Consider the following 142109-nt stretch of genomic DNA (forward strand, 5'->3'; position numbering starts at 1 on the left):
TTTCATTACTAACATGTTCAAAAATAAAATTTCAATAAAACACACAACCTGAACATCACTAGTGACTTAGAATTATTTTCCAACTTGGTTGCAGATAATTGTATTCAATGATTTGGGAAACAGCCAAAATCAACCTGGACTATTTACAGAATGCTTTTTCATATCCAACCTATGGTATTATGCATTTTTCAACCTGAACAGACTAAATACTTAAATTTCCTACCTCAACTTTATAAATTTAGCCGATTTCAACATATCCGTAAACGGAGTTATTTGGCCATTTAACGGTGCTGAATTAGACGTCAACAAAACAACCATGTGGCTTCTGGACATATCAAAACTACATCGTTTTGATAGCTTAAAAAAAAATTAAAATGTTGCTTGTTAGTTTAAAAAAAAATACTTAAACCTGCGACCATCGACAAGTAATTCATGCTTTCAAGTTTCAAATCATCACATTATTCTTTGTTATTTTACTTCTAATTGTATTAAATTAATCTTGACTAAAATAGTTAAACCTTAAGAATTGAATACGTGAACAATAAAAACAAATACTTATTTTGAAAAATTCGTTTGATTCACGTCTATGTCTCTTTGAGGAGGTTAAATTCGTGTATACACCAAGAGGAGCGAATTGAGCGGCTGATAGGATTGCGCCGGAATCTCTTTCGTTTTGAATTATGACTCCAAGCTTTACTTTATTGAGCCCAACTGGCTGAAAGCTTTTGTTGATTCAAAACATGTGATGTAAAACATTGGACAATGAATAGTTGTTGTTGAGCCAAAGAAAAAAAAACAGAAGTGGACCTTGTAGCAACATCAGGCCCGACCCATAGTACGGCTTAGGGCCATGTTTTTTTTATGAGTATTTTTTTTTTAAATTACTAGGAGGTTCTGGGCCTAGACCCGTACATCCCCTCATATCAGAGACTAAAGCATTTTATAAGGTTCTCTCCCAAGCGCATTAAGGCAACCTCGGGGTTATATTTTTGGGCCTCTTAAAATTTTTAATTAATATATTATATATTTTTAGTAGAATAAGAACTTTGGGAATCTTAATTAAAATTTTCCCCTCCAATAGTGGATTTTAATTTTGAGTATCTTAATTTGAATTTTTTTTTTCGCTAGGAGGGCAATCAGAGACTTGATGGCTAAGGGAATCAGGATGGTCTCTGCTCACTCAAGCCAACAGATCTACACTAGGGCAACCCACGGCTAGCTTCTGAAGAATGTTTTTGTTGTTTTATTTATCTTTTTATTCAATGTCTCTGTAGACCATTATCTTTCTAGAATGCACCTTTACTTGCAGACATTGGAGTATACTAATTTAATCCTATGAGATTTTGGAAATAACAATATTGTTTTGAAACAAGGCTCTAGAAATTTACTTATATCTCACACGGTGAAAATGATTACACCAGTCAAGTATTGAGAGTACATATACATTTTGCTGACACAAATCCAAGTTTATTTGAAATAGGTAGATACTAATTTTGTATTGTGTCCTGACACCAGCAAGATTGGCGTTACAGAATTTGTTTCACCTTAAATCTTCAGCATTCCAGACAAAGAGGGAGTTGGTCTTTCTACAGCCGGTCGGGTTTAAACCGCTCAGAGCCTTCTTCATCATTGCCATTGCAGCAATACTTGGAAACTGCTTCTCTAGTGCAGTGCCCTGTGTTAACGTCTCTGAATCCATGGGTTAACGTCTTCTTCATCATTGCCATTGCATCAATACGTGGAAACTGTGGGTTGAGTTCTTGCCCTCTTCTTGGTACATGAGTGTCTCAAGCTTTTCTCTTACACCATCTCTGAATCCATGGATTAACGTCTTCTCCCATATTAAGATTCTTGATTTGTGATGGGGAGTGTGAGAACTGAGAATGAGCTTCTCCTTCCGAAGTGATTTAAATTGTGGAGGAGCTTATCGCCGTAAAACAGTTCTGAGCTGAATTGAGAGAATTTGAACTTGTATTGCTACTGCTGGAAAAAATATTCGATCCTTTACAACTGACACTCCCCTTACATATTTATACCGACCAATTTATTACTAAATTAATGCACCATTAATAGGACGCGATTTGCGCGGTCTAATTAATCCTCTTGAATGCGAGAATCTTTGACCGGGACCGAACTGCGAGCTGACCAGCACGAAGCATCTCCGCGCTCTCTCCCTTTCTCCGGGCCTGATGGGCCGATCACTAATTCGCTTTTGGCCCAGTAGACGAGCCCGGCCTAGGCCCTCCTGCCTATTGCCCGAGATGGCAGATCGTGGGTACAACAGTTTCCCCCCAAGTCTCCCGAGCTGAACAGTTCGGGGGACTTTTAACCTTCAAGCGATCAATTCCGAGAAACTGAATATTCCCCATATCTCCATGATTTGATCGTGGTAATGATGGGATTTGCCTTCCCGAATAAGACTCGGGGCCCACTAGGTGGCGTGTTAACTATAAGAGAGAGAAAAAAAGGTGCGAGACCTTTCACTTCCCCAGATAATCATTGCTCCCTGGTTCCGTGTATAAAGGTAAACTCAGCTTCTCTCTCTTTCACTCTTAATCCCCAATTGTGCTTGTATTTTCCGTTCTCCAATTTTCTTTCTTTTCCTCTGTAAACTTCTTTACTTTCGCCGGAAAACCCTTCACTCTTCCTGTATTTCCTTGCTACTTTTACCGGAAAAGCATGTCTCCGCCGAAATCCTCATCGGGGAAAACCGCAAAACCCTTGATTCCGGGCGTTTTCGGCCCCCACCAACCGTCGAATCTTTCTGCGGAGAACATAGCCGAGATTAGAGGATCCACCGGGATTCCGTCGGAGGTAGAAATCAAATTCCCGGAGGCGCATGAGTCTTCGGAGAATCCCCCTCCAGGGTACTGCTGCGCGTTCGAGATTTTCTTCTCTGCGTGCGGTCTGTCATTCCCCCTTCCCGAACTCATCGTGAAGATGATGTTCGAACTGGGCTTCGCTCTTCCTCAGATGTGCCCTAACTTTGTTCGGACTGTCTTGTGCCTTCAAACTCTGGGGGAGGAGTTCAATTACCAGCTGTCATTGGCTGACTTCCTCCAGGTATACACGGTGAAGACTGGTCGTACCAAGGGCACGCTTTACGTAAGCCCGCTTTCCGGGCTAAAGGTCTTTGACGACCTGCCCGAGAAGGATGAAAAGTGGCGGAAGTCCTACTTCTTCTTCCCGGTTAACGAGCTCACTTTCGGCCACCGCGTGAGTTCGCACGTATCGAAGTGGACTTCGAAAATCGGTAGAATGGAGTTCCTTGCTAGGTCCAGGTTAGGTGTTGCTTGACGTTCTGTCTCACCTTTTTGCTGTTTCTTTTTCAGATCACTTCGAGCGCGGATTGCTTTGCCCCACATTCGCAAAGTTCTTCTCGAGGTTCTGCAGCCAGGGACAGATTGCTTGGGACTCTTTTTCTTGCGAAAGAATCCGAGAGTCCACAGCGAGGCTCGGAAGGCGTTCTCTCGTCTGTTCCACCCCCTTAAGCGTTTCAGAGATGAATTACAGAGAAGAAAGGGCGTGGCGAGCTGCCGAAAAAGAGGCAAAGAAACAGATGGCGATGGCCCTCGCCGAAGGCAAAGCTCGCATTTCTAACAGGAATTCCTCCATTCCCGAGGTGAGTGGGACTTCCGTGCCTCCAACTGGCTCTCCCGAGCTTGGTACAGAATCAACCAGGGCTCCTGCTGGCCCGTCGATTCCTCCTGTGATTGTCATTGCTGATTCTAGTGATGAGCCACGGGAGATCGCTGCTTCCCCCCCAGCGCCGAAGAAAACCTCTGCTGAGGCCTCCTGTCAGCAAACTGATTCATCAAAGAAGAGGAAGGAGCCTGAAACCGCCTCCTCTTCTCGTGAAAAGGGGTGAGCCCGGACCGGCCCATCAGGGGATGAGCGAAGTAGATCTAGCTCGAAAGACAGGGGTCCCTCCTCGGAGAGGAGATCTAAGGAGGCCCCACCGCCAAAGGACCCCGGAGACTCTTCTGGAAGAAACCCTCTGAGGGAACAACGTCACTCCGCCCGAGGTAAAAATTTTTTTATTTTTTTTTTGTTCTTACTTTTATACCTGACTGAAACGACTTTGCTCGAAAATCTTTCAGTCCCCCCTGCATCCCCAGCCGATCTAATGAGGAGCTACATTCGACCCGGGGCTCGAATTCCGGCATTTGCTGACATGACCGAGGTCAACCGTGCGAATTTCTTTCGCTTCGCGGATAAAATCGGCGAGGTAAGTATTTTTTTTTTTTTTTTTTTTTTTTTTTTTTTTTTTTTTTGCCAAACAGTCGCTTACTAAGCTACCATTTTCAGCTGATAATCGAGTTTAACTCCTCGGTGGCTTCCTATGAGGAGCAACTGTTCGCTTCCCCGTCATCTTCCGAGGTACATCTTCTTCAAGAAAGGATTGCCGACCTAGAAGCTCAGGTAAAGGAATATGCCCGTCTGGAAGCTGAAAATGCTGACACCGTAGCGAAAGCCGAGCGGATCCGAGCTCGGATGAAGAAGGCTGAGGTAGAGGTGATCGACCTCGGGGTTGCTAATGAAGACCTCTGCGACAAGCTGAAGAAGGCGGGGGACCTTTACTTTGAGGCGGCGGAAGATGCCAAGGCAGCAAAAAACAGACTGCACGAGATCGAACTCTGCAATCAGTTACTCGAAGCTGGCAACAGCTGCAAGATTGAAAGGGTACGGAGGGAAGAAAGGCAGGCGATGAGGCGAACTCTCCGCCCCTTGGTTGAGGAGGTAAAGGTCACTTTCGAAAAGAGGGAGAAACTAGCCCCGCTCCAGATCCGAGCTGCCGAGATCAGGGCTAACCGAATGCTGGTCGAGGAGATCTCCAGGGGCGAGATCCAAGATATGGAGGCCGAGCTCGGGCTCCTGAAAACTGACGAGGAGGAAGCCGACGAAAAGGTTTCAAAGGTAAACCCCCGTGATTTCGACCTCGCTGCATTCTCAGACCTCTTGGCGGATACGCCCGATCTCTTGTGTAACGAGCATCCGCTTAGCGTCACGATCGATGAGTCTGGTACTAACCTCGGGCAAATCTCGAATCAGGGGGTGGACGACAATCTAGCGAACACCAGGTCGGAAGGGGAGCTCGCAGAAATGGGCCTGGCCTTATCCGAAGCGGCGTCAGATCCTGCTCTCCCTGATCCTTAGTTTTTACGTTGGGGTTGTTTTGGCACGAGTTGCCCCCCGTTTGTAATTTTTGTTTTCAGACTTCTCTGGAGTGTTTTGGTCGTGGTGACCACTCCATAAAATTTTTTTATTGTGCCATGCGAACTAAATTTCCACAATCTTTGGTTTTGAAAAGATGACGAGCAGAAATGAACTCGAAGTGAGTACTTCGGTTAAATAGTTCGAAAATGGCACCCCAACTCTAATAAGTAAAGCTGAGTACGAAGGGAATACTTCGGTTTAAAAAGAAATTTGCGAAACTAAGCTTTGATTTTAAAGCAGAATACGAAGTGAGAACTTCGGTTTAGAGTTTTCGCAACAATAAGCTTTTAAAGTAAAGCTGAGTACGAAGTGAGTACTTCGGTTTAGGTTTTGCGAGGTTAAACCTCGGCTTTGATGGATACGAAGTCAGACTTCGGTTTTTTTTTTTTTTTTTTTTTTTTTGCGTACCATTATTAACAAAAAAGTTTAAGAAAACTTTAAGTTTTATTAATATGGATAGCTGGACCCGAAGTGGGCTGCCTACGTACCCATATCGGGGTCAAGCTGAATCGTAGTTCGATACAAATAAATTAGCTGTAAAAAAGTTTAAGGTGTAGAGAATTCCAAGACCTCGGGACTGGTTTTCCCTCTGAATCCTCGAGCTGATAAACTCCATTTCGGACTTCGCGAGAAATTCTGTATGGTCCTTCCCAATTAATTCCTAGTTTTCCTGCATTGAGCTCCTCGGTATTTTCATAGACTTTCCGGAGGACGAGGTCGCCCACTGCCAAGGGTCTGCCTCGGACTTTGGAGTTATAGTATCGAGCTACCGCGTTCTGGTAATTCTGGATCCGAACTAATGCCTGGTCCCGACGCTCGTTGATTGTATCGAGAGTATCCTGTAGGAACTCCTCATTTTCCTCAGCTCGGAGCGGGTTCAGCGAGGCACGGACTCCAGGGACCTCTATGTCAGCTGGGACTACGGCATCGACTCCGTAGACCAGGGAGAAAGGTGTTTCACTAGTGGCCCGGCGAGGTGTTGTTCGGATTGCCCAAAGAACGCCCTGCAGCTCGTCTGGCCAGCGCCCTTTGCGAGAGTCGAGCCGTTTCTTCAAGTTAGCAAGGATAACCTTATTCATCGCCTCGGCCTGCCCATTACCTTGCGGGTAACGCGGAGTTGACTTATTGAGTCGAATCTTCCACTTCGCGCAGAACTCTTCGAACTTCGAGGAGATGAACTGCGGACCATTGTCCGTGACGATTTCGTGAGGGACCCCTTAGCGATAGATTATACTTTTTAGCACGAACTGTTCCACTTCGTCGCTTGTTACTTTCGCATAGGCTGCCGCTTCCACCCACTTGGAGAAATAGTCAGTAAGAGCGAGCATGTACTGAACTCCTCCTGGTCCCCGATGTAACGGACCGATGATATCCATCGACCACCTCATAAATGGGTAAGGTGCAGACACTGAAGACAGGAGCTCGGTAGGTTGATGAATTGACGGGGCATGCTTCTGACACTTCTCACAAGTCCGAGAATACTTTTCGCAGTCCGTGACCATGGTAGGCCAGAAGTAACCTTGCCGTTTGATTTTGAAAGCCAGAGTCCGCCCTCCGGAGTGATTTCCATTGGGACCATCGTGGACAGCTCGCATCAGCATGGTGGGTTCTCTACCAGCCACACAAGTTAAATAAGGACCAGCTACACTTCGGCGTAGAAGTATTCCGTTGTGAACGCAGTATCGCGCACTGACGACCTTGAGCTTCCTGGCTGCCCATTTGTCAGCTGGGAGTTCCCTTTTTTCCAGGTAAGCCCAGATCGGGCTCCGCCAGTCATCTGCCCCCCAGCTGTTAGAATTCGTGCCGCTCGGAGCAGCATGTGGGATAATAGCTCGATTGTCAACTGGTGAGCTCGATTGGTCCGGAGTTGAACTCGCGTCTAGCTCAGCTTGAGGTGGATGAACTTCCATCGGAGTGGGCATAACGGGAGTCGGATCTTACGAGGGTAAGGAGTCCACAGCCGCCTTACGAGCTGCTTCCTCAGCTGCCAACTGTTTTTTAATCGCCCGAGTGACGACGTTTGAACTCTCTAGACGGATACTTGGGAACTGGATGACTTCGACGGGGATAATATTTGTCATCGCGGGATCCGAGGTTGATGCCAGAGATGCTAAAGCGTCCGCAGCGGAGTTCTCACTTCGTGGGATCTTAGTGATTTCGAACTCCTCGAACTTAGTGACTAACCCCCGGGCTGCAGTCAAATAAGCTTCCATACGACCATCCTTTGTCTCGTACTCCCCCAAAAACTGGTTGGTGACCAGCTGCGAATCGCAAAAAGCTCGAAGTCTTCGGACACCAATCCCCACTGCGAGGCGTAAGCCAGCTAGGAAGGATTCGTATTCGGCTTCATTATTGGACGCGCTGAAAGCCAAGTGAAATGACTGCTCAATCACTTCGCCTGCAGGAGAAGTGAGGCGGACCCCAATTCCTGCTCCCATTTTGGAAGAAGCACCATCAACGTACAATGTCCACGGGGCTTCGACATCGCCGCTAACCGAAGAGGCTAGTGGGAGTTCGATCAAGAAATCAGCCAATACCTGTGCCTTAGCACAGGTTCGAGTCCGGAACTCGATGTCGTATTCACTCAACTCGACGGCTCATTTAGTTAACCGCCCAGATTGGCTCGGGCTATGTAACACCGTTCTAAGTGGCTGAGTCGTGAGGATTACGATTGTATGGGACTGGAAATAAGGCCGCAGCTTTCTTGCCGAAGTGACCACTGCTAAGGCCAATTTCTCCATCATAGGGTACCTGGACTCTGCCCTAGTGAAGGACTTGCTGATATAGAAAATTGGTCTCTGCTCCCCCCTTTCTTCACGAACCAAGACTCCGCTGACTGCACTGTCCAATACGGCTACGTAAAGAAAGAGCAGCTCACCGAACTCGGGCTTAGCCAAGACCGGCGGTTCAGATAGGTAGGCTTTGAGCTGAGCGAAGGCCTCCTCGCACTTTGCATCCCATAAGAAGTTTTTTCCCCCTTTCCGTAATAGCTGGTAGAAAGGGAGGCATTTGTCCGTAGATCGAGAAATGAAGCGGTTGAGAGCTGCGATCCGTCCGTTAAGGTGTTGCACTTCGCGCAAGGTTCTAGGAGAACTCATAGACAGGAAAGCATTAATCTGCCTCGGGTTCGCTTCAATTCCTCTTTCTGTGACGATGTACCCCAGAAATTCCCCTGAAGGGACTGCAAAGGTGCACTTTGTGGGGTTAAGCTTCATCCCGAACTGATCAAGGATGTCGAAGCAAACTTTCAGATCAGCAAGGTGCGAGCCAGCTTCCATTGATTTTACAAGCATGTCGTCGATGTAGACTTCCATGGTCTTCCCGAGCTGATGCTCGAACATTCTATTCACCAATCTCTGGTAAGTTGCTCCCGCATTCTTTAACCCAAAAGGCATCACTTTGTAGCAGAAAATCCCGCGGTCCGTAATGAATGCAGTCTTCTCCTGGTCATCCGGGTTTATTAGGATTTGGTTGTAGCCAGAGAAAGCATCCATAAAAGACATCAGCTCGTGACCCGAAGTGGACTCAACTAGGCGGTCAATATGCGGAAGTGGAAAGCTGTCTTTGGGGCATGCCTTATTCAGGTCGGTAAAATCGACGCAGACTCGTGACTTTCCATTCTTCTTTTTGACTACCACTGTGTTTGCGAGCCACTCAGGGTATTTTACTTCGCGTATCTGTCCCGCCTTCAGCAAACGTTCGACCTCTTTGTTAACGACTTCAGCTCGCTCAGGGCCCAACTTCCTTCGCTTCTGCTTCACAGGTCGGAACGTAGGGTCCGCATTCAGCTCGTGGGAGATAACTTCCGGACTGATGCCGGGCATCTCGTCTACGGACCACGCGAAGGTGGCCATTCTTTCTTTTAGGAAGGCTACCAGACTGGCGCGGAGCTCGCTATCCAATCCAACTCCGATCTTGATTTCCTGGTCCGGAAACTTATCATTGATGAAAATGGACTCAGTGAGGTCACCTTTTAGCTGCTTCCGAACTGGATTCTTGGAGACCTCGAGCTGTGGTTGCTATTGGATCAGGAGCTTGTGACTTGCGAGGTAACAGCTCCTTGACGTCCTTTGACTTCCTAGAACCTCCCGGACCCCTTGCGGGGTCGGAAATTTGACGCACTGATGGTAGGTCGAGGCCACTGCCTTCATCTGAGAGAGCCAGGGAGTTCCCAAAATAACATTATAGGTCGCAGGCCGGTCGAAAACCGTGAACTCCACCATTTTAACCACTCCTTGAGTGGACACCGGAAATGTGATTGTGCCCAAAGACATTGACGTTTCGCTAGTGAACGAGACCAAAGGTGAGGGCGGTCCGACGATGTGCTCTTTCCCGATACCCATTCTGGTGAGCGTCTCAAGGAATATCAAGTCTACCGAACTCCCAGTGTCAATTAGGATTCGGCAGACTTCGTGATTCGCCACGTCAAGCGAGATGACGAGCGCGTCATCGTGCGGAGTGTCCAACCTCTCAGTTTCCTTCTCGGAGAAAGAAATTTCAGGTAGATCACTTGCTATTACCTTAGCTCGCTTCGGCTGAGGACCAGTGAGCTTCCGCTGATGGTCTTTGATCGCAGTGATGGAGTTCCGAAATAGACGCGATCCTCCCATTATCACGTCGATCCTTTTCTTGGGAGCTTCATTTCCATCAGACTGCTTCGGTTTCTTTGAAGGTGGAGCATCCTCATCCACTTCGGGAATCGTTTTTTGCTCCAATTCCTCGATTGTGACGTTTGGCATTTCCCCCGCCACATATTTTTCTGCGAGGAGGTGCATCAGCTTCTTACAGTCACGAGTAGAATGACAGTTGGTTTTGTGGAGCTCGCAGTACGTGTCCTCATCCCGGACCCACTTGTTACTTGGGAGTACACCACTCTTGGAGTGCGGTGAGAATGGAGGTTTGGATGGTGAATTCTTTGGAGAATTATTTTTGGGAGATTGAGTGACTGTGAATGTGCTCGGCCCGGACTTCGGAGTCGTAGGCGGAGTCTTTTTGGCGGGCGCTTCGAACCGTGGTTTTCCTGTCGGTGGAGCGTTTTGTTTTTGTGCAGCGGCAATTTTGTCTTCCTCCGCGATAATCCAGTTCGATGCCCGGTGTAATGCGTCCTGAATGGTTGGGAACCGATTCACGGACAGCTCTTCGCGGAAGCGAGATTCGTGCCAGAGGCCGTTCTTAAGCGCGGCCAGGGCTGTGGAGTCCGAGAGTCTGGGAATCTTGACCTGGATCTCTTTGAACTTTGTTATGTAAGACCGAAGAGATTCTCCAGCCTTTTGGCTTAAGTTCCAAAGCTGAGCGTCCGTCACCGCAGTTTCGATTAGGCTATAATACTGCTTGACGAATGAGGTCGACAGCTCGGTAAAGTTTGTTATGGAACCAGCTGCTAAAAATGCGAACCAAAGCAGTACCGGTCCATTAAATGTTTCTGCGAACAGCTTGCAGTACCCAGCGTCTGCTTCGTGGGGCTCGAGGTCCACCCGACTAGCTGTCAGCAGGAAAGTCTTGAGATGATTGGTCGGATCTCCTTTTCCTTCGTAGCTCGAGAACTTAATTTTGCCGGTATCCTTGATGCGGACCCGGGCTATTTGATCGGAAAAAGGAGTTCGCCTCGACTCCTCGATCACTCAAAATATGTCTGGAGCAGAAGTGGTTGCACTGTGCATCACAGACCGCATATCCTGAATCTCGCTCTGCATGCGGAAGATCTCGGGATTGGTAGCATACCCCGAAGTCGAAATGTTTCCATCCACGGGGAGAGGAAGGCGGACTGGGACCTCGGAAGATCGGACGACGCCGGGCTGCAACGGAATGTGGCCACCACCAACCAGCGGCGGTGCTGCTTGCGTGTTGGTCTGAGGTGGGAACGAATCTCCCGGAGTGGCATCTGTTGCTGCCACTTGCGAGGTGGAAGGTGGAGTCACACCGGAGAAATCCAAAGCACGTCGACGTGGGTTTTGGTCAGTGGACAGGAGATCGACCCGAGCGGCGTACGCGCGGTGGGAGGCTGAGAGGTCTGCTACGGACGTCGTAACTTCCTCCAGACGAGTGGAGATCTGACCCTCCAAGTTGGCGAATCGTTCAGTGAGAGCGGCGGAGGCGGCTTGCTGACGGTCGGACTTTTCGGACAAGTCCTGCAGGAGCTTCTGGATCACCTCCAAGGATGCCTCATTGGGATAGCTGGTTGCCATAGCGGTGGTTGTGTGAAGCGTACTTGCGTATGAAGTCTGAACTAACGAGAGTCAGGCGATAACCCCCCCCCCCCCTTCTAGCGCCAAATGTGAGAACTGAGAATGAGCTTCTCCTTCCGAAGTGATTTAAATTGTGGAGGAGCTTATCGCCGTAAAACAGTTCCGAGCTGAATTGAGAGAATTTGAGAATTTGAACTTGTATTGCTACTGTTGGAAAAAATATTCGATCCTTTACAACTGACACCCCCCTTACATATTTATACCGACCAATTTATTACTAAATTAATGCACCATTAATAGGACGCGATTTGCACGGTCTAATTAATCCTCTTGAATGCGGGAATCTTTGACCGGGACCGAACTGCGAGCTGACCAGCACGAAGCATCTCCGCGCTCTCTCCCTTTCTCCGGGCCTGATGGGCCGATCACTAATTCGCTTTTGGCCCAGTAGACGAGCCCGGCCTAGGCCCTCCTGCCTATTGCCCGAGATGGCAGATCGTGGGTACAACAGGGAGGGTTTTTAATATCTTCTGGATCCGGTTTTGTTGATTCCGATTATTCTGTGGAAAAAATAGTTCACCTTCTTCCCTGATGGCCCCTCTTCGACAACCATCATGCAGGTTGACGACCATGAACACAAACACCGATAAAAACAGATTGAGAATCCTGCTAAGTTCAATCAAAATGCTTCTTAACTTCAAATGGAAACAGATTCAGAATCCTATCAACAAGCTTATCAAGGATTATAATGTTTTAGCCTATCTATTGTATCTCTGAAATTGAGATTTCTCAGTTTGGGATTTAGCCAATTGTGAAAAGAACAAACATGAAACACCTTCAAGCCACCATCACCAAACCCAATTCGAAAGTTGAAAACTTGATCACACAAACACCGATAAAAGCAGAGAATCATATGCACGACAATCCAATGTTTCAAAACAATTTACACCAAAAACAAAGAAAAGATTCGAATGAGGAGATTAGAAATCGAAAAACTCACCGGAATCAAAAAGCCGAGAAAGGCAATCTCCGAATTCAATTTCCTCCGAGTTCAATCTCGAGAGAGAGAGAGAGAGGGAGGGAGAGGAAGAGAAAGAAAAAAAATCAATCGACCATCAAATATATCCTCCGACCCCAACATCTTCGTGACTTCGATTGAGAGAGAGAGACAGAGACAGAGAGAGGGAGAGGAAGAAGAAAAAAAAATCGATCGAACATCAAAAAAGAAAAATTATTCTATTAATCTGTTTGGCCAACGAATAAGTGACACCTGTGATCTCTTATTAGTATACTAAATAAGAGGCTCTCTTATATTTTTTTGATTTCTCTGATTTATTTTTTTCTTTTTTTCAACTACAACCCCTCTTAAAACCCCCCATTAGAGAAGGACTAATGTAATAATGTAATGAGTTTTAAACATACTAGATGAATACCCGCACTACGTGCGGGTTTGTTTATATATATATATATATATATTTATTGCAATATCTTTTTTGCTTCTTATATTTTTCACATTTTATATATTACTAAATAAAACTAAGATTTTTTTTTTTTTAGGAGGCAAAGAATACTAAATTTTGTTTAAAGCTAAATCTTATTCTAAAGTAATTTTTGTAGATAAAAACTATTAGCATATTTTTTAGGAAGTAAAATAATCATACTATTTGCATATTTGATTGGTAGATTAAAACATTTAAACATCCTACAATTCTTGTCTAAAACTTAGGTATTTAGATATATCTGTATTGAAGCTTCTTAATTAAATACCATGAGACTCTCAAATTATTTTTATCAAAAAGATTTTTATGCAGCTTGGTTAACTCTTTAATGGTTATAATTAAGATAGACAACTTTTCTTCCTGCTAGCTATTTAATTTTTTGAATATAACTCTAGAATTTACTTTCCTTCTTCTTTTTTCTCTGTATTTTTCTCAACCAACATTATATCATTGATTTAACTATCTTTCATTCGATAGTACGGAGGGAAGAAAGGCAGGCGATGAGGCGAACTCTCCGCCCCTTGGTTGAGGAGGTAAAGGTCACTTTCGAAAAGAGGGAGAAACTAGCCCCGCTCCAGATCCGAGCTGCCGAGATCAGGGCTAACCGAATGCTGGTCGAGGAGATCTCCAGGGGCGAGATCCAAGATATGGAGGCCGAGCTCGGGCTCCTGAAAACTGACGAGGAGGAAGCCGACGAAAAGGTTTCAAAGGTAACCCCCCGTGATTTCGACCTCGCTGCATTCTCAGACCTCTTGGCGGATACGCCCGATCTCTTGTGTAACGAGCATCCGCTTAGCGTCACGATCGATGAGTCTGGTACTAACCTCGGGCAAATCTCGAATCAGGGGGTGGACGACAATCTAGCGAACACCAGGTCGGAAGGGGAGCTCGCAGAAATGGGCCTGGCCTTATCCGAAGCGGCGTCAGATCCTGCTCTCCCTGATCCTTAGTTTTTACGTTGGGGTTGTTTTGGCACGAGTTGCCCCCCGTTTGTAATTTTTGTTTTCAGACTTCTCTGGAGTGTTTTGGTCGTGGTGACCACTCCATAAAATTTTTTTATTGTGCCATGCGAACTAAATTTCCACAATCTTTGGTTTTGAAAAGATGACGAGCAGAAATGAACTCGAAGTGAGTACTTCGGTTAAATAGTTCGAAAATGCCACCCCAACTCTAATAAGTAAAGCTGAGTACGAAGTGAATACTTCGGTTTAAAAAGAAATTTGCGAAACTAAGCTTTGATTTTAAAGCAGAATACGAAGTGAGAACTTCGGTTTAGAGTTTTCGCAACAATAAGCTTTTAAAGTAAAGCTCAGTACGAAGTGAGTACTTCGGTTTAGGTTTTGCGAGGTTAAACCTCGGCTTTGATGGATACGAAGTCAGACTTCGGTTTTTTTTTTTTTTTTTTTTTTTTTGCGTACCATTATTAACAAAAAAGTTTAAGAAAACTTTAAGTTTTATTAATATGGATAGCTGGACCCGAAGTGGGCTGCCTACGTACCCATATCGGGATCAAGCTGAATCGTAGTTCGATACAAATAAATTAGCTGTAAAAAAGTTTAAGGTGTAGAGAATTCCAAGACCTCGGGACTGGTTTTCCCTCTGAATCCTCGAGCTGATAAACTCCATTTCGGACTTCGCGAGAAATTCTGTATGGTCCTTCCCAATTAATTCCTAGTTTTCCTGCATTGAGCTCCTCGGTATTTTCATAGACTTTCCGGAGGACGAGGTCGCCCACTGCCAAGGGTCTGCCTCGGACTTTGGAGTTATAGTATCGAGCTACCGCGTTCTGGTAATTCTGGATCCGAACTAATGCCTGGTCCCGACGCTCGTTGATTGTATCGAGAGTATCCTGTAGGAACTCCTCATTTTCCTCAGCTCGGAGCGGATTCAGCGAGGCACGGACTCCAGGGACCTCTATGTCAGCTGGGACTACGGCATCGACTCCGTAGACCAGGGAGAAAGGTGTTTCACTAGTGGCCCGGCGAGGTGTTGTTCGGATTGCCCAAAGAACGCCCTGCAGCTCGTCTGGCCAGCGCCCTTTGCGAGAGTCGAGCCGTTTCTTCAAGTTAGCAAGGATAACCTTATTCATCGCCTCGGCCTGCCCATTACCTTGCGGGTAACGCGGAGTTGACTTATTGAGTCAAATCTTCCACTTCGCGCAGAACTCTTCGAACTTCGAGGAGATGAACTGCGGACCATTGTCCGTGACGATTTCGTGAGGGACCCCTTAGCGATAGATTATACTTTTTAGCACGAACTGTTCCACTTCGTCGCTTGTTACTTTCGCATAGGCTGCCGCTTCCACCCACTTGGAGAAATAGTCAGTAAGAGCGAGCATGTACTGAACTCCTCCTGGTCCCCGATGTAACGGACCGATGATATCCATCGACCACCTCATAAATGGGTAAGGTGCAGACACTGAAGACAGGAGCTCGGTAGGTTGATGAATTGACGGGGCATGCTTCTGACACTTCTCACAAGTCCGAGAATACTTTTCGCAGTCCGTGACCATGGTAGGCCAGAAGTAACCTTGCCGTTTGATTTTGAAAGCCAGAGTCCGCCCTCCGGAGTGATTTCCATTGGGACCATCGTGGACAGCTCGCATCAGCATGGTGGGTTCTCTACCAGCCACACAAGTTAAATAAGGACCAGCTACACTTCGGCGTAGAAGTATTCCGTTGTGAACGCAGTATCGCGCACTGACGACCTTGAGCTTCATGGCTGCCCATTTGTCAGCTGGGAGTTCCCCTTTTTCCAGGTAAGCCCAGATCGGGCTCCGCCAGTCATCTGCCCCCCAGCTGTTAGAATTCGTGCCGCTCGGAGCAGCATGTGGGATAATAGCTCGATTGTCAACTGGTGAGCTCGATTGGTCCGGAGTTGAACTCGCGTCTAGCTCAGCTTGAGGTGGATGAACTTCCATCGGAGTGGGCATAACGGGAGTCGGATCTTACGAGGGTAAGGAGTCCACATCCGCCTTACGAGCTGCTTCCTCAGCTGCCAACTGTTTTTTAATCGCCCGAGTGACGACGTTTGAACTCTCTAGACGGATACTTGGGAACTGGATGACTTCGACGGGGATAATATTTGTCATCGCGGGATCCGAGGTTGATGCCAGAGATGCTAAAGCGTCCGCAGCGGAGTTCTCACTTCGTGGGATCTTAGTGATTTCGAACTCCTCGAACTTAGTGACTAACTCCCGGGCTGCAGTCAAATAAGCTTCCATACGACCATCCTTTGTCTCGTACTCCCCCAAAAACTGGTTGGTGACCAGCTGCGAATCGCAAAAAGCTCGAAGTCTTCGGACACCAATCCCCACTGCGAGGCGTAAGCCAGCTAGGAAGGATTCGTATTCGGCTTCATTATTGGACGCGCTGAAAGCCAAGCGAAATGACTGCTCAATCACTTCGCCTGCAGGAGAAGTGAGGCGGACCCCAATTCCTGCTCCCATTTTGGAAGAAGCACCATCAACGTACAATGTCCACGGGGCTTCGACATCGCCGCTAACCGAAGAGGCTAGTGGGAGTTCGATCAAGAAATCAGCCAATACCTGCGCCTTAGCACAGGTTCGAGTCCGGAACTCGATGTCGTATTCACTCAACTCGACGGCTCATTTAGTTAACCGCCCAGATTGGCTCGGGCTATGTAACACCGTTCTAAGTGGCTGAGTCGTGAGGATTATGATTGTATGGGACTGGAAATAAGGCCGCAGCTTTCTTGCCGAAGTGACCACTGCTAAGGCCAATTTCTCCATCATAGGGTACCTGGACTCTGCCCTAGTGAAGGACTTGCTGATATAGAAAATTGGTCTCTGCTCCCCCCTTTCTTCACGAACCAAGACTCCGCTGACTGCACTGTCCGATACGGCTACGTAAAGAAAGAGCAGCTCACCGAACTCGGGCTTAGCCAAGACCGGCGGTTCAGATAGGTAGGCTTTGAGCTGAGCGAAGGCCTCCTCGCACTTTGCATCCCATAAGAAGTTTTTTCCCCCTTTCCGTAATAGCTGGTAGAAAGGGAGGCATTTGTCCGTAGATCGAGAAATGAAGCGGTTGAGAGCTGCGATCCGTCCGTTAAGGTGTTGCACTTCGCGCAAGGTTCTAGGAGAACTCATAGACAGGAAAGCATTAATCTGCCTCGGGTTCGCTTCAATTCCTCTTTCTGTGACGATGTACCCCAGAAATTCCCCTGAAGGGACTGCAAAGGTGCACTTTGTGGGGTTAAGCTTCATCCCGAACTGATCAAGGATGTCGAAGCAAACTTTCAGATCAGCAAGGTGCGAGCCAGCTTCCATTGATTTTACAAGCATGTCGTCGATGTAGACTTCCATGGTCTTCCCGAGCTGATGCTCGAACATTCTATTCACCAATCTCTGGTAAGTTGCTCCCGCATTCTTTAACCCAAAAGGCATCACTTTGTAGCAGAAAATCCCGCGGTCCGTAATGAATGCAGTCTTCTCCTGGTCATCCGGGTTCATTAGGATTTGGTTGTAGCCAGAGAAAGCATCCATAAAAGACATCAGCTCGTGACCCGAAGTGGACTCAACTAGGCGGTCAATATGCGGAAGTGGAAAGCTGTCTTTGGGGCATGCCTTATTCAGGTCGGTAAAATCGACGCAGACTCGTGACTTTCCATTCTTCTTTTTGACTACCACTGTGTTTGCGAGCCACTCAGGGTATTTTACTTCGCGTATCTGTCCCGCCTTCAGCAAACGTTCGACCTCTTTGTTAACGACTTCAGCTCGCTCAGGGCCCAACTTCCTTCGCTTCTGCTTCACAGGTCGGAACGTAGGGTCCGCATTCAGCTCGTGGGAGATAACTTCCGGACTGATGCCGGGCATCTCGTCTACGGACCACGCGAAGGTGGCCATTCTTTCTTTTAGGAAGGCTACCAGACTGGCGCGGAGCTCGCTATCCAATCCAACTCCGATCTTGATTTCCTGGTCCGGAAACTTATCATTGATGAAAATGGACTCAGTGAGGTCACCTTTTAGCTGCTTCCGAACTGGATTCTTGGAGACCTCGAGCTGTGGTTGCTATTGGATCAGGAGCTTGTGACTTGCGAGGTAACAGCTCCTTGACGTCCTTTGACTTCCTAGAACCTCCCGGACCCCTTGCGGGGTCGGAAATTTGACGCACTGATGGTAGGTCGAGGCCACTGCCTTCATCTGAGAGAGCCAGGGAGTTCCCAAAATAACATTATAGGTCGCAGGCCGGTCGAAAACCGTGAACTCCACCATTTTAACCACTCCTTGAGTGGACACCGGAAATGTGATTGTGCCCAAAGACATTGACGTTTCGCTAGTGAACGAGACCAAAGGTGAGGGCGGTCCGACGATGTGCTCTTTCCCGATACCCATTCTGGTGAGCGTCTCAAGGAATATCAAGTCTACCGAACTCCCAGTGTCAATTAGGATTCGGCAGACTTCGTGATTCGCCACGTCAAGCGAGATGACGAGCGCGTCATCGTGCGGAGTGTCCAACCTCTCAGTTTCCTTCTCGGAGAAAGAAATTTCAGGTAGATCACTTGCTATTACCTTAGCTCGCTTCGGCTGAGGACCAGTGAGCTTCCGCTGATGGTCTTTGATCGCAGTGATGGAGTTCCAAAATAGACGCGATCCTCCCATTATCACGTCGATCCTTTTCTTGGGAGCTTCATTTCCATCAGACTGCTTCGGTTTCTTTGAAGGTGGAGCATCCTCATCCACTTCGGGAATCGTTTTTTGCTCCAATTCCTCGATTGTGACGTTTGGCATTTCCCCCGCCACATATTTTTCTGCGAGGAGGTGCATCAGCTTCTTACAGTCACGAGTAGAATGACAGTTGGTTTTGTGGAGCTCGCAGTACGTGTCCTCATCCCGGACCCACTTGTTACTTGGGAGTACACCACTCTTGGAGCGCGGTGAGAATGGAGGTTTGGATGGTGAATTCTATGGAGAATTCTTTTTGGGAGATTGAGTGACTGTGAATGTGCTCGGCCCGGACTTCGGAGTCGTAGGCGGAGTCTTTTTGGCGGGCGCTTTGAACCGTGGTTTTCCTGTCGGTGGAGCGTTTTGTTTTTGTGCAGCGGCAATTTTGTCTTCCTCCGCGATAATCCAGTTCGATGCCCGGTGTAATGCGTCCTGAATGGTTGGGAACCGATTCACGGACAGCTCTTCGCGGAAGCGAGATTCGTGCCAGAGGCCGTTCTTAAGCGCGGCCAGGGCTGTGGAGTCCGAGAGTCTGGGAATCTTGACCTGGATCTCTTTGAACTTTGTTATGTAAGACCGAAGAGATTCTCCAGCCTTTTGGCTTAAGTTCCAAAGCTGAGCGTCCGTCACCGCAGTTTCGATTAGGCTATAATACTGCTTGACGAATGAGGTCGACAGCTCGGTAAAGTTTGTTATGGAACCAGCTGCTAAAAATGCGAACCAAAGCAGTACCGGTCCATTAAATGTTTCTGCGAACAGCTTGCAGTACCCAGCGTCTGCTTCGTGGGGCTCGAGGTCCACCCGACTAGCTGTCAGCAGGAAAGTCTTGAGATGATTGGTCGGATCTCCTTTTCCTTCGTAGCTCGAGAACTTAATTTTGCCGGTATCCTTGATGCGGACCCGGGCTATTTGATCGGAAAAAGGAGTTCGCCTCGACTCCTCGATCACTCAAAATATGTCTGGAGCAGAAGTGGTTGCACTGTGCATCACAGACCGCATATCCTGAATCTCGCTCTGCATGCGGAAGATCTCGGGATTGGTAGCATACCCCGAAGTCGAAATGTTTCCATCCACGGGGAGAGGAAGGCGGACTGGGACCTCGGAAGATCGGACGATGCCGGGCTGCAACGGAATGTGGCCACCACCAACCAGCGGCGGTGCTGCTTGCGTGTTGGTCTGAGGTGGGAACGAATCTCCCGGAGTGGCATCTGTTGCTGCCACTTGCGAGGTGGAAGGTGGAGTCACACCGGAGAAATCCAAAGCACGTCGACGTGGGTTTTGGTCAGTGGACAGGAGATCGACCCGAGCGGCGTACGCGCGGTGGGAGGCTGAGAGGTCTGCTACGGACGTCGTAACTTCCTCCAGACGAGTGGAGATCTGACCCTCCAAGTTGTCGAATCGTTCAGTGAGAGCGGCGGAGGCGGCTTGCTGACGGTCGGACTTTTCGGACAAGTCCTGCAGGAGCTTCTGGATCACCTCCAAGGATGCCTCATTGGGATAGCTGGTTGCCATAGCGGTGGTTGTGTGAAGCGTACTTGCGTATGAAGTCTGAACTAACGAGAGTCAGGCGATAACCCCCCCCCCCTTCTAGCGCCAAATGTGAGAACTGAGAATGAGCTTCTCCTTCCGAAGTGATTTAAATTGTGGAGGAGCTTATCGCCGTAAAACAGTTCCGAGCTGAATTGAGAGAATTTGAGAATTTGAACTTGTATTGCTACTGTTGGAAAAAATATTCGATCCTTTACAACTGACACCCCCCTTACATATTTATACCGACCAATTTATTACTAAATTAATGCACCATTAATAGGACGCGATTTGCACGGTCTAATTAATCCTCTTGAATGCGGGAATCTTTGACCGGGATCGAACTGCGAGCTGACCAGCACGAAGCATCTCCGCGCTCTCTCCCTTTCTCCGGGCCTGATGGGCCGATCACTAATTCGCTTTTGGCCCAGTAGACGAGCCCGGCCTAGGCCCTCCTGCCTATTGCCCGAGATGGCAGATCGTGGGTACAACAGGGAGGGTTTTTAATATCTTCTGGATCCGGTTTTGTTGATTCCGATTATTCTGTGGAAAAAATAGTTCACCTTCTTCCCTGATGGCCCCTCTTCGACAACCATCATGCAGGTTGACGACCATGAACACAAACACCGATAAAAACAGATTGAGAATCCTGCTAAGTTCAATCAAAATGCTTCTTAACTTCAAATGGAAACAGATTCAGAATCCTATCAACAAGCTTATCAAGGATTATAATGTTTTAGCCTATCTATTGCATCTCTGAAATTGAGATTTCTCAGTTTGGGATTTAGCCAATTGTGAAAAGAACAAACATGAAACACCTTCAAGCCACCATCACCAAACCCAATTCGAAAGTTGAAAACTTGATCACACAAACACCGATAAAAGCAGAGAATCATATGCACGACAATCCAATGTTTCAAAACAATTTACACCAAAAACAAAGAAAAGATTCGAATGAGGAGATTAGAAATCGAAAAACTCACCGGAATCAAAAAGCCGAGAAAGGCAATCTCCGAATTCAATTTCCTCCGAGTTCAATCTCGAGAGAGAGAGAGAGAGGGAGGGAGAGGAAGAGAAAGAAAAAAAATCAATCGACCATCAAATATATCCTCCGACCCCAACATCTTCGTGACTTCGATTGAGAGAGAGAGACAGAGACAGAGAGAGGGAGAGGAAGAAGAAAAAAAAATCGATCGAACATCAAAAAAGAAAAATTATTCTATTAATCTGTTTGGCCAACGAATAAGTGACACCTGTGATCTCTTATTAGTATACTAAATAAGAGGCTCTCTTATATTTTTTTGATTTCTCTGATTTATTTTTTTCTTTTTTTCAACTACAACCCCTCTTAAAACCCCCCATTAGAGAAGGACTAATGTAATAATGTAATGAGTTTTAAACATACTAGATGAATACCCGCACTACGTGCGGGTTTGTTTATATATATATATATATTTATTGCAATATCTTTTTTGCTTCTTATATTTTTCACATTTTATATATTACTAAATAAAACTAAGATTTTTTTTTTTTAGGAGGCAAAGAATACTAAATTTTGTTTAAAGCTAAATCTTATTCTAAAGTAATTTTTGTAGATAAAAACTATTAGCATATTTTTTAGGAAGTAAAATAATCATACTATTTGCATATTTGATTGGTAGATTAAAACATTTAAACATCCTACAATTCTTGTCTAAAACTTAGGTATTTAGATATATCTGTATTGAAGCTTCTTAATTAAATACCATGAGACTCTCAAATTATTTTTATCAAAAAGATTTTTATGCAGCTTGGTTAACTCTTTAATGGTTATAATTAAGATAGACAACTTTTCTTCCTGCTAGCTATTTAATTTTTTGAATATAACTCTAGAATTTACTTTCCTTCTTCTTTTTTCTCTGTATTTTTCTCAACCAACATTATATCATTGATTTAACTATCTTTCATTCGATAGTACAAAACTCCGATCTTTTTCATATATAAAATTTATTTCTCTAAGGACAAACTTTCATGAATTTCTATACAATAGTAACCAAATTCCCAGTCACTGCTACAACCCTTCAAATTGTTGAGAAATTCTAGCGCCTAAACCATATGTTCATATCTTCATGGTTTACCCTAAGAGAACGAAGCAAATCTTTAGTTTTACTCTCGAGACATTTTTTTTATTTTGGTGATGCATCTACTTTCTTAAAGAATACATCAACATGTTCTAAGCCTCTCTAGATTTCTTATATAAATATTAAAATTGTTTTTGATATGAAAAAGAATAAAAGACCTGAAAAATTATTCAAATTCCTCTTTATTTTTAAATATGTTTGCTTTTAATTTGAATTGACAGATGTCATTCTCTTCACTGCTGACTTGTCACTCATATAGAGAGAGTTGAGCAACTTTCATAATATAGATTACTCTAAAAGTTCAAAAATCATTTTAACAATAGTATTATTTAACTAAATAAATGTTTTTAAGGCCACATATTTTAAAATTTTCTTTTGTTGTATACACCATATTCTTTTTTTCTTTTCTTTTCATTGCTTGTTTTCTAAGAAAATATATTTACATTATTACAACAAAATAAAAAAGGTCAATTAATTTTTTTTGGCTTCGGGCCATCGACATTAAATCTGATGGGGATTCTCTAGCTTGCCACAAAATGAAGAGATGAGATGAGGAGCAATTGCAGGGCTAATGAACTGCTCAGACCAAGCCTTAGTAATTAATGCCCATTCATGAATGTAGACTAAATATAGTAAGAAAGTATAGAAGAAAATAGTATATTTTCTCTATATCATTTGGAAAGGAGAAAGAGAAGTATCAAAAATTTATTAATGTGAACTCACTGAGACTCACATGAGAGTGATTGTTACAATCTATATTTGTCCTTACAGAGAAATATTCCTTGCAGAGGACGATCAGCAGATCTATGCCTATACTGATCTTGATTTTATTTACAAGAAAAAAATGAAAATCTAAATTTATTATAGCTAATGATTATAACATAAAGGTATATTTTTGGTGATTTGTTGAGAATGAATGTAGATACGCCTTTTGAGCTTAGTTTGCCACCATCTTGCCGGTGGAAGATGTTGAAGACGAGGACGTTGTCTCGCTCTGAGTTGCAGTCTCAACGAATTGGGTAGTGACTTGTTCCCACTTGGTGATTGTCTGCTTAATCTGCATTTGTTGTGCTGGTGTGCATGTCAAAGACCCTTCTTTCTTGCCTTTGTTCTGAGTCACAATTTGACTGTGTATGGTTTCTAACTCTTGGAGAGTCTTCATCACTTCTCCCTGGTAAGTTTCCATAGACTGTTTAACCTGTCAACATCATAGTACACGAGAAAGAAAAAATATTACGATCGAAAATGGACTTTGCAATTGTGAATCAGAAGATAAGGGCAATATGTCTTGTTCCCGCACCTCAGCTGATTTGCTTTCAACTCTTGACCGAATAAAGGCCATGGCACCAGACACTTTCCCAGCAGCAGATTTAATCCTAGTAAACAAATCTTTTCCTTCTTTGACAGGAGCAATCATTGTACCCTTGAGTTGCTCGAAGAAGGCTTTGTATTCTTCCTTCTGCGGGCACTTCTTTTCGAGGTTCATTATGAATGATGAGACTTGTTTGGAAGTCTCAGCCTCGACTTGTTCCACATTTACGGTGCTGCTCTGACTAGTTTCAGTAGTTTCACTAGCGGAGATTTCACCGGTAGCTTTAGCATCCTTAGTGGAAGTTTCTTTTCCACTTGCATCAGAAGAGATTTCTCCTTTAGTTTTAGTATCCTTAGTCGAAGTTTCTTTTCCACTTTTTGTAGCAGAAGATTTTTCATCGGTGTTTTTAGTATCCTTAGAGTTAGTTTCTTTTCCACTTGCATCAGAAGAGCTTTCTCCTTTAGTTTTAGTATCCTTAGAGTTAGTTTCTTTTCCACTTGAACCAGATGGGCTGCTGGATGGGCTTCCACTAGGACTGCCCGAGTTAGATTTTGAATCTTTAGTTTCTTCGGAAGAGCCTTTACCTTCAGAGCCAGAGCTTTCACTACCAGAGCTTTTGCTTTTGTTGCTTGAACCTCCTTTCTCAGTTGTTGAAGTTTCACTCGAAGAAGAATCTGTTGTGCTCGTTATCATTGTGTTTGTTATCCGAGCAATAATTGTTTCCCATCTTAAGATCCCTTCTTTGATTTCTTTTTGTTGTTCTGCTGATAGCTTCATTGATTCTTCGCTCTCTTCCTTTTTGCGGCTGCCCAAAATCTTAGTCGCAACAAATCTCATATACTTGAATGTATTAATGACTTCCATTTTCTCTTCTTGAATTTCCTCTTTTATCTGGTATATATTTGCATAATGAAGTAAAATTAGATGGTTCATTAGCCATAAATATAATCTTCACCTTGACGAAAAACTTACCTTTCCAATCGCAAAAGATGATATGGCCTGGACGAGGCCCCCGGCTTTGGCCTTCAAATCGCGGTCGTAATCTACTTGGTCTTTTCTTTTTATCGGGCAAACATACTTGGCGTATGCCCTAAGTTTCTCAAAGAAGACCTTAAATTTACTTGTCTTGGGACATTCCTTCTCTAAGTCTGATACGAAGACCATCACTACTTTAACGGTGTAAGGTTCCACATCCTTCAGCGTCTTCGGATCTTCAATCTGAGGCAAGCTTGGCTTAAGCTTCAGGTGTGCTGAAACGACGTCCAGAAGAGCCACCGATGCTAAAAGGATAGTGAAGCATAAAAATAGTTGAACTCTTGCCATTATTCTAAATCTTGTGATAAACAAAAGAAGGTTGTGTGAAAAATGAATGAATTGAAATGGAATTCTTTGTATGCTTTTATATTTATGTTTCTCGTTCTATGTTTAGAATCATTGATCCATTGACCATTGAAAAATTTGTGGATTAATTTTGCCAAAATAATAGAAAGAGTTTCATGTCCTTACGTTTCACAAAATCATTTTATGGTCATGTACTCTTTTAAGATCCTACGTCGTACATGCATTGGCTATTTTTAGGAAACTTAAAATGTTTTTTTTTTTTAATATTCACAACAATAACTCATAGCTATGTTAAAATATTATTGACATATCAAAAATTTAATAATATTCTTACTCATGTTCATCATATAATTGACTAAACTACTAGAGAGAGGCAATTTCAAATAAAATAATTAATTGCATGAATATTTATCAAATCCAACATTAAAAAAGAAAAAAATACCCCGTTAAGTAAAATTGAAGTAAATTCAAATTATCGTTTCAAGAAAAAGCAAATAATTAGATATTCTTTTTTTTTTGTCAACCAATGGGCCACAACTGGCCGGCCCATTAGCCAAATTCCTATATATTCGTAGGAGCCGGGACTCGATCTCGGGTCTGATGGTGCCTTCTACAAATGGACTTACCTCCTGCCACTGCACTAAGGTCACTTCACTAATTAGATATTCTTATATTACAATAATGCTTTGACAAAGCTGTTTTATGAATTAGTTACATATTTTAATAGTGTAAAAATTAAAAGTGAAAAAATAACTCAATTTTACTAACCAATTTATTATTTATATTAATATTAATATTAATTTTAGATAATTTAGTGTTTATTTGTTATTATAAAAGTTATCATTAGATTATTTTTATAGTTATTTTATTAATACTCATAACAATTTGAAGATAATTGAAGATAATTACAGTTAAAGTCTTAATTAATTTGTTAGATTCTGTAAAAAAAAAATAAAAAAAACTAGATTCCGCGGTTACCATTCATAAATGTAAAAATTCAGTCAAATTCAGCCAAACTCACTAAAAATTCAGTCAGATTCCACAAAAAATTCTTCGTTACCTTTTACATCCAAAATGAACCATGCAAAAAAATAAAAATGAAAATCAACTTAAAATAAAGCATAAGAGCATTCATATTATTTTCTTTGTTGCAGCATAACTACAAATGAAATTGATGCCAAAAAGATTTTGTTCAGATTTTGGTTGATCTATTTTCCATGACGAATTCAGAGATCGAATTTCTTAATTAATTTGAGATTTTAAAGATTTTAAGGGGATTTCAAAGTTCTTAAGTTAATTAGGTCGGGTTTTTTAATTTGGTTTGGTATTGAGTTTTTAGTTTGTAAACCGAGTAAACTGTAACATTTGTGAACCAGACTTTCCAGTTCGTGCATTCGATCGATGCAACTTTACGGTTTGTGCTCGGGTTAATTATAATATATCCAGTTAGATGCGAGTTCATGTGGAAACCCTAGGGCTTGTGTATAAAAGGGAAAACTCGACGCCCTAGAGTGAGTTTTAGCCTTTTGTCATTTCTGAAATGTGAGAAGAAGAGAACTCTCTCTGAAAAGTTTCTGTGAGCGTCACTACAAGAAAAACTGTCCAAAGCCACAGTTTAACTACAAAAAAATTATAACCATCATATGTTAGCCACAAATCAGACACAAAACATTATCGTGGCTAGTTTGTAGCTATATCGTAGCAAATTTGTGTCTATATAGCTACGAATCAAATTTATGGCTAATAGCTACAAAAAACCACAAAATTGTAGAGGCTATATAATTTGATTTATTTTAGTAAGATAGCCACAAAGTTTTCACATATATATACGGAACTTTAAACTACAAACACAAATCATAAAACCTTTAACTCTTTGACCAAAAAAAAAAAAAAAAAAAAACCTTTAACTCAAAGAAACATATATAATTATTATAATATATCCAGATCTATGATCTAACACTTATCAAAATTCTACATTTTTGAATCAAATACTTTTTAAACTTTGAATCATAACCCCACATTAATTTATATACTACCACAAATTTTAACACCCTGTTTAGCTTTAAAACTCTTAAAAGTAGAAATTAAATCATAAACTGTTAAACCAAAATATAAATCACTATATATACACAAAACCAATATTAAAGCAATTTACATATTTACTTTACATAAATCGATAAATCTTTTTTAAATACTATTTACTTATAAGTTTAAATCTGTAAACCAACAAATGAATTATAATATACATACATATATGTATATATTCAAAGCTAAAATCCCAAATTAATATCACTAAAACTTAATTTTTAAAAGTAAACAAAAAACTATAAAACCAATAAATAAATAAACAAAATAAACTAAAGCTTCTCATTGGCTAATACATAGAGATCTGGTGTCTTAGATCTGCTTTTGGCCGGATTATGGACTATCCCTGGTAGTTGGGTTAAATCCTTTGTGGCTGAGGTTGGAGGTATTTCGTGTTCGTCTTCTCTTTCCCGGAGTTCTAGTGGTAGCAGTTCATGTGATGGGTTTTGGTTCAGCGGCGGGTTGTTGGCGGTGGTCCTGCGGCGATGGTTTAGCGATGGATTTTGTTTTTGTATTTTATGTTTTAGTTTTTTTTAAACAAATTAATAAGATAGCCATGACTTTATTTGTGATTAATTTTATCCAAAATAACCAGAAAAAGAGATAAAATTTTAAATAGCTACAAAGCTATAGCTACGAAATTTTATGTTGCAATTTGTGGCTAATTGCCCCGAAAATATGTTGTGGCTAGTTCGTAGCAACGCTTCCGTGGATAAACACAATTACCAGATAGCTATGAGCTCAAAGAAATAAAAAATTTTTATGGCTTTTTGTGGATATTAGCATAATAGCCACAAAATTATGGGTATAGTTACAAAAAACTTTGTGTATATAAGCAATTTTTCTTGTAGTGCGTTCTTGAGGAGTTCTAAGCCTTTTCTTGAGAGATCTGTCTGTGGGAGTGGAGATCTGAGGCAAGGTTCATGGGAGGATCTTGTTGTGGTGTCTTTCTTGTCGTTTCAGAGTTAGATCCGCTTGTTTAAGAGGTGAGTGCGTGACTATGGTTGATCTACGTGATTAAATGTGTGTTTTGTGTGATTTTGGGTTTTGGTTGCTTGTTTGCTTGTTTGTGAGTGTTTGTCGTGGTGTTTGTGGTCGTTGGAGGGCGCTTTTGGCATCACGAAGCCAAGAGGAGTCGGAGGATATTGTTTTCGGCGATACTTCATGCGACTGCATCGGGTCGATGCAAGGAGTGCATCTGTCGCACAGCTAGGGATTTGATGGTTGTATCGGTCGATGCAAGGAGTGCATCGATCAACGCAAGGAGTGCATCGATCGACACAAGGGTTTTTTATCGGTCGATAAAAGGAGTGTTGTCGATGCAAGGGCATAGTGACGATTCATGTGTCTAGAATTTTCTGGTTTGCTTGCTTTTGTGTATTATTTGTGTTTGTCTTTTCGCTTGGGTGTAAAGCCCAGTAGGTGGGAGGATCACCTCACGGAGTATTTGTGATAATACTCACATCTCAATTGTTGTTTATGGTGCAGGTAAAAACAAAGTATGATCGTGGAATCAAGGCAATGAAGAGGAGTATGTTCTGGAGGCTCGTTGATGTGTTGTCTGGCTACTGTTAGGTTTCTAGAGTTGGGTCCTTAGAATGTTGCCTAGGATTTCTGGTTCCTTGGTTTATGTTATTCTTTTGGAATTTCTGGCTTTGTCTTGGAATATTGATATTGGTTATTTAAGTATTTGTTGGATAATTTTATGGTTTAATGTTGGTTATTTATGATGTTTGATCAGAATTTTGTTAGGTTTTCAGTGAGTATGGGATCACTAGAGATTTATTATATTAAGAAGAAAAAACGGGTCGGGTCGTTTTAATTTTGGTATTAGAGCCCTTACGGTTCTAGGTACGGGTTCACTGTGTTTTCCGTTGTTGATGTTTAAATTTGCATGCCTTTGATTGATTATGTGAGTTAGTCAATTGTGTGTGGCATGGGATCCTAGAACATCCTCTTCGAGTCATCGGTGTGATTCCAAGGTATGTGCTGGGAGGGACCAGAGGGGTTAGCTAGTGAGAGTGCTGGGAGTGCTGGGAATCCAGATGTGGGGTTGCAACAGGTGGAGCCCAGGGTCGAGATGATCGCTTGGCATATCTATTGGCGTTGATGATTAAGTAGGATACAAAGATCGATAGCAGTGCAGGCTCTAGTTATACCACCTATGGCGGGGGTGCAGCTGAGGGCTGCGGATGTTGAGGTGCTTCCATTCTATCTTTATAATATGGTGTTGTTGAAGTTTATCCGTACAAGATTCTTCATAGGAGGTATTGAGCATATAGAGGCGGATGGTTGGATGAATACAGTTGGAGTGGATTTCTTTGTTTGGTTCAATGCTCTAGTCGGATGCTAGATCTTCTTGCAATCCACTTTCTATAAGTTGATGCACATCTCTGGAGGAGGTATGTTGCAACTAATGGAGTTTAGGCAACATACGCCTGGGAGGGTTTTTGAGACAAAGTATATAGTTTATGTGTGTTTATGCGCTAAGTCGAGGAAGGAAAAGGTGCCTAGTGTAGAGGCTAATAAGAAGCCCTCGGGCATGTTGAATCGATGACGATTGTGCTTTGAGTTCATTGCAAATGAACCATGTTGTGTATGCACCTTATTGGTGGGCAGGTTTAAGTCCCATGTCATGTTTGATTCTAGAACAACTCATTGTTTCATTACCATGGAGTGCCCCAAGATCGCCAATATCAGAAGAGATCCCAGATATCGATCGAGTGTTGTTAGAGTCACGGAAGGCGAATTTTTGAGGGTCGTTGGACAAGCGAGGGGTGTTGATGTTCAGATTGTAGGGGAGTCAAAGACAGCGGATTTGATTATCAGTCACGTGGAGTTGTATGATGTTATCTAGGATATGGATTGGTTGCATCGTCACATGTGCATCTGGATTGTCATCAAGGTAGAGTTGTTTTTGAGTGTCTAGAAGGAAAGTTGGTATTTGAGGGAGTGCAGTCAACTTCGGGGAGTCTCGTGATCTCGGGCATGTAGGCAGGGAAGCTGAACGAGACAGGACGTGAGGCCTATCTGGTTACAATCTCGATGCTAGAGTCAATGGGGCAGTCTACGGTTGGTGGTATTTGGGGGGTTGAGCAGTTCGAGGATGTGTTTCAGTCGTTGCAGGGGTTACCACCATCTCGGTCTGATCCCTTTACGACTTAGGTGGAACTTGGGACAACACCGTTATCCAAGACGCCTTACAAGATGACTTTAGCAAAGATGGCAGAGCTGAAGAAGCAGCTGGAAGATCTGCTGAGCAAGGAATTAATTCGTCGTAGCGTTTCACCGTGCGGAACGCTGGTGTTATTCGTTAAGAAGAAGGACAAGAGTTTTCGCTTGTGCATTGACTATCAGGGTCACTGTGAAGAGCAAGTACTCTCTTCCCATGATCGATGAGTTGTTGGATCAGTTGAGAGGTGCTTCTTGGTTCTCAAAGATTGACTTGGCGTCGGGTTATTATCAGATTCCAATAGATAAGGCAGATGTGAGGAAGACGACCTTTAGGATGAGTTATGGGCATTATGAGTTCGTGGTGATGCTTTTTCGGGTTGACCAACGCACCAGCAGCGTTCATGAGGTTGATTAACAGTGTGTTCCAGGATTTTTTGGATGTGTTTGTCATCATCTTCATCGACGATATTCTGGTGTACTCTAAGAGTCCGTAGGAGCATGTGGTTCATTTGAGGGCAGTGTTTAGGAAGCGGGAGCAGAAACTGTATGCTAAATAAAGCAAGTGTAGTTTTTGGCAGAGGGAGATGAGATTTACGGGTCACATTATTTCTGCAGAGAGAGTTTATGTGGATCGAAAGAAGATTCAGGCCATCAGGGATTGGCCTAGGCCACAGAATGCCGTAGAAATCAGGAGTTTCCTTGGTTTTGTTGGTTATTAGAGGAAGTTTGTGAAGGGGTTTGCAAGTAAGGCACGCCCGATGACTAGGTTGACGGGTAAGGACGTTCCTTTTGTTTGGTCACAGGAGTGTAAAGAGGGATTAACAAGCCTGAAAGAGATGTTGACTACTACGCCAGTGTTGGTATTGCTAGAACAAAGTGAGCCATGGTCTATACAGATGCTTTTAAAGTTGGCTTAGGGTGTGTGTTGATGCAGCATGGGAAGGTTATTGCCTATGCTTCGCAGCAGTTGCGGAAGCATGAGGCTAACTATCCTACTCATGACCCTAACGACTTTGTCGCCTTCATCCTTGGGTAAGGATGAAGGCCATGTGAATGGTCTCCACTTGAACTTCTTTGGTCGGGTCGCCTCCTTGAACAAATGCTTGCACGAACCGGTTGATCTTCTGTCTTGTGGCCTTGGACGAGCTCTTGGATCGCGCCGTAGCTCCCGGAGTGATCTCTGGTGCATTGGCCGGCTGTTGTCCCACTAATGGTGCAAGTGTCTCGGTCACGTCTTGGGCGTCTTGGTCTTGTACGAGCGTTCCTTGCTGCGTGTCTGGTCCTGTGCTCACATCAGGTTGACTAAGTCGGCACATTTTCTAGCCATCAAGAAGACCGATGGGACAGCGGTTTTAGCTAAGAAATATGTGAAGGAGATAGTCAAGTTGCATGGTGTACCTGCGAGTATTGCGTCTGACAGGGATTCCAAGTTCACTTCTGTGTTTTGGAGGGCATTTTAGGCAGAGATGGGAACGAAGGTGCATATGAGTACAACCTATCATCCTCAGACAAATGGGCAGTCGGAGAGGATGATCCAAACTTTGGAGGATTTGTATACTGGATTGGGGTGGACACTGGGCGGATCACCTAAGCTTGGTGGAGTTTCCATACAATAATAGTTACCATGCGAGTATTGGGATGGACCCTTATGAGGGGTTGTAGGGGAGGCCATGTTGTATGTTATGTTGGACTCAGGTAGGAGAGAGGAGCATAAATAGTGCAGGCTTTTTTTAGGAGACCTCAGAGAAGATTTGGGTTCCGAGGCTGAACATGAAGGAAACTCAAGATCGACAGAGGAGTTATGCTGATAACAAGAGGAAGGAACTTGAGTTTCAGGTTGGTGATATAGTGTACCTCAAGATGGCCATGTTGTAGGGTCCGAACAGGTCATTGTCAGAGACTAAGCTGAGCCTGAGGTACTAGGTCCATCAGAGTGGTTGATAGGGTGGGACCGATTGCATATAGGTTGGAGTTGCATGAGTTTATGCGTTCATTCCACAAGGTCTTCCATGTGTTAATGATGCGGAATTGTTTTCATGAGGATGATCAGTTGTTGGCTAAGATTTATAAAGATCTTCAGCCCAACATGACTTTGGAGGCAATACCAGTGAGGGTGCTCGAGAAAAGAGTTAAGGAATTTCGGAGGAAGAAGGTTTCTTTGATGAGAGTCATGTGGGATTGTGACGATGTTGAGGAGAAGACTTAGGAGCCAGAGGCGAGGAAGAACGCAAGGGTCAAGAAGTTATTTGAGAAGCAGGTCGAGGCTTGAGCTTGTTTAACCTTGGTCCCAATTTTCGGGGGAAACTTTAGTTCTTTTAGTGCTGTCATATCTTGAGACTATGTGGCTTGAGAGTATGATTGGTATATCGACTTCGGATGATGATTCGGGGTTGCACTGCAGGATGGCAACCCGAGAGACGAATATTGGACTTTCCTTATATATATTTGTATGTGGGCTTAGGTCCGATGATGAGCCAAAATTATGGCATGCAAGCTAAGGCCTGATGAGGAGCTAATAAATCTCAAAGTTGCGACCTATTAGTTAGGAAAGTCCAAAAGTTGAGAGCAAATAGTGTCTGAAGCGTGAGTCTATCGCATGGAGGTGACCTTCATAGATCGGTCGAAGGAAGTGCGGGCTGTGGAGATGGTTGCACGGGAGTCCTTGGCTGATGGTTGTTCGAGATTCATGGACGAATCTATATTGGTGGGAGAGAATTGGACTTTTCGGTTCATGCATCGATCGACGCCAGGAAAGGGCATCGATCGATGCAACTTTACAGCTTGTGCTTGGGATAGTTCTAATTTCTCTAGTTTGATGCGGGATTATGTGAAAACCCTAGGGCTCGTGTATAAAAAGAAACTTGACGCCCTATAGTGAATTTTAGCCTTTTGTCGTTTCTGAAACTTAAGAAGAAGAGTTTTTCTCTGAAAAGTTTCTTTGAGTGTTTTTGAGGAGTTATAAGCTGTTTTTTGTGAGATATGTCTGTGGGAGTGGAGATCCGAGGCAACAGTTGTGGGAGGAGCTTTTTTTGGTGTGTTTTTTGTCGTTTCAGAGTTTGAGCTACTTTTTTAAGAGGTGAGTGAGTGACCATGACTGATCAAAGGGATTAGATGTGTGTTATTTATATTTTGGGTGTTCATTGCTTGTATGCTTGTTTGTGAGTGTTTGTTGTGGTGTTTGTGGTCGTTGGAGGGAGGTTTTGGCATCGCGGAGCCGAGAGTAGTCGGAGGAGATCATGTTTAGTGATGCTTCGTGCGATAGTATAGAGTGCATCGGTCGATGCAAGTAGGGATTTGATGGAGATGCGAGGTTGCATTGGTGGATGTAAGGAGTGCATGGGTCGACCCATCTAGGGATTTGATGGTTGCGTCGATCGATGCACTCCTTGCATAATGTTGGTTATTTCTGCTGTTTGATGTTTTAATGTTGGTTATTCTGCTGTTTGATTTGAATAATGTTAGGTTGTTAGTGAGGATGAGATCACTAGAGAATTATTATATTAAAAGAAAAAAAATGGGTCGGGTCGTTTCATAACCTAACGTCTACATAGAAAAGTATGTTTCACTTTGGATTCAGGAGGATATAGCATGAAAAGTATTTTTTTTTATCCGAAAATGAAATATCTACCACTAGGCCATTGCATAAGCTTTATATTTTCTTGGTAATTAGCGTGAGGTCTGTCTGATGCTTTGTGATAGTTTTGATAGGAAAATATATCGTTTATCAAAAAATAAATTAAAGTATAAAAATATGAATATGTTACAAGAAGGGATCTCTCAATCTCTAAAACATTAAAAGATAAATTCTTGTGTTTGGAATTCGTTTGTATCTTCCCCAGTGTGTTACTGGACCGCCACCTATCCTAATGAGGTCCAGGTCTTCTCTAGGTCTATGGGCTCACTCTTATCCGACGACCGATTTGCTACGTTCAGGAAGCTTTAAAAACTTGTTTACCGACCTTACAAATTACCATGTGATCTTTTCATGTGTTTTGTCTTTACTCGCATAGTTCCAACAATAACTTTCTGGAATGTCACATATCCTGAAATTACTCCAGTATAAGTACGCTTAACTGTCAAGTTCTCTCTTGATTGTTGACTGAAAAGATAAATGCATTTAATGACATAGGTGGTAAAATCAAATTTTTAAACATTTCCGCATGCACCACTATATATCATGAAATTGGGGTGTTACACTCTGTAATAAAGCTTCACTAGATTTTTTCTCTAAACTGTTATCTATACTATTAAAAGAGAAACACTTTTAATAAAAAACATAGGGTTAGAGATTATTACATGAAATGCCACTCAAATTGGAATAAGAATATGTATAATTCTTGAAGCCAAACAGATTGAAATTGAAAGTAATTGTAGTAGCCAAACAAATATTAAGTGATATTAACACATAAAAAATCGGAAGCAATTAATACCTACCATAAAATCTAATAAATCACTTCATAATTAACGTAGAATTTAAACAACCAATTAACTACTTAGCAACTTATAAGAGAAGTTCACATAATCTTAGCAACTTAACTATGAAAATCTCATAAATTAACATCAAAATATCGACCAATTAACATAATCTTAGAAATGTGATCTTATTTAATATAGCATAGTATGTGTCAGATTTCTAATTATGTATAAATGATTTCAAATTATTCTTTTTACTAAACTTTAGCAACTTACCAAATCTTCTATACTGATTTCAAGTTGATTAATAAGACATTAATTCTAAAATATATTTAAGTTACATGCAAAATAACTATATATATCCTTCAATTATTATTTTCCAAATTATAAAAATATTTTAATGTTTAGGTAAATAACGGATCTACAAAATCATATTTTTGTGTAAATTCTAATTTTAAAATAAATTATTATGTTTAATAAAAATAAATAACGATTAATAGTTGAAATTAAAATCTGTAATAAATTTTCATAGATTCTGGTTTGGAATTAATTGAAAATAATTTAGAGAATTAATAATTGATATTATATTGCCAATATTCTGAAAAATTTAATAAAATTTGTTCCTATGTACTTATAAATTAAAGATATTTATGATTGCTAAATTAGTGGAAACCATCAACCAACAATTAGGAAATTTATGCAAATTTTTTGGCAAAATATCTTAACAATAAATGAACATTTTCGAACAGATATTTAACTTTTTCATACCATTTTCCTATATATATATATATATATAACAAAGTATTTGTGTTTAAGCCTAGAATATCATTTTTTAGGTTTTCAATTTTGAGATTAGCACGTATTTATTTTTTGTTCTTTTTGCTAATTGAAGTAGAATCTAATTTGAGTTTTTATTCTTGATTTCAGTGTTCGAATGGAGCATGAGACGGTTGTTTCTCCACCTTCTGTGTCACTATCTCTTCAAACCAATGGTAATTTTGTATATTTCCTCTTTAAGTTTTCTTATTTTTTTGGTGAATTTTATATTATGTTGAATTTGATATATCTTTATTTTGCATGACACATCTTTTGATTGAAAAAGCTTAAAAATCGAGTTCTTATTAAAACATCAAAAATATTAATAAGGATATTGTAACATCCGTGAACCGGAATCCCGGTTTGTGAGTTGCATCGGTCGATGCAGATGGTGCGGGTCCGAATCTAGTAAACTTTATTATTGGACAAATTTTTTTTGACCCATATTAGGTAGTGTCTAAAACAACATATTATTTTCTTCATTTTTTTGACGTAGAATTCATTGCAAGAGTTAATTTAAAGCAAGTGTCAATTGTTATCATAGAGAGATGCTCAGTTAATTTTAAGCTTGTAATTTGAACCTTTTTTTTTTTTAAATCTCAAAAACACCATAGTTTATTAAACTACATCGAAAAGGTTGGTCTCATGAGCCAATCACTTTGGAATCTGGGAGATTACATGGAAAAGACTAAACCTCGTGTTCGAGCGCACTTCATGAGACGACCAGTCATTAGAAATGTTAGGGATGAAAATAAATCAAAAATGAAGAGAAATAAGCTCTTATCCTAATATTAGTAAAAGAAATCTCACTTCCTTTGGAAAAAAGAAATCTGGAACCTTAAGAGCTCACCAAAAACAAAACTACTACTCTGGAAAACCTCTCAAAATGATCTCCCAGTAGGCACTAATCTTCTAAGCAGACATATATATACAAACCCAGCTTGTCCACACTGTGGTAGACCAGAAACCGAGATTCATCTATTTTTTCGTTGCCCTTTTGCTGCAGCTGTTTGGAAGTCGGCACCATTTAAAGAAGGCTTCAACCCGGAAGAAGTGTTAATTACAAATCAGGCTTAACCAAAACCACAAAGCTCCTATGCCTCCCCTCCCCCCCACTGGAATCGCGATAGGTCCACTTGCACCATGGATTTTCTGGACACTTTGGACAGCCCGAAATCGCTTAATTTTCAACAAGACCCTACCAAACAAACATTGAAGAAACCTTATCTCTAGCTATATCCCGAGCCAAGTAATGGCAAGATGCCCAACAGACACAAGCCCAACAGACTCACAACCCGGTCAGATCTATGGTACCTGGAGCGCGATCAACTTTGCTCTCTCCAGACCAAATTACCTGCTCCACTGATGCAGCTTGGAGAGAAAACGGACACACGGGTTGTGGATGGATCTTCAAGACCAGTCCGAGGAAACCCTGATACAAGGAGCTTCAACTGCAAGACACATCTGATCCCTTTTGATGGCCGAATCACTAGCAACTCTTACAGCGATGGGAGTTGCTACTGAATCGGGTTTTAATCAAGTTAATTTCGCTTTAGACTCACAACAACTAGTCTAAGCTCTCAATCAGAAGACCTTCTCGAAGGAACTCCATGGGATTATATATGATACCCAATCTCTTCTATCTCAATTTGATCTTTGTAGTTTTTCTTACATCCCTCGAAACTGTAATCACCTGGTTGATGCTCTCGCAAAGAATGCCTTAGGGCTATTTGTATCGCAACCTGAATGAAGTTCTTGTTTGCCAAAAAAAAAAAAAAAATCCTAATATTAGTAATAGAGTCCAATTTTGTGGCTATCACATGCCAATCATATATCTTATTAGGAATGCTCAAGCAATCAGTTTCAAAATGGACCTCCTTGAATCCTTGAAGTAGCACTGTCTCCATTGCCAAGAGGATGCCTTCAGTCTCAGCGTGAGGGGAGAGGAGCTGAGGCGAGCTCCATAAGCCCATTAGCTTTTCCGGGTGGCCCTGCAAAAACAAAACCCAAAACAGATCCTCCATTCACCTTCGTCCCAGGATGCATCCACCTGACACGAAAATTGGGACCAAGGTTAAACAAGCTCAAGCCTCGACCTGCTTCTCAAACAACTTCTTGACCCTTGCGTTCTTCCTCGCCTCTGGCTCCTAAGTCTTCTCCTCAATATCGTCACAATCCCACATGACTCTCATCAAAGAAACCTTCTTCCTCCAAAATTCCTTAACTCTTTTCTCAAGCACCCTCACTGGTATCGCCTCCAAAGTCATGTTGGGCTGAAGATCTTTAGAAATCTTAGCCAACAACTGATCATCCTCGTGAAGACACTTCCGCATCATTAACACATGGAAGACCTTGTGGAACGAACGCATAAACTCATGCAACTCCAACCTATATGCAACCGGTCCCACCCTATCAACCACTCCGAATGGACCTAGTACCTCAGGCTCAGCTTAGTCTCTGACAATGACCTGTTCGGACCCTACAACATGGCCATCTTGAGGTACACTATATCACCAACCTGAAACTCAAGTTTCTTCCTCTTGTTATCAGCATAACTCCTCTGTCGATCTTGAGCTTCCTTCATGTTCAGCCTCGGAACCCAAATCTTCTCTGAGGTCTCCTAAAAAAAGCATGCACTATTTATGCTCCTCTCTCCTACATGAGTCCAACATAACATACAACATGGCCTCCCGTACAACCCCTCATAAGGGTCCATCCCAATACTCGCATGGTAACTATTATTGTATGGAAACTCCACCAAGCTTAGGTGATCCGCCTAGTGTCCACCCCAATCCAGTATACAAATCCTCCAAAGTTTGGATCATCCTCTCCGGCTGCCCATTTGTCTAAGGATGATAGGCTGTACTCATATGCACCTTCGTTCCCATCTCTGCCTGAAATGCCCTCCAAAACACAGAAGTGAACTTGGAATCCCTATCAGATGCATTACTCGCAGGTACACCATGCAACTTGACTATCTCCTTCACATATTTCTTAGCCAAAACCACTGTCCCATCGGTCTTCTTGATGGCTAGAAAATGTGCCGACTTAGTCAACCTGATGTGAGCACAGGACCAGACACGCAGCCAGGAACGCTCGTACAAGACCAAGATGCCCAAGACGTGACCGAGACACTTGCACCATTAGTGGGACAACAGCCGGTCAATGCACCAGAGATCACTCCGGGAGCTACGGCGCAATCCAAGAGCTCGTCCAAGGCCACAAGATAGAAGATCAACCGGTTCGTGCAAGCATTTGTTCAAGGAGGCGACCCGACCAAAGAAGTTCAAGTGGAGACTATTCGCACGGCCTTCATCCTTACTCAAGGATGAAAGCGACAAAGTCGTTAGGGTCATGAGTAGGATAGTTGGCCTCATGCTTCCGCAACTGCTGCGAAGCATAGGCAATAACCTTCCCATGCTGCATCAACACACACCCTAAGCCAACTTTAAAAGCATCTGTATAGACCATGGCTCACTCTGTTCTAGCAATACCAACACCGGCGTAGTAGTCAACATCTCCTTTAGGCTTGTTAATCCCTCTTTACACTCCCGTGACCAAACAAAAGGAAGGTCCTTACCCATCAACCTAGTCATCGGACGTGCCTTACTTGCAAACCCCTTCACAAACTTCCTCTAATAACCAGCAAAACCAAGGAAACTCCTGATTTCCACGACATTCTGTGGCATAGGCCAATCCCTGATGGCCTGAATCTTCTTTCGATCCACATAAACTCTCTCTGCAGAAATAATGTGACCCGTAAATCTCATCTCCCTCTGCCAAAAACTACACTTGCTTTATTTAGCATACAGTTTCTGCTCCTGCTTCCTAAACACTGCCCTCAAATGAACCACATGCTCCTAACGACTCTTAGAGTACACCAAAATATCGTTGATGAAGATGATGACAAACACATCCAAAAAATCCTGGAACACACTGTTAATCAACCTCATGAACGCTGCTGGTGCGTTGGTCAACCCGAAAAGGCATCACCACAAACTCATAATGCCCATAACTCATCTTGAAGGTCGTCTTCCTCACATCTGCCTCATCTATTGGAATCTGATAATAACCCGACGCCAAGTCAATCTTTGAGAACCAAGAAGCACCTCTCAACTGATCCAACAACTCATCGATCCTGGGAAGAGAGTACTTGCTCTTCACAGTGACCCTGATAATCAATGCACAAGCGAAAACTCTTGTCCTTCTTCTTAACGAATAACACCAGCGTTCCGCACGGTGAAACGCTACGACTAATGAATCCCTTGCTCAGCAGATATTCCAGCTGCTTCTTCAGCTCTGCCATCTTTGCTAAAGTCATCTTGTAAGGCGTCTTGGATAACGGTGTTGTCCCAAGTTCCACCTAAGTCGTAAAGGGATCAGACCGAGATGGTGGTAACCCCTGCAACGACTGAAACACATCCTCGAACTGCTCAACCCCCCAAATACCACCAACCGTAGACTGGCCCATTGACTCTAGCATCGAGATTGTAACCAGATAGGCCTCACGTCCTGTCTCGATCAGCTTCCCTGCCTACATGCCCGAGATCACGAGACTCCCCGAAGTTGACCGCACTCCCTCAAATACCAACTTCCCTTCTAGACACTCAAAAACAACTCTACCTTGATGACAATCCAGATGCACATGTCACGATGCAACCAATCCATATCATATATAACATCATACAACTCCACGTGACTGATAATCAAATCCGCTGTCTTTGACTCCCCTACAATCTGAACATCAACGCCCCTCGCTCATCCAACGACCCTCAAAAACTCGCCTTCCGTGACTCTAATAACACTCGATCGATATCTGGGATCTCTTCTGAAATTGGCGATCTTGGCGCACTCCATGGTAATGAAACAATGAGTTGTTCTAGAATCAAACATGTCATGGGACTTAAACCCGCCCACCAATAAGGTGCATACACAACATGGTTCATTTGCAATGAACTCAAAGCACAATCGTCATCGATTCAACACGCCCGAGGGCTTCTCATTAGCCTCTACACTAGGCACCTTTTCCTTCCTCGACTTAGCCCATAAACACACATAAACTATATACTTTGTCTCAAAAACCCTCCCAGGCGTATGCTGCCTAAACTCCATTAGTTGCAACATACCTCCTCCAGAGATGTGCATCAACTTATAGAAAGTGGATTGCAAGAAGGTCTAGCATCCGACTAGAGCACTGAACCAAACAAAGAAATCCACTCCAACTGTATTCATCCAACCATCCGCCTCTATATGCTCAATACCTCTTATGAAGAATCTTGTACGGATAAACTTCAACAACACCATATTTTAAAGATAGAATGGAAGCACCTCAACATCCGCAGCCCTCGGCTGCACCCCCGCCATAGGTGGTATAACTAGAGCCTGCACTGGTATCGATCTTTGTAACCTACTTAATCATCAACGCCAATAGATATCCCAAACGATCATCTCGACCCTGGGCTCCACCTGTTGCAACCCCACATCTGGATTCCTAGCACTCCCAACACTCTCACCAGCTAACCCCTCTGGTCCCTCCCAGCACATACCTTGGAATCACACTGATGGCTCGAAGAGGATGTTCTAGGATCCCATGCCACACATAATTGACTAACTCACATAATCAATCAAAGGCATGCAAATTTAAACATCAGCAACAGAAAACACAGTGAACCCGTACCTAGAACCGTAAGGGCTCTAATACCAAAACTAAAACGACCCGACCCGTTTTTTCTTCTTAATATAATAAATCTCTAGTGATCCCATACTCACTGACAACCTAACAAAATTCTGATCAAACATCATAAATAACCAACATTAAACCATAAAATTATCCAACAAATACTTAAATAACCAATATCAATATTCCAAGACAAAGCCAGAAATTCCAAAATGATAACATAAACCAAGGAACCAGAAATCCTAGGCAACATTCTAAGGACCCAACTCTAGAAACCTAACAGTAGCCAGACAACACATCAACGAGCCTCCAGAACATACTCCTCTTCATTGCCTTGATTCCACGATCACACTTTGTCTTTACCTGCACCATAAACAACAATTGAGATGTGTGAGTATTATCACAAATACTCAGTGAGGTGATCCTCCCACCTACTGGGCTTTACACAGAAGCGAAAAGACAAACACAAATAATACACAAAAGCAAGCAAACCAGAAAATTTTGGACACATGCATCGTCACTATGCCCTTGCGTCGACAACACTCCTTTTATCGACCGATAAAAAACCCTTGCGTTGATCGATGCACTCCTTGCATCGACCGATACAACCATCAAATCCCTAGCTGTGCGACCGATGCACTCCTTGCATCGACCCGATGCAGTCGCATCAAGTATCGCCGAAAACAATATCCTCCGACTCCTCTTGGCTTCGTGATGCCAAAAGCTCCCTCCAATGACCACAAACACCACGACAAACACTCACAAACAAGCACACAAGCAACCAAAACCCAAAATCACACAAAACACACATCTAATCACGTAGATCAACCATAGTCACGCACTCACCTCTTAAACAAGCGGATCTAACTCTGAAACGACAAGAAAGACACCACAACAAGATCCTCCCATGAACCTTGCCTCAGATCTCCACTCCCACATACAGATCTCTCAAGAAAAGGCTTAGAACTCCTCAAGAACGCACTACAAGAAAAATTGCTTATAGACACAAAGTTTTTTGTAACTATACCCATAATTTTGTGGCTATTATGCTAATATCCACAAAAAGCCATAAAACTTTTTTATTTCTTTGAGCTCATAGCTACCTGGTAATTGTGTTTAGCCAATGAGAAGCTTTAGTTTATTTTGTTTATTTATTTATTGGTTTTATAGTTTTTTGTTTACTTTTAAAAATTAAGTTTTAGTGATATTAATTTGGGATTTTAGCTTTGAATATATACATATATGTATGTATATTATAATTCATTTGTTGGTTTACAGATTTAAACTTATAAGTAAATAGTATTTAAAAAAGATTTATCGATTTATGTAAAGTAAATATGTAAATTGCTTTAATATTGGTTTTGTGTATATATAGTGATTTATATTTTGGTTTAACAGTTTATGATTTAATTTCTACTTTTAAGAGTTTTAAAGCTAAACAGGGTGTTAAAATTTGTGGTAGTATATAAATTAATGTGGGGTTATGATTCAAAGTTTAAAAAGTATTTGATTCAAAAATGTAGAATTTTGATAAGTGTTAGATCATAGATCTGGATATATTATAATAATTATATATGTTTCTTTGAGTTAAAGGTTTTTTTTTTTTTTTTTTTGGTCAAAGAGTTAAAGGTTTTATGATTTGTGTTTGTAGTTTAAAGTTCCGTATATATATGTGAAAACTTTGTGGCTATCTTACTAAAATAAATCAAATTATACAGCCTCTACAATTTTGTGGTTTTTTGTAGCTATTAGCCATAAATTTGATTCGTAGCTATATAGACACAAATTTGCTACGATATAGCTACAAACTAGCCACGATAATGTTTTGTGTCTGATTTGTGGCTAACATATGATGGTTATAATTTTTTTGTAGTTAAATTGTGGCTTTGGACAGTTTTTCTTGTAGTGACGCTCACAGAAACTTTTCAGAGAGAGTTCTCTTCTTCTCACATTTCAGAAATGACAAAAGGCTAAAACTCACTCTAGGGCGTCGAGTTTTCCCTTTTATACACAAGCCCTAGGGTTTCCACATGAACTCGCATCTAACTGGATATATTATAATTAACCCGAGCACAAACCGTAAAGTTGCATCGATCGAATGCACGAACTGGAAAGTCTGGTTCACAAATGTTACAGTTTGCTCGGTTTACAAACTAAAATCTCAATACCAAACCAAATTAAAAAACCCGACCTAATTAACTTAAGAACTTTGAAATCCCCTTAAAATCTTTAAAATCTCAAATTAATTAAGAAATTCGATCTCTGAATTCGTCATGGAAAATAGATCAACCAAAATCTGAACAAAATCTTTTTGGCATCAATTTCATTTGTAGTTATGCTGCAACAAAGAAAATAATATGAATGCTCTTATGCTTTATTTTAAGTTGATTTTCATTTTTATTTTTTTGCATGGTTCATTTTGGATGTAAAAGGTAACGAAGAATTTTTTGTGGAATCTGACTGAATTTTTAGTGAGTTTGGCTGAATTTGACTGAATTTTTACATTTATGAATGGTAACCGCGGAATCTAGTTTTTTTATTTTTTTTTGACAGAATCTAACAAATTAATTAAGACTTTAACTGTAATTATCTTCAATTATCTTCAAATTGTTATGAGTATTAATAAAATAACTATAAAAATAATCTAATGATAACTTTTATAATAACAAATAAACACTAAATTATCTAAAATTAATATTAATATTAATATAAATAATAAATTGGTTAGTAAAATTGAGTTATTTTTTCACTTTTAATTTTTACACTATTAAAATATGTAACTAATTCATAAAACAGCTTTGTCAAAGCATTATTGTAATATAAGAATATCTAATTAGTGAAGTGACCTTAGTGCACTGGCAGGAGGTAAGTCCATTTGTAGAAGGCACCATCAGACCCGAGATCGAGTCCCGGCTCCTACGAATATAGGAATTTGGCTAATGGGCCGGCCAGTTGTGGCCCAATGGTTGACAAAAAAAAAGAATATCTAATTATTTGCTTTTTCTTGAAACGATAATTTGAATTTACTTCAATTTTACTTAACGGGGTATTTTTTTCTTTTTTAATGTTAGATTTGATAAATATTCATGCAATTAATTATTTTATTTGAAATTGCCTCTCTCTAGTAGTTTAGTCAATTATATGATGAACATGAGTAAGAATATTATTAAAATTTTGATATGTCAATAATATTTTAACATAGCTATGAGTTATTGTTGTGAATATTAAAAAGAAAAAAACATTTTAATTTTCCTAAAAATAGCCAATGCATGTACGACGTAGGATCTTAAAAGAGTACTTGACCATAAAATGATTTTGTGAAACGTAAGGACATGAAACTCTTTCTATTATTTTGGCAAAATTAATCCACAAATTTTTCAATGGTCAATGGATCAATGATTCTAAACATAGAACGAGAAACATAAATATAAAAGCATACAAAGAATTCCATTTCAATTCATTCATTTTTCACACAACCTTCTTTTGTTTATCACAAGATTTAGAATAATGGCAAGAGTTCAACTATTTTTATGCTTCACTATCCTTTTAGCATCGGTGGCTCTTCTGGACGTCGTTTCAGCACACCTGAAGCTTAAGCCAAGCTTGCCTCAGATTGAAGATCCGAAGACGCTGAAGGATGTGGAACCTTACACCGTTAAAGTAGTGATGGTCTTCGTATCAGACTTAGAGAAGGAATGTCCCAAGACAAGTAAATTTAAGGTCTTCTTTGAGAAACTTAGGGCATACGCCAAGTATGTTTGCCCGATAAAAAGAAAAGACCAAGTAGATTACGACCGCGATTTGAAGGCCAAAGCCGGGGGCCTCGTCCAGGCCATATCATCTTTTGCGATTGGAAAGGTAAGTTTTTCGTCAAGGTGAAGATTATATTTATGGCTAATGAACCATCTAATTTTACTTCATTATGCAAATATATACCAGATAAAAGAGGAAATTCAAGAAGAGAAAATGGAAGTCATTAATACATTCAAGTATATGAGATTTGTTGCGACTAAGATTTTGGGCAGCCGCAAAAAGGAAGAGAGCGAAGAATCAATGAAGCTATCAGCAGAACAACAAAAAGAAATCAAAGAAGGGATCTTAAGATGGGAAACAATTATTGCTCGGATAACAAACACAATGATAACGAGCACAACAGATTCTTCTTCGAGTGAAACTTCAACAACTGAGAAAGGAGGTTCAAGCAACAAAAGCAAAAGCTCTGGTAGTGAAAGCTCTGGCTCTGAAGGTAAAGGCTCTTCCGAAGAAACTAAAGATTCAAAATCTAACTCGGGCAGTCCTAGTGGAAGCCCATCCAGCAGCCCATCTGGTTCAAGTGGAAAAGAAACTAACTCTAAGGATACTAAAACTAAAGGAGAAAGCTCTTCTGATGCAAGTGGAAAAGAAACTAACTCTAAGGATACTAAAAACACCGATGAAAAATCTTCTGCTACAAAAAGTGGAAAAGAAACTTCGACTAAGGATACTAAAACTAAAGGAGAAATCTCTTCTGATGCAAGTGGAAAAGAAACTTCCACTAAGGATGCTAAAGCTACCGGTGAAATCTCCGCTAGTGAAACTACTGAAACTAGTCAGAGCAGCACCGTAAATGTGGAACAAGTCGAGGCTGAGACTTCCAAACAAGTCTCATCATTCATAATGAACCTCGAAAAGAAGTGCCCGCAGAAGGAAGAATACAAAGCCTTCTTCGAGCAACTCAAGGGTACAATGATTGCTCCCGTCAAAGAAGGAAAAGATTTGTTTACTAGGATTAAATCTGCTGCTGGGAAAGTGTCTGGTGCCATGGCCTTTATTCGGTCAAGAGTTGAAAGCAAATCAGCTGAGGTGCGGGAACAAGACATATTGCCCTTATCTTCTGATTCACAATTGCAAAGTCCATTTTCGATCGTAATATTTTTTCTTTCTCGTGTACTATGATGTTGACAGGTTAAACAGTCTATGGAAACTTACCAGGGAGAAGTGATGAAGACTCTCCAAGAGTTAGAAACCATACACAGTCAAATTGTGACTCAGAACAAAGGCAAGAAAGAAGGGTCTTTGACATGCACACCAGCACAACAAATGCAGATTAAGCAGACAATCACCAAGTGGGAACAAGTCACTACCCAATTCGTTGAGACTGCAACTCAGAGCGAGACAACGTCCTCGTCTTCAACATCTTCCACCGGCAAGATGGTGGCAAACTAAGCTCAAAAGGCGTATCTACATTCATTCTCAACAAATCACCAAAAATATACCTTTATGTTATAATCATTAGCTATAATAAATTTAGATTTTCATTTTTTTCTTGTAAATAAAATCAAGATCAGTATAGGCATAGATCTGCTGATCGTCCTCTGCAAGGAATATTTCTCTGTAAGGACAAATATAGATTGTAACAATCACTCTCATGTGAGTCTCAGTGAGTTCACATTAATAAATTTTTGATACTTCTCTTTCTCCTTTCCAAATGATATAGAGAAAATATATTATTTTCTTCTATACTTTCTTACTATATTTAGTCTACATTCATGAATGGGCATTAATTACTAAGGCTTGGTCTGAGCAGTTCATTAGCCCTGCAATTGCTCCTCATCTCATCTCTTCATTTTGTGGCAAGCTAGAGAATCCCCATCAGATTTAATGTCAAGGTACTACAAGTGTTTATTGTTCACGTATTCGACTCTAAGGTTTAACTATTTTAGTCAGATTAATTTAATAAATTTAGACTTAAAATAATAAAAATGATGAGATGAGTTGAAACTTAAAAGCATGAATTATGGAATGAGCATAAAAAAAAATCTTTATTTTGGAATTTATTTGAGATGTCTCCTTTGATTTTTTAAAGTTTTCTTTAAAAGTATTTTTTGTTCATAATTTTCTATATGATAAAATATTAAGATTCTACTATTATTACGTATTGGAAAATTGATATAACTTTGTTGAATTTACAAAAAATTCTACAATAGGGTGGAATATAATCTAGAATAATCGTGGATCATAGATATGCAAATTAGTGAAAACATGGCTTTTCACTGAAATTAGTGAAAACATATGTACACAGCCAAACTAATGATCAGTAAGTCATTGTCTTATTTGCATTTTTGAAAAATACATCATTGTTTGGACATGTTACAAATGAGAAGAAAGACCGAACTACACCATAGGAAATACATTTGTAAGTTTTTATTTTTAATTAATTTTTCTTGCAAGCACTATAAATTAGTCAGATTAATTTAATGCAGTGATAAGATCGAGTATCCTAATTAAATGCAGTGATAAGATCGAGTACCATATGAATGCGAGTAAGCTCAACACGATAGAAGGACACATGAATCTAGTAGGAGCATAAACTAGAGTCTAGCTAGAGAAAGACCATATACTGATATACAGTACATAGTCAAAGATGTAACTAGTGCATAGACCAAAAACCAAAGAAATTGGTAAAACGTGAATCATAAGATATGCAAAACCGGTTATATATTGTCAATTACAAAATTAGATGAATATTCATAAAGATCGCCACAAGTATTTTTCTTAAAGATTGTCGCACAAATTTGATATAAGTCAATTGCATTATAATTTAATACATCTAAATATAGATTGAAGAGGAATGCGGATCATCGCAGCTATAGAAATTGTCGTCAAAATAGAGAGTAAACACATGAGGGCCTTTTTAGCTATTCTATTACAACCTTAAATCAATCCACCATTTTCTCCTAATCACTTAAAAAAATAGAATATCTAAGCATCTATATAAAACCCAATTCTCCTAGAAACTAAAATCATCCCAAAAGGAGAAAAACCAAAAAAAAAAAACAAAAAAACAAAAAAACAAAAAAATGGCAAGAGTTTCACTAGGGATATGTCTGATGTTAGTAGTAGCATCAAGTGTGATCTATGAAGCAGAAGGAACATTCTTATTAAAACTTTACATAAGGAAGAACTTCCCGAAACAATGCAACGAGTTTACGCCTTACGCTAACAAAGGTATGTTGTCGTTCGTGACCAACCTGGAAGGTAACTGTCCGGCAACCGCAGAGTTCAAGAACTTTTTTACACAGTTCAAGTCTTACATGTCCTTCATCGAAACTGCATCGGCCTCATCGAAAAACGTTGACACCGAGATGACAGCCAAATGTGATGGGCTCTTCAAGGCTATGTCTGCAATAAGCAGCGGTAAAGGCGAAAAATCAGTAAGTCCTATACAATTTCTATTCATATAGTACCAAAGATTTTGTGTTTTTTTTTTTTTCCCTTTTTTGCATAATAAATGATACTTGTATGAACAGGCTGACGCTGGTGGTTTGAAAGCTACCATGTTGGCAATGGGAAAAACTTTGGTTGAGCAGAAGAAGAATACAAAGATAATGACATTGAAGCAAAAGAAAGAGCTGATCGTTTCTATGGTGAAATGGACTAAAATGCTCGCTACATTCGTGAAGTCGGCCTCCGAGAAGAAAGGAAAGTCCATCGATATTGCATCTTATGGCCTTGATGTCGATGTTAACGACAGTTCTATTGTTGGAAACACCGAAAGTAGTTCAGCCTCATCAACTAAAGCTGGAAGTGTTTCTACCAAGACAAAAGAATCGAGCAGTGGTGGAAGTTCTGCTGCATCCAAGACAAAAGAATCGAGCGGTGGAAGTTCCAGTGGAGCTAACAAAGACACTACAGGTAAAGATTCAGGTAGTCCGAGTGAAACCCCCACGGCCAAACCTTCTGACTCAGAATCTGCTGGTGGTAAATCCGCTTTGAAAGGAAGTGAAAGTGCTACAGAAGACGCAAATGCTAAAGGAAGTATAAGTGGCAAAAGTTCATATAAGAGCTCAAAGACATCAAGCGAAAGGCGATCCAAATCATCGAGCCAAAGCTCATATAAGAGCTCATCCAGCATATCAGTGAAACAAGTTGAAAGTGAGACTTCCAAAGAAGTAATGTCATTCATAACGCAACTCGAGAAGAAGTATTCCGCGAAGACGGAACTCAAGGTTTTCTTCGAGAAACTGAAGGCTTCCATGCAAGCTTCCTCAAGCATTGCTTCCAAAACCTCAAAGGACTATGTCTCTGCCACAGCAGCAGCCACCGGTAAACTATCTGAAGCCATGGCTTTAGTGGGTTCAAAGAATGTCAAATCAGCAAAGGTGCGTTATTTATTCGAACTTTAATTATATGATAATTCCAGTTGATTAAGATTAAGTCATAAAATTATTTCTTTGTGGTATGATAGATGAAGAGCAACATGGAAACCAGCAAAGATGAAATGATGAAGTGTCTCAAACAAATACAAGATATCAACAGCAAAATAGTGAGTGGCAAGACAGCGTCATCGACACAACAATCAGAGCTCAAGCAAACAATCACAAAGTGGGAAAAAGTCACCACCCAATTTGTGGAGACTGCTGCTTCTTCAAGTTCGTCTTCATCCTCATCTTCTTCTGCATCTCAGCAGCAAGGCAGTGCAAGGATGGTCGAGAACAATTGAGTTCAAAGGCAAAAGTTGCATTAATGTGCCAAAAGATCACCAAGAAAGACAAAACCAGTAATGCCAAATATTATAATAAGTAGCTAATTACTATTAGATCATTTATATATATATTTTTTTGCTGTAAATAAAACTAAAAGATCGGTATAAACCGATATATGCAAGTACTAACTCTGTAAAAAAGAAAAAACAAAGATAGACTGTAACCGCGTTGTATGGGTAACATACAAAAGTGAGTGATATACCTATAAAAGGGATTTTGAATTTATCTTTCGTCTCCTTCCATATGTGAATAAGGTTTCTTTTTATGTATTAGTTTCTCTTATACATTTCAAAGATGACACAAACAAGTTTTCGTATGGTTCATGTGATTATGTCATAAGTCATTTCATGTTTCTTAGCACAACAACTGCGGTGGTGGATTCAACAATTTAAAAAACTTCGGTGATGATTTCTTAAAATTCCTACAAAAATTATCTTAACAATAAAAAAATCAATAGAAACATTTTACGCAAATATTGACACTTGAGTGAATTTATTAATTGAACCCACTTCTTTGAGTGCTTTGGATTCGAAATTCTTTTTCTTTTCTTTACTTTTGATCTTTTATCTCTCGTTTTTACATGTTCTATTTTTCTTTTCTTTTTTTTATCCTTTTTTCTTTGGGTAAGTTTACTTTTCTGTCTCTTCGCTATTTAGTATTTACATGTTATTTTTAGAATCTTTTCTTACTAGTATTTTTTTTAATAGATCAAAGAAAAATGAATTTTCATATAACTCATACTTTTTTTATTAATCAATTTCAGTTTTTGAATTTTAAATTTCAGAAACTCCGATTGGACGCATAATTATTGTATTGAACTTAGAGAGCTTATAATCACTATTAATAACAAAAAAGAAAGTCAGTACTAAATAAATTACATGATTTTGTTATATATATATATATTAACATGATTTCTTACATAAATTATATATTTATATACTATATATATAATATTATTTGAGAAGTACGTATAAGACTTTAACTCCAAACTTGTAGTTTATCACTGGATATGCCTTTGAATGTAAACATTTTTTATATACAATTTTCAGGTATTTTATTAATTACCTACTGAATTATAAATTCAATACAATAAATATTTTAAAATAGTACACAATCAGACTTTTTTAATTGTATATCTTCTTAGTTTAAATTGGCAATCCATATATGTTACAAAATTAACTTAAATATCTCTTTCGTGAAAATTTGTTACTATCAAATTATTTAAACAAATAATTAACATTAATAAGAATTAGAATGAAATATTTAATATATAATTTAAGTATTTAATATTATTTTTATCTTCTTTAATTGATGAAAGAATACATATAGAAATGTCATCGTATCCACTGTTTCAATTTTTTTCGTAACTAAATTATACGGTTACTATGTATATACTTTGTTTTTGGTACCAATGTTAAAATGATATTTATAATTTTATAGTTTCATCACTAAATAAAATTGGACTGAAAATTTATATATGACATAATTACATAGCAATTCATTACGTTGTTATGTTGCGGAAACCACAGTATTAGTATGTGGAAAACTTTTAGTAGTAATATAATTTTAAAAATGAATTTTGTTACTGAAATTACATGATTTTTTCTAATGATTTTATATAAATGTTTTAAAAAAATATTAGTTATATATCACACAAAATTTAGATTATAATAAATTTAAACTAAAAATTCTAATTTACTAATTCACAACATATTATTTTTATTCATATATTGAATTTCTATGATTTACTTTACTGATTTAAAATTGTTTTGCTAAAATATGAAACCAAGAACAAACAAAATATGAAAGCCACGGACATGCAAACATAAGAAAGAAACAAATCTCCTATATATTAATAAGGAAGCATTTTGTGAAAAAGCTGATGTGTCGTCTCCAGATAACTCGAGACACATTTTTACAATTTTTCCTTTTAGTTTACATTAATTACAGTTCATGCCATTATATATTTCATTAAATGAATATTAAAACAATTTGTTATTTTTCAAATTAAATAATGTACACCTCTTTTCCTAAATTACTTTTATAAATATTTCAAAACTAACATATAAATCTGATGTATAATTTAATTAGTAAAAATAGTAGTATTCATATTTTTACATTAAAATACCAAAAATAAATTCTTTAAAGTACAAAAAAAAATATTACATTTTTTGAATGTATTACATTTCTAAGTATTTTATATATAACTATATCTTAGTTTTTAATATGAATATTCAACAATTATGTAATATAAATTGATATGGAAAATATTTTAACAAAACAGGAGAAATGATTAATCTAAAAAAATGAATTTAGTTTGTTGTTTTATAAAAAAGTATAATATTGTTTCGTCAACATAATTTTCACTTTTGTATTGCATCTTCATTGTTAACTGGGGATATGTATATATTGTTAAATACTTATAAATTATATTAATTTACATTTCTGTAAATAATAATATGAAACATAAAAATATATATTTGATTTTTAAAAATACAAAAAGTTATATTGCCATAAATGGTTACATTTTATCAAAACTTTCTCCACCACGTTTAAATACCTCATGGAAAAAATGTACTTTAATATAAAATAAACGCAAATTTGAAAAAAAAATATTTTAGTTACATGTTTTTTTTTTTTAATCCTGCACATAGTGCGGGTTGTTACCTAGTATATATATATATATATGAAAAAATGTCAACCAACGGGAAATGGGAGGATCCAACTTTTCATTTTCAACATCTATCGATTCCACCAATAACCAATTAACCTAGCAAATAAATACATGCAAAAATACTTTGAAAACTTTTTAAAATTAGTATACACGTACGTGCCCAACCCTTTTCCTCTCTACATGCGCCCGGCGCCCCTATAACTTAACTTGTATTATTAAAACATTACCGCACGTCCGCACACAAAGGGTGGGTAACCTAAGTCCATATTCTTACAAGAAAAAGTATCCTTTCCAAAATAATAATGACAAAGATTAAAACTCGGAGAGCATTCACAATAAAGAAAGAATAACCTAGAAATTTTGCTAGTCTCTTGCGACCTTAACTCGATCCACAATTTTCTCTTATATCTAACCTAAATTTAGACCATCTAAGCATCTTTATAAACCGATCCTCCAAGGAACTTAAATCATCCTATAACAAAAAAAAAAAAATAAATAAATAAATAAATAAACATAAAAGATATAGATAAAAGAAAAAACCTAAAAAATGGCAAGAATTTCATTAGCATTAGGCCTATTGTTACTAGTAGCATTAAGTGAGGTATACGAAGTGCAAGGGACGTTCTTATTGAGGCATTACTTGAGGAAACTTCCCAGAAGGAACAGAGACTTTCGGCCATTCGCTTGCAAAGGTATGTTGAGGTTTGTGGCCCTTCTGCAATCTATGTGTCCATTGAAGCCACAATACACGAGCTTCTTCGGAAACCTAAAGTCTTACATGAACTTCATAAACTCGGCGTCCGGGTCGGAAAACTATGACTCCGAGCTGAAAGGAAAAGCCCAGGGCCTCTACTCATCTATTTCTGCATTGAGTGGCAAAGGCGGAGCATCGGTAAACTTCCTATAATATTGTTTCGTTTTTAAGAATGAAATGTTAAATTTATTCCAACAAAAAAAACTGTGTTACCAAAGATGCTCGTATAGTTCAATAATGCCTTTTTTATTTCTTTTAATTTGGTAACCAGGCTGATTCCAGCAAGGTTATGGATACATTAATGTCAATGGGTAAGACATTGGGCCACCAGCAAGAGAGCAGTTCAACAATGTCGCTTGGAGAAAGGAAAGAGTTGATCTTGTCTATGGCGAAATGGGCACAAACGATTGGTCAATTCGTTGTCAGTGCTGCAGCACAGAGCGGAAAAAAAATTGATATTTCATCTTTAGGGCTTGATATTGACGCGAGTGCGACCGCAACTGGAGATTCCACTACCACTACCGAGAACTCTACCACTACTGGCACTGGCACCACAGCTGGAGGCACTACGACCACTGGCACTGGCACCACAACTGTTGGAAGTCCAACTAGTAGTTGCACCACAAGTAAGTGTTCTAATGGTGGTGGAAGCTCCTTTAAAGCTGCTGTGAACGTTCAGCACGGAGGGAAGGCATCCTCCCAGTCTCAACAAAACACATCAACTCAACAAGACGCAACAGCTGCTGGCTCTAGCTGAAGAAAGGCCGACCTAGCATATAATATATATATTAAACGTATTAATAATATTATTTAAATAAGAAGACGGCCCTGCTATACATATTTAAGCAGCGAGCTATAGAATGTATGGCTCTCTATATATATAAAGCCTTTTTTTGATAATAAAATAAGTTTTTTATTAATATTTTCTATATATAGTTGCCCAATGCATTCAACAAATAACCAGTACTCTCTTTTTGATTTATTGATTTGATCAAATGTGGTTTGGGTTGATTGTTTGATAGTGATCTCTCTATATATATATATATATATATATACCCTATATAATAAAACGGAAGTACACAACTTTTTTTTGTAGACTATATAATTTTTATAAGTTGGTTACAAAATAGGTTATAGATTAAATATAGGTTGGTTACAAAAAAAAAGTTATAGATTAATTGGTTAATCTGTGGGCTATATAAATACACTTAAGAATATCACAAAGAATCCTCTTAAAGATAATATTGCAATGATTTATACAATTTCCAAAATAAAATTTTTAGTATTCCATGTATTATTACAAAATATATACTGTTATGCATAAAAATATACTGTTAGACGTAATAATGAATAAAATCTTGGCAATTTATCACACTTAATCGTGATTTTTGAGATCTTATTGTGCTGTTGAAAATAAAATCTTACCTAAGCATGGGTCATATTAAAATCAAACAAACAACAAATATAATTATTTATCATATATAAAATTACAAAATTAACAATATTAAACTTACTAAATAAGTGTTTTTTTCAAGCCATCATATTTAGCATATGATTTTATATAATGTTTTATCCAAAAAACTTTTAAAAACAACTCTATAAATTATATTTTATTCTAAAATTATTATTATATAAATAAAAGGAATTTCAACCGGTGCTCTACCACGGATCCTAATCTAGTATATATATATGAGTTAAGTTTGAGACACATATTCAACCAAATGCCCTAGCAGATGCTTATCTGAAATTTGTGGCCTCAAACGATAACGGAAAGAATATGTATACATTTTTCTTTCACATTTTTTTTTTGTGAGGTCACAAAATAAAATAAATAAATTCCTCAAAAACACTAAATAATCTTCAGTCAATTAGTATTGTCAAATCTTTATGTAATATTAATACAAAATTTAATTAATCTTTAAAAATAGTTGTGACTCCCTTTGGTGTCGCATGCATAAATCACATGCATGATCAATCTGAGATGCAGTTCTTAGTTTGGGGTTAATGTTCACGTTTTCTTCGTTTTAGTGGAAAACATCGTTGTTGCTTGATAATCAAGGAAAAGAGCTTCTGGGAAGCTGATTTCACGGCCACAGGAAGCTGGATATGGCGACGTCTGTCCAAACTTCGACCATTAGCAAGACCATTTGTTTACTGTTCAGTTGCTTCCGGAAACGAAGCTCTCTTTTGGCATGACAATTGGACCGGACTTGGACCACTTTCTCACATTCTTGGAGAGATGTATCCAAGGGTTACTGGTATTAGAAACCTGGCTTTGGTAAAACATGCAGTCAATAATGATGCATGGTCTATACCTAGAGGAAGACATCCTTTGACACAGCTTCTTAGAGCATGTCTCCATTCGCAACCAGTCCCTGCTCCTCAAATGGGTCCTGATACCTTCCAATGGAAACTTAATTCGGATCAAGAACAGGGATCTTTCTCCTCAATGAAAACCTGGAGGCATCTTCACCCGGCTGGTCCCTCTGTTCCATGGTACTCGCAAGTATGGTTCAAAGAAAACATCCCCAAAATGGCTTTTATGACATGGTTAACGGTACAAGATAGATTGACTACAAGAGATAGACTCATTCGTTGGAATCTCCCTGTCCCGCTGTCGTGTTTACTATGTCAAACAGGAATGGAATCAAGAAACCACCTATTCTTTGAATGCAGCTTCTCCAGGAATCTCTTATCCGGTCTATATGCTCAATTTGTACCTCTCCCGGACACCGACTTTCACAGGCTTGTAAATTGGATCAAGTCTCCTACCACAAATCGGAGACTAAATTCAATTTGCAAACTAGTGTTTCAAGCTCTAGTTTACTTCATATGGAAAGAGCGAAACAATCGCCTGCACACTCCCTCATTCCGATCGACGACTCAACTGCAAAGGGAAATACAAATGTCACTTCGACGCAGAATGTTGTGGCTGGATCGGTGTGCACATGGTACCACTTCCTCAACCCACCCTCAGCAGGAAGCTTACCTCTGCCTTTGGTTCACTCACTTCCAAGCTCCCTAAACTTCTTCAAGTTCCCTTATCTTTTTTCAAGCTCTTCCACCTGTTCTGCTCTGTGTTGTATTTCTACTTTCATACACGATTGTAAAAGTTCCGATATCGCTTTTAAAGCTAATGAAAAAAAAATATATATATATATATATATATTTGTGTGAACGAGGGACGGACCCACATAGATTGATGAGGGTGCAACTGCACCAGATAAAATATAAAAGTTGTTTAATTTTGCATTAACATTGTTGATATAAATGGTCTAGTGGTAATGGATGCACCGCATAATTCAAAAGGTCAAGGGTTCAAATCTCCTCCAAAACTAACTTTTGATCTTTTTGCATCTGATCCAAACATTGGCTGGATCCGCCACTGGTGTGAACCAAAAGGAAGCAATTCGATCATTGAGCATAACCCTCTCATGATCGACATAGATTCAGTGCTTCTGGATAATTTAGTCTGCTAGAGACATATCACACGACTACGTTGTAAGATGAAAAACACGAGCTTTCCTTTTTATGTGTTGACCACTAGCCAAAACGGAGAAGGAAAATAAAATTAATTCCTGGGCTTAGGTCGAAAGACCAACATGTTTGATTTAAAATATAAAAAGTCAATTTTATGTGTTGGAATAAAACTAGTATTCAAACGAGAATTTTAACAAAGGACTGAAAGAAAGAGATGTACACGGGTTGATCATTCCTTTGTAAAAATTCTCGTTTAGAGCCTTAGATCATCTCTTCTCTTACATGGTATTTTTATAACGTATACATGATTTTTTGTTGTACATTCCAGAATCCAGATAATGAATTCCTCTTACGGAGGGGACAAATTAAAAGATAGACTCACCCGACAAAATCTACTCTTACATGGTATCACAACTACTGTAGCAATGCCTCTTCGTCCTCGCCCTCATTATTAATTGCCCTTTCTTCGATTTTGTGTTCATCCACATCAGTGCGCTCTTGCCTTCTGGAAAAGTAGGTAATCACAACATCATACTTTAATCATTTTTTGTGCTGTTAGACTGATGATAAAGACGGTGGTCAACGGTTAACAACACTTACACTTCCTATTTTCCTTTGTCCCTTACTGTTCTCTGTCATTTGATGAAGTTTTAAGACTGTTCATAGACCGTCCTAACACGTTTAAAGCCGCTACACGCTGCATCTCTCTCGCTGCACCATGACCACCAACACATTCTTTATAGCATATACTTAATATGACATAACGTTACAAACCCAATAAGCCTAAAGCAAAACTCTACTTTAAATAATGGGTACGGTTACATACATATTCACTTTTCATATCACAAACAAAGGCTATCTTTTTTTAAATCATGCATGTTGTTGGTCTTAAATATGATGTGACTAATGTAGTCTATAGTTGTCATACCTACCTTAATCTGATTATGAGCCAAACAGTACCCTTTCTATCAGGTCTCATTTATTTCAAAAGATGTTGGTAGGAAAGAGAGAGCGAGTACCTTCCTCGAGAGAGAATTGAATAGACGTTTTTTCCAACTCAACAGCATGCTTGCTATGCTCAGAGGAGGGAAGTGACCAAAGCACTGACAGTATAAACATAGAAAAGTAATCCGAATTAGAGTGACATATATATCTATCTATCTATCTATCTATCTATCTATCTATCTATCTTAATTATAGAAAAAGAATGGTGAAGGGGGTGCTTACTCTGTACATGATCATTGCGATTAGATTCATTAAGCTTATTAAGAAGCGTTTGAAGATGATCGTAACGCTCTTCCCCGTCTAACCTATGGCTGGACGGTCCCTGTGGGGAAGAGCTAACCATAGCCACAACTACAGCCACGGTTGGTGGTTCCTTAGGCAGGCGGAGTTGTCCTAGCAGCAGCAGCTTTGGAAGTGTCAACCTCGACTCTTCTGCGGACATATACGAGTCGCCCGCTTGCAGCATTAGTGGCCGGAGATAATGGATTCACAGGAGAGTTCGTTGGAGGTTTCTTTACCCCAAGTGATTGATACGATCGGGCATTATCTTAATGGACCCTTATGGGCTTCGTCTCTAATTATAGTTTAAACCCAATAATGTTAGTATCGTTTTCTATTTAAGTTTGTGTCTTTCTCTGTAAACAATTATCAAGAAATTAATTAAAACAATTATCTTCTTCTTCCTTCAGCGTCTCTATCTTCTTCTTCCTTCTTCCCTCTGATTTCTTCACCTCAATCTCTATTTCGTCTGATTCCTCATCTCTTTCTTCTGCTTCTCATCTCAATTTCTGTTAACTCCTTGATAAGCTACTTGGGTACTTATCAGTGATATCAAATCCTGTTGGACGAGTGTGTTCTTGCTTTGTGAATCTTTTGATGGAGTCGTTGCTCCGCCATCGGAATCGAGAATTGCAGAATCACAAGGTTCCATATCGATGAAGACCTCCTCCTAAGTCCTAACTACTACTACCAATACTGTAAAAGCAAGAAGCTAAATATGGACACCAAGCTGCGATTATTCATTCCCACAAACCCAGAAGATGAATTAAAAATTTGGAAACTTTTGAATGAAGAAGAATCAGAGGGGTGGCTCCTATGAATTTTACCTGGAGAATGGAGATGGAGATGGGACGGATATTATATTATCAAATTGGATGAGAAGACATTATATAGAACTTACACCAATTAAAGATAGAGTAGTGGGTCTTAAATTGAAAGAGCGAGCATTGAAGGGGATGAATTACAATAATAGAGTAAAACGTTACAATGGAGATGGAAGAGAGGGAAGACAATGAAAGGGTGTGGAGGAGTAGAGAGCATTAATTTCAAAGATATCTATTAGGTAAACCAGGATGAAAGAATTAGAAGAGCAGGGACGCTTAAGGTCTACAACCGACGATGGTGCTATTGCGGACGAACATTTTATTGCTTTGACGACAGCACTATTACGGCGTGGAGAGAATTTTCTTCCGCAGGCTAAAAAAACATGGCTTAGTGGATAATGAATTGGGCTTTAGAAATAAATAGTAATTGTTTAGTGGGTAATGTCCAAAATATGAGCTTATTTCAAAAATATGGACATATTTAAAACAGAGGTATGCTGAGGTGGCAGCATGAGGAGTGAGTAAACTACAATTTATATATATATATATATATATATATATATATTTATCCATATTAAAATCTTTTGATATTTAACTTAACATATTAATTTTTTAATATCATTATACTTCACCTCTCATTTTTATATATGAGTATATTTTGTGAAACAAATAAATAACCATATTATTTATTACAATTAAAAAATAGTTTTATTTCCGGATATACCATATGTTGAATTTTTAAAAACAAATATAAATTTTCCAATCTATAAAATATAGCTTTAGTAATATTATTCTTTTAAAATAATATCTATTGAACTAAAATTTTACTGAGTAACGGGCCATAATTTCAATATTTAAATTCAATTTCATATTTTTTGTTGAATTTTATAGTTTTATATAATATAATAAAGTTTAAATAATTTATTTAAAAATATTTTTAAAATATTGATGATATAAAAGTTAGAAACTATAAACATTTTAAATTGATTTGTTATAGCAATGTCAATAATATGTCACTATGAAAGAATTTCAAGAAAGCAAGTATATTAAAACAAAAAGTATAACAATATATTAAATTACTCATAATATAACAACTCACTTTTTAAAAACCAAATTTACAAAATTATGTATTATAATGACGTTCAAGTCATGTTGTAGAAAATACATTGTTAAAATAACTTCACATACATAAACTAATACAACATACTAAAATTTATTTTAAAATATAAAATATACAAAATTTTATATAAATAAAATTTAACCAGTGTTATAGCACAAGTACTTATCTATAATCATTAAAAATATAAAACTTACAAAATAGTTGTCTTTTTCAAGCCATCATATTTAGCATATGATTTTATTGCATAATATTTTATCCAAAATAAACTTTTTAAAACAATCACATAAATTATATTTTATATAAAAATTACAATATAAATAAAATAAATTTCAACCCATGCTGTAGCACGGGTCTTAATCTAGTTATAAAAGAAAAAGAGTATTGCAAAGAAAAAAAATAGTGTTATTATTTTTCATCACATAAACAAAATGTTACATAATGATATCATTAATCCAAATGAGTTAACGAGTGTTTGCATCAAATACGTAGCTGTATTTCTAATCATACATGTGAGGTGTGAGCATCAAAGCACGATATGCAAATTCACAGGTTCTTGTTCTCTTTGTAGTTTGTACTAAACCTTTGCAGCTGCACTCCAACGTCAAAGATGTCTTTATGAACAAGTCTGAGATCACCTTTGCAGCTGCACTCCTTTTTCAATGAATTTGCAATAAGTGCTCCAAAGACTGCCTAAACTCAACTTTCAAATGATAACTAAGGAGAAGATAAGATATTAACATGTATAAGAAACATGTACATGCACTTGTTTTATTGGAAACACGGGGTTTGTGGTTGTCAAAAGAGATGGATCGCACAATCACTTTGCTTCTTCCGGACATGGACAGTGACCTGGAACTGCATGCTGGATAAACATGATTTTTTCTCACATATAGAGAAATCCAGTATTCTCGATTCGATTCTAACAATTTTGGGTCTCATCCTCACCACATTCACTACCTACATTGTTGAACAATCAACCAGCTAATACATACTCAACACAATCATATTTGGGCAAGTTATTGCTGTTAAAAATAAAGATCAAGTTCTGGAAAAGAGTAACTGAAAGCATGAAGACGTTCTGGTGCTACAAGGCTGTGTTGTAGGACTCTGGAAGATGTTTACGCGGCTTGGAGGAGTCACGGATATTGGATGACGTGGATATTGTTTCAAGATATTATCATATTGACTTGAAGATTTGGACTTATCCTTGTTTAGGAAAGTAGGTCATAGGAGGGTTCCTATATATTGTGTTATTAGGCAAAACATGTTGTTTGGCCGTTCAAGAAGAATTTTAGAGAACTAAGCGAGAAAGCTTTTAGGGTTCTTAGGGATTTTGGTTAGATTAAGAATTGGTCAGTGGCAAGTCGTGTTGACTGTGTGTAAATCTGATTAAACATATCTTGTAAGATTGTTTAAGTGATTCTTAATAAGAAAAGAAGTTCTTTTCAATATTGGCTGCATCTTCGTTTTTACAATTGGTATCAGAGCAGTCAACCGACGAGAGCTCTATACTCGCTACAGGTTGAGATCTTGGGATAATGATGCAGTCGGGTAATGAGTTGATGATGCTTTAAAGGACTGTGATCTTGGGTGAACAAAGCTATGGTCGTTGGAAGGTCCGCATGGTTCAGTTGATCCGTAATCTTGGTGAGGATGCTTGGACGGCTGTCGAAGAAGGCTGGGAGCCTCCATATGAGAAAACCGAAGCTGGTGACAATATCACTAAACCTAAGGCACGCTGGACAGTGGAAGAAAAAAACTTGTCTAAATACAATGCTAGGGCTCTTAATGTTATCTTTGGTGCTATTGATGATGATGACTTTAAGCTTGTTCAAGGTTGTGAGTCAGCTAAAGAAGCTTGGGATATTCTGCAGAAGACTCATGAAGGAAACTCAAGTGTCAAAAGAACAAGATTGGATCATCTTGCTTCTCAATTTGAAGTCCTAAGGATGGATCCAGAAGACACAATCTCTCAGTTCAGTGCTAAAATGAGTTATATTGCCAATGAAGCTAAGAATCTTGGTAAAACATACAAGAATACCAAGTTGGTTAAAAAATTAATTAGGTGTCTGCCATCTAAGTATGCAGCACACAAAGCTGTCATGAGAGTCTCTGGAAACACTGATACTTTGAGATTTGAAGATCTGGTTGGTATGTTGAAGTCAGAAGAAATGGAGGTTGCTGAAGAACAGAGAATTCATGACAAAAGGGATTGCATTCAAGGTAGATGACACAAACACCAGCTGAAAGAGATAAAAGATAACATGTCCTTGATGGAAAGAAACTTTGGAAAAGCTCTCAAGCATGTTGAAAAAGAACAGGGACGAGAATAAGCATGCTGGAATCGAAGTGCTACAGGGAGGTCTTGTTCTACGCCAAATGTATCTGAGAAAGAAAAAGCTAATCGAAGAAAAGAGATTCAATGTCTTGAATGTGGCGGTGTTGGTCATTACAAACTTGAGTGTCCAATGGTTAAGTGCAAGGAAATGATGTGCTTTGAATGTAAAGGAATTGGACATTTAAAATTTGAATGCCCAAACATGGTGAAAGGAAATAATAAGGCATATGTTAGCTTTAGTGATTCAAAATCAGAGAGTGATGGGGATGAAGAAGATGGACGAATGTTGAATCTTTTTGCATACAGTGCTAAAAGTGATGATATAGCTGATGAAAGCTCAGATGATGATGATGAAGAATCAATTTCAAAAGAGAGCTACTATATTTTGTATGACAATTGGGTTCAGTTGTGTAATGAAAAGCTGTTACTTGTCAAGGAAAAACTAAAATTGGAAGCCAAGGTCAATATGCTAGAAGAAGAATGTAAGTCTGAAGTTACAACTTGTAAGAAGCTACTTCCTGCTGAAAAGGAGTCGCTTGAGAGAAAGTTGAGAAATCTTCAAGAACTCTATGGTTTGGAGAAGGAAAGATCAACAAGCCTTGAAAGGGAGCTGAATGAGAATCACAAGAATATTAGGATGTTGAATAATGGTGGCAAGAAGCTTGATGAGATACTATCTATGGGAATTGTAGGATCTCAACATCAAGGTCTGGGTTATCATAAAGAGGAGACTATTGAGCTGTTGTCTCGTGATAAATCAGTAAGTTTCGTTAAGAGCAATGTAAATCATGAAGCTGAGTCAAGTATTCTGGAAAAAGTGGTACAACAGAAGGTCTCTGTAGCACCAACCCAGAACACACGACATCAACATATATCTTCTCGTGAGCGAAAAGGTTGGACTAAATCCAAGCGAGGACGAAGGGTTTATGAATGCTTTCATTGTGGTAAAAGTGGTCATGTGAGATCTTTCTGTTACAAGTTTAAGAACAAGATCAAGGAGCTTTGGATGGCAAGAAAGTGTTTTATTGATCCCTTTCATTTTTCTAGAGTCTGGGTGGCTAAAAAGGATTTGTACAATAAAAATTTCGAGAATGATGAGACAAAGTATGATCAAGGTTGCAAAGAAACTGAGGAAATCAACCTATGTTGCAATCTCTCGAAGATAGTCACTGAAGATGATGTTGGGGTTGAACCTCAGGTTCTACAGAATTATGTTGCAGAACCACCTGTACAAGAAAAAGTGACAACTGAATCAACAAGATCCAATAGAAATGATTGGAATGATGAATCATCAGGAGTCTTAGCTACATCTAAACAGTTGCAAGGTCATAAGAATCAGTCTGCTGCAGTTGCATTTGTTGAGCAAACCGTTCGTCATGTTCAGCTGAATTCTCAAGGAGTGCTGCAACATTGTTTTGTTTCACAGGTTGAACCTAAGAACATTATAAAAGCTCTTGAGGATTATTTTTGGTACAAGGCATGATAGGAAGCTTGTTGTGTCTCCCTGCATATATGTCTTCATCCTTGTTTTTATATGAATGTGCACTCACGCTGGGGGAGTATGATGAGATGATGATATTAGTGATGATAGTGATGTTGTGGCTGAATGTGGTTGAGGCTTATGGTTTTGAAAAGATTCTAGTACTGTTCACATCTGGAGCTTGAGGTGTCACATTCAGATAAAAAGGGGGAGAATGAAAACATGAAGACGTTCTGGTGCTATAAGGCTGTGTTGTAAGACTCTGGAAGATGTTTACGCGTCTTGGAGGAGTCACGGATATTGGATGATGTGGATATTGTTTCAAGATATTATCATATTGACTTGAAGATTTGGACTTATCCTTGTTTAGGAAAGTAGGTCATAGGAGGGTTCCTATATATTGTGTTATTAGGCAAAACATGTTGTTTGGCCGTTCAAGAAGAATTTTAGAGAACTAAGCGAGAAAGCTTTTAGGGTTCTTAGAGATTTTAGTTAGATTAAGAATTGGTCAGTGGCAAGTCGTGTTGACTGTGTGTAAATCTGATTAAACATATCTTGTAAGATTGTTTAAGTGATTCTTAATAAGATAAGAAGTTCTTTTCAATATTGGCTGCATCTTCGTTTTTACAGTAACGACACCCACTCCAAACCCATGAAGAAAACTGAGTTATAGGTGATATCTTAGTTTCTGTTAGTTTAATCACTTGCTCCTACACATACATCACATTCACAATGAAATCCAAGAAAGCCACACTAAATCTGATCTTAGTTAATTACCTAAATCTAGAAATCTAACAAATTAATCGACTGCCATGATCTTCTTGACATTAGACACCACTGAACAACAAACGCAATCGTAGTAAATGTCTGAGAGAGGATGAAGACATATATGTTACTTTTCATCATCAATTTCAATTCTTTGGCCCATTGGTTTCACTAATTAATCAAATCCAATTCATAAGCATTCAATTCATCAATTCCACCAAGACGTAGACAAAAGACACAGTTTTTACACACTGAATCATTCAAGTCAACAAATCCAACAAGATGAAGAAGAAAAAAAATTACACGAACCCAGATAAACAGAAGCAATCAAAGATCTCTATCAATTTCAAACTAACGATTCTGGATTCTATTAGGAGAAATCCAGAAATGAATCAGAAGATTTTTATGTACCAGAAAAAGGAGAATCTTACCTAGAGTCGAGAGGAAGAAGATGAAGTAATCCGACTTAGAAAAGAACGATTTCTTTCTGATTATGGAGTCGAGAGGAAGAACGATTTTTTAGGTAAAATTCACCATAATCGGTGGAGGAAAGCAAGAATGATACATGTGAGGTTCCTTTTCACGCCTCAAATGTCCAAGTTGTTGATCCAGTCACTAAGTCTGATGTCGCTTTGCTCTACTGCCACTAATTACTCTTTTGCTGTCAAGTGAGTCATTTCTTTTATACCTCAGGAAGCCTTGTAAGGTTGGTGTAAACTACTTAACGGATGGATCTTATAAAGTAATTAAGAGTAGCTAGAGGCACATGCATGCACATCTGGTTTTATTATTCCTCGCCCACAGATTCTAAAGATAAGGGCAAAACCAAGACCCACTACCGGTACATGCTTTCTTAGCTTGCCCTATATCCCCATGGCTGAAACAACTAAGATTCTTGATTTTAACATGTATGAAAAAAAACAGCACTTGGACGTGGAAGGCTCTGTTACGCCTTCGACCTCTTGCCAACCTGAAGTGTGATGTGGGTAATGGTGAACTGGTAAGCTTCTGGTATGATAATTGGACCCCCTTGGGTCAACTCATCCAGTTTCTAGGGCCCATGGGCCCGCCTGTACTGGTATCCCTCTTCAGAGTAGTGTGGCTCGAGCTTGTTCTTCAAATGGTTGGCTCTTGCGTCCTGCAAGATCTCCACAAGTTGAACAACTTCACATCCTTCTCACCACTATTCAACCACCATCCCAGTCCTCGGATCACGACATTTTCCTTTGGAGTGCAAATGGCGAAGATTCAATGACTTTCAGCACAAAGAAAACATGGGAGGCATTAAGGGAGAGACAAGACCCACAATCTTGGACAAAGCATGTTTGGTACAAGGGTGCTGTTCCAGACATGCTTTCATGATGTGGCTCACACTCTTAAATCGTCTAGCATCTTGGGGTATGCAAATTGATCCTTCCTGCTGCAACTGCGGACTCTACCCTGAAACTAGAGATCATCTATTTGTGAACTGCAATTTCAGTGAAGAGATTTGGCTGCTAACGACAAGACGTCTAGGATACATGATACTAGGATTTTTATGTCTCCTAGCAGGTCTCAATTAACCTTATGCGTTGTAATACTTAAGGTGTCAATCCAGTTGAGAAAGTTCACTATCACTCAAGATGCAATCAAGAGGTCACAAGTTAAGCCAATTCAAAAGAGTGTTTTTTTAACAATCCTAGAATGATCAAAATGCAAAACTGAAATGAGTCACAGAACTAGAAACGAGAATGCATGACAAGAAGCGAAAATGAATAAAAACATAAACGAGTCTAAGCATGAACTAAAAAGCAAGAAACGAAACAGTTCCAGGAATGTAATAAAAATCAGAAAGAAAGAAGTCCTATGGATGGGGTAATTGATGTCGATGGAGTATCCTAGTCTACAGAGTGTTTAACATACCACAAGCAAACTATCCCTAAACTATGAACATCACAACTTAGCTAATCCAATATCTTGGCAAAAGCTACTTAGACTCAACCACTTCCATACCTAGCTCTCGCTAGAGAAACGTGGTCGAGCAGGCATGACAAACAAGTTCATTCACGTCAACAAACATCCTAGACAACTAATCTCTTAGGCTAGGAACGTAAGTCTCTGGCACTAGTTGGTCAGACATTTCATCAAACACCTTTTGGGTGTGAAAATGTCTCGAACCTAGTTCCAATTGATCAGAGAGAAACTAGTAATTCTAACTCTAGTCCAGAAGGGAATCATACAAATCAAGCTTAAACACCCTACATCCTAAGATCCTCCACCTAATCTATCCCATCCTCAAGAACTACCACACTACTCAGATCCGAAAATCATAGTCAAGGATGCAAACCCAGAAAACATTGAAACAAGCATTCTTAGATAGATTAAAATGTGAAGACCAACTTTGTAGAAGAAATCAAATCAAAATACTGAATAAGTTCAAAGATATCGGGATACAAGATCAAAGTACGTTTGTGGCGGCTAGGGACCTTACAAAAGAAAACGAGATAAAAACTAAGATGTCCCCAGCCAAGACTTAACAAAATGTATTTATAGTAAAAACATGTAAATCCCTAAAACTTAAAACGACAAGGTAAAGCATCGGTTTGGGAATCTCCTGAAGCGCGTAAGACGGAACGTCTTCCTAACATGTGCGGTTGAGTCGCATGTCGTCTCTCCCTAGAGTGAGGTCGAGTGGAGTGAGTAGGAGTGGCTCGAGTGGTGTGAGTGAAAATGGCTCGAGCATGGTCGGTGAAAGTGGCTCGAGCTGGGTGTATATGCATCCACTAAAACGATGATAACTCTTGAACCACACCTCCGATTGGCTTGAAATAAACGGCATTGGAAAGATGACTCAATTCTCTACAACTTTAATGAAGACGTCAAAATCTGAATCCCTAGACCGGTGGCTCGAGTGATGGCTCGATTGTAGAAGTGAGGAGTAGCTCGATTGTGGAAGTGAGGATGGCTCGATTGTGGAAGTGAGGAGTAGCTCGATTGTGGAAGTGAGGAGTAGCTCGATTGTGGAAGTGAGGAGCGTTCGATTGTGGAAGTAAGGAGCGTGGCTCGACCCTCTGCGCTTCCAACGTCTCCTAGACACCTGAAAAACTCCGAAATGCGCAATGTATGCAAGGATGGTGCAGAAACTTCCTAAACATGCAAAATGTACGAAAGAGGTTCTAAAATGATGCAAAACAACTAGTTGTCCTAGCTAAATGCATGACAAATACAGGCTAAGGAAATGCAAAATACAGACATATCAATACAATCCTTTCATTTTTTACACCTGGGACGCGTTCATTTCTTGGTTGGATGCTTCTGATGCTACGTCTACGCAAACCCTCTGCAGGCTAGTATCACAAGCAGTTATCTACACCATCTGGATAGAGCGAAACACTCGACTACACAGCAACACCTCAACTCCACCGCATATACTCTTTAAGGCGCTAGACAAGCAGATCAGAGACGCAATTCTGAGCAAGGGTCAAAGGAAAAATTTCAAAACGCTATTCGAGATTGGCTGACCTTCGTTTAGTATAGCTTTGGTCACTGTATTTTCTCTAAGCTAGAGCTTGTTTTTTATTCTTTTTTGGCAAGTTCTATCTTCAAGGCTATTGTACTCTGTACAATCCATTTTCTTTAATAAAAATTCACAATTTTGCAAAAAACAAAAAAAACAGCTCAACTCACACATTTTACTATATATATATATATTCGAAACAGACTTGAAAGTAGACGTTTTCAATTTCATGCTGAAAGATTGATTAAACTTTTTTTGTTTGCAGCTGGCTCTAACGACACACCAATAGAGTTTGTATGGGAGCAGACATTTGATGTTAAAACAGGAGAGGGCATGCCTGATCTTTGAGAGTGTAAGACCATGTGTATCAGTGTTGTTTTAAACCGTCCCCGTTTTTTTCGATTTAAAATAAATAAATAAAATCCCAATTCAGAAGAAACGTATCTTTATTTGGGACGTTTTTTCTCCGTTCACTTGGACGCGTGCTACGTTTTGATTGGATGAAGATTCAGAGGATGGGTTCCATCAAAGAAGAGCAAAGACCTCTCATCGAAGAAGGTTTAATTTCACAGGTTTGTTCAATTTCTGATCAATTAGGTTTAGCTAATTTTGATTTCGCATGTTTAGGTTTCTGCTGAATTCCAAAAAAAAAAAAAAATCTGGGCTTTAGGTTGATCTTATGCTTTTCATTTCTGGGTTTATTGAGATAGTTTCTGGGTAATCACTGTTTTATTTGATCCTAGTGTTGTTCTTATGATCGTTTTTATATTTAGGTGATGATTTCAATGTTTTGTGATTTTGTTTTGGAACATGTATAAAACTTATGTTGGCTTGATTGCTCTGAATACAGAATGGTTTTGTTTTTGTTTAGGGGATGTCGGCGCTTCATTTCGGAAATCGTCTGTCAAAGTCCCAGAAAACCCCACGCTTCTGTATGAAACACAAGACAAGAACTCTGCTATTGCTGGAAATAGAAAAATTGAGCATACCAATGATAGCAAGTAAAAAACTTTCAATCCGCTTTATTAACTTTTGAGGAACGTATAGCTTTGTTTGGTTTGACAAGGTAACCGGTGTGATGCAGGTATCTTGACAAAGCCGTTGTTATCTCAGAATAAGAGTCTATCGAGTTTTGTATTTGCTAATGTTCTTGCCTTTAGTTTACACTTACGTCTCTGTGTGTCATGATCTTCTCAATTTGGCAACCAAATATGTTGTTTTTCCTTGACGTACTTGTTTGCACCCAGTCAGGCTTCAGTCTGTAACCTGTAAGTGCAGATACCTCTCTTGTACTTATTGCTTTTCTTGTTTTACCATCAGATATTGCATCCTTGCTTTCGTTGATGACGTACTTGTTTTACCATCGAATTCTTGATGATGCTTACGTTGTTGCTGGGTTTTTATGCGGAAACCTTTCTTTTCAAACTTTGGAGCCATTGTCACTTTTTCAGTGCTTGGAACTTTTGTAGCTTCCATGGTTACTGGATTAATTTTGTTCCTGGTTTTTACTAATTGAAGATATGAACCATGGTGGCAGCATTTGTGGTTCTGCAACTTGTTTACAGTTTATGCTGCTCAGTGTAGTAGTCTAGAGAAACTATCTAGAATGTTTTGAACTGAAACTGTAAACGGTGATTGATTATAGAGATTAGGCGTCGGGTAGTAGTAGTGTGGAGGACCGAGTCTCTTGATTGGCAAGTGGACTTTAGTAGTGTAGAAACCTGTACGAGTAGGAGATGAGGGTGTGCTGCGGGACTTTACATCTTTGCTAAGACTTGATTGTTTGGTTTTGATAATAGTCAAGCTTCACCAAGAAATGCTCTTTGTATGAACCTGTAGTGTTTTTGTATTATAGTAACTTGCTGAGGCTTGGAATTTGATGATGTAATTTAGGTTGGAATCCTGCGACCAAACTGGCTAGATGGAGCCAAGTATCTAGGCCAAAAAAATGTGAGCGGGTTTCTCTGCAATGTATGGGAGAAAGTAGACTTTATATGGTACTATGAGGATGTTGCAACCAAGAGACCTGTGCAATGGATCTTCTATACAGGTGATATCTCTATGCCATTCTCTGTTTTACCATGAAACCTCGGTTTTATTTTATACGCAAAAATTCATCTGAAACGAGGGAAAAAATTGTTGCAGGTATTGGACCTAACGGTTCTGTTTAACCAACTATGGCATATACGAAGTATCTTCGTTATCCTTGCCAACTAAAGATCTCCGTACTTTATGCTTAAGTTGTGGTAACTAGTTAGATACGATGCTAGATATCAGGCCTTCGTTAAGCTTTCTCTCTATATATGTAATCACGAAACCTCTTTATGAATATACAGAAATCCTTCGACATTGTTCTGTTTTCAGCAGGGAAAAACCAAATACAAATATACAGCAATGCTCATATTCAAAATAAAAACCTTTCAAAATAATAATATTAAATTTAGGGGACCAGAAAATAGGGGACACCAATGCCCATGCTCTAACAACCACTTTACGGTTTCATTCCAAACATATTGCTGCTTCCAAAAGTTTTTTCCCATCCATTAAAGTTTAGTTTACCAAGAGCTATGAGATGAAGTGTTGAAGTGCCTTTGATCCTTACTGAAAACGGAGTCGTTTTGTTATTTTCATTGATCTTGTGAACTTTTAAAGGTGCCAAACTGGGAAAAATCTCAAGGTGTCTACTGTTTAAAATAGATTGACAAAGGTGCCAAATGACTTTTTTTTTTTGTTATTGTATTTACAACTATACGGACACCTAAACATAAAATAAAAAGAGGTATAAATAAGCCTATGAAAATGTTTGTTCCATTGACTAAAATAACATGAACTAAATAAGACTCAAAATCATCTAAAAATAAACTATAATAAAAAAACATCTACTACTAAACATGGAGAGTGCAATGAAATTAAAGAGAAAGTCAATGATTTTGGCAATGATATAAAGCCCTTTATGCTCATGCATGTCTGTATGTCTGCTCATTGACGCTACAGACGCTACAGAATAAAGGAAGTCTGTATGCTCATGCATGTCTTCTTTGCTCATGTATGAGAAGGAAGAGTCTCTTGGGCAGTCCCAACATTACCATCCATGAAGCCACTTAATAACCCACTCCTCTTTTTGTTTTCTCTTCCCTCCATAAACCATAATCCCCATTTTTGGGTTAGATTTTGCGACTGCATTTATTATTTTTTTTTGTTTTCAATTCATATCTTCCACTTAATTTGATGTATAAGGTTTACCATTTGTTGGCCCTGAAAGCATCTTCCGGAATTTTTTTTTTTTTTTTTTTTTTTTTTTTTTTTTTACGTTCCGGAATTTTATGTTGTATGTATTAGTATTATTATATGAAATTTTTGTTAGTGATGATTCATGAGTAATGCCGACGCATGGAAATTGGAAAGAATCTAAATTAACTTTAACAGCTAAAACTATATAATAATGAAATAAGTTTTTGTCAAACTCTACTTCTATATCTAAAATAATACTAAACCATTTCATATAAAGAACTAACAACCCTCAAAAAATACTAGAAAACTCAGGTAATATTATTAAAGTGGCTAAACTGATCCTAAGTGGATTAAGATAAGTTTCATAAAATAAGGTTTAGTGGAGGCCATCAAACACTTGTCTCGAAACGGCAACACAAAACAAGACAGAAGACCAACATTACCATCCATGAAGCTACTTAATAACCCACTCCTCTTTTTGTTTTCTCTTCCCTCCATAAACCATAATCCCCATTTTTGGGTTATATTTTGCGACTGCATTTATTATTATTTTTTGTTTTCAATTCATATCTTCCACTTAATTTGATGTATAAGGTTTACGATTTGTTGGCCCTGAAAGTATTGTTCTCTAATGATTGATCAAATAATAATGTACTAGGAGATATTCCGTGCTTAAAACACGGGTCAACATTTTTAAAAATAATTATAAAATAATAATAAAAATTATGTTATATTTTTTATGAAAAACTATTTTATTTGTGATAGTATTTATTTTTAATTGTTACTATAGATGTCTTTTTAATAATAATAATTTTAGAATATTATAGTATTTTGTTTTTTGATGTATATTACAGTTTTATATTGTTTGTTTGTTGTATTGCATCAATATTTTTGAAATATGAAGTAATAATTTTAATATTATAACTGTGAGCAAATCAAATATATTAATTTATCAACTATATAAATTTAGTTTTACCAACCTGCCAATGTGAAAATTAAAACAAACATTTTTTCCATAGATTGAGTAATATATCTTTTACATTAAAAAAGAGTAATATATCTTTGTTTTTAAAAATTCAAATCACAACAAATGTAGAAAAAATTCTGCATATTTGTTATGTATTATCTAAAAATTCCAAACAATTTGTAAATAAAATAAAAGAAAGATGATAGGAGAATCATAATCTGAAATCTTAATAAAATCGTCCAAATCTAGTTAAAAATAATTTTATTGTCTACTTGGATTTAAAATCTTAGTTTTGAAATTTTGATTGGTTTATATTTTTTAAAAAATATTTAGTAATTTTTCATCCATAATTTGATTAGAGAGAGAAAATATGTTTTTTAACTAATAATTATCTGTATTTTTAAAAAATCTTAGCTGTTATTTTTTTTTTGAGAATTTGTTAGAAATACCCTTTTTGGCATACCCCTTTTCAAATATGCCCATTTTTTGAACATTTTCATTTTTGCCCTCTTTAACACAATTACACTATGTTAAATTAACTTTTAGAATTATTTTTTAGGTTTGGGTTCCCTATTTACATTTAGGTATAGTTTTTAAGGAATAGAGTTTAGTATTTGGGGTTTAAGGTTTATAATTTTGTCATTTTATATATTAAAAATGAGTATTTTTGAAAATGGACACCATAAAAAGATATTTTTGAAAAGTGACATAGAAAAAGGTATTTTGAAAATCCCCCTTTTTTTCAAGTACAAATTAGTTTGAGAATTTGTTAGAAATATCCTTTTTGGCATACCCTTTTTAAAAATCCTTTTTTGAATATTTTTATTTTTGCCCTCTTTTACACAATTACACTATGTTAAATTAATTTTTAGAATTTGTTTTTTTAGGTTTGGGTTCCCAAATTACATTTAAGGTATAGTTTTTAAGGGATAGAGTTTAGTATTTGGGGTTTAGGGTTTATAATTTTGCCATTTTTTATATAAAAATATGTATTTTTGAAAATGGACACCATAAAAGGGTATTTTTGAAAAGTGATATAGAAAAAGGGGTATTTTTGAAAATCTCAATTAGTATTTGGGGTTAAAAATTTCTATTGGCAATTGAATGTAATTTTTTATACCTTTTAAGGTTAGTTTCATATTTGTACTTTTCAATTAATATAGTAGGATTTATTTATTTTTTTGTTAAGGAAATCATAATAATGTATTTTTACATGTCCAAAGTTTGTAGCGTAATTATTTATATTACTTTTGTATTAGCGTACGTTATAAGCCAGATTAATAAGCAAAATTATATTCCTATGAATTTACACATAATTTTTCTTTTTTAAATAGGAAGTTTCAATTTGTAATATTAGATTATTTGTGAATAAGCATGTATTCAAAGTTTATAGAGACTCCAACATCGTCTTAATTCGAATTACATGTATCAGTAATATATATTGGAAGATTAATAAATAACTTTGAATTTTTTTTCTCTTTTGATGCTGAACAGTATTAGCTAGCTATTTAATTAATAGTTTCTATTGTAGCTATCATTAGTTGTATTCTAGGCTTCTAGCATTAAGAATTTATATACTCCTACAACTTATTTTCAGAAAATGCTATATACAAATTTATTGGCATTAAGATTTAACAATAAGACACATTTATTAGTCGACTTTGTGCTGAGTCAAACTACACAATTTTAATATCGGAGGCTAAAATCGAGGGGGATATAGTTATATACAGTATTTATTTTTTGTTGTCGTGTTCTTATATATGCATAAATATATTTGAAGAGTACGACGCATAGATGCATTAATCCTGAAATTGAGGCTGAGATTTGGATATTCGTCTATGTTTGATAGCAATTTGCAACAATCAACAAAATTAGCACTAATTTTGCTTTGCAAAGTTTTACTATTTCTATTGGTTACTTTTTCTTATACGTCTAATTTTCTTTGTTACTTAGTTCGTGTCTTTTGTGCTGTATTGTGTGCATGTTCACAGAATTGTGTCTTTTGTGCTGTATTGTGTGCATGTTCACAGAATTTTAGATCATGCAAAAGCTATAATTGTACTAATCATTAGCATTGAGACTATTCGTGTTATTTTGGATTACCGTGTCCTGTAAAAGTCCGGAAATTTCTAAGATAGAGAAATTCTCTTATTATATTAATGAAAACTAAGCTGCAACTGAATTTTGTTTCGAAAATCCTATATATTTACCCCATGACAGTTTTTATACATAGACATAATGCTAAATTTTAGAGGTTTTCTAATTTAATATAAAATTACAAAAATATCTATTTATAAAATTACAAAAATTATTTTGGATTTAATGTGAAACTTTATTATTAGGGCATTTTCAATGGTACTCTATTTTTGTCTCTATAATAGAGGAACTCTATAATAGAGGTGAGTTTTACTCCAATGGTATTCTATTCTCACCTCTAAAATAGAGACTGCTATTTTTTCCTCTATTTATAGAGGAACCCTATTTTTTTTACAAATGTTCCTCTATAAATAAAGGAAAAAATAGCAATCTCTATTTTATAGACGACCATTGGAGTAAAACTCACTTCTATTATAGAATTCTTTTATTATAGAGAAAAAAATAGAGTTAACTATTGGAGATGGTCTTAGTTAGTACATATATACATTTATAATTTGAGGACTAAAATGAGAGTAACACTTTCATTTAATTTATCCTACATCAGAAATCTTTTTTCAATCAAGGTACATTAATTTCCTTTTCACGTATAAATATACTTTTCATCAAGAATTTTCTAATATTGTAATTTTTATCGAAGAAAAATATAATTTTACAGCTAATTGTTTTCTTAGAATATCTTGTTTTTAAAAAAAAACATCAATGTTGTAAAATATTATGGAGATACATTGTTCAGCATGTCTAATAATATTTTGATATTGATGGTCTTGAAAATATAATAAACTAGGTTTTCACCCGCGGGACTAAAAATATAATAAACATGAGAGATCTTTTTACAGAGAAATAATTACTAGGTTGACCTCTAGTGATAACAGATTTTTTTAAAGTTACAACAGATTTTTTAATTTAACCAAAAATCTGTCGTTTGATAAAAGATTTATAACATTTTTAAAAAATTGCTAAAATGACATATGTGAACATCATATCTTATGGCAGATTTTTTTACGTTATGACAGTTTTTTTGTTTGCTTCCAAAAATCTGGTGTTTGATAACAGATTTATTAGATGTAAAATTTAAATATAGTAACAACAGATTTGTTTTAAGTTATATTTTTTTCAGTCATATTTTTATTAATTATATTTTTTATAAATCATATTATGAATCATATTTTTAAACTCATATATTTAAAGCATATTTTATACATTTTCATTTTCCTAGATCACATTAAAAAGTTTAGCATCATATTTTAAAATCATATTTTTTATATATTATATTATATTTCATAAATCTTATTTGAATATTTTTTATATACATCATTTTTTGTTATAATTTCATACATTATATTTTTATAAAACTTATTTAAACTATATAATCTTAAACTTCATATTTTTAAATCATATCTTTATACATAATATTTTTATAAACAAGTTTTTGAATATTATTTTTATACATTATATTTTAAATCATATTTTATTTTTATAAATTATATAAAAATAAACATCAGTTTTTAATCATTTTAAATTTTTTATTAATCATATTTTAAAACCAAAATATTAAAGAGAATTTGTTAAAATACCTTTTTTGATATACCCCTTTTCAAAAATACCTCCTTTTTTGGCCATTTTTATTTTTGTCCTCCTTTAATTTTTAATGACTATTTTACTTTTAGATGAAAAATATTTTAATCAATAAAAAGAAAAACAAATTTTTCCGCCAAAAAATTTTCCAACATATTTTCCCGCCAAAAGTTTTCGAAAAAATTTCCCGCCAAAAGATATTTTTGTCAAAAAAAATATGATAAAAATTTTAGACAAAAAAAATTTTCCGCCAAAAAAAATTTACAAGGTTTTTAAAAGATTTTATAAGGTTTCTACCTTATAAAAGCCTTATAAACACCTTGTAAAGGCTTTTACAAGATTTTTTAAAGAGTTTTAAAATATTTTTTAAACACCTTGTTACAAGTTTTTTAAAAGGTTTTTAAAAGGTTTTCAAATGGTTTTTAAAAAGATTTTAAAAGGTTTTTAAACACTTTGTAAACGCTTTTACAATGTTTTTAAAAGGTTTTTAAACACTTTGTAAACGCTTTTACAATGTTTTTAAAAACCTTGTAAACGTTTTTATAAGGTTTTTATAAGGTTTTTAAAAGGGTTTTAAAAGGTTTTCAAACACCTTGTAAACGCTTTTAAAAGTTTTTTAAAAGCATTTACAAGGTTTTTAAAAGCGTTTACAAGGTTTTTAAACACATTGTAAACGTTTTTAAAAGGTTTTTAAAAGTGTTTACAATATTTTTATAAGGTATAAATTTCAATATTTTTGGCGGGAAAAATTTTCGATTTTGGCGGGAAAATAATAATTGTTGACGAGAAAATTTTTTGATTTTGGCGGGAAAAAAATTTTGGCGGGAAATTTTTTTATTTTTTGCGGGAAAATAATTTCGATTTTTTATGACTGTACATTCTTGCTGTCACTCAAAAAAGGATAATTTGATCATTTTGTATATAAAGAGGAGTAGTTTTAAAAGTGGTCAACATGAAATGGTATTTTTAAAAAGAGGTATGAAAAAGGGGCATTTTTGAGAATGCTCCAATATTAAATACTATAATATTTTCCATTTTTCGTTTTTTCAAAAAAAAAAAAATTTAAATAGTTTCTGGGTTTTTAGTCTTTTTATGTTAAAATTGTGTCATTATAGTTATTGGATAAGATGAAGTGTTAATCTTGCAATTAATTGCCAAATTTGTGTCAAATTGTTATTTTTCACTATTATTTATTATCATGTTTTCCGTTATGTTTGAATTGTACATCAACTTCCAAAGTTTGGAATTTTATTGTATTCTTTCTATTATCATTAGTGGGAAGAGATCAAGCAAACAATGTTTAGTTATTAGTATAGCTTTCGTAGAAGATCCCATTTACACAATTGAAAATGAATCGGGTCACAAATTCTTTATGTTTGTGATTGCCAATATTGTCTAACAGATAGATCTGATAATGATGACACCCCAAAGCATAGAAGAAAGAAGAAAACTTCACAACAAATTATTATATAATAATACAGTCCCGGACTCCATAGAGCCACAAGTTGGCTTTCTCAAAGAATCAAGTGACAAGAATTTTGAATACTATGTTTTATATTTTGGTAGTTCAATTCTCACAACACTTGACCAAGAAGAGGTGCAGCTAAGTTATATGTCCGGACCCTCATCTCAGTAGGATTCACCATTTCCATCCAAGGAGTTTGAAGAAAACAATATAAAGCACTCATGAAAAATCTGGAATCTGAATGTTAAGAATCCAGATGATTAAGTGAAGTAGGTCAGCGCCGTAGAAGCAACATTGAAATGGCAGTCGGAGAACGCCACAACATTGAAAAGGTAACCATCATGGACCTTTCCATTAAAGAACTCACCAAGAGGATAACCTCTCTCCACCAAGAGCTCCTCAACCTTGCACCTACTGTCTCCATAAACTCTCCCCTCATGTCTCAAAAGGAGTCCAAACTAAAATCCCTCAAATTCCAGTTAAACTCCTTACAAAACCAACAAAAAACCCAACCCCCAATGCCATATGACCTTTTAACACCATATCCCATCTTCACACCACCTTACACAGCCCAAACACAATCTTTGTCATTTTTCCAAGATCCAAATATATTTGGAGCATCCTCTTTCTTACCAACAAAAGTTGTTTCCGAACAACAAACCACCAAAAAGAAAAAAACCAACAGAAAAAAAAAAGGAAAGGAAGCTACACCTGAACCACCCAAACTTTTGCCCGAGACATCTAAATCTCAAGACCAACCCAAAAAAAGCAGAGAACAATTAATGGTGGAGCATGCTAATCCAATTACTATTTTTCTTGAAAAAGTCGCAAAATAGAAAAGGGGTCTAAGCAGAAAAACCGTTATCAAAAGGACACCAACAACACTAAAGGATGAGGATATGAGGCCAAAATCTCATCATTCATGATGGTTGAACCTACTGTGGTCGAAGAAGACATGCAGAGTGACGGCGGAAACATATATGAAGACTCAAGAATCTAGACGAACTCAGATAGAAGGAAATATGCGGTTTATTACAGAACCACATAAAGGTTTCTTTTTCGACGATGTCCCCCCTTCAAAATGGTGTGACAAAGTATACGAAATGAATGCTTGGCTGACATCACAACTTTTTAACCCAAGAGCCACTCTACCTACATCAATCAATAAACTGGTGGTTAAATTACAAGGACGCCTCAGGCAATGGTTGATAAGCCTAGGTCAAATCGACAACTGCAAATCCGACAATCTCCAACAGTTGATGCCTTGGTGGGACATATCCACAATGAATTTCTGGGTACATGGAATCACTGTACTATCCAAGCGAGAGAATAATATCTTAGCATGAGATGCTGGTCCTTCAAGAGGAAGGATATTGAAAGAAATTATGATCGAATGTCAAAGAGATTTTATGTCCTGAATGAGATAGATTATGTCAACCTTAAGCAGGCGTACATGAATTAACTTTCAGAACCACTTGGAAATGAGAAGTCATGAAAATTGTCTCTCAAAAATATGTCTCTCAACCAAACTTCACTTGGAGAAATATATCACATATATTTGGCAGTCCTTGAAAAGCTATGTAACAACCAGAAGTTCTTGAAACAACTTCCAAAACAAGGAAAGCTTCTCGGAAAAGCATGTGATCGACCAGATTTCACTATCAAATGCAGAGACAAGAAATGTCATTGTTCTACAAGTCATGGAAAAGAAATGAGCTTTAAAAGCAAGTGGCAGAAGAGATATCCAAAACTATATTCCAGAAAAAATAAAAATTCTTCATGAAGAAAACTCAAAGAGGTTTCAAGAAATCAGACAGATGTTACATCTCCAAGAAGAAAAGATATTATGTGAAAAAGTGTCCTAACAAGAAAAAGAGAGACAACCTCCATGGCTACTTAGAACAAGTTGAAGTATTGATGACTCGGATATTGAATCCATATTTTCTCTTGATGATGAACCAACATGTGATACAGTTCTTGCAATGGGTATGGAGTTTAAAGATGGATCTTTAAAAGAAGATACCGGAGATGAAGGAGATAAAGATGACCAATTCATGGGGTTCGACCTCTACAAGATTTCTGGAAAGTGGAACAACCACATCAAGAAGAATTGGTGTATCTAAACAACCCATCTCCATATGCCAAGATCTACATCTTCCCTACCAATTATGATAAACAAATGATTATCATAGCCTATTTTGACACTGGAGCTGCCTCATCCATCATCAAATAAGACCTCCTCCTAGCCTCACATTGGAATTCATGCTCGGTAGCCTTCAAATCAGCAAATGGCCAGATATTCCACATCTCTCTTATCAACAAGCCAATCTACATCCAAATCTTCCCTGAATACATGATTAAATTCAAATTATATGGTTCTGAACTCCCTGGAAAAGACTTTATACTTGGATTTGATATTCTTCATATCCTTTAGAGAGTTTCATAGAACCTGAAAGCTCTCAAATACAAATACCATCTGCTACCTTGGACAACAGTGTCTCATCTGTACCCTATGGAGATAGTTAATCATGAGAGAAAAAATTGTAAAGACGTCCTACGCCAACTCTCATTCGGAGATTACCCTTCAAGAAGAACAAAGATGACAACCTAACCAAAGCAAGCCACCCAAGAATGAACTCCGATCACTACAATCTTGCACTTGAAGAAATTGACCAACTTTAGAAAGAAGACCTTATTGAGAAAACCACTTCACCTTGGGCATGTGAAGCATTTGACATCAACAAACGAGCTTAACAAGTGCGAGGAAAACTCAGATTAGTCATCAACTACCAACCACTCAACCATTTTCTTGTAGATGACAAGCTTCCTTGCTGAAGAAAGAAGTTTTATTCCAAAAACTACCACAAGCACAAATCTTCTCAAATTTTAACTTAAAAGCAAGATTTTGGCTGCTTGGAATCAAACCAGAAGACATACCAAAGACATGGTTTTGTGCACCAGATCGCCATTACGACTGGGAAGTCATGCCATTTGGACTTAAGGTCCCCCCTTTTATATTCCAGATTATGATCAAGATATTCGAGCCTATCCTCCCAAATGTGCTGGTGTACGTCGACGATAATTTTATGTTCTCATCAGACACAGATTCCCACACATCATTAATGGCGCAGTTTCATGGTATCGTACAAAAATACGGTATTATGCTATCTGAAAACAAGATGGTGATTGGAGAAACAAAAATTAACTTTCTGGGCATGCATATTCTTTAAGGCGAATACAACCTTCAACTTCACATTGCCACCCAGCTCAATGAGTTTCCAGATCCTTCAAGCAAATCCAGCAGTTTCAGGGAATTTTCAACAATATGGCAGATTTCATCCATGGTCATGCAAAACATAGATCAGTTCTCTTTGCTCAACTCAAGAAATAGAGCCAGAAATGCACGGATGTAGTAAAAGAATTGAAGAAAATTTCTATGACCTTACTAGCTCTGAAAATCTCAGCAAAAGGAAAAAGAATTCTGCTGACAGACGCAAGTGATTGCTATTGGGGAACAATACTCTTAGAAGAAAATGAGAGATGAGAAGGGAAAAACACATATATGTGGCTTCAAAAGTAGATTCCTTAAAAATAGTGAGAAACACTACCATTCTACTTATAAGCAGATACTCGTAGTCAAAAGAGAAATAGAAAAGTTTGAGTTTCATTTGGTGGGAAACATTTCCTCATCAAGATGAACATGTCATCCTTTCCAAAAATGATTCAATTTATGCAGAAGGTTCTACCACAAGCTCAATTACTCAGGTGGGAAAGTTAGTTTTTCCAATGGAAATTTGACGTCAAACACATCAAAAGAAAAGACAATTTCCTCCTGGACTTTCTTTCTAGGACTCAGCGACAGATTTCAACATGTACCAATGATCTACATCCTCATTCCAGACAATCCAATTGAAGATAATCTATAGAGAATGATCGTCGATATGTCGCATGGAATAAGAGAATCGTTGCTCGACAACGTACTGATCTACATAGGGCTGGAGACACTACATGGTTTCATGAAACTCTATATACACATATATGGTATTGACCAACGTCCAGTTCTTGGCCTCCTTTATCATCCAGTCTATCCTTTCCTCACCACCATCCATATGAACCGTGTTCATTACAGGCGATTTCCTATAAAAGCATGCCTCCTACTTTAGTATTTGACAGACTTATACACTATTTCAGTCCTCATTTACAAAAGTCCAATACTTGGCGAAATGCATATTGACCAGACGAAAGACGCATTATAAACTACTATAAAAATGGCTCACGTTGTTCCACGATGTTACCTAGTGGCAAGAACATGTTTGAGCACATCTTGAGCTGGAAATACCTGTCACGTTCAGGATCACTACAATCCAAGAAGAACAAGACGGCAAAAGAATTATCAGAAAGAAATAGGATGCAAACGTTGAGACAAGCTACAATAATGATGCTTTTAACTTGGGAACTTTCATCAACGCACAAAGCAAATAACATTACTAAATGTATTTGATGAATTTGAAATTGACCCCAATCTTTGTTTTCCTCACATAGTGCACTGACCCAACAGATACGTCTATCTGTTAGGATTGGTCGAAGAAATACGACAAGTGCGAGTAGGCTTCCATGATCAATACACTTGGCCACAATCTAATCTAGATCAGCCAGTCTATAGAGTTGAAGGAAAAAAAATATAAGATAAAGCGATACATTATAAGCCAAAAGATCTATGTCATAGAAGTCGCCTCAAAGAGCGAAGAAACACGACAACAGATAAGATGGACGTCGCCTATGTTTTGGAGATAAGGGGGATAAGTGTGACACAAGTATGTGATAGATCATAAAAACATGTGTGATAAATAAAAAACAAAATATGATGTGAAGTAGATGATTGTGAGAGAGTTGAATAAATATGGGGTTTTATACATGTTATCTGTTGTTTAAAGAAATAACAAGAGACTTTTATCAAAATAAAAACCAAAAAAAGTAACCAAGAAGACTTTTCATACTTGGGATTTGAGATAAAATAAAGATTCGGACGAAATCTAAAATAATTAATAGTCCGACTTGTAACACAATTCAATATAAAAATTTTGCAGGTGAAGAAACTAGTAAGCAATAAAAACATAGTTAACATGGTATAAAATCCTGTTTTAGAAATCGCTAGACGCTAGTCGGACGGTCATGATGGGCCTAGCGTCTAGCGAGAAAATCGGAGATTAAACGGAGATTAATCGGGAACTAGTTTTAGGGTTATTTTATTAAATTAATAATAAAATAAAAATATGTAGTATTAAATATATGTATAATTCTGTCTATGTTAAAATAACTATATCAAATAAAATATAAAACTATAATATTGTTTTTAAAATTACGGTAAACACATAAAAACGTAATTTTAAAAGAAAATTTATGATTTTCATTAAAAATTTGTACATTAGTTATTATAAAACATCATAAACTCTTAATTTAAATGTCTAAATAACAAAATAATACATATTTGATTTATATTTGGCTCTAAAAGTAATTATTATATACAAAATTAAGCGGAAAATAATCGGATTATACGAGTTATAATCAAATTAGACATGTAAATTTAGATAATCGATGCTAGGTGGGGATTAGTCATTAATCGAGGCAGAGAAAGTGGGACTAACGATTTTGCGGAAAGTAATCAGTGCTAGGCGGGGATTTTTAAAACAGGGGTATAAAATAGAGGTACAAGAAACCGAGATACACAAACAAAAAATATTGATTTTTAATATTGCTTTATATGAAATTTTTATGATTTGTGTAGATGATGAATTTTTAGAATCATCCGGTTTAGTGACGGACTCTAAAGAAAAAATCAGTTTACCATGGTCAAAAAAAAGTTTATAGAAGTCAATTGTGCTATTTTATAAGGGTCAATTTGATTTTTTTTTTAAATTTAACTAATTTTAAAAATTCATCAGAATCATTTAACCCACATGGTTGTACACTAGCTCCACCTGTGCTCCGGTTAACTTGGTTCAAATCAAGAATAAACCAATAAGGTCATATTCAGCCCGTCAACATAAGTCCGATGAGCTCTACACCAACCTATGATGGAAAAAGAAAGATAAAGCCAATGATGAGAGAAAATCATCTTCATAACCGACAATAGAACCTGTTTGTTAAAAAAAAAAACCGACAATAGAACCTATTCGTAAAAACTGAGACACCTTTGGATTAAAAATCTCAGTACAAACTACCAGCGACATGTCAATAAAATGTTCGTTGATATTCTCTGTTATAAGATGAAATTTTACATTGAGGACATGCTTATCAAATTTATCTCTATTCGTAAAGAATCATATTGACCATATAAGGGGTTGTTTCAATATATAGGAGTAGTTCTAAATGAAATTTGAACCAGGTAAGTACACTTTTGGCATCGCGTCAACATAGATCCTTGGATACATAGTTACTGAGACAGGGATTGAAGCCAATCTGAAAAAGATTGTCACTGTAATCAAATTTCTTTCGTCAAAAAACAAGAAGGATATATACAGTGATTGTCATGTTGCATCATATACTTTGAATCGTTTCATTGACTGATCAACTGATAGATTATTACGGATAGTGTCGATATATTTGTGTTGTACTTATCGTCTTAGTGTGATAAGGTTTAGATTCCGATATATTAGCACATTGAGCTTATCATGTATTGAGTCCTTCATGTATAAATACCACATTATGGTTAATCAATAAAGCAAGTCAGTTTGATATCTAATTCTATATAGATGCTTACCGTTTTATCAACTATTATGCGGGGAACAAGGATTTTGAGTGGGATAAAAAATGCAAGAGCGTATATAAGTTACCGGAATCATTGGTAGCTACTCGTAGATTTCTCGATGTCCCTAGACTTGTTGCACGTGTTTTTGCTTTCACAAAATTTTGCATCTGTTTTATTTAAAATCCTAATATAGTCTTCCAATTTGTTATAGGCAAAATAGTAGTTTATGTTAGTGTCAAAATGTGCTAATAAACTTTTTTGCCTATAACAAATTACGAGTAACCAATGGTAGCACAATTTCTGATAAGTCAAAACTTTTTTTACGATTTTGATAAGTAATTTAAGTTTGTGATAGGTCAAAATTTCTTTTAAGAAAAAAAAAAGAAATATTTACGTGTATACAAAAAAAAATGAATACCCGAGTCTCATAAATTTACTTAAAGTATATTTAATTATGCGTATTAAATATGTCTACTGTAACTAAATACATTTTTTTAATAGATAATGTTTTTAACCTTAGTAATTTATTATATATATATCCAAAGTCTTGAATAATGTGATAATCTTAAAATGAAAATAATTGATTAAATAGAATTTATCAATACTATATATAAGGAGACTTTTCTATATATAAGAAAACCATTTATGTATATTATTTTATATGCCTCTATATATTAGTAAACAAATTTCTCTTGCTATTTATTTTAATTTTTGATTAATTTCTATCTTATCATGGATATCCATACATAGATATATATTTATATATAATATTAATTAATTAAAATATCAAAAAGATATAAAAATAATTTGTGGTGATCCTTAAACCTTACCTGCAATTCTTATGAATTTTTGAAATACTAAGCCGGCCATTAATAACTATCACACAGTTAGTAGATATAAATAAAAAGTTCCTAGAAAATCAAATGCATCATTGATAAAATTAAATATCAAATCCAGTACCCTATTTTTTAATATATATATATTTTTGATGATTTCTTTCATTTTAGAAACGAAATTAAGAAGAAAAAAAAGTTGAAATTAAAGAAAATGACATATCAAAAACTGGTAGATATGATTCCTAATTTAAGCAATCCAAAAAAGTTTTATCTGAAAAAGGAGCGTGTTATCACGCGCCTTCACGTACCCTTAAAACACGACTAGAAGGAGTCAAATTAAAAAAAATTACCAAATTGTGTGACCTTCAAAGGAAAAAAAAAAAAAAAAAACAGAGTCTCTTTATAAATCTGAGAAAAATTATTCAACTTTTCTAAAACTTTGACATTCTCCTTCCTTCTTCGAACTTTTTAAAAAGAGAGAGAGAGACTTTGTAAAACCAGACGATGATCATCATGATGATAATGATGAACAACATGTCCTTGTGTTCTCTTTGTTAAAATCATTCTCTTTCTCGTTCTTTTTTCTTTTTCTCCCTTAGAATCCATAATCCTCTGTTTTGGTCTCTGTTCTGGGCTCTGTTTTTGGAGATTGATCTCAAAATCCAGATAAGAGAAAAAAAAAAAAAAAAGGTTTAATTTTTATTTCAGATTCATCTCGAAATATTTTTTGCTTTTTGTTTCCAGCTATTATTTTCACAAATCTCGACATAACTCATCTCGATTTCACAAAATCCTTGTCTCCAAATCCAATTTTTTTCCCCTTTTTGTGCTTTTGATTTGAGATCAGTTATGGGTTGTGCGAGTTCCAAGCATCGTAGTAAGCGTTGTGTTCATTGCCAGCGAGGATATTCTCCGGTAGACGTACCGAGAAGCCAATCTGTGCACCACCAACCACAAAACTCTGAAGATAGCTGTCACATGGTGGCTCTAAGTTCGTCTAGCCTTGGATCTCTCAAGCTATGTGATTCTTCTTTTGGGCATAATCACAAACACTTGGCAGACTTGAGCGATAAGCTTGTTTCCGAGGAATCTGCGAAAACGGGAAATGGGTTTGGTCCAAATGTGGTCAGAGAGAAGTCTGACAAGGAGAAATTTAATTTGGAAATGCAGGCTAAGCTTATGGAGGCAAAGGTTTGGTCAAGTATGATGAATGAGAAGATCCCAAAGGTTGTGCCGAAGACTCCGCTTGAGACGCCTCCGGGGGAGCCTGAAACGATTAATACATGGGAAATGATGGATGGGCTTGAAGACAATCTTAGTCCTTTACGATCACCAAATCATGTGAGGAGCTTTTCGTTTAATGTTTCACGTAATGGTGATTGCGAACGAGCTAAGTCGAATGGTAACGGTGAGACGCTTTGGCTTCAAATGGAGGAAGCACAAGGGTTTGAAGATTTTGATCCTGAGATCATTTCTTCGTTTAGGAAATCGCTTCAAGAACTTCCTTCTGATCATCCCTTTCACATTTCGGTTCACGATTTCAGATTGAATCCAAGTTTCAATTTCTCTGTTGATGAAAAGGAGGAGGAGTCTTTGGATGAAACAAGAGAATGGGCTGCTAAAGAGAAAGTGATACTTTACTTCACAAGTCTTAGAGGTATAAGGAAGACATATGAGGAAAGCTGCGATGTTCGGGTTATACTAAAAAGTCTTGGGATTAGAGTGGATGAGCGAGATGTATCGATGCATTCGGGTTTCAAGAAGGAGTTGAAGGAGCTGCTAGAGGATAAGTTCAACAATGGCGTTGGGATCACATTGCCTAGAGTTTTCTTGGGGAGGAAGTATCTCGGTGGAGCAGAGGAGATTCGAAAGTTGAATGAGGACGGGAAGCTGGAGAAGCTTCTTGGAGGCTGCGAGAGGGTGGAAGAGAACCAAAATGCTAATGGGCAAGAATGCGAGGCTTGTGGAGATGTAAGGTTTGTGCCGTGTGAGACGTGTTCTGGGAGCTGCAAAGTGTACTATGAATATGAAGATGAAGACGATGAGGATGAAGAAGATGATGATGATGAAAGTGTAAAGGATGAAAGAGAGTATGGGTTTCAAACATGTCCTGATTGTAATGAGAATGGTCTTATTAGATGTCCTGTTTGTTGTAATTAGTTTACAGTCTTTACATAAAAAAGGCAACCTTCAATTTATGTTTGTTTTACAAAATTTGAGTTTTGAGTGATTGAGAGTTTTTTTTCTTGCCTCTAAAAGATTTTGTTGTACATAAAGAGGTTTTTGATTCTGAAAATGTCAAATTGGAATTAGGATGTGTTGTTGTTGTTGTTGTTGTTGTTGTTGTTGTCTATTCTTTGAAATTCTAGTCATGTGTTTACATCTATGTTTGACTCATATTTTTAAAAGCTGAGTGTATTTGTTAGCTAACAAAACATGACCGGAGAAAAGGGGAATTGTCAAAATTCTAGAGCTTTTTTTTTTTGTCGATACGTGAAACTCTTCTTATATGATGTTCCCTTTTTAATTGTCATATAAGCATAGTTGGGAGACTTGGAGGAACAAAAAGTGTATCTGTTCAGGGTAAACGGCAATGTGAAGATTAAATTAATTAAATGCAATTTTCTGATTCCACCTTGGAATGAAATTAAATGTACTGTACTAGTTTATAAAATACAGTACATTTTTTGAATAGATATTTGATATTTTACGTGAATAAATATAATAATATTTAATGCCAAATCAAATCTTATAAAAGTTTGACGGCCTCATTTATAGATTTGCAAAACTCTTGTGTTCTATTAGAATATTTAGTTCAGGTAAATATATTAATATTTAACACGTTAAGTATTAATTTCAAACAATTTCTAATATGAGTATGCCAAATATTTGTATTAACATAAAATTTTCTTGATTTTTCTTTTATTTAATATACATAAATTCATGCACACTGATTTTTTTTAATATATAGTGTTTATAGGTGAGGTACGTGCCGCACACTGTGACGCACACTATGAACAACATGAACATTATTTGAAAATGAATATTTTAGAGAGAATCGAGCTTTCGATTTTGCTGTTGATGATACCTAAAAATGGAGTACTGCGCATAAATCTGTTTTCGCGGAATGAAATCTTTGCAAAAGAAAAATATTGTCGATAACTAGAAGGTCATTCCAGATAATACTCATCCACTAAGACAATTTATAACTTCTCTATGCTTAAGGCATCCCCAACAAATCCTTAAAACCTTCAATTTTGAGGTTTTTGACAATCTAACAATTTATCGATAATATTTTATTACCTCAAATTTTCAGTTTGAAACCTCAAATTTTCGATAACTTGTGAAACCTCAAATTTTCAGTTTAGTCCCTATATTTATGTCTTTCATAAATAATTGTATAAAATTTAATTAAGAATATACTTAAGCACACTAAAATAAATTTAATAAACAAAAAATAATTTATAATATTAAAAAAGTCTACAAAATGAAATATAATATTAAAAACAAAGTTACAAAAAAATATACATTAAACAAGGTTCCCACAAAATAAAAATACATTAAACAAACTTAACACAAATTAAAGCAAACTACACACAAATTACTTAAACACACATATATTACAAGTTGTACCAAAATACTAGTAATTAGGAAAATCAGATCATGAACCTCCCAGATCACAAAAATATTGTCCATAAATATTTTGAGCAAATGAAGGTTGTTGTTGCTGCTCTTGAATTCTTTCTGTATGATTCTCGCTTTCTCAGACTGCATAAACTCACTTGTATTGTCATCAAGAGAATCTAAATTTGTTAGTAATATCCTATCATCCTGTTCTTGTTCTTTAAGAGCTAGTTTTCTAGCTTAATTTTTGAGACGTAAGTGCTGCAACTCATAATTTTTACTCCTAGTTGTTGCATTGTCTTTTAAGAAAGTAAGAATTTTCTTCATTTGATGAAACTATTGAGTCAGCGGTGTTGGTACCGTGATCCGTCACTTCGGATCATGGGCTTGGGCCTTGGACAAATATTGAGAATGGGCCTAAGACGGACAAGTGAGATGGGCCGAAATGAAACCGGCTGCTCGGCTGAAATGCGGAACACCGAAGTAAAAGAGTAACGGTCGGGCAAAGCATCTCGGAGTTCGAAGATGGTTCGAAAATCAAGCAATAAATCAAATTAATGAGACCACGGGATTTATGGAGTTGATTGATTTGATTTTAATTGTAATTAGACTATAAATACGAGAAAAGGGGGATGTAGAAGGGGACGGAAAAACTTTCGATTGGCAATAAGAACATTCACTTTTTTCATTTCACAAATATAATTCTTCTTTTCTATTTGCTCGGAACTAGAACGGTGATAAACAGTAAAACAACCAGACTTAATTCACTTTGGAACTCAGGTGAAAACCTTAGTTCCCACAAGCGGATGAATTATTACCTTCAGCCATTTTTCTCTTCAGTTTTGCTTTCTTCGATCCAATAGGACGTTGTGATGAATTTGATCCACCATCTTCACTGCTTAAGTTGATTGAAAATGAAGACAATCAGGTGTCTGTGATAATGGAGATCCGACCGTATCGCTTTCGGCAGTAGGAGTTTCTAGAATACTGATATGGACATTGTCGGTAAACTTTGGAATATCCATCATCAAGGCCCACACATGTTCAAATTTAAAACATTTGTTAAGTTTTGGATCTTGTATCAATAAGTGTTTTGATTTATCCATCTGCATAGAATTCGTACACAAAATTATCATATATAGAATAACAAACATTTGATGAATATTTAAAAATCATATATACATTTGTTGAGTATTTACTTACTATTATGACACCCCGGTTTCAGAGACTTGCGGAGAGGTTTAAAAGAATTGATTTGGCCACCTATGTCAACAAAGTGCACTTATCTTTTCAGTCAAAGGTCCTGAGAGAACTCCAGAGTTAAGCTTGCTTGAGCTGGAGTAGTCTCAGGATGGGTGATCTTCTGGGAAGTGACTATCCGAACTGTGCGAGTGAAGACAAAACACAGGGAAAGATCATGTGGTGATTTGTAGGGACAGTAACAAGTCTTTAAAGCCTCCCGGACGTAGCAAACCGACCGTCAGATATGGTTGGGCTCACGGGCCTAGTGAAAGGATGTGAGGCTCATTAATGAAGGTGGGCCCATGGACTAGGATTAGACATGGGGCCCACTGAGAGGTTGGCGGTCGGAGCGTTACAAGTGGTATCAGAGCCGAAACCAGATGAGTGTGGAGTCGACTGGGGTCACACCATCAGGGGTGACGGTCTTGGTGCGCAACGAGGACGTTGCGATCTGTTAGTGGGGGTGAATTATGACACCCCAGTTTCAGAGACTTGCAGAGAGGTTTAAAAGAATTGATTTGGCCACTTATGTCAACAAAGTGCACTTATCTTTTCGGTCAAAGGTCTTGAGAGAACTCCGGAGTTAAGCATGCTTGAGCTGGAGTAGTCTCAGGATGGGTAACCTTCCGGGAAGTGACTGTCGGAACGTGTGAGGACAAAACATAGGGAAAGATCATGTGGTGATTTGTAGGGACGGTAATAAGTCTTTAAAGCCTCCCGGACGTAGCAAACTGACCGTCGTATATAGGTGGGCTCACGGGCCTAGTAAGAAGACGTGAGGCCTATTAAGGAAGTTAGGCCCATGGACTGGGATTTGATATGGGGCCCACTGAAAGGTTGGCGGTCGGGGTGGGGGGGGGGGGGTTACAACTATGTCTTGTTCGGACGCCCCACTTAGATGCATATTTTCTACTTGGTGCACACAACTCTTCAAATTTCTAATAGCGTAGAGAATAATACCCATCCTACCTTGTAGAGATCTACTGCTTCTAATCTCCCAACTCTCTATTTTTTTTTCAATGTAACTTTTCTCTATTTTCCCCATAATTTCCGCAAAGCTTGGTTATTGCTAACTATTGGATCTTGTGAAATTTCTAAATACACTCGACATAAGAACTCATCTTCTTGTTGACTGAATGATAAGCCTCTATTTTTTTCCATATTTTTGTCTAGAAAAGAAAGAATTCTTTAGAGTGTGAGTTTTTTGTTAGGCAGAGTCTATTATTTATACACAAGAAGGGATGGATAATAATAGAGTTTCAATCTAACGGTCGACAACAAGTGAAATAATAAAGTTTTTTTATTGATGTACATATATTTTACCATGTTTTAGCACACTTTAATCCTCACTTTTACATTGTTTACTGGCTAGTTTTAGCACTTTTATGCATTATAGCTTTTGTTTATGCATTATGATAAAATTTGCATAGCATTTGCATATTTGTGTGCATAAATAGGTGAATTATGTATTTTGGAAGCACAAAGGAGAAGTTGTGAACACAAGGAGACATCTAGCAAGGAAATAAGGCTCAAAAGAGGAGGAAAGCAATCACTCGACCATGGACTCGAGGACACACTCGACTGTTGCAAAGAAAAAACACTCGGCGGGATTCAAGACGAGCCCCTCAAAGATCGACTAGAATGAAGATCTTATGTTGGAATTAAGCTTCAGTGTTCTTCATCAAAGTTTTAGGAAATCGAGTTAGCTTTCCAATGCCGGTAGTTTCCGTCTAATCGGGGTTGCCTTTGAAGAGTTATCCCTATTTTACTGAACATATATTATCCCAGATCGAAGACTGTAACTACTTGATGGACCAACCACTCGACCATACACTCGACGGAGCCCTGGTCGAGCACATGGTCGAGCACTTGCAGCCAAATTATTCTTGTGTCATCTAGATAACTAGGGCTTCTCTCATTTCCTATAAATAGGCCTCTCACCTCTAGCCACAGAACAAGCTCGTTTTTTAGGTCTAGCCACCAAAACTTGTAATCTTAATAACTTTTGATCCTTTAAATATTTTCATTTGAATTCTTATGCAAAGTTGCTTATTTCATCATTTTGTTTCAATTATGTCTGTTTCAACATTTTCTGGGTTTGTGTTCTTAAATCTTATGTATTAGATCTGAGTAGAGATAGATTCTTAAGGATGGGTTAGGTTGGTAGAGAAATTGGTTTGTTTAGGTTGTTTAAGCTTGAATTCTAAAGAAGATCTCTATGCTATCTTTGTTCTGAGAAGTTAAGGATAGATCTTAGGTGTTTTATCTTCCAAAAGATGTTTAAGATGCTCGATAAGACTAATACTAGAGATTATTGTGCCTAGTCTAAGATATTAGTTGTCTAAGGTGTTTTGGACAACTAATGAATCTGGATCTTAGTGCCTGCTTAGTATGGTTTCACCAATGAGAGTTGGGTTAGAATGTTTCTAAAGTTGATTGTTATTGTCATGAGAGTGGATTAGCAAGTTTATGACATCATTTTCTAACGATTAGCTCTTTGCTGATTGAGTTTTGTTAAGAAACCTAGATATATTAACTTTAATACCAACCAATTATTCCCATCCTTAGGATCTGTTTGCTACTTGTTTACTTCTGTTTCTTGCATTTAACTACTTTTCATTGTCTGCTTTAGTTTCTGCTTTTAGTTTTGCATTTAATCTTTTGTTCTGCATCACTCGACCTTGGTTCATACCATGCTAGACCGAGTGCAAGCTCGGGCTCTAGTTTGTTTAGTTGTTTTCGCTCTATTCTGTTCTAGTTTGTTTATGTTTACTTATGCTTCCTAGTTTATCTTGCTTAGTATTGTTTATTGCACTTGTTTTGTAGTTTAATTATGCTTAGCACTTCTTTAAGTTGTTTTGTTTATTGCATTTCAATTCTACTTCATTAGGTTGATAGATAAACCCTCTTTTCTGACTTGGCTTAACTTGTTCTATCTTGATTGCATCTTTTGTGATTAACATTATCCCATTTGGATTGACACCTTAAGTACATAATTGAACCTGCTAGGATAGACATAAAAATCCTAGTTTCACTTATCTTATTCAATAGTAACATTTTATCTATAAAACACACACATATAGACGTTAAAAAAATACTACAAAATATTCACTTACAAAAAATGAATTTTAATATTGGAGGTCCATCTTTTACTCAAAATTCTTCATCTTCCGACTCATCTGAGTTTGATGATTTTTTTATGGATGACATCGAAGCAATGGATACAGAAGAAAAAATTGCTGCCAATTGTTTTCTCAAGAACAACCGCCTTAAGCACCAAACCACTCAAGAAAACAATCAAGTAATTTTCGAGGCTCTATTCCTGGACATGTGGTTATACACCGTTACAGAGAACATGTTCACCACAATTTGTACAACGATTACTTCTCTACCAATCCTGTCTATGGTGAAAGAGAGTTCCATCGTCGATTTTGAATGTCAAAAAGGCTATTTCTTCACATTGTTGATGTTGTCAAATAACATGACAACTAATTTATTCAACGACATGATGCTTCAGGAAGATTGGGCTTATCTACTTTACAAAAGTTAACAGCTGCTATTAGGATTTTGGCATATGGCATGTCTGCTGATACCACAGACGAATACATCAAAATAGGAGAGTCTACAGCAATCGAATGCATGAAGCGCTTTTGTCGAGAAATTATCGCTATTTTTTCGGAGTGGTATCTTAGGTCACCAACAGAGGGGGACGTTACTTGGCTTCTTTACATCGGCTAACAACGTAGATTTCCTGTAATGCTGGGTAGTCTTGATTGTATGCACTGGAAGTGGAAAAATTGTCCAACTGGTTGGGCCGGACAATTAGCAGGTCGTAGCGGAGCACCCACAATCATTCTTGAAGCAGTTGCAGATTATGATCTATGGATATGACATGCCAGGAAGCAACAATGACATAAAGGTTTTGAAGTCATCTAACTAAAGAAAAAAGAAGTTATAGGCCTCGTGGGATAATATCAATCACTTTGCAAAATAATCCAATTAAAAAATCCTCACTGAACGCGAATTTGTTATGTTGGGACATGAAAGGGGATCCTATCAACTTGTTGATAAAATTATTTAGTAATTCTTAACAATTGTTATCTAGTGGATCATTTGGCAATATAGACTCGTCGATAAAGGTGCATGTGTTGTGTTTGATGCCCCCATTTGTTTGTTTTCTTACCTTTTTTCTACATGTTTATCATAAAATACTAATGTGGTATTAATTATCAGGTGTATATAATATGTGCCCCATGTTAATTAATAATTACTCTTCAGGATCCTCCAGTGGTTACTCTCATAATTTATCGACTCCAATGCTCTCGTCTCTCGCGAGAGTGTTTTTATTACTACTGTCTACAAGTACTTGTTTTACCCTCTCTATCTTATATTGATTATACATTGTTTTGATTAAACAAAAAAAAATTTTACTTTCACAAAAAAAAAAACTTTTTTACTTAAAAAAAAAAACCTTCTTTACAAAAGTCTTAGTCAATGGTATCTTGAATAGAATACATGTGGTTTCAATTAGCGAATAAGATACATTGTTCATGATCATTTTCTAAAATATGCTAAATCTTTTTTCAACACAACTTGTGGAAATTAAAATCTAAGAAGACAATTACAAAACTTTTTTGAATTATGCTCTCTTAGACAGGATATTTTTTGACAATTATCGATTGGAAAGGATATTTTTATAATAGTCATCAAATGTTTATCTGAATCTTTACAATAATAGTTCTTACTTTATGAATTTCTACAAATATGCATATGATCAATATTCATACTTTTGCCACTTTTAAAGCATTATATGTGTTCATTCTTGGTGTTGTGTTAAACTATCTACATGTTGATTTCTTAGAAATAAGCATCCTTTTATTTAATTCTTAACTATTTGGTTAAACACTGAAAGTGTAGGATTTTCTTAGACACAAAAGGATAACTTCATTCTTATCTTCACTCATTATATCACATCGTCTATATATAGTAAAGACTAAGGATTTATTGTTTGGATTGATTTCTGACTTGTGTCATCATCTGTAGAGAATTAGAGATCTAAGAGCATCAAATCTGTTAGATTGATTCCTGACATGTGTCATCATCTGCAGAGAATTGGAGATGTAAGAGCATCATATATGGTCTTCACTTGGAGCATAGTGGGAGCTGTAAATGCTGGTTTGATTGTATGGATTATTGCACATGGTGTGAAAGAGGCTGCTATGTTACCGTTGGAGACTAAGGCAGCTGTAATGTTTGAAGCTGCAGTGGAATTTGTTTGATTGTTAAGGTCCATTGTTTCTTGTTGGACAAAAACTCATGTGGACTTTGGAGTGATGTCCTCTACATCCCCCTACAAACTTAGTGTGGTAGGTGAACCAAGTTGAACCTCAAATCTTTGAAGGCATAGATTAGCAAAAATGTGAAAATGTCAGCCAATTGATGGACTGCTGAAATATGGTAAACAACGAAAGTACCATGTGCAACTTGTTTTTGAACATATAGTGATAGTGTCTTGAAATGTTTGGTTTTTTATGTAGAGTAGGATTTGCGGAAAGATAGAGCGCTGAGAGGTTATCACAGTACAGCTCTGGTGTGTGTGTATGAGAGGCATACCAACATTCTCAAGAACGACTTTCAACCAAGTTATTTCAGCTATAGTGTTAGAAAGACATCGATACTCAGCTTCCGTTGAACTATGAGAGACTGAAGATTAACATTTTGAAGACCAAGAAATGAGATGGGTACCCACAAAGGTACAAAACCACCAGTTGAGCGGCTGGTAGTCTGATAGCCAACCCAATCACTATCACTGTAGGCGCGTAATGTGGAGTCAGAGTTGTTTGAGAAAGAAATGCCATAATCAATGGTACCTTTGATGTATCTAAAGATTCATTTCAGCAGACTGAATTCAACTACGGAGGGATAATGCATCTTTTGGCACACCAAATGGGCTGCAAAGTATTTATCTGGTCGTGTGAGGGTAAGATATTGCAGTTTTCCTGCCAGGCTTCTAAAGAATGTTGGCTGGTCAAATTTTTCTTCTTAACCTTTCACTTTTTGAAGTTCTTGAGGTAATGGTGTAGGCGCAGGCACAACAGAACAATGAGATCCTGCCTGCAGCAACAAGATGATCTTCTACATACTTGTGTTGATTGAGAAACAGACCTGCAGAATGATAATGAGCTTGTATACCAAGAAAATAACTTAGTTTCCCAATATTATTCATACAAAACTCTTGATGCAAAGATTGAAGCAGCTTGTCAATCAATCCAGGTTTGTTTCCAGTTAAAGCTATATCATCAATATAGAGCAACAAAATGATGAGATCATTATTATTGTAATAAAAAAAGAGAGACATATCTTTAAGGATGCACTCAAAACCAAACTTCAGAAAAAAGGTGCTGAATTTGTTAAACCAAGCCCGAGGTGGCTGCTTCAAACCATACACTGCTTTGTGAAGTTTCCAAACATCAGAAGGATTGACTGTATCAAAAAACCAGGAGGTTGATTCAGTAGACTGATTCTTCTAAGTATCGATAGAGAAATGCATTTTTATCATCAAGTTGCTTGATTGCCCACTTGTTGACCGTTGCAGCATGGAGAACAAGATGCATTGTCGCACTTCTGACAATAGGACTATATATTTCAAGAAAGTCAAATCCTTCTTCCTGATCATAATCTTTTGCAACCGAACGAGCCTTTAATTTATCAAACTTTTGTCAGCCATAATCTTTGTTTCAAAAACCCACCTGCAGCCAAGAACATTTATATCTGGCTGATATGGAACTAGAGAAAAAGTTCTAGTTTCGACAAATGAGTTAACTTCATCTCTCATAGTAGCTGTCCAACAAGGATGTTTCAATGTAAAAGCTACTGTTTTGGGCTCTTTATGGTAGTATGCGTTAGAGTAAAAGCATGTTTTGGACTAGGCTTCCGTACTCCATCATCTTCTCTTGTGACCATAGTGTGATCATTAACAATATGAGCCTCCAATGGATGAAAGCCAGCTTCTATAAAGAGTGGAGTAACAGTTTGAGCTTAAGCATCAGACTCTATTGTTGCAGATTCGTCAATATCTGGAGTAGGATCCAATACTGTAGGTTCAATAATTGGAGAATGTTAGTTTTCTGAAACAACAGTGACTGGAGACACAAGTTCTTCCTGTGAAGAGACTACTTCTGCAGTAGTGGTACTTGGAGTCATATGGACTACAAGCAAAAAGAAGTGGTGTTGTCATTGCAGGAAAAATATTAGAGTAGTCAGTGGCAAAAGGATAGACATTCTCATCAAAAAAGACATGCATGCTGATGTAATTAAACACGACATGTAGGAGGATAAATACACCAATACCCATTGTACTTATCATTATGCCCAACAAAAATACACTTCAATGACCTAGGATCAAACTTGCTGGCGCCATAAACACAAAAAGTAGGATAAGAGACACTACCAAAGACTCTTAAAGCTGAATAATCCGGCTTTTGCTCAAACAATACTTCATGAGGGCTCTTGAAGGATAGATGAACATATGTAGTAAGAAGATTACTAAGAAAGCTTCAACTCAAAATGTTGTGGTATTTTCCTCTGAAACATGATGCTAAGCCCCAATTCAGTTAATTGTGTCTGTGCTTTTTTTTTCTGCCAATCCATTCTGTTGTGGTTTATGAGGACAGAAAGTTAGTTGCTTGATTACACAATTTGCAAGGTGATAAACAAATCGTATACTAACAAATTCACAACCCCCAACACACTAAAACATCTTGATTTTATGATTGAACTGATTCTTAACAAGACTTTAGAACAACAAGAAAATTGAATAGAACTCAGATTTATTCGTCGAAGGGTAAAACCAACAATAACGCAAGTAACAAAGATAACATAATATCTCAAGGGGTTTACTAGCTAAAAAACTAGAAGAATAGAAGGGAAGCTGAGCACTCTTTCCAAGCATGCATGCTTCACAAGGCTTGTTGGTGCGTTTGTTTATTGATATCTTTTGAGTAGTAGACAAGTGTTATAGAACCTCTCCACTCGGATGCCCCAAACGCTTGTGCCAAACTTTATCACTAGTAGAAAGTTATCTTGTAGAATTAGTCCTGGGTGTTTAGTTATTTCGGTCAACCAAACAAAAATAACCAAGAACCGATTTTAATTTTATAAGCTGCTGATCGGTTTATTCCAAATAACCAAACCCAAACCGAACACCTAAAATTTTGGTTCGGCTCGGTTCGATTATTTTGGTTCGGATTTTTGTCCCAGAGCTATGTAGAATAGTAGACTGAGTAACATTCGGGCATACAAGCACATCATTAAGAAGAAGATATTTAACTGCCAACGGCTAAAGTGGAACAGAACCAATGTGAATAAAATGCAAGAACTCACCATTACCAACCATTACAGAATCGTGGCATTGATAAGATTGTGCATGTTTCAGAGTTGTAATAGAGCTAGTAATGTGAGAAGTGGAGCTCATTTTCAGTGTGTTGGTCTCCCTCACACACCCTCATTGCAGCTAAAACAGTAGGTAACTCTGGCTGAACAAAAGCTTCATTTTAGCGATTGTAGCATTTGAAAGCACTATGTCCATACTTTTCACATATTTAACATGTTGACCGCGAGGAATTACTGTTCTGACTGCTAACATGCTGCTGGAAACCGCAACCTTTGGTGGAATAATTTCGGATCCAGACCTGCCTCCTCCGCTATTAGATCCTCTTGTATCAAAGTAGCATTTTTCAGCTTGGATAGCAAGATGAGGCGTAACAGTAGAAGCAGTAGAGTATGCTTTCAACTTATCATCAAAGACAATCACTTTTATGACCACATCTTTATAGCAAGGACCAGGCAACAAATCCATAGAGCGTTGTATAACAGTAGTAACAGACTCATACTCTTTGCCTAGGCCAATAAGTAATCCATATATCTTTTTTTAATCAGTCATAGGAAAGCCAGTAGAACCCAATTGATCAAAAATCTGTTTCAGTTCACTAAGATACTCTTCCATAGGTTTTCCATACTTAAGACAAGAGCATGCACGCAGTTTTGCAAATCAAACTTTCTAGTAGAGGAGACTCTATTAAAATTTTTAGCAAGAGCAGTCCATACCTATAGAGCAGACTACATACCATAGAACACTTGCAATGCTGATTTAGGTAGAGAGCAAAAAATCCACGCCATGACCAGTTGATCATTTCTGACCCATTTCACGAACTCTGGATTTGGTTTTTTAGACGGACCTTGAGCATTTGATAACAGGATTTTCACACATGGTATCAATTCCCTATGTAGTTGTAGTACAAAGGGTTACCAATCCAAATGGTTGTTATGCTAGCATATGAGATATGATCAGAACTATGCAAGTCAAGCCAAGCAATAAATGGGTTTGATCTAACAATCCTAAAACCATTAAAAGAAATTAAATAAACAAGAACCACACGACCTAAGCGCTCGATGCAAGCATTCGAGTACAGGATCGGGTGGGGTGATCGAGTAAACAAAGAAAGTATGAACAACTCGAAGGTGTACATGAAGCTGGTGATCGAGTACCAGTTTGGGTATAGGGTCGAGTGATGAATAAAAATGTAAACAATTAAGATGCAAAAGCTCCTAAGGATGGGGTAATCGACTCCTAAGTGTTCCTGACCAGTATGGATGTCCTATATGCCTCAAGAAAATATTCTCTATACAATGAATCTCTAAAATCTTGTTAAAATACTCTTGTGATAGAAATAATCAACCTTGATCACTCCCCTACCCAACTCTCGTTGGAGAAACATGACCAAGCAGGCAATACAAACCGATTCATTATTGTCAATATACTCCTTACACATCTAATCTCTTAGGCTAAGTGAGTAAATCTCTAGAATTGATTGATTCAAGCCTTTCATCTATATCTCTCGATGGTAAAACACCCTAGATCTAATCTCAACCTCTTGGTATGTTGATAGCATTAAGAACACCAATCTAGAAAGGAATTTATAAAACATAAACAACCAAGCTAAGACATCCTAACCGATCAAGAACACCTAATTGTTTATCCCATCCCTAGAAACTTTGTTTCACTACTCAGATTTCATTGCAGAAAACATAAAAGCAGAAATAAACAAAAATTTCATTCTATTGAAAAATAAAATAGAAGTGAAGAGTATAGAGTAGAAATCTAAAAGGATAGCAAAAAGAAATAAAAATAAATTCTAACAAAGTAGAAAAAGTGTTTGAGTCGCTCAAGATCTCTCTCAGGAGCTCTCTCTCTCTGGTTTGAGTGTCTTCGGCATGCTAGGGCGAGAGGAAGAAGAGGGGGGGGGGGTTTATATATGGAAACCCTTTTAACCTAGCTTCCCAGTCCTGCCCGAGGGTCTGCTCGATGAAGTGCACGAGGATGAGGTCAGGTTACTCCTCGGGTAGGTCTTCGGGTTGTTCTTCCTTCTCTTGAATCCTCCTCGATCGGGTTGGGGTTTGGACTGTTTTTCCAGCTCAGTAGCTTCTTCAGGTACATGCTCGGATTTAACCTTGTTTCTTCCCATTTTAGGCTCTAAAGCACCTGTTCATCCAAAATATGCAAATTCAAGAATGCAACACCCTAAATGGCCTAAATGCAAATTCCTACAGTTAATGACCTAAAAATGCTAAGATTAGGGTATAAACAATGCAAAATATAGACAAAAAAAGATGCTTAAAACATGTAAATTAGAGAGTTATCAGACCCCCAAACTTAAATCTTGCTAGTCCTCGAGCAATGAAGTAGGAGGATGTGGTTTAAAAATGGGGACTCATAACCTTTTTGTGCTAAGCGAAGGGTTCAAGCTATAGTCCTTAAAGATAGTTTAATGGTACTAAGATGAATCAACATACTTACAAATATTTTTTTATGCTTATTACCATGCATCAATCTAGTTCAATCTCCAACTAAAAGTAAAGACTTTCAATTCCAAAGAACATCTCTTTCACATTCATTTAAGTGTTTGGCGAATTCTTGCAAATGGAAGGTGAATCAAGCTCAATCGGTTCCAAGGGTAAGGCTTTTTGGTAGGGTGGTTTCAAACAATATCTTTGGGTGGTTTTCTCTCAAAAGAAAGAATGCTAGACAGTTGTGAAAACTATCTAAGATTGAGAACAATTAGGGCAAACAAAGCTTAACTCTTGATAATCTACCATTTTCTCATTCACTTTTTTTTTTATCAATCCCCCTAGAATAAAACTACCCACAACCTTGATTTTAACTTTTTTTTAATAATCCCTAAGGTCTAAACTTTAAACATCTAGCTTTTTTTTTTCTTTCTTTGCTAAACTTTAAAGGTTTGGGTTCAAGGGTAGGAAAAACAAATCGGGCCAAACGAAAAGATTGGCAAAAATGGAGTGCTAACCCGAGTTTAGAGTTACCATGAGCAAGTATTCAAATTCCATAAGCAAGACAATTTAAGTTCAGGTTAAGTCCAATAATATAGAGATGATTCAATGTTCAAGCAAGTGGAGGAAGCATTCAAAAGACACAAGGTTTTAAATAAAGATTTTTCATTTTTTCCAGAGATTGATCTAGCAACAATGAACTGTGATTAAGAGCTATAACTTCAATCCTAAGGTTTGACTTTAAACAAGGTAGTTTTAAGCATTGTCCTATAAGATGCATATGCAAAAATCCTATATGAAGCAAACTAGACTCAATCCTAATATGTAAATGCAACTACATGAACACTCCTTTTTTTTTTTTTTTTTTTTAGGTTTTCAATTTTTTTTTTGGTTTTTTTAATGCAAATAGATGCAGACTCAAATGAATAAAACTAGCATGAAAAAATTTGAAATAAAAAATAAGAAACTAAAACACAATGTTAAATACATTCTAGAACCCTCCCCCAAACTTAAATTACACAGGTTCTGTGTAAATAAAAGTCTGAAAAAGAATCCAAGAATCACACAAAATTGAATAAAACTAAATGCAATGATATTTACAAAGGTTGGATGAATGTGGTACCTCATGGATTGGTGAAGAAGGAGGTTGTAGCAGCCTTCATGCTCGCCAATGTGTAGCCAGGGTCGTCACCGGCTTCAGCAGGCACTAGGATTCGCACATCAGAGAGCTCGGTTATGTGCACGGACAACTTTCTCAGACCAGCATATGAGGGGTTGATCGGGTAAGGCATCGCGTAGCTCATCGGATAGGGCATCGGGTAATACGATGGGTACGGTGGAAGAGGTCTGGAATGGTCACCCGTGTAGCTGCTCGCAGGGTGCATCGAGTACGACATCGGAAAAGGCATCTGATACGTCAGAGGGAAAGGACCCGAGTGGTCACCCGGATATGTGCTTGATGGTGGCATTGGATAAGGCATCGTGTACCCCATCGGGTTAGGCGTCGGATAAGCATCTGAGTGGCTCCTCTGCGATCTATTTGGTCTAGAGACATCGTCCTCTGGTTGGGGCTCGTAAGATGACGCTCTGTGAGGCTCTGGAGGTGCTAATCCTTGGATCCCTCCTAGTGGTCCGCTTCTCCCCATCCATGTGGGTGCATAAGCCGAAGTGGGGGCTGAGGCACAGCTTGCCTTGTTTTGCAGATCCCTTTTCTGCCCCCCCCCCCATCACCTTCACTGATCCGGTAAGGTCCATCACCTTCCTAGCTAGGAACTTGTTCATCCTCTTCAGCCATCCGATCCTCTTGTGAGCTTCCCTCATCCCAACAGGGTGCTTTTGAGAGCAAACATACTCCTCAAAATCATAGTCTTCCGAGTTGTCTCCCTGTCCTTGCACAGTCGGCTCTCTCTCTTATGCCTCGGACTCCCCCTCAGGGTTATATAGCTCCTCCAAGGGCGGTGTGAAGTCTATGTTGTCCCCTAGCCAGACTTTGGTGCACACGACGTTGGGCAGGATCATCTGAGTAGCTTCGGCAGCTGGATGAACGAACTTGAAGAGCATCATATCATTTGGCTTCTCATAGGACAAGAATCTTGCCAGTGTCAGGTACTCGGTGTCTAGCCATCTCAGGTCATGTACCACTCCCTTCAAAGGCACATCGCAGGCCACCAAAATTGGTGTGACCAATCCTCCTATGGAGATCTCTCCAGCTCCCTCTCTTCTCTCAGTTTTCATTGCCCAAGACTTGAGGTAAAGGAACTGATCGAGCAGCACAAAGACCATGATAGTGTCTGCAGCATCCCCCACCAGCGGTGTACCATCCGTAGAATTGTCTAAAACTCCACACAAGGTAATGTATAGCAGCTGGATCTCATGATCATTCACATTCCCAGTCTCCTTCCTAGCAAATAGAGTGCAGGCCAGGGACTTGTGAAAATACCTCAAAACAAGGCTCCTTTTTTGAGCAGAATTGGAGCTTGTAGACTTGTGGGGAAGCTTGTCTCCTATTGTCAGCCATAGGGACTTCATCTCCTCCTTGCTCACCTCCATGTTTTCTCCATTCCTAGCCTTGAAACCATACAACTTCTCCATCTCCTTGAAGGTAAGTTGGTACTCCTAGTTGCGCACGGAGAAAGTGATGAACCCGATCCCCCCAACGGATAGTAGGGTCGGGTGGTCTTCAAAGTAGTGTAACCGCAGCGTGGAGAGGAAGTGAACCGTATCCTCCTCATAAGCCTCGAGGTTGGCTTGCATCATCTGGCCCAGTTTGCACATGTGGAAAAAGAATTCGACATCTCTAACGATGCCCAACTGCTTCATTGTTTCTCGGTGGGGATAGCGGGTACCAACAAAGTTCATCTTGCAGAGGACCTTGAAGAGCTTGGACGGAGTCTCCACCTCTTTCTGCTTCAGCCTCCGCAAAGCCAGGCGTGTGTGTTCCAAATAAATAAAGTATGCTAAAATATTATGCTAATATGGTCATTTCTCTCTGCTCCTTATTTTGGTCATGGCTCTCCTCCTCCGTATCTCGATCTTCTTCTTCAGCCGCTCTCTCCGCAACCTTCTCAGCCTTTTTAGAGGCTGTCTCTTCCCTCTCGCAACCGCAGCTCTGCTCCTTAACCGCAAGGTTTGGATCTCCTCTGGTTCTCCTCCATTGGCATCAGAATCGACCTCCATAGGGTCAGTGATGGTTCTCTCGAACGTAGATAGGTCCCTACGTCGAGGAGATCGGTGAACAGCACTCGCCACCGGGCTTGGTGAGCGAACTCGGGGGTCTACACGATCATTTGCTCGAGCACTTGATCGGGTGACTGATCGGGTTGAGCATCGGGTTGGAGATGCAAAACGTCCAGCCAACGGTTGGGAATGCGGAACGTCTCCTCTTTCTTGGGATTCACGAGGTTCGACGGCAGCACCTCCAGTTCTAGCAGCGGCGGAGGTTGATCTGCTCCCCTTCTTTTGGTAGGTCTTCATCTTTGGGGCCATTGTTGAATCCTTGAAAAGAGAAGAAGCTAAACTCTAGATTAATAGGTTTAGTTCCCAAGAAATTAAAGAGTCTCGATTCCCGTGAGAGAAAAATAGAAAGTAGGAAGGCAAAATGCTTTTAGGGTTGAGAGACGTATCGATTTGTGCTGCTGAGGGAGAATGGTTCTAGTTCCTTTAAATAGAAGAGCGTTAGCAACTTGGGCTTCGCCGAGAGTGGGCTTGAGTTTGTGGAATTCAGACTCCACTCGCCACCCGAGTAGGAACACAATCAGGCGCGTCGGGTACGGATTTGGGTAAAGCCTCGGGTTCTCCAAAATTTTTTTTTTTTTATAAATAAATGTAAATATGCAAAAATCAAAAATAAGATAAAATAAATAAATATAATTAAGAGAAAATAAAGGATACCTTTGGGACTTCTTCCCAAGTGAGCTTGTTTTAAGTCACTAAGCTTGACTCTTCATGCTCTTCAAGCATGGGTTTTAGGAGGGAGAGGTTTTGGAACCTTCTCCACTGTAGCAGGCTGATTTAATAGATTTTCCAGGTCTTGTCCAGGTTCCACATCAAATGTAGTGTTGACTTCTTTGCTTTGTCTTGGTGGAAAAGACTTGACCATCAATGGTTGGTCTTTTAATTCCCTTCTTGATGCCAAATTCCATTTTGAAGTGCTCCACATGCTCAATTCTGATCTTCCCTTGCCAAGAACGGTCTTCCTAGGATCAGTGGATCGCCTGGTTCATTATCCATATCAAGGATCATGAAATCAGTAGGAACTTCCACTCTTCCAATCCTGAGAGGCAAGTTTTTCAGGATACTAATGGGATGTCTGATTGTTCTATCAGCTAGAACCAAATACAGACTACTCGGTTTAAAACTGCTGAAACCCATCTTGTTGGCAACTGATAGTGGCATGATGCTGACTGAAGCTCCCAAATCGCACAAGCATTTGTCGAAAATTCGAAGTCCTATTGAACATGGCAATGTAAAAGAGCCGGGATCCTCCAATTTTTCCTCAATTCGCAGTTCAGGATCTAAACACACTCCACTCCTCAGAATGGTATTCCCAATTTCTTTGACAGCTTCCTTAACCTCAATCTCCAGCTGAGCTGTCTCCTTGATGATTTCCTCTCGAAGTTCGTGTGGTGGCAAGAGCTTAGGAGGAGAAGCTTTTCGGATGGACATACGTTCTGCGAGCGCCTCTAATTGGAGGTCAAGAGCAGCTTTGAACCTTTCCTCTAATTCCCCTTCCTCTGCTACATACAGTTGAGGTTGATCTGTCATCTGAACGTCTACCCGATGTATCATCCGATCACCATCATCGGATGTGTCATCGAGTTCAGCCTCGGATAGTTCTTCAGTTTGTGATTCTTGAACCAGTGCTCGATCATCAACTCGATCAGTCTCCTCGGGTGAAGGCTCGGGTTTATACTTGGATATGTAGTACTGGGACTCATTCATCTCATAATGATACATATCCTCCCCATCTTGAACATCGCTGTCCTCAGTGAGGTAGTCCTCATAATCATCATCAAGGAAGATGGCTTGGGTAGTGGCATAATCCTTTGGGTTCTAAACAGCTTTACGTGGAAGCTGGTTGATTTTTGGAGGTGGTTGGTTGTTGTGTTGGCCTTCTAGGTACCTCAGCTTAGTGTTGAGGGAATCATACTTGGTATTCAAGTCATTATATCCAAAATCGATCTTGTTGCTCATTTCCGCGAACTGTTTTGCATTGTCCACAACAGCCGATGCTTGGTTTTGTATCATATGCTGAATTAGGCCGCGTAGGTCAGCTTCTTGGGATTGGTTCTGCGGGCCTTGTTGTTGTTGGAATCCAGGTGGTGCAATTGGTTGGTGGTAATCACCAGAATACTGCTGCTTAAGAGCATAGCCTTAATTGTATTGTACAAAAGGCTTTTGCTGGACCTGGTTCCCTTGAACTACTGATGGGTAGATTTGGTCTTGAGGATTGGCAACATTCAGGTTACGGTATGACAGATTCGGATTCGGTTTGTAGTTGTTGTACCTTTTTTTGTAACCTCCTTGGTTGTTGATGTAGTTCACATCCTCTAGCTGAGAATTCTCCCCATCTTGTTGCAGAAACTGCTCTTCCTCTGAGATTGCATGGACATGCTGCTGCTGGTTGAGGAGCTTATCTAGCTTGTCATTGAGGGCTTTCATATCCCTCTTGTACTTGGCATCATCCTCTCCAGTAGATCGCACAATGCGATCATATTCCTCATTGTAATGCCCATTAGATTGAGCCAAGTTCTCCACTAGATCCCAACCTTCATCGACATCCTTGTTGAGGAAGTTACCATTGCTTGCGGTGTCCAGCAACATCCTGATCTTAGGGACTATACCTCGATATAGTGTACTCAGCAATGAAGCATTGTTGAATCCATGATGAGGGCATCTACTTTTGTATCCCTTAAAATGTTCCCAAGCTTCACTGAACGTCTAATTGTTCTTCTGAACAAAGCTGGAGATGTCATTTCGCAGTCTTGCGGTTCTGGAGTTGGAGAAGAATTTGGCTAGAAACGCCTTCTTGCATGCTACGCAGGTGGTGATGGACTCCTTGGGGGAGTGATTTATCCCAGATGTGTGCCTTGTCGCCCAAAGAAAATGGGAAAAGTCGGAGTTTGAATCCATCTTCACTAACTCCATTGATTTTGGTTAGGCTACAGAGCCTATCAAACTCATCCAGATGGTCCAATGGGTCCTCCAATGGCAATCCATGAAACTTGTTGCTTTGTATTATCTGGATGAGACTACTCTTTATCTCAAAGTTGTTGTTCTGAACAGCAGGTGGCACAATGTCATGTCTTTGAGTGTGAGTAGATGGAGCATCTCCTGCTCCTATGTTGGTCCTCTCTTGAGGAGCTGGTGGACCATTCTGATTTTTCATTGTCTCCTTAATTGTTGTTGGTTGCGGTAGATGGACTTGTTGTTGACGGAGTAGCCTAGATCTATCGATGTTGTCAATGAATGGACTCAAGTGGTGACTACCCTTGGATCGTGTTTGCATGCACAATCAGTTGACCGAGTGAGTACACGAAGTTCTATCCGATCCAGCTGATCGAGTGACAGGTCGGATGGGTGCTCGGGTTGTACCTGAAATGCAAAACAAACAAACATGAAAGTGAACAAGTCAGTATCGAACCAAAGTGTATAATAGAACTTGATCTAGCAAGTGCTGAAATCTTAAACGTAGCAAATAAAATTAAACCAAATGGTAACGGCGCCAAATTGATAACATGATTTTCACCATGGGTATCAATTCCCTATGCAGTTGTAGTACAAAAGGTTATCAATCCAAATGGTTGTTATGCTAGCAGATGAGATATGATCAAAACTATGCAAGTCAAGCCAAGCAATAAATAGGTTTGATCTAAAAATCCTAAAACAATTAAAAGAAATTAAATAAACAAGAACCACACGACCTAAGCACTCGATGCAAGCATTCGAGTACAGGATCGGGTATAGGGTCGAGTGATGAATAACTCGAAAGTGTACACGAAGCTGGTGATCAAGTACCAGTTCAGGTATAGGGTCGAGTGATGAATAAAAATGTAAACAATCAAGATGCGAAAGCTCCTAACGATGGGGTAATCGACTCCTAAGTGTTCCTGACCAGTATGGATGTCCTACATGCCCCAAGCAAATATTCCCTAGACAATGAATCTCTAAAATCTTGTTAAAACACTCTCGTGATAGAAAAAATCAACCTTGATCACTCTCCTACCCAACTCTCATTGGAGAAACATGACCAAGCAGGCAATACAAACCAATTCATTATTGTCAATATACTCCTTACACATCTAATCTCTTAGGCTAAGTGAGTAAATCTCTAGCATTGATTGATTCAAGCATTTCATCTATATCTCTCGATGGTAAAACACCCTAGATCTAATCTCAACCTCTCGTTCTGTTGATAGCATTAAGAACACCAATCTAGAAAAGAATTTATAAAACATAAACAACCAAGCTAAGACATCCTAACCGATCAAGAACACCTAATTGTCTATCCCATCCCTAGAAACTTTGTTTTACTACTCAGATTTCATTGCAGAAAACATAAAAGCATAGATAAACGAAAATTGCATTGTACTGAAAAATAAAATAGAAGTGGAGAGTACAGAGTAGAAATCTAAAATGATAGCAAAAAGAAATAAAAATAAATTCTAACAAAGTAGAAAAAGTGTTTGAGTCGCTCAAGATCTCTCTCAGAAGCTCTCGCTCTCTGATTTGAGTGTATGCGGTGTGCTAGGGCGAGAGGAAGAAGATGGGGGTTTATATATGGAAACCCCTTTAACCTACCTTCCCAGTCCTGTCCGAGGGTCTGCTTGATGAGGTGCACAAGGATGAGGTCGGGTAGGTCTTCGAGCTGTTCTTCCTTCTCTTGAATCCTCCTCGATCGGATTGGGGTTCGGACTGTCCTTTCTGCTCAGTAGTTCCTTCAGGTACATGCTCGGATTTAACCTTGTTTCTCCTCATTTTAGGCTCTAAAGCACCTGTTTTCATCCAAAGTATGCAAATGCAAGAATGCAACACCCTAAATGGCCTAAATGCGAATTCCTACAGTTAATGACCTAAAAAAACTAAGATTAGGGTATAAACAATAAAAAATATGGACAAAAATGGATGCTTAAAACATGTTAATTAGAGAGTTATCATCATTGTTGACAGTCCGAGTAGCTGTTGGACGAGAAATCAAACCATTAACTTACTTGAGTAACATTTAGGGTGAAAGAAAGGACTTAAACTGAGTTTTCTATAGAAGATAGTTGGACTCTATAATTTTAAGAGTCACAACCTGAAAGATAGATAAAGGAGTGGACGGACCTTGAGCATTGTTGACATACCGCATAGCTGCTGAACGAGGAATCAAACCATTAACATACCCGAGTAACATTTGGGGTGAAAGAAAGGACTTAAATTGTGTTTTCTATAGAAGATAGTTGAACTTTATAAGTTTGAGAGTCACAACCTAAGAGATAGATAAATGAGCAGAAGAAAAAGACTCAATAGCAGCCATAGATTGTATTACCGGCGCTCTGATACCATGAAAGTGTGGGATAAAACCCTAGAAAACTTGGAGAAAGAAAACTCGAAAGGATAACTTCATTCTTATCTTCACTCATTACATCACATAGTCTATATATAGTAAAGACTAAAATTTACAATGTTTGGAGTGATTCTTCACAAGTGTTGATATGCTCAAATTAACATTATAGCTACTCTCTCAAATTAAGAGATTGTTGTAGTACTTAGGATTAAATTCTACAGAGACTCAAGATCACACAATAAATACGCTAAACAGAATATTTTGTATTTTAAAAGTAATGCAAAAAATAATTTAGAGTTGTGTAAATTCAAGGAATTAAAACGCTAGGCCTAAGAAAATTCACAGAAAATCAATTAATTAGGATTCAATCAATAAAAAACTGTTCTTGAACTCTAAACTCAACTGTAAAATAAATCAGTTCTCATTGCAAATATTATTTAAGTTTAAAACCAAAAAAAAATCCAAATCTCTTTGTAAAATTCAAGTTAAAAACCAGCTTTGAAAACAAGTTTAGTCTGTTCACAAAATTACAAAATCAAATCTCTTTGTAAAAAGTAATTTTGCTCATCAAAAGTTTTTGTCAGGAAAATCAATTATATTTTCATATCAATTTATTTTTCTAGGTTATTAATTCTAGGTGACCAATCAAGAATTAATATGAAGAACAACCAAAGATGAAGAACAAGAAGATAATGAATCTTAATTAATAATCAATTCAATAAACCATGAAATCTCTAATGAGAAACTCAAAACCTAACAAGCAGATCTACTCAGATATAATCAATGAAACACAAATCATATTCTGAATAAATTGCATTAAAAAAATAGAATAGAGAAGTTAAGGAGTTCTGAATCTTCTCTGAAGAAGTCTTGATTCTTTTCTCCAAAAACTCTCTAAAAATCTCTCAGGATTTTGCAAAAGTAAAGCATATGTCTAAAGAATGACCTAAATATATTCCTAAATCACGTTAGGAACTAATGTTGCAATTAAGAAAAACTTTGGGGCAATTTTGTAAATCTTTAGAACTTGAGAAACTCCAACTTGTCTTGATGTGCATGGTGCATCGATCGACGCCAAGACCTGCATCGATCGATGCAGTCTTCCAAATCTTATCCAAGCTTCACAACTTCAGTGAATGTGCTTCAGATCCTCCTATTTTGCTCCATTATGCTCTCATCCGTGCCAAAATGTTATAAAACCTGTAAAGACTCCCAAAGACCCTAAAAACACATCAAAAAACTCTAAAAGACTCTTTATATCATGGTTAAAAACCACAAAAACTATGATATATCAAGTGTCATCATCTGCAGAGAAATGGAGATGTAAGAGCATCGAGTATGTTCTTCACTTGGAGCATAGTGTAAGTTGTAAATGCTGGTTTGATTGCACGGATTGTCGTACATGGTGTGAAAGAGGCTACTCTATTATTGTCGGAGACTAGGACAGCTATAATGTTTGAAACTGCAATGGGCTTTGTTCAATTGTTAAGCCCCATTGTTTCTTTTGGACAAAAGCTTCAGTAATTGGAGTGATGTGCTCTACAAACACCCTTAGTTCCTTGAATTTTTTTTGGAGTAGTTGGCAAACTAACACAGAGCATGGCCATGTACAACATGTATATCATTCTTGAGCAGCATTTTTTTTTGTTTAATCAGAAGCATAAATATCTCCAAATGTATCGTCATGAGCTAAAGCTAATCCGCAATAAATATGGTTATCATCTTCAAAGAGGTAGTAATACGATTATGATACTTACACCACACAAAATCTAATTCTCAAAAAGCATAACGCATAGAAAATTACCGCATTCACAATACTTTAACAGTTGTCATCATCTGGCACGTATCAAAGAAGAATTGTTCTTACGTAATGTTGTGAAAAGCAAAGATTCTGAAAACATTATTAGGTATCTAAGGCCTGTCTCATTATCTAGTGAGACCTCTAGTAAAAAGAAAAAGAAAAAAAAGTAAAATTTTTTAGTAAAATAAAAGTTGGAAAAAGTAGACATTTTAATCTTAAGAATTATTTTCAGATTTAATATTGGACCTATGATAGTTGTCTACTTTGCATAAGAGTAGAGATGTGCCGGTGGAGCTGACTCGGTTGAGGACGAGAGTTGAATGAAGACGAGAAACTCGAGCAGCTAGCTTCTAGAAGAATGCAAGAAGGTAAACAAAAACTAAACTGGTAATGGGAAAGAATGCGAAGCTTGTGCAGATTTAAGATTTTTTTTTTTCGGGCAAAGCAAAAATGTAAAGATAACCTTACAAAAATGTAAAGATAGATAGTAAAATACATCTTGGCTAAACATATTTATCAAATCAATAAAATTTAATAATTTTGAAGATTAATAGAAAAGTGTGATTTGTCCGTCTCAAATTATTAGGTGTCCGAATTTACCGTATAGAGTTAAATTAAAATGCATGAGTCTGTATAGTGCCGACACGCCCCTAAAGAGATCGCTTAAAACCATAAACCTTTTTCTTAGTAGAATGAAGTATTTAACTTTTCAGATGCATTTTTCTCAGTTAAAGAAACTATATATCAAAGATAATAACATCGAATATAAACTGGCGGACCATCATTTAATTCCCTCCTAAATGTTTTCTAGAAAATTATGAATCTCTCTTCAAAGTAAAAGGTCTTCATGGGACATTTCTAACGTAGACGTAGTAACGTGGCAGCCCATACGCCAAAAAAATTCCCAAAAAGAATTTTCGGGCATTAATATATACACACACATGCTCAATACTCAGTAGCTTTCACACATTTAAATATCATCGTTAAATGTAGATACCTCTTATTACTTCGTCAACGTCATAGTCATTTATAGAAACGCAATTAATATGAGCCGGTTGCTTACCCAACAAATAATAATTTTTAAAGTGTATTTTTATAAGAAATGGATAAAGTATATATTTATATCATATTTATCCTGCATTTTTCTCGATCTTTAGACATCACATATTTCGGAGACTACTGACTAGGAATTAATGTAACTGTTTGAACAAAAATTTGAAAGTTCATAAAAAGCTAAAACACGTCGCTTGATAAGGACGAACAAGATTACATTACATATATATAGATAAATTAATAAATAGATAATATTAAGAAGTTATAATCATGACAAATATATTGGAAGTTTACATGAGTAAGCTTCTAATCACGGCAGCTTCAGGGCTATCTTCATCAACTGAGTCGAGAAGCTGCGACAAACGGTCACTGAGATTGTCAACCTCTCTATGCAATTTTCTTATGTAGTTGCATGTCTCTTGCAGTACCTTCGATGCTGACACCTGTTTTGAGCACAAATAATAGCGTTAGCTAGGATTGCACGTTTTCAACAAACATCATTAAGAGTCAAGTATGAAAAATACATGTACGGACATCAGAAGACATGACTTTATACGTTATAAACGTTTTTATTTTGTAAAAAAGGAAACCAAAAAATGTTGTACAGGAGTCAAAAGTTCAGACTTTTTTGGTTTCTTTTGTTTGATCTATATGTCTTCCCCGTTTTCATATAACGAAAAGGGAGTTCTTTTTCTTCTGTTTTTATATGTGAAGAGGTTAAAATCGAAATATACCTTTTCTGGACGACGCCGTTCACGAATCTCCGGCAAAAACTGACGGAGCTTACCAACGAGATCGATCATCTGGTCATCAGAGATCCTTGAAGCACTCGAAGACTGTCTTGATCTTCTGTTTGACATTGTCTTGTTTCTTCGTTTTGTTTAGTTTGTAACACTACAATGCCGCAAGAAAATGACCTTTAAGTTGTGTGCTTTATCTCTCTAATTTTCTAGATTGGATTTTAGAGAAGATATAGAGAGAAGGGGTGTACAAATTAAGAAGAGAGCTATAAAAGAAAGTGGAACAAGCTATATATAAAGGGTTTATGTTAACTCCACAATAGTTTTATATTTTGTTGAATAGGTGTGAAAGAAGAAAAAGGAAGAGCAAGGAAGAGAGAAATTTGTAAGAAAGTGTTTCGGATTATAGAGACAGTTAGAGATATAAAGAAAATGAGAAAGTGATAAGAGAGATTTAAAGAGGTCAAGGACCACAGGGGATAGAGAGAACAGAGCAATAAACCTAGACAATGATGTAATGGGAGAGAAAGAGATTTGAATATTTGATAACCTCTTCCCAAAACCGTTTAAACAATATAGGCACCGTAGACGTGAAATTTATATATAAATAGAAATTTCTAAGTGATTTTTCTATTATTAAAGATAAGTAATATTCAACTTGTTTTACTAAAGACACATATTTGGCATTTCATAATGTATATTTGAAACTATATATAATACTAATTCATGCAATACAATCATATAATTTTGTACGTAGTTAAATTTATTTATAGGAAAATATGTTACCAACGACAGTAGTTTAGAAAACTAGTAAAATATTAATAATTCAAACTATTATTGTATATAATATAGTTATGCTGAATAATAGACGATGGTTTTGGATTTAGTAATGGAGGATAGATGTAAAAAGCTGAATGTTCCCAAAGCTGGTGCTGAACTTGAAGTGGGATTTAAGAGATGTGTTCCATGTTGAGCTAACAATGTGGCCCTTTATGTGCATGTCACTAAAAGGCAATACCATGTGATGACATTGACTTTCTATTTTCATTTCATGACTATTTACGATTTTATCCCACTTTCGTTTAATAGAAAGACATAGAATTGATCCAGGAAATTTGTAAGTTGATCGATCATCTTAATTACAAAATTAAAAAAACTCAACCTAGCTATCATCGATCCATTCAAGATTGCAAACCTAACTTTATGTCATGTATGATGTGCCAACATAACGCATATATATATACATGTGTGTATAGTAGTTACGATCCATTTCGATGAGTTACGTTGGTCTAGTTGAATTACTGTGGTCACCTTAAAATTTACAACACATTGTTGCAGAAAGTAGCAAGACTGCAAGAGAATGTTTAATTATTATTATTTTTTCTGTTAAATCGTGAGTTCTGAAACTTTACCCATAATCTTTGTCAATACCAGAAAATGTTTATTAATGTGTTTATATGAATTGGAACAGTATGGACCGCAGTTTGAGTTTAGGTTGGTCGAGTGATGAGTTTAAACTCTACTAACACTACATTGGTGAACCACATCCATCTTTTTTTTTTTTGTTTTTACATCAATGTTTTTCTATATAGAAATTAAAATAATAAGAAAAAACTGATATAACAAATTGTGAAAATTGGGTTTTCAAAAAGAATTATATATATAAACAGCATGGACGACTTGCTTCAGTCATGCAATCGATTACTTAAAAAAAGTAGCCATGATAAGTTCAATTTGTCTGCTTCCGAAGTTAACTCCTATGTTTCGGAAGCTTGAGATTTAGTATACTCGATGTTAAACATCATGCATGTCCCATGTGGTTGCTTAAGATCTCAGATTATTATGCCTCTTTAGATTCTAAATCATGATTATCACGGGGACACACAAAGGTACTTAATTAAGTCCTTTATTTGTGTACATTGTTTGCATGACATAGAAAAAGTGTCGATAAATTAGGAAAGTAATTAGTATTAGATTTATTCAACTCATGAACCTTGTTTGACGTTTTAACAACAAACAAATAGAATAATAACTAACTGAACCATGTCTTCTCCTCCAACTTCCAAGCTGATAGGGAAATATCTACCAGAATAACTAATTAAAAAGTTAAACCTAAGGAGAAATTTCCTAATTATTAATCGCTAATAGTATAGTTTAAGATTGTATATTATACTTTCTTTTCTTTACGATTCAGAAATTTAAAACAGTCGAGGGAGGGGAATATATTAATTCGTTTATTTTGTACGATTCACATAAAATCGGATTTGAATAAAGGGGGAAAAACATATCAATCCAGATGTTCATACCAATTATTTTATTTTATTTATATCTCGTTCTTTTTGGGGAAAACTAAAGTATGTGATTGTTAAAGCTTTGTTTGCCTAAGCTTCACATCACATTGATTATTTTTGTAATAACATGGTTGTTTTATCCTCTATGTCTGAATGAAATGCTTCACATTTCAATTAAATAAGAAAAACAATTAGTTAGTTATAGTCTAACTGTACTGTATTATTGATTATTGAACTTGGGAGTGGCGTAGACCCTTCAAATTTGTAAATGCCCTAACGGAGATGGAGGAGTGGAGGAGTTTAAGCCACTGGTGGCGGATTATTGGACAGCGACAGATCCTCTCTTTCTCTCAACCTCTACGCTCTTTCGCTTTGCAAAGAAATTTAAAGGGTTAAAGTATTTGCTTCGGAGGTTAGTAAAGGATCGTCTGGGACATCTCGTTAAGAGGACAAAAGAGGCGTATGATATCTTGTGTCAAAAGCAAGCGGCAAATCTTTTGAATTCCTCATCCGTCGCAATGGGGGAGGAAAATGAAGCCTATAAAAAATGGGATTTTGTGGCTAGTCTTGAGGAAAAATTCTTAAAGCAGAAGACTAAACTTCATTGGTTGCAGGTGGGGGATAAAAATAATAAGATTTTTCATAGGGCGGTTGAGGCTAGGAAAGCACACTACCAAGGAGATTCAATGTCCCGATGGCAAGTTGGTGGTGTCTATGGCTGAGATTAAAGATGAGGCGGTAAGACATTTTCAAAGTTTTTTGCAATATAACCCTCGTGATTATGAGGGCGCAACGGTGGAGGGGTTACAGCAATTGTTGATGTATCGCTGTTCAGATGTGGATCAACGGTCCCTAACTCGCATTGTTTCAGGCGAGGAGATCAAGCAGGTGGTATTCGCTATGCCGAATAATAAATCACCAGGTCCTGACGGGTATAGTGCAGAATTTTTCAAAGCTGCCTGGGATATAGTAGGACATGAATTCATTTTAGCGGTTCAATCTTTCTTTGCTAAAGGGTTTTTACCCACCGGAATCAACTCTACCATACTAGCTCTTATCCCAAAGAAGTTGGGAGCAACTAAAATGAAAGACTACCGACCATTTTCCTGCTGTAATGTCCTCTATAAAGTGATATTGAAGCTCATTGCAAATAGGCTCAAGAAGGTACTGCCTAAATTTATCTCTGCTAATCAATCTGCTTTTTTTCAAGATCGGCTCTTAATTGAAAATGTTCTTTTGGCGACTGAGTTGGTTAAAGACTGTCATAAGGAAGCTCTCTCGTCTCGCTGCGCAATTAAAATCGACATATCTAAGGCGTTTGACTCAGTGCAATGGTCCTTCCTCACTAAAGTTCTTATGGCTCTCAATTTTTCATCACAGTTCATCCATTGGCTCCTTATGTGTCACCACATCATCTTTTTCAGTCCAAGTTAATGGTGAGATCGCAGGTTATTTTCGTAGTTCGCGAGCTCTCCGCCAAGGATGTTCACTATCCCATTACTTGTTTGTTGTGTGCATGGACGTTCTTTCTAAGATGTTGCACAAGGCTGCGGGAGCAAGACAATTTGATTATCACCCTTGTTGTAAGAATATCGGTCTCACACATCTCAGATTTGTAGATGATCTTATGGTCCTCTCTAATGGTAAGGTTCGGTCCATCAATGGCATTGTTGATGTTTTCTCTGCCTTTGCACGCCTCTCCGCCCTAGTCTCGAAAAATCTACTTTGTACTTGGCTGGTGCTACTTATGTTGCGGATCAAAAAATCAGCCAACCGGTATCCTTTTGCGTTGGGGCATTTACCGGTGCGTTATTTGGGTTTGCCCTTAGTCACTAGAAGGTTCTCCATCGCTGACTGCTCCCCGTTACTTGAGCAGCTGCGTCATCGTATTGGTTCTTGGACTGTAAGATATTTTGTCGTTTACAGGCAGGTTGAGTCTCATAAGTTTGGTTCTCTGGACTACTTGTAACTTTTGGCTTGGAGCCTTTTAGACTTCCTCGAGCCTGCATCAAAGAAATTGATAAGCTTTGCTCTACATTTCTCTGTTTGGGCTCAGAGATGAACTCTCACAAAGCAAACGTCTTGTGGAGTAATGTTTGCAGACCAAAACAAGAACGAGGAATTGGCTTAAGGTCTTTGATTGAGGCAAATAACGTAAGCTGATTGAAGTTGGTCTGGAGAATAGTTTCTCATAGTGACTAGTTATGGGTTTAGTGGGTCAATTCTACTCTTCTTAAGAGTGCTTCTTTATGTTCTCTCAACATGACCACAAACTCGGGTTCTTGGATTAGGGGTAAGTTGCTCAAGTATCGAGAAGCTGCTAAAAGCTTTCTATAAAGTTCAAGTGGGCAATGGGGAGAAAACATCTTTCTGGTTTGATTTGTGGTCTGATTTGGGTACTCTTGCTGATGTTTCGGGCCCTCGTGGTGTTATTGATACAGGCATTGGCTGGCGTAGTTCAGTGGCCGAAGCGTGGGCTAGTCGTCATCAACGACGGCATTGCTCTGGTTTTTTAATGCAAATAGAAAGTTCTCTGCATCTGCAATGGCAACACCGCAGTTTACAGGAGGATGTTGTAGTCTGGCGGGGTAAGAATGATGTCTTTCGGCCGAAGTTCTCCACAAAGGATACCTGGAACCATATAAGAACAACGTCAAATACAGTGCCTTGGCACAAGGGGGTATGGTTTACTCATGCGACGCTGCGATTTGCATTTTGTGCATGGTTGGCGGTTCTGAATAGACTCTCAACTGGGGCTTGTATGGCACACTGGAACAGAGCATTAACGGGCCTATGCGGCTTCTTTAACAGGCATTTGGAGACGCGTGATCATTTGTTCTTCACATTCGAGTATGTATCACCCATATGGTCTGCTCTTGCTAAAGGTCTACTCAACACTAGCTATACTACTGATTGGACGGCGGTCGTGGCCTATATCTCCGAACCACATTGCGATCAGGTAGATGGATTTCTTATCTGCTATGTTTTTTAGGCTGTGCATCATACTGTTTGGCGTGAATGGAATGGTAAGCAGCATGGGGAGCCGTTTCATTCTATAGACATCCTCATCGGTTGGGTGGATAAGCAAGTCAAGGATCAGCTTACCATGATCCAACGTCTGGGGAATCATCGCTATGCTGAGGGCTACCAACGTTGTCTCCTCGCCCGCTCTCAGTCTTAGCTTCTGTTGCAGTCTCAATTTCTCCTACCTTATTGTTTCGTCAATTGTTTGTTTTTAAGCTTCTGTTTTAAGCTACTGTTGCACTTGTTGTAAAACAGTTAATTTTTTCTTTGAATATAATGTAACATTAAATTCAAAAAAAAAAAAGATATGATAGCAGAATTTCACGGAACAAATGCATAATGTGCCTCTTGGTTTAGTAGCTTTTTTGGATAAGAACAAGAAACACGAACAAAGAGGTTCAAGTCCTCTTCAAAGAAAGGATATCCCCAAAGAGAATAGACCAAAATCTGATTTTAGATCTAGAGAAATAAGAGTACCTGGGCTTTTTTGGTTCGGCTTCTCGATTCTGGTCAAAACTTCTTCTCTCTCTCTAAAAAAGCGATACAGTGAGTGCATTCTCTTTCCTCTGCTGTCGTCAATCACGACGTTGGAACCCTCCTCCCTCCCTTCTTTAATTCCCTCCCCTCATGGGGAAGCAAAAGTAGCGAAAAAGGGTTCCCCTTCGCCTGGTTCTCACTCTTCTTCTCTCTCAGCTCCATCTCAGCCTTCACCTCCACTCTCGCCACAGTCTCCTCCTCTGGTCCCCTCGGCTCCTTCAAGGGCCGTAATTGAGCATCCCGCCATCTCTAAAGTCACTGAATATGCCCAATCGACTGCCGAAAGGACAGACTTGGCCATCGCTCTTGTTACCTCCATATATCTGGACCCGATCCAGAACGCGGAAAGTGTAAGTGAGCTTAAGCAAGGTGGAGAGTCCCTGGATTCTACTCCTAAGCCTATAGGCGCTGATTCGGCCTCGCCCGTTTCAACCCCTCAAATCTCAGTAAGTTCTGAGATAGCCTAGATGACCCACCTACTGACAAATCGAGGAAACAAGCTTCCCCTGAGGATGATTCATGGGTCAGTCTAGTAAAGGGTAAGCTGCTCAAAAATAAAGGTGCATCCTTCACTCTTCCATCAGGTGAAGTGTGCGTCAAAATCCCAAATTCGGTGATTGAGAACAACTGCAAATCATGGGATTGTTTTATGTTGGGTCAGTTCTACTCGGACCCGCCAACTCAATGTACGCTCCATAATATTGTAAACGGTATTTGGAGAAAGCGATATAGGGACGTCTCTGTCTCAAAGCTGGATGGAAACGTTTTCCTCTTCTGCATCCCGAACATCTCTACCAGAAATCATAACATTTCCCAAAGATTATGATAAATTGAAGGGCAAACCATGTTCGTGGCAAAGTGGGAACCAGGAGTTGTGCCAAAGAAACCGAAACTGACCTCAGCTCCCATTTGGCTAGAACTTAGAAATGTTACCTTGCAATTCTTCAACGAAGAAGGTCTTGAGTATATAGTTGGACTAGTTGGGGAGCCCAAACACTTACATCCTTCAACGGCGAACAAATCAAATCTTGAAGTCGCAAAAGTATTCACCATCATCGACCCAAGAAAACCACTTCCAGAGGCAGTGAACGTCCAGTTTGAATCTGGTGAGATAGCGCGAGTCCTAGTATCCAGTCCCTGGATGCCACCTATATGCTCTTTCTGCAAAGTCATTGGTCACACTTTGAAGAGATGCTCAAAGGCTCCTATTACCTGTCCCTCATGTTCTTCTACAACTCATTCCATGGAGTCATGTCCCCGCCTGAATGAGTCTAAGATGAAGAGGAGGCAACAAAAGAAAAAGTCCCACTCGGCTGTAGGGGCTCCAGGACAAACTATAGCTCCGAACCAAATCTATGTTAAAGTCTCGGCAAAACCCATTACCTCAGCTGTTCCGTCGATGGTTCCCCCTTCTATGCTGGTCTCCCCTCCATCAAACCAGCTCGAATTCGAGAAATGAGAGTCTAGTAAGTCGTCCAACATGCTAGACAACAGCTCCAAGGGCTCTGGGAAGTCTTCAGTGGTAGAATCTGACTCCTCTGATATGCTCTCTTCAAGCGGAGAAGAAGACGTTGGGGACGCTTTTGAAGATAATTTCCAAAAGGTGTTGTCGAAGAGGCAGCGCAAGGTTCTTCGAGGCAAGAGCCTCAAAATTGCATAATTTCCTATGTGTAACCTTTTTGTCGTAATGTACGTGGCTTCAATATATATAGCCATAGAAGCGGATTTATAAAATGGATTAGGGGAACAAATTCCCTTTTTGGTGGTATAGTAGAGACTCATGTCAAGCAGGAAAAGATGAAGAAGTTTTTAAATAACCTTCTCCCTGGCTTGTTTTTTTACGACAACTATGGGTATTCAGATTTGGGGAAAATCTGGCTTGTCTGGGATCCAAGAGTTCAGGTAGTGGTGATGTCTAAATCTTTACAGATGATGACGTGTGAGGTCCTGCTTCCTGCAGCAAAGGATTGGATGATTCTCTCGATAGTCTATGCAGAAAATGAGGAAGGACTAAGAAAGGATATATGGGCTGAGATCATGAGTTTTGCAACCTTGCCTTTTATGTCTAGTAAAGCCTAGATTGTTTTAGCGGATTTTAATCAGGTTCTTCACCCTGGCGAACACTCCAATCCCGCCACTCTAAACGTTGGACGAAAGTTAAGAGATTTTAGGGAATGTCTTCTAGACTCTGATTTGTCGGACTTGACTTTTAGAAGAAACTCTTTCATGTGGTGGAACAAGTCAAAGTCTCGGACTATTTCTAAGAAGCTTGATAGAGTTTTGGTTAACTCTCACTGGCTCGAGCTCTACCCTTCATCTTATGCGGTGTTTGGAGAACCTGACTTCTCAGACCATGCTTCTTGTGAAGTTACTTTGGAGACTGGTACCTCAAGAGAAAAAAGGTTGTTCATGTTCTTCAAATTTTCTACTGCAGAACCCTGAATTTCTTCCCCTTGTAGCTGAGCAGTGGTTCAGTTCTCCTGTGACTGGTTCAGCAATGTTCAGAGTCTCCAGAAAAATAAAGTCACTAAAGGGTCCAATTCGGAGCTTCAGTAAGCAAAACTACTCTGGTATCAAGAAGCGAGTAGCTCAAGCCCATGATCATCTCTTACTCCTACAGAGTAATACCTTGGCTAATCCTACAGTTGCTAATGCAGTTCAGGAACTGGAGGCGGAGGAGATTTGGCACAGGCTGTTAAGGGCGGAGGAATCTTTTCTCCGGCAGAAGACGAGTATCTCTTGGTTTAAAGATGGAGACTGCAGCTCTGCGTTTTTTTCACAGAATTGCAGCCACTAGGAAAGCCAAAAATCATATCCATTATCTCGTGGGCTCAAATGATGTGAAGATTGAGTTGCAAGAGGATATTAGAAACCATTGTGTGAGTACTTCTCTGAACTGCTGGGAAGCCCAGACTTAACGCCGGGATTACTTCATAGCGACATGGAGCTTCTCCTCCTATATCAAGCCTCCCTAGCTCAACAACAGTTCATGGAGAAGATGTTTACAAAGGAGGAGATCAAAGAGGCTTTCTTCTCCCTACCACGCAACAAAACAAGCTGTCCCGATGGTTTTTCCGCTGAGTTCTTCATTGGTTGCTGGCCTATCATTGGTGTGGAGATAACAGATGCGGTCATGGAATTCTTCACTTTAGGGAGATTGTTATCATAGTGGAACGCTACAACGCTCATCTTGATTCCAAAGACTCCCAATGCAGCTAGAGTGACAGAGTTTAGACCAATCTCCTGTCTTAATATAGACTACAAAGTTATTTCAAAGCTCCTAGCATCTCGGCTTCAGTGGCTTTTGCCACATGTCATCTCTCCATCTCAGTCCGCTTTTATCCCTGGAAGACTTTTGGCAGAGAACGTGTTGCTGGCGACTGAAATAGTTTAAGGTTATAACAGAAAAATCATTGGAGAAAGAGCTATGCTGAAAGTGGATATATAAAAAACTTTTGATTCAGTGAGCTGGCCTTTCATTCTATCCGCTCTTAAGGCTATAGGGATCCCAAAAAGATTTGTTGGTTGGATTTGGGAATGCATCACCACTCCAACGTTCTCTATCTGCATTAATGGCAACTCGAGTGGTTATTTCAAAACCTCCAAGGGAATGCCGCAAGGAGATCCTGTCTCCCCATATCTGTTTGATTTGAGTATAGAGGTTCTTTCAAGGTTTCTCCAAACGAGATTTGACCAAGGCTATATCAACTACCATCCCAGAACATCAGGTTTGTCTATTACACACTTGATGTTCGCGGATGATGTTTTGATATTTTTCGATGGCTCAGAAGCATCCCTCCATGGCATTGGTGAAGCATTGGATGGCTTTGCTTCCTAGTCTGGTTTGGGCATCAATAAGGCTAAGACTCAATTATTTCACGCCGGGTTAAATTTGGAGCAGTCAACGGCGATTGCAAGACACGGCTTTACCCAAGCGTCTCTCCCAATCCGGTACCTGAGTCTCCCTCTCATGCATCGGAAGCTCAAAATCTCTGAGTATGACCCTTTGCTCAGCCAACTCACTTCAAAGTTTAATGGCTGGGCAGTGAAGTCTCTCTCTTATGCTGGTCGCTGTCATCTGATCGCTGCTGTCATCTCAGGGACTATAAATTTCTGGATTTCGACCTTCATTCTTCGCAAAGGATGTCTAAAGAAGATAGAGTCTCTTTGCTCTCGTTTTCTCTGGACAGGCAAGATTGATGGTAGCACCAGGGCGAAAGTTTCTTGGTCCTCTGTGTGTTTACCAAAAGAAGAAGGAGGTCTCGGACGTAGGAGGTTCGCTGAATGGAACAACACCTTATGCCTTAGGTTCCTCTGGCTCCTTTTCTCTGACTCAGGTTCACTGTGGGCTCTTTGGCACAAATTCCATAATATTAAACAGTCCAGTTTTTGGAGCCTCAATGAATCCCCACGCGATTCTTGGACTTGGAAAGCGATCCTAAGGCTTTGACCGCTTGCAGAGCAGTTCATTAAAGTTGCTATCAGAAATGGAGACTCAGCTAGTTTCTGGTTTGATGTTTGGATGCCATTGGGACCTCTTATCAAGGCTTTAGGTCCCTCAAGTCCGAGTCATTTGCGCCTTCCCTTGAATGCCAAAGTTAAGGAAGCTTGCTCTCCCTTGGGATGGAACCTCCCACCACCGCGATCTGATGCAGCTCTCACTCTCCACGCGTATCTTACCATGCTCTCGCCTCCCTCTTGTCCTTCTTCAGCCTCTACCCGAGATGCCTACTTTTGGATGGTAGATAAGGTCAAGTGTCATGGTTTCTCTTCGTCAGAAACCTGGAAAACTCTAAGACCGAGATCAGATCAGGTGGATTGGCATGACGCTATTTGGTTCAGAGGCTCTGTACCAAAGCATTCATTCATGTGGCTTGCTCAGCGAAAAAGACTACCTACAAAGATACGCTTGTTCAAATGGGGTATCTCACCATCCCCAAAGTGTCCTTTTTGCGACTTGGAGGATGAAGAAAGGGATCACCTTCTACTCACCTGCAACTTCGCACAAGGTATTTGGAATCGAGTTTTTGCTAAACTTGACACTTCTCGAGTGTCTATCCTCTCTTGGTCAAAACTGCTATCTTGGGTCAGAGCCTCATCGCAAACTGCTCAAGCCGTAGTCTATAACATTTGGAAGCAGAGGATCAATCTCGTCCATAATCACGATGCACTCACACCTGCAATCACCTTCCGACTCTTGGATAGAGAGCTCCGAAATATCATTCTTGCAAACCTTCACAGAAAGCAATTTCAAAAGTTACTGCAAGCTTGGTTAGCATGATTTCACTCTCTAGTGATCTCCCAAATTTGATCCCCTTGTTTTTATTATTTTTTGCCAAGGAATCAAAATGTAAAAGGCTTTAAAACCAAACCTTTCATTATATTAATGATATTAACAGTTTTAGCAAAAAAAAAAAAAAAAAAAAAAAAAAAAAAAAAAAAAACCAAGAAATAAGAGTACCTAGGTCTGAAGTAGTTCATGGTTATCAAAAAAAGTTGAATGATTAGCCATCATTACTATGATATTAGGCTATTAGCTATAGTTAACAAAAACAATGTATAACATTTTGAGTGACCAGAACGTAAACAGTCATATATCTTTTGTTGTTTTATTTGAAAGAAGACAAATAAGACGTTCGGGGAAAAAGGACAATACGCGCACCAGTCCTTACCTCTCAGTTTTATGGCTTATAGCTAGGTTGAGAAAAGTATTCAAGACAGAATTTTCCATTACAAGTTATATACATATAAATATACATATATATATATATATATGTCATTTGACCATTCATATGTCATTTGAAAAGTAATTATACTACAAAGAATATTAAAAACTTATACGTAGTAATCATCAAGTTCGTTTGCGTTTATAATATACTATTGTTATTGTCTTTGTAAACCTTGACTATAATTTTTCTATTTCTAAAAATAATTTTGATAATTTAGTGTATTTGCAATGTGAGCTTAAACTCATAGCTTTTACAAAAAAAAATAAAAATAAAAATAAAAAATTACAATCAGTCAGTTTTGTTGCTATCGATTTTTGGTGTTTATGGAAGAGTAAAGTCAATGTCCTATAACGATATATATATCCGCGGATTTAAATTATTAAAATTAGTTATCTGATGAATATTTTGAATACAACAAAGCATGCATTGCATACCAAAAATTATGTTGTAATTGTTGAGCTACTGTCTCATAGTATAAGATTTGGAGTTATATATATAGGCTATATAATATAGCATGCATTTATAACGACTTTGAAGAACTACTGACCATAAAAATACACCTCATATATCAAAGTCAAGAGCCCTTGTTTGAGGAAGTTCGTTTCGTATATCTGAAAAGAAGCTAATCACTATGTTTTGACTCTGCTTTTTTCCCTTCAAACTTGGATTTGTTTCAACAAATTTTGCAATTATAACTCTTAGATTTGATTGATGCAGCCAAACTTGTATTGACTCCATCTTTTCTTCTTAATAAGATTTTAAATTTCAGTGAGAAAAAAAAGAAAGTATCTAACCAAAAACTCTATTCATTTAAAAAACAATGCAGGTAAATGCAGACATTATGCGTATATATGTTTGTATTACACATGAAAAAAATATATATTCTAACTTAATAGCTAAGGGAGATGCAACATGTTAGTCCATGTGGGTTTCACGTACTAAATGTTAGGCCTCTTAGGCTCCACGATGTTTTTATGTCCAACGATGATTTTTTCCTATCAATTTTGGTCCATTCAAACATAATGTAATAGGATTATTCAAACTTAAGTTTATTTATACATAATAAGAAAAGCAGCCTTATGCAATAATTGAATCTCCAAATGTAACTATTTTAGTATATTTTCATTTGGTTAGTTAAAAAAATTATACTTAGGTTTATGCTGCGGAATCAACGTGGTTTAAGCTTTACGATGTTACTAAAATGCGTAATAATATACAAAACAGCATGCTATAGTAGTGATTTTAACGAGCCATCTATACGTCTCCAATTTATTATAAGTAGAATACTGTATAATATATATGCGATAACTAAAAAACGTTCATTTAAAGAAATGAAATTATGCCCCGACAAAATACTTAATGATGTTTAAGCACACTTTCACCTACCTTTGCTTTAGTCACAACAAAAATACTGATTGGTCAATTTAGCAATTAATTATTTTTGTAACTTCTACTTCTGCTGCCTTTTACAGTTTAACCAGTGCCGAATGAAAAATGCTTTATGATATAATAGGCAATCGCTAAACTGAATCAAGGTATAATGTTTGACTAGTTTAAGCGCAGCAAATGTTAAGTGTGCGTATGGGTTTGAGAGTTTGTAAAGATAGTTGCGTTTGAAAATGTTACGAAAATATTTATTCGATTGGTTTAGTGGTTGGAACATATACATTTGCAAAAAACTTATGATTAGTTGACTACAATTAAATACTCCTTCAGTTTTATATATGATTTTCTATAATTATGCACAAAAATTAAGAAATCATTTAATTTTTATTTATTTTAAAATAAAAAAAATCATTGACTATTTATTTACACATAATTCAACACAATTCAACCAATGAAAAAATAACATGTATATTATAAATTATTAAAACCAATAAAAACAAAATTAATTTTGTATGGATTTGTGAGAAAATCATTTACCTTAGAACAAAAAAAAATTAAAAAAAATCATCTAAAAACACAAAAAGAGAATAAAATTTCAAAGAAATATTAATAGCATAGAAATTACTATATAGAAAAGTTAATATATATATATATATATTGTTAGTGAACTTGTATATATATATATATATATCAAATTTACTTAATAGATAAATAGTATTTAAAATATTGATATGATAGTATTTGATAATAGAGAATAAAAATTTTGCTTTCATTTCTTTTATGAAAATTTTAAACTTTTTCTTGGCAATGGTTGTTTCTATTGCAGATAAAATACATATGTTAACCCGTGAACAAACATTGGCAGAAAATAATGTTGGAAATTGTAAAACCCCTGAACCGGATTGTAGAATTGCGGTAAGGTGTCGATCGACATCAGTCGTGAGTGTCGATCGAAATCTTATATGGTCAGATTCACTACAACAAATATGCACATTGATAGCAGACGGATATAGCTCATTTTCCGTCACTGCTATGAAAGATGAGATTTTTTTTCGGTTACTTTTTAATAGCATCTTATTAACGCTATGATAGGAAAATTATGTAGCGGGAAACAAAAGTGACTTTTGTCCGCCAATACTTAGTGAAATTATTCACTTAATCGCCAAATAAAAAAAAAACCAAAAACTCGACACACACTCTCTCTCTCTCGTTACAGCCTAAGCTCGCTACACTCGATTTCTTCTTCTAAATTCTCTGTGTGTGCTCAATTTCTTATTTTAAATCTCTATCAAATCTTCAATTTTATCGCCGTTTGTGAAAAGCCCCAATTTTGCCGTTTTTGAGAAGCCCTAAATCTCCATATCCATCGCAATTGAGAGCTCGAATCCGTTTTTGAGGCATGTCTTTCTTCTTCCTCCTAATTTCGTTATTTGTTTCGATTATTTGTGATTTCAAACAGCTTATGTGTGATTTCGATAAGTTTAGGTCAGATTTATCTAGTTTAGTTATCTGTTTTGTTAGGGTTCGATTTATCTAGATTTATTTTGTTATCTGTTTTGTTAGGGTTCGATTATTTACAGATTTTGAGAATGTGGAGTTTCGAATCCATCTGTTTTGTTAGGGTTCGATTATTTACAGATTTGACTCAAACTTAGCTTTTGGATTTGAGTATTTGCGCCTTCACAAACTTTTTGTATCCTTCATAAACTGAACGATTATTTTTTTTTCCCAAGTGTTGGTGATTGAAATGTTGGGGAACTGAAGCTTCTCATTTCTCTGTACTCACACAACAGGTTAGTATTACTCAACCAAAATAAGGTGATTGCTATGTTTTGTCCTTTGAGTCTGATTCGTATAAATAGTGATTAGATTAGTGAGATTTTACACAGTTAGATATTGGTTTAAGAGCATCTGTATGTGTCTGAAGTAGTGCAGTATTATCTGAATTGTTGCTTAATGTGAGCTATGTATAATATGTATCTCTATTTTATCTATAAAGGTTAAAATTTATATTATAACATATAATGTTGGACAAGGCATGGGTGCATCTATGCAGGTAAGGAATTATATTTCATAATTAGGTTTCATTTTGGGTTTGGATACTTTAAGATGTTCTTTTAGTTATTATTTTTTTCTTTACTTATCCATTGAAGAGCTGATCCTGGTTATAAAAGTGGAGCTTGGAAATTTGTAAGGGATGTGTCTGCGGCTTTAGGTGACATAGAAATGATAATATGTCCTTGTAAAGACTGTCGTAATGTAGTACGACAGTTAAACAGTGTTGTGGTTGAGCATCTTGTAATAAGAGGGATGGATGAGGCATACAAGCTGCATAGTGATTGGTATCATCATGGAGATGTGAAGTCAGTAGATGAAGTTCAAAGTAAACCAACTCAGTGGAATGAGGAAGTTTTTGAGTTATATAAAGCTGCTGAATTTTTTGATCAAGAGTTGGCTTATAGAGGTGAAGATCCTTCCAGCGTGACAAGACTAGATGTGTGGATCAAGTCTCGCACCAAAAAGGATGGTACACCAGTAGATACGAATGCAGCTGATTTGATTGTAAGTCTGAATAGAGTTGTTGAATAGAGTTGTACACCAGTAAATAGTGTGTTATCGACTAGTAAAACCTGAAACTGTCTTTATGTTTTTCAGCAAAAAGCAGCTGAAATTGGTGGAAGTGATGCTCCAGCATTTTTAACAAATCCAGATGAAGATCACCTCGCCAAGCTTTTAGGACCTGACAATTCTGGTAGGCTGAGGGCAATGGGTAGAGGAATGAGTAAGACCAAATTAGCTTGTTTACAAATGCAGAGCAAGTGTATGGCTGAAATGGAAGAGCGGCAAGTAAAATTAGTAAAACAGGTCAATGCCTTGGAAAGTGAACTTAGCAGAATCAAGAATCAGGTTAGATACTTAAGAGTTCTCTACTATTCATCAGCCAGTTAGAGTAATATAAATTGATGTTATTTTTGTTTATGTTACAGAGACCAAAAGCTGAAATGGATGAAAACTCAGCTGCAAGAGTAACATATTCTTACTTCTTTTCATATCAGCTAAGTGATTCTTCTTAGTGTCGTTTATGATTCTTAGTTGCTCATGAAATTGTTGCAGAGTGTAAACAAAAGAGCACATCCTAAGTGTGTGTTTGTTGATTGGTCTGACACTGATGAAAATGTTGGTGAGGGTCGGATTCTTTCTTCTGATCCGGATGACATAGTGAATGACTGTCGTCTTGGCCCTTATGATCTCAAAGTGTTAGTTGAAGCTGCATATAAACCAGATGCATTTCTATGGAGACCTGCACAAAAGATCTTTCATATGAAAGAAGCTGTTGGACATATAATCGCATGGCCAACTGAGAAGTGTAGACTGGTAGACAACAACATCCAAATGGAAGACATTTCCCCTATGGTATTTATAATTTCTAGCAATGTGTTAGCAATGTATTACCCCTGTCTATAATGCTAATTAATTATATTGGATTTGTTTACTGATTGTGTTTAACAGGGTATACAAGGAAACAAATGTAAACTATTGGATTTGTCTAAGGGTGAAGTCATTGTTGCTGAGAGGCGTTGGGAGACACAAGAACCAAGTGCGTTGGTTAACGGAATTCCTCTTGGACCAAAAGCAGTTAAAGTATTTGTGGATTCAGTAAAGCAGCCTGATACATCACTATGGAGACCTACAGCTGAAATGTCATTTCTTGAGGACTGTTTGATGGCTTATGTATCTTGGCCCCTGAGTAAGGTTGATTTTGAAAATCCCTCAACTCCAACTGGTCAGAATGCTACATCACATGCTCCTTTGTCTGCATCAAAGGCCAAGTCTGCAGCCGCAGCTTCTAAGTCTGCTACAGAGTCCAAAACTTCAGCAACAGCTTCAAAGGCTGCATCGCAGGCCAAATCTGCATCTAGTTCTGATTCTCCTGTTGATGATGCAACGGGTCCAATATCTCCAATAAAGAATACTTTACCATCACAGTCTCCTCTCAGGAAGTCTCCAGTAAGTGTTTTCATATGTTATGAAGTTGTTTTTACTAATTATATGATGACTGATGGTTTATATTGTAAACATGGCAGCGCATTAATAAAGTTATTTCCAAGGAGAATAAGAAGTGCAAGTTGATGGATTTAACTGGAAAGAATAGGGTTGTGGCTGAAGGACGATGGGGAACAAATGATCCAGAACATAAGGTTCACTTTACTCGCTTAGGTTCTAATGCAGTTAAAGTGTGGATAGATGTTGTGAAGGTGAAAAATGTAAAAGTTTGGAGGCCATCCGATGAAATAGAGATTATTGAAGATGCACTTAGCTCCTGCATTGCTTGGCCAGAGAACAAGGTCATTATGTCTTAAACTGATGGTTTTATTGTGTAATGTTAAGTACTTGAGATTGATTGTTTATTTGGGATGTTCTTGAGGCTTTGATGGTAAACTGATGTTCTTGAGACTTTTGTTATGTATTTTGGATCTGAGACGTTTAATCAATGGTCAATGTATGAGATTTTATAAAACAGGTTATGTGTGCTATAATCACATATCAGAAAATGCTATAAAAGTACAGGTAAACGTTATGATAAAAGAATATACCATAGCATAGTAAACAAGATAAAACAGCATTTCGCAACAGCTATATTAGATATGTATAACATAGCACGAAAAATTAAATATTGTATAAATTTTTGCAAAATTATAATCTTGATAATACAGCAGTTTATTAGAGCTATGTTATAAAACTATAACATAGCACGAAAAAACAAATGTTGTATAAATTTTTTCAAAATTATGATCTTGATAATATAGCAATTTCTTAAAGCTATGTTATAAAAATATAACATAGCATACGTAATTAGTGCTATTGTATATAGGGTACATATAATAACAGTGCCCTAAAATAGCGCTCATGAAAACGCTATCAAAGGCCTATGATAGCGTTTTTCTCTGGTTAACAATGTGCATATTTGTTGTAGTGGATTGTTCAATTTACTTTTTGATTTTCCAGTTTGCATGGTTGGTTTAGGAAAACCCTAAGAATCGAGTTTATTACGGAGAAACTCAACTTTTTCTGAATAAAATGTAAATTTATTCGAAATAATACGTTTGAACAACGAGTGCAGCAATTGTTTTTCACTATTTCTTCTTACATGTTTCAGAATCTATAAAAACTTAGAAACATAGCTTCAAAAATCACATCGCAATGCAAACCAAGTCAGCGTACAACTACCGAACTTTAAATCCCGCTGAAGTTGAATCAAATATAGCTTGGTGTGGACTTCCTGATCGAGGCGTCAACTTTCCAGAGAGAAGAAAAGAGAGAAAAAGTTCCTGTAAGTTTTTGGGACATTTTCCTGAATTTCTCTGTGTTGGTTGGTGAGATTCTTTTATTGTGAATGATGATATGAGGCAAAGAACATGTGGGGAAGGTTGCTAAGGTGCTAGCTTCATCGTTTTAGGTTCTGAATCCTCTTATTCTCAAGGTGAGTGCATGATCATGGTTAGTCTAAGCTGAGATCTCTATTTTGGTGTTTTCTGTGAGTTGTGGACTGATTCTTTGCTTGTTTGTGCGATTTTCGTGCTTCATATTTCTTTGTGAGACTCTTGGAAGATCCCTGGTTGAGCTTGGTGTGGATAGAGATGGAGATCCGATCAGCAGCTTTGAGGAGAATGGAGCTGCAGAGTAGGTGTCGATCGATACCAGGTGGGTGTCGGTCGACACTAGGTGGGTGTCGGTCGACACCAAGATGTTAATGGCGCGATTGCTTTGACAAGTGTCGATCAACACCATGTGGAGGTGTCGGCCGATACTACTAGGGTTTTCAGGTTGTTAAGGTGGGTGTCTGAAACAACCTGACCCAATTTTTTAGTAATAATAATATAATTAAATACACCCTAATATTTAATTACAATCCAAACAATACACCAACATCTCCAACTCCAATTAACATAAACCAACCATCAACATGTACAACAGAAACATATAAACCTAACAAACATAACCAGCAACCTAGCAAGCTTCTAACCAGGTTCCAACAATAACATAACCACAACACAACAACTGAGACCCTAGATCATCCTCCTCCTCATTGTCATGATTTCACGTCACATACTTGCACCACAAACAACAATTGAGATGCGTAAATATTATCACAAATACTTAGTAAGGTAATACTCCCATCTACTAGGCTATAAACTTAAGCAAAAAAGACAAACACAAGCAATGCATAAAAGCAAGCAAACCAGACAACTTTGAACACATGCATCGACCGACACTCCTCGTTGCAACACTCGAAACTAAACATTTGCATCGACCGACGCACTCCTTGCATCGATTGATGCAACGCCTTTGCGTCGACCGATACACTCCTTGCATCAATCGATGCAACCTCGCGTCTCCACCAAATCCCTAGCTGCATCGACTGACACCCTCCTGGCATCGATCGATGCAGTCACGCGGAACATCGCCGAACACGATCTCTCCCAACTTATCACGGCTCCAACCATCGCCACAACGTCCGTGAAGCCAAAACCAACCTGAAACGACCCGACCCATTTTTTCTTTTTGATATAATAATTAACTAGTGACCCCATACTCACTAACAACCTACAACATTCAAATCAAACAGCAGAAAATACCAACAGTAAACCAACAATTATTCAACAAATACCTCAATAGAATAAATAACCAATATTAAGGTGTCTACAATCAAATAACCAGCAACCTAAACAATAGCTGAGAGAGAAAGGAAAGGTGGTGAAACGCTCTCAGACACAATAGTCGAGGCATCCACTCCGATAAATTTTTATGACGCCGGTGAAGCTAGAGCTTGCCGGCATCGGATTGTCCCCCTTCTTTCATGTTATCTGTTCACACGGGGTAGTCTTAGCCTTGGTTTTACTTCCCGAACACCGTGACTTCAATGTAAATTCAGATCTGGTGGTCGGAGATGGTTATTCCGCCATGCTCAGCTCACCCTCTTTCCGCCGGATATTTAATTTGGCGAGTTCTTATTCCTCTTTCTGTCGTATGAATATGTCATCGACGAGATCTAGTCATAGTACTCAGTTTATCCGCCTCTCATACTACCACAGGAGACCTCAGATCCGGTGTCTTTGCAGTTCGAGCAAGGCTTTCGCCGGCTGCCTGAAAAGCCTTACGACCACCGTGGGATATCTCAGATCCGTCAGATCTAATCATCTCTCGAGTGTTTCCCGAAGAATCTTACTACCGTGTACCGCCGTAGATAGCTTCTTTGATTCCTCCTCCAGACCCACAATTTTCTCGAAATGGTGCCGAAGAACCTTACTACGGTGTACCGATGCCAATTTCTCTTCCGCCTCCTCTGCCAGATCTACAGGTCTCGCGAGATCCTCCGACAAGGCACTTCGTCGCTGTCGAGAATCATCGAGAAACTTCGAGAAGCTTCTCTTCTCGCATCTGGGTTAGACCAACTTTCCGGCAGCCGCTGTGATCATCGTATGACCAAGCTTTGTCAAGCTTCGAAGGCAACTTGGGTCTGGTCCTTCATTGTTTCTTTTTGGGCCTTTCATTGTCCATTAAACTTTGTGGACTTGAAGCCATTATGGCCCAGTAATAGGGTGACAACGATTAGGGCTCTTAGAAAATATATATTTTGTGCTTCAGGTGGCCCATTAATGTGTATGGATTCAAAATTATTTTGGTTATGGACTAGTTTTGTTCTATTGAATTTTAAAGATCCAAAGGTTATTTGTTCTAATGAAAATAGATCAATTTCCTCATTCAATGAGAGACATTTCATAATAATCTCCTCCTATAAGGAGAGAATTTTTCCAACTTTAACTTGTTGTTGTTGTTGCCAATCATGTTTCTCCCTCATTTCCATTCCCTTGACTACACGGTTTCCTCTTGATTCTCGGTTTTCGTTATCCACTTGGTTCAGATCTTTCAACTTGGTGTGGCAACAAGGTTTTATCTTGAATCTTTTCTCCGGCACTCGACTCTTGGGAACTCATTCCCAACCTACATGCTGCCTCTCTGTCCTAGTAATGGAAAGCCTAGTTATGGCAATTGAAGCTTTGTGCAATACAACACATTCTCCAAGTGTCCTTTTAGGTTCTTGGTCTTCAAGACTCTCGTCTTGTCCAGCGTTTGGCCACCCTTTCCAGGGACCTTTGGCGCACGTACGGAATCCAAACTCCGCATTCGTTCTTTTGCAACGTCTGCAGCAATGGTTATCAAGGTTGCTGACTATATGGCAGTGGTCGGTCATCCTTCACCACGAGTGGCCTTACATTATGTGGCAACTCTTTACCCACAGGACTTGTTGTCCCCTTTGTTTATCTTGTCACTTTTATGGTTTCAAGTCAAGCTTTAAAGGTTGTTTGATGTTCGTCTTCAGATCATTGTTTGTAGTTTATTTTGTCCTCCTGTGTAAGTTTATTGGTGTATTTGGCTCCTCTTCAAAGGACACTTGTAAACCTTTAATCTAATATAATTGAGTGTTTGATGAAAAAAGAAAGAATAAATAACCAATATCAAGATGTATACAAATCCTAAACCAATAATTCTAAAGCAAACAACATGAATCAAATAACCAGCAACCTAAACAACCATTCTAGACAACATCGTTCCATTCTAACAACCTAACAGCAGCATAGAACAAACAACCGAGCCTCTAGAACATTATCATATTCATCGCCTTGATTCCACGATCACACTTTGTCTTTACCTGCACCACAAACAATAATTGAGATGCGTGAATATAATCACAAACACTCAGTGAGACGATCCTCCCATCTAGTGGGCTATACACACAAGCGAAAAGACAAACATAAGCAATACACAAATAAACAAGCAAACCAGACAACTTTGAACACATGCGTAGTCACTGCACCCTTGCATCGACCGATGCAATGCCCATGCATCGAACATCAGCAATGCATCAACCAATGTACTTCTTTCATCGACCGATGCAACACCTCCTACGTCGATTGATGCATTTATTGCATCGACCGATGCAACGCCTATCGTCTCCAACAAATCCCTAATTACATCGACCGACCGATGCAATCGTGCAAAGCATCGCCAAACACGATCTCCTCCAACTCTTGTCGGCTCTGTGATGCCAGAAATGCCTTCCAAAGGCCATGAACCCCACGACAAACACTCACAAGCAATCACACAAGCAATTAACAACCAAAATCACACAAAACACACATCTAATTCCATGGTCACACACTCACCTTTGAGAAAGATGAACTTGCTTCAAAAACCCATGAAAATAGCCTCCTAGCAAGCTCCTCTCACGTCCTCAGCCTCAGATCTCCACTCCCACAAATAGAACTCACAAGAAATGGCTTAGAACTCCTCAAAAACGCTCACATGAACTTTTTAGAGATTTTCTCTCTTTTGCAGAAGGAAAAAGTGACCAAACTCGACCAAGGGCGTCAAAGTAACTTTTTACACTCGACCCATAGGGTTTCCAAAACCCAAAACGCAACAACAAGTGTGTTTAAGTTAAGTTTTCCTGCAGAAGCGTACCTTACATCGATCGATGCACACCCAAAACCGGGATTCTGGTTCATGGGCGTTACAACTTCACTAGGCCACAACTACCATGACAACCACTCACAAAATGGCGCACAAGCAATCAATCACACAAAATCACACAAAACACACATCTAATCGCTTATATAAGCCATGGTCTCGCACTCACCTTTATTAAGAAAGAATAGAACGAAGAACAACAAGATTCAAGCCTAACAACAGCTCTCCAACGACACCCATGCTTAGATCTCCTTCTCCTCCCCTTGAAAGCACTAAAACTCCACTCTCTTGCACTTTAAGTCTTACACAAGCTTCCCCTTAGCCCTCTGGAACGATAAGGAACCAACTCTGTCTTTCTCTTCCACCAAAGAACAACAAACACACACCTAGGGCAAGGAAAGAGGCAGTGTCGGGATTTTGAGAGGCTTAGGGTTACTCCCAAAAACAAAACTGAGCTAACCGATAATCTAAACCAAATTGATAACCACCAATAACATTGGTGTCGATCGACACTACGAGTGCATCGATAGACACCCACCCAAAAATTTGGCTCGGAGCATTACAATTCTCCCTCTCCAACAATAGATTTGTCATGGAATCTGAACATACCGCATCTCCTCTGCCAAAAATTCTGCTAACCATCGTCGCAATAGTTTATACAACTAATCCATCTGGTTTACCACAACCCGGACCCCACTGGCCAAAATGACCCTGATCCCACTTGTCAACGCCAACCTGACCTCATTGGTCAACACAACCCTGACCTCTCCGGCCAACATAGTCTTGACCACACCGGTCAACAGAAAACCCAGGATTGAACCATTATCAACCTCGATGTCCTCATTCGGCCGTTATGCTTATACACACATCCTAGAAATCATTCGCTCTCAACTCATCTACTCTCAGGTCACAACTTTTGAGCCATACTGATCTCACTCTTAGACCACCATCTTTGAGCCATACCGTCTCACTCTTGGATTGTCACCCTCGAGGTCTTGGTACCAGGGAAACCACCATCCCTCAGGAGAACCACGATTTCCTCTGCTGCTATAAGGGCCCACAACCCTTCATGCTATCAGTATCCAGGGGAATAACCATCCTTTCAGGAGAACCACCACCCCATGAGTTGTTCAGGACTCACCATTCTTAGAGCAACCAATTCTTGACGCCTCCAAACACTTCCCGACTAGAATTACTTCCCACGGTTCGCATAACACATCGCGATGTCATACCAACCACCATATACTCCTTTCAGAATAACACCATGACCACCACCAAGCCACACCGTAGCCATCCCCGACCCTCAGTAGGATTCTCATACACTTTTCAAAAATAGCAAAATTCTATCTTCTCTTAGAAAGTTTCTATTTTGAAAACCGTGTAACCATATTATTTCTCATGAAACATAAGTCCAAAAGAAAAATCCATTAAAGAACTCCATCTTATTAAAACCTCAAAGTGCAACAAACATTCACAATCTCCACAACCGAAATATAAAACAACGGAAAAAACAATAATGCAAACTCTAGAACTGATACTCGACCCTCCTACCTCCATAGTCATGTACAATCACGGTGCTACTCCGGTTTGCGCTGCCAGCTGTACCCCTGGTTGAACTACTGCCACCTCCAACGGCTGCATCTTGGGACAGCGAGGCTTTACATGCCCCACCTTCCCACATTGAAAACACAATCGAAGTTCCCCCTGTGGGCCATCTCTCTTGGGAAAGTTTGCCAGCTTGTGATCCTTGCCTCCGCATCCAAAGCATCCTCGACCGCCTTGGCTAGCCCTCGAAGCATCCTCCCATTTCTTCTTTTGCCCTTGCTTCGGTTGAGTCTCTCTCATCCGAACCATTGGACTGATTGTCACGACCTATGCTCTCAAGTCATCCTCTATCCCAGCTGCAGTTTCTACCAGTTCCACTCTCGTAGCGTAACTCTTCACCCTACACCGAGTGCACTGGTCATCGCAAATAGCTAAGGGTCTTAGAAACGCTTATGCTTTATTTTGCTATTGACTATTGAGAGAGAGAATCAGAGAGCTTTGTAGAGACAAGTCAGAACTCAATCATGTTGAGAGAGATTTCAAACTCCCTAACTTCTCTATTCTACTTTTTAATGCAATTTATTCAGATTTTGATTTGTGTTTTTGCAATGATGTCTGAGTAATTCACTTGTTAGGTTTAGGGGATTCTCATTAGGGATTTTATGGTTTATTAGATTTGTTGATTTCTCTGGATTCATAGTCTTCTGTGTTCTTCATCTTTAGTTGTTTTCACTGTTTAGTTCTTGACTGATCACCTAGAATTAATACCTTAGGATAATCGATTTATACGAGAGTCTAATTGATTTCCTGACAAAAACCTATGATGAACAAAATTGCTTTTTACAAAGAGATTTGATCTTGCAATTTTGTGAACAAACTAAATTGATCTGATTATTGGAATTTGCAAAGAGATTTGATTTTCTGTTTTATGAATTTAAATAATATTTGCAGTGAGAACTGATTTATTATATCATTGTGTTTAGAGTTCAAGAACGGTTTTATTTAATTGAATCCTAATTGATTGATTGATTTTATATTCCATAATTTCTTTTCTTGAGATCATTCTCTAGGCCTATCTTTTATTCCATCTTAATTTCCGGAACTTTAATTACATTTTTGCATTGCTATTTACAATTACTATTCATGTTTAGCATAATCGACAGTCCATTAAATCTATTGTATGCATCTTCAGTCTCTGTGGATTCGATCCCTTACATATTACAATTGCAAAGCTATTAGTACATCGAGGGTATCACAATTTGAGCTTCTCAGCTAACAAAAATCTTCACACCTGAGCCGACTCCGGCTCCAACGCCCGGCCTGCATACACCACAAGCCGACTGAACTCTGTGTCCAACTCTTGCACAGTATGGTTCCCCTGGGTCAACCCCAAGAACCGCACCTCCATACAATCAAGCGCCTCTTGCGGGAAGTACTTGGCATTAAACTCCCCCAAAGTCCAACCAAGTCATCTCCTGCTGTACTCTCCGGGTAGTCATCGACCTCCACCACACACGCGCATCATCCGAAAGAAAACGACTAAACCAGGCAAGCAAAACAACACATCCGCAGTCTAATGAACATTGGTGTCGACCGACACCCTCCTGTGTTGACCGAAACCAACCACTAGTGCTGACACCCTCCTGATATCAACCGACACAAACCTCCAGTGTTAACTAGACACCCTCATCAGTTCATCATAAAAACCCACGACTTTGTGTCGATCGACCCCGATGCCCTAGCATCAATTCCCGTCGACTCCAGTGACAGATCATGGCCTCCAAAAGCCACAAAATCGTCCATGGCACTCACAGTAGCCAAACCAAGCCACAAACAACCACGATATCACACAAACACACAAGGGAATCAATCACAAATCATAGAAACACATTTAACAGATATCTAATCGCTCAGATAAGCCATGGTCATGCACTCACCTTGATTTAGGAAGAATGGAACGAAGAACAGCAAGATTCACGCCTCACAGCAGCTCCCCAACGTCACCCACACCTAGATCTCATTCTTCACAAACAACCCACACCACCACCAACCGAATTCTTTTATTAATTGTAAATATTTCATAAAGTTTAGCAAAAAGACTTATAGCGTTTGTGGCCAGGCCTATTGCCAAAAAGATTATACACATTTTTCTTAACATAGAAAACATTTTTTTCTTTACACAAGGCAAAAAAAAAAATTACTTTCGGGCTCCTATCGTCCAACACACTCTATAGCTCCCCACTACTGGTTACCTGCAGGAAAAAATTCTATCATAAGTAATCTAAGATTACTTAGTGAGTCTCAGGGGTCCCTGCAGAAGATTAGATTCCCAAACCCACCCCAAATCACAAGGAATCAATCATTCACACACAATTATCAATCAGAGAAAGCATGCAGAAGGTAATAAGCCAAGCAAATAACCACAAGCAATCAATCAATGCAACATGCAAAACTTGAATAAAAAGAATAAGTTTTTAAACAAGTTTTACTAGGGCCCAGATATACTTCCTTCCATCCCTTTCTCTTTTATAACTGCATTACAACCACAAGGGCATGTAACATGAATTAAACTCCAACTACACCATCGTGTACAGTCTCGGTCAAGGTAGCGAACCAAGACACCGAGCTCTTCGCAACAACATGCAACACTATTTCAAGGTGCATGTTGAAACGGTTTCACAGGAAAGGACAGTCATATCTCCATTCTTAGTGTGCTCACGGCTAATCGGACCTTTCGTCACGATGCCTCTCACTAAGACCAATTAACAATTAATTTTAAGTTTTATGGTCTTAAAGAACACATAAACTTCAAAGAAAAACAACACTTAACCTCACATGCAATGGATCGATTAAACGGATCAACCTCCACGTTTCAGACTCCACCATGGAATTCACCCCAAACATTTTACTTAAGTTTATGGTTTAAAAACACATAAAACAACAAGTAACAATGTTAAACCTCACATGCAATAGATTAAATGAGCGGATCCACATCCACGCTCATAATCTATCATGGAATTCATCTCAACACTTCACCCAAACAAAATGCAAAACTTCAAGAAAACTACCAAGCAATCAAGAAGATGTAACTATATGCTCATGCAACCCAAATCTAGATCGGGTCTACCAACTCCAAAATAGATTGGATTAATGCTCCCTGAACTCACAGATTTTTGAAGAACTTCAGCTTCTCCAACTCAATCCCTTGCTCGCTTCAACACCTCTTCTCGCCGACTTAGCAACCAAGCGATCAAAGCTTCCCACACTTAAGAAAATTCCTCTCAACTTTTCACTGATCTCTCTAACAGCTTTTGGGCATTCTCTCTTTCTTTCTCTTCTCCAAAATGAGAAGTGGAGATGATATTTATAGAGAGTGAGGGCGAGCTCCTTAGTCCACACGCAGGCGGTTATGTGTCGCCACCACATTAATCCTCCTCACACTTGTCCAAAGTGTGGTGACACCTCTCCTGATGACGTGTCTACTCTCATTCTCCCAAATAAAGTGGCGAGTGGAATCTAGAATATTTCCTCCCACTTTCTCTTATTTTTTATTAAACAATCTCTTAGTAGAATCCCTCCACTAGTGATTAATTAATTAATTAATTAATTAATTAGTTAATTAGTTAATTAATTAATCACCCACTAACTCCTTTTTCGATTTAAATATTCCATTAGTGGATTCCTTCCCACCACCATCACGCATCGCCTCCTAACTGTGGTTCAGTTTCATCGGTCCCTGGTACGCTAATCTGTCCGTTCCGCGTATATCTTTACGATTGACCGTATGACCGACTAATTGGTCTATTTTCTCAAAGGGTGGCTGATCGATCCCCTGATCGACTGCCGGTCGATTGATATCTCTTCGGTTACTCTTTGGTACCTCTTTTCAGTTTAGCCCATCCTTACCTCCATGTCCGTCCGGCCCGTACCACGTTGTGCGGCCAACTGATCTGCCTATCATCCGATGAATTTTTCCTCGGACATCCCTCAGCACTTCTTCTTTACTTCAACCTCTCTTCTCCTTTGAGTCTTCTCCAGGTCATTTCTTTAAGAATCTTTCATCCTGTAGTGAGGGTCACTACATTACTGTGACAACCTGTCCCGCGGACCCCACTAGCCCACCGCTAGCTGCCCCAACGGACCGTCCATGGACCCCACTAGCCCACCGCTAGCCGGCCTAACAGACCCCAAGCTGGCCCTGCAGGGCATCGATCCTAACCCATCACTATGGAAATCCACATCCACCAGTAGGTTATTGGTGCGCCAGGCGTTCCTCGAACCCTGGTCCCCACCCTTTAACAATCTTCCCACAGGACAAGTTGCCACCAATTGAGGTTGTTGGTGGCAACTTGTCCTGTGGAAAGGTTGTTAAAGGGTGGGGACCAGGGTTCGAGGAACGCCTGGTGCACCAATAACCTACTGTGGATTTGGATGAATAGTTCCATTTGCCCAGTGAGGGGTTAGGATCGATGCCCTGCAGGGCCAGCTTGGGGTCCGTTGGGGCGGCTAGTGGTGAGGCTAGTGGGGTCTGCGGGACGGGTTGTCATACTCAATTGGTGGCAACTTGTCCTGTGGGAAGGTTGTTAAAGGGTGGGGACCAGGGTTCGAGGAACGCCTGGTGCACCAATAACCTACTGTGGATTTGGATGAATAGTTCCATTTGCCCAGTGAGGGGTTAGGATCGATGCCCTGCAGGGCCAGCTTGGGGTCCGTTGGGGCGGCTAGCGGTGAGGCTAGTGGGGTCTGCGGGACGGGTTGTCATAATTACCATTAAGAAATTTGTGGTTAACGGTTGAATCTCTAAGAAAATGCTATTTTCTTAATCACAATTGAGATTTAAGAGAATGAAAAAGGATGAAGAAGATGACGAATTTAATAAACAAGCAGAGATGTGATGATTATTATTGATTAGATCGGAGAAGAAGATGAACTGATGAAGTTTCTCCTTCTCAGAATCGCATGAGGCAGAAGTGAAGAAGAAAAGAAACAAAATATCAAATTATCCAATCTATATCTGTATTATTATTTTAAACTATTATATTATGACACCAAAATATCAAATATATATGTATATACATAAATTTCTTTTAACTGTATATATATATAAATGTTTTATTATATAGATTATAAATTAATATTAATATTTTCTTTATTAAAATATTAAAAATTTTGAAAATCCATCATCCTAATCGGTTGAACTAGTGATAACAGGTTTTTCACCCAGGGTATCAATTCCCTATGCAGTTTGTAGTACAAAGGGTTATCAATCCAAATGGTTGTTATGCTAGCAGATGAGATATGATCAGAACTATGCAAGTCAAGCCAAGCAAGAAATGGTTTTGATCTAACAATCCTAAAATAAATAAAAGAAATCAAATAAACAAGAACCACACGACCAAAGCACTCGATGCAAGCATTTGAGTACTGGATCGGGTGGGGGATCGA

The 142109-nt window shown here is 38.2% G+C and overlaps 12 protein-coding genes, 2 long non-coding RNA genes, 1 other non-coding gene and 2 pseudogenes across 23 annotated transcripts; 11 read left to right on the forward strand and 6 right to left on the reverse strand.

Moving 5' to 3' along the window:
- Window positions 1-9236: 9236 nt before the first annotated feature.
- LOC147937903 (uncharacterized) lies at window positions 9237-11402 on the reverse strand. The gene is made up of 2 exons (XM_087465352.1): window positions 10871-11402; window positions 9237-10795 (listed from the first exon to the last, which is right to left on the reverse strand). Exons 1-2 carry the CDS (start codon window positions 11400-11402, stop codon window positions 9237-9239), a joined length of 2091 nt encoding a protein of 696 aa, XP_087321478.1.
- Window positions 11403-22918: 11516 nt separating this feature from the next.
- On the reverse strand, window positions 22919-24994 carry LOC147937904 (uncharacterized). The gene is made up of 3 exons (XM_087464161.1): window positions 24516-24994; window positions 23532-24434; window positions 22919-23429 (listed from the first exon to the last, which is right to left on the reverse strand). The coding sequence occupies exons 1-3, from the start codon at window positions 24864-24866 to the stop codon at window positions 23169-23171; spliced, it is 1515 nt and encodes a 504-aa protein (XP_087320287.1). The 5' UTR covers window positions 24867-24994; the 3' UTR covers window positions 22919-23168.
- Window positions 24995-35363: 10369 nt separating this feature from the next.
- Window positions 35364-37036, forward strand: LOC147937905 (uncharacterized). The gene is made up of 2 exons (XR_015565087.1): window positions 35364-35548; window positions 36379-37036. It is a non-coding gene; the product is annotated as an uncharacterized LOC147937905 (long non-coding RNA).
- Window positions 37037-44509: 7473 nt separating this feature from the next.
- On the forward strand, window positions 44510-46502 carry LOC104710718 (uncharacterized). The gene is made up of 3 exons (XM_010427358.2): window positions 44510-44907; window positions 44989-45891; window positions 45994-46502. The coding sequence occupies exons 1-3, from the start codon at window positions 44557-44559 to the stop codon at window positions 46252-46254; spliced, it is 1515 nt and encodes a 504-aa protein (XP_010425660.2). The 5' UTR covers window positions 44510-44556; the 3' UTR covers window positions 46255-46502.
- Window positions 46503-47733: 1231 nt separating this feature from the next.
- On the forward strand, window positions 47734-49797 carry LOC104710719 (uncharacterized). Its single transcript, XM_010427361.2, has 3 exons — window positions 47734-48242; window positions 48339-49190; window positions 49277-49797. Exons 1-3 carry the CDS (start codon window positions 47889-47891, stop codon window positions 49529-49531), a joined length of 1461 nt encoding a protein of 486 aa, XP_010425663.2. The 5' UTR covers window positions 47734-47888; the 3' UTR covers window positions 49532-49797.
- A 2920-nt stretch (window positions 49798-52717) lies between these two features.
- LOC104710720 (uncharacterized) lies at window positions 52718-53922 on the forward strand. Its single transcript, XM_010427362.2, has 2 exons — window positions 52718-53140; window positions 53274-53922. Exons 1-2 carry the CDS (start codon window positions 52796-52798, stop codon window positions 53757-53759), a joined length of 831 nt encoding a protein of 276 aa, XP_010425664.1. The 5' UTR covers window positions 52718-52795; the 3' UTR covers window positions 53760-53922.
- Window positions 53923-56943: 3021 nt separating this feature from the next.
- LOC104715113 (uncharacterized) lies at window positions 56944-58032 on the reverse strand (annotated as a pseudogene). Its single transcript, XR_015566181.1, has 4 exons — window positions 57710-58032; window positions 57502-57585; window positions 57083-57193; window positions 56944-56987 (listed from the first exon to the last, which is right to left on the reverse strand). The product of XR_015566181.1 is annotated as an uncharacterized LOC104715113 (transcript).
- Window positions 58033-58071: 39 nt separating this feature from the next.
- LOC147937906 (uncharacterized) lies at window positions 58072-58843 on the reverse strand. Its single transcript, XR_015565789.1, has 2 exons — window positions 58594-58843; window positions 58072-58496 (listed from the first exon to the last, which is right to left on the reverse strand). It is a non-coding gene; the product is annotated as an uncharacterized LOC147937906 (long non-coding RNA).
- Window positions 58844-64851: 6008 nt separating this feature from the next.
- On the forward strand, window positions 64852-65655 carry LOC147937907 (uncharacterized). Its single transcript, XM_087465353.1, has 3 exons — window positions 64852-64961; window positions 65218-65293; window positions 65386-65655. Exons 1-3 carry the CDS (start codon window positions 64852-64854, stop codon window positions 65653-65655), a joined length of 456 nt encoding a protein of 151 aa, XP_087321479.1.
- A 2259-nt stretch (window positions 65656-67914) lies between these two features.
- On the forward strand, window positions 67915-70138 carry LOC104710721 (uncharacterized). Of its 6 annotated transcripts, none has more exons than XM_087467781.1 (6): window positions 67997-68141; window positions 68296-68361; window positions 68661-68790; window positions 69037-69057; window positions 69683-69839; window positions 69935-70138. In XM_087467781.1, exons 1-5 carry the CDS (start codon window positions 68103-68105, stop codon window positions 69793-69795), a joined length of 369 nt encoding a protein of 122 aa, XP_087323907.1. In that variant the 5' UTR covers window positions 67997-68102; the 3' UTR covers window positions 69796-69839; window positions 69935-70138. The 6 variants fall into 6 exon arrangements, 2 of the variants coding, with proteins under 2 accessions (XP_087323907.1, XP_087323908.1); XM_087467782.1 differs by having other exon boundaries at window positions 68007-68141; window positions 68223-68361; XR_015567359.1 differs by lacking the exon at window positions 69935-70138 and having other exon boundaries at window positions 67915-68141; window positions 68874-69057.
- Window positions 70139-85113: 14975 nt separating this feature from the next.
- Window positions 85114-87104, forward strand: LOC104710722 (uncharacterized protein At3g28850 pseudogene; annotated as a pseudogene). Its single transcript, XR_015565531.1, has one exon. The product of XR_015565531.1 is annotated as an uncharacterized protein At3g28850 pseudogene (transcript).
- Window positions 87105-88408: 1304 nt separating this feature from the next.
- LOC109126380 (uncharacterized) lies at window positions 88409-90795 on the reverse strand. The gene is given in 6 exon segments (XM_019229890.2): window positions 88409-88504; window positions 88507-88710; window positions 88712-88764; window positions 89193-89318; window positions 89321-89498; window positions 90604-90795. Coding segments are annotated over 6 exon segments (849 nt in total).
- Window positions 90796-92851: 2056 nt separating this feature from the next.
- MRU1 (mto 1 responding up 1) lies at window positions 92852-93525 on the forward strand. The gene is made up of 2 exons (XM_019230337.1): window positions 92852-92940; window positions 93462-93525. Exons 1-2 carry the CDS (start codon window positions 92852-92854, stop codon window positions 93523-93525), a joined length of 153 nt encoding a protein of 50 aa, XP_019085882.1.
- Window positions 93526-106357: 12832 nt separating this feature from the next.
- LOC147937908 (small nucleolar RNA R71) lies at window positions 106358-106464 on the forward strand. The gene has a single exon (XR_015567613.1). It is a non-coding gene; the product is annotated as a small nucleolar RNA R71 (small nucleolar RNA).
- Window positions 106465-112030: 5566 nt separating this feature from the next.
- LOC104710723 (transcription factor PRE5) lies at window positions 112031-113123 on the reverse strand. Its single transcript, XM_010427364.2, has 2 exons — window positions 112616-113123; window positions 112031-112324 (listed from the first exon to the last, which is right to left on the reverse strand). The coding sequence occupies exons 1-2, from the start codon at window positions 112739-112741 to the stop codon at window positions 112172-112174; spliced, it is 279 nt and encodes a 92-aa protein (XP_010425666.2). The 5' UTR covers window positions 112742-113123; the 3' UTR covers window positions 112031-112171.
- A 6830-nt stretch (window positions 113124-119953) lies between these two features.
- On the forward strand, window positions 119954-121270 carry LOC147937909 (uncharacterized). Its single transcript, XM_087465354.1, has 4 exons — window positions 119954-120110; window positions 120335-120541; window positions 120659-120856; window positions 120933-121270. The coding sequence occupies exons 1-4, from the start codon at window positions 119954-119956 to the stop codon at window positions 121268-121270; spliced, it is 900 nt and encodes a 299-aa protein (XP_087321480.1).
- Window positions 121271-126294: 5024 nt separating this feature from the next.
- Window positions 126295-130129, forward strand: LOC147937910 (uncharacterized). 2 transcript variants are annotated; one of them, XM_087464182.1, is made up of 8 exons: window positions 126295-126985; window positions 127588-127644; window positions 127742-128150; window positions 128244-128495; window positions 128576-128614; window positions 128703-129002; window positions 129099-129596; window positions 129674-130129. In XM_087464182.1, the coding sequence occupies exons 2-8, from the start codon at window positions 127613-127615 to the stop codon at window positions 129947-129949; spliced, it is 1806 nt and encodes a 601-aa protein (XP_087320308.1). In that variant the 5' UTR covers window positions 126295-126985; window positions 127588-127612; the 3' UTR covers window positions 129950-130129. The 2 variants fall into 2 exon arrangements, with proteins under 2 accessions (XP_087320308.1, XP_087320307.1); XM_087464181.1 differs by lacking the exon at window positions 126295-126985 and having other exon boundaries at window positions 127484-127644.
- Window positions 130130-142109: the final 11980 nt, after the last annotated feature.

Source organism: Camelina sativa, chromosome 9, assembly GCF_030686135.1.
Source record: "Camelina sativa cultivar CO46 ecotype springtype chromosome 9, ASM3068613v1".
NCBI lineage: Eukaryota > Viridiplantae > Streptophyta > Magnoliopsida > Brassicales > Brassicaceae > Camelina > Camelina sativa.

Excerpts from the sequence above, each read along its gene's own strand:
- LOC104710720 (XM_010427362.2), top strand. The coding sequence starts at position 52,796 with ATGGCAAGAATTTCATTAGCATTAGGCCTATTGTTACTAGTAGCATTA. Across the intron at positions 53,141-53,273 it reads GTGGCAAAGGCGGAGCATCG|GCTGATTCCAGCAAGGTTAT; the intron begins GTAAACTTCCTA and ends TTTGGTAACCAG.
- LOC147937903 (XM_087465352.1), bottom strand. The coding sequence starts at position 11,402 with ATGGCAACCAGCTATCCCAATGAGGCATCCTTGGAGGTGATCCAGAAG. Across the intron at positions 10,796-10,870 it reads TATGCGGTCTGTGATGCACA|CCCGGGTCCGCATCAAGGAT; the intron begins GTGCAACCACTT and ends CCGATCAAATAG.
- LOC147937909 (XM_087465354.1), top strand. The coding sequence starts at position 119,954 with ATGCTAGACAACAGCTCCAAGGGCTCTGGGAAGTCTTCAGTGGTAGAA. Across the intron at positions 120,111-120,334 it reads GCAGCGCAAGGTTCTTCGAG|ATTTGGGGAAAATCTGGCTT; the intron begins GCAAGAGCCTCA and ends ATGGGTATTCAG. Across the intron at positions 120,857-120,932 it reads TGAAGTTACTTTGGAGACTG|CTGAGCAGTGGTTCAGTTCT; the intron begins GTACCTCAAGAG and ends TTCCCCTTGTAG.
- LOC147937904 (XM_087464161.1), bottom strand. The coding sequence starts at position 24,866 with ATGGCAAGAGTTCAACTATTTTTATGCTTCACTATCCTTTTAGCATCG. Across the intron at positions 24,435-24,515 it reads CATCTTTTGCGATTGGAAAG|ATAAAAGAGGAAATTCAAGA; the intron begins GTAAGTTTTTCG and ends AATATATACCAG. Across the intron at positions 23,430-23,531 it reads TTGAAAGCAAATCAGCTGAG|GTTAAACAGTCTATGGAAAC; the intron begins GTGCGGGAACAA and ends TGATGTTGACAG.
- LOC147937910 (XM_087464182.1), top strand. The coding sequence starts at position 127,613 with ATGTTGGACAAGGCATGGGTGCATCTATGCAG. Across the intron at positions 128,615-128,702 it reads ATGAAAACTCAGCTGCAAGA|AGTGTAAACAAAAGAGCACA; the intron begins GTAACATATTCT and ends AAATTGTTGCAG. Across the intron at positions 129,597-129,673 it reads CTCCTCTCAGGAAGTCTCCA|CGCATTAATAAAGTTATTTC; the intron begins GTAAGTGTTTTC and ends TAAACATGGCAG.
- LOC104710718 (XM_010427358.2), top strand. The coding sequence starts at position 44,557 with ATGGCAAGAGTTCAACTATTTTTATGCTTCACTATCCTTTTAGCATCG. Across the intron at positions 44,908-44,988 it reads CATCTTTTGCGATTGGAAAG|ATAAAAGAGGAAATTCAAGA; the intron begins GTAAGTTTTTCG and ends AATATATACCAG. Across the intron at positions 45,892-45,993 it reads TTGAAAGCAAATCAGCTGAG|GTTAAACAGTCTATGGAAAC; the intron begins GTGCGGGAACAA and ends TGATGTTGACAG.
- LOC104710721 (XM_087467781.1), top strand. The coding sequence starts at position 68,103 with ATGTTAAAACAGGAGAGGGCATGCCTGATCTTTGAGAGT. Across the intron at positions 68,362-68,660 it reads AAGAAGGTTTAATTTCACAG|GGGATGTCGGCGCTTCATTT; the intron begins GTTTGTTCAATT and ends GTTTTTGTTTAG. Across the intron at positions 69,058-69,682 it reads CAGGCTTCAGTCTGTAACCT|GTTGGAATCCTGCGACCAAA; the intron begins GTAAGTGCAGAT and ends GATGTAATTTAG.
- LOC147937907 (XM_087465353.1), top strand. The coding sequence starts at position 64,852 with ATGATACATGTGAGGTTCCTTTTCACGCCTCAAATGTCCAAGTTGTTG. Across the intron at positions 64,962-65,217 it reads AATTACTCTTTTGCTGTCAA|CACTTGGACGTGGAAGGCTC; the intron begins GTGAGTCATTTC and ends GAAAAAAAACAG. Across the intron at positions 65,294-65,385 it reads ATGTGGGTAATGGTGAACTG|AGTAGTGTGGCTCGAGCTTG; the intron begins GTAAGCTTCTGG and ends ATCCCTCTTCAG.
- LOC104710723 (XM_010427364.2), bottom strand. The coding sequence starts at position 112,741 with ATGTCAAACAGAAGATCAAGACAGTCTTCGAGTGCTTCAAGGATCTCT. Across the intron at positions 112,325-112,615 it reads AACGGCGTCGTCCAGAAAAG|GTGTCAGCATCGAAGGTACT; the intron begins GTATATTTCGAT and ends TGCTCAAAACAG.
- MRU1 (XM_019230337.1), top strand. The coding sequence starts at position 92,852 with ATGGATACAGAAGAAAAAATTGCTGCCAATTGTTTTCTCAAGAACAAC. Across the intron at positions 92,941-93,461 it reads CAAGAAAACAATCAAGTAAT|AGGTCGTAGCGGAGCACCCA; the intron begins TTTCGAGGCTCT and ends CGGACAATTAGC.
- LOC104710719 (XM_010427361.2), top strand. The coding sequence starts at position 47,889 with ATGGCAAGAGTTTCACTAGGGATATGTCTGATGTTAGTAGTAGCATCA. Across the intron at positions 48,243-48,338 it reads GCGGTAAAGGCGAAAAATCA|GCTGACGCTGGTGGTTTGAA; the intron begins GTAAGTCCTATA and ends TTGTATGAACAG. Across the intron at positions 49,191-49,276 it reads AGAATGTCAAATCAGCAAAG|ATGAAGAGCAACATGGAAAC; the intron begins GTGCGTTATTTA and ends GTGGTATGATAG.